We start from the raw sequence: 144179 nt of genomic DNA on the forward strand, positions 1-144179 counted from the left end.
CCCCACCCAATGTCTGCTCAGCTGGTATGCTCTTTGGGGCAGGGCTGTCTCTTAATGCAAGAGTACACAATGGGACCCAGATCTCTGGTGGGGTGTCTAGGTGTTTGTATAATACACACAAGTCACCAAAAGTTTTGACTGCAGTGGCAGAATCAATTGTACAACCATATGTACAATAGCAAAAGAAATGCCCAGCCATTTCAGGTTAGTTAAAACACCTACATGTGGTTGCATTTCCCTCCACCCCTCCCCATTTTTCAAGTGCAAGCATGTGTTTGCCTTCTTTGCACATGCCTCACGATTTATTGTCCGCAAAAGTACCTCATACCCATCGTCATACACCATCTAAAAGCTAAGGAGGAAACAGCCATCTCCATACTGCAAAGTCTGTGGAATTTGTGGGTGGATTTACTGCCAACTGTCGCTGAGTCTGCTTGATGTGGATACTGCTGTGGCGTGTTTGGGTTTACTTCATTTGTCTCCCATCACCGATGAAGCATTAATGTGAGGAATCATCTGAGTTCTAATTGCTCTGTATCCCAGGATTGATCAAAAGCTAAAGTATTTGTTCAGTCTGTATGAAGTTGGGAGAGATTAAAATGCTTTTCTATACATTATATGGAAGGTGAAAGTGTAGTGCTGGAGTATGACACTTATTTGAATATCACCGTAGTCAACAAGTTACATACCTATTCTTCTTCAGCATCTGCTTTCCCATTCAAAGGCAGCAGGGTCAGAGTGCAGATTTCGTCCCAATAATTCCAGGTTGATTCACATACTACATTAACAGAGATAACTCAAAGAATTCAAAGATTAAGGCCAGAAGAGACCATTGTGATCTTTCTGATCTGACCTTCTATATAACATAGCCCATAAGGCTTGTCTGAATTAATTCCTGTTTGAACTAGAATATAGCTTGGGGCAGGGGAGGGGAGAAGCAGAGTGCCAATCTTGACATAAAAATATCCAGTGATAAAGAATCTACCACAACCCTCAGTAAGTTGTTCCAGTGGTTAATTACCCTCACTACTGAACAGTGCGCACCTAGGTGTCTGAATTTGGCTAGCATCAGCTTTCAGCCATTGGGTCTTTTTGCCCCTTTGTCTGCTAGATTCAGTGCATTACCTCTTTCTATCTTGAATTAGTCTTAACTAAGGTAAGAAAAAATAATGTGGGGTTCTGGTTTTAGCTTCTCCATCAAGAACAAACACCACATGACAAGATGCGTAGTCACATTGGTTAATGCACTCCTGGAAGATACTTGGATATTATGGCAATGAGTGCTGGAGAGAATTTTTAAAAAATCTCCAAAAATGTATACATGTTGGAAAGTTATGGGATTTGGTGCAATAGATTTTTCAGGGAACCCTAATGATTGGCAAGGCAAGGATGCTGCAGGTGCATTGACAGAACTTGGTGGACTAACTTGCACACTGGCTGCCTGGACTCTGCTCTCCTTTAGGTATTGTCATTCAGCAGAAGACACATTTACTTTGAATTTTTAAGAAGTAATCAACAGTGAGTTGTTTGAAGTTTTGATACATGAAAAAGCAAATCTGATCTTGACATACTAGGAGTGAAATTCACTAACGTGCACAAGGATGCATTCGTCTTGTGTTGGCCTTAAGCTCCACTTAAGCCTCTGGAGCCAGATCAAAAGTCACTAGGACTAACTTCTGTTGACTCCAATGGGCTTTGCATCAGGCCCATGGTGCTTTGTTCCCTCTAGGTGAATGAAATACATAAACACAACATGTTCTGAATGCAATTTTAAGATACTTTTAATCACAAATGAACTCCTCTCTCTCTCTTCTCTCTGTGTAAACTTTTCAAGGATAAACCCAAAGGAAGCACGTTGAGTCATGATTTCTGATATTTGGATTGTGTGTGTGTGTTATCTATATTACCTTTAAAACAAGATTCCTGTTTAACATATCCATTCATGCATTTGGTAGGTCTACAAGTTATCCTGTTTTTGTTTACTACTGCACTACTTCTCTTATTATCACTGAACAGCAGATTGAGTATGGTGACTGACAGACTATGATGCCCCTGAGTAATATCCCAGAGCAGGAATCTTTCTTAACCTTGTTTTATGAACTCGAGATTGCATATGGTAATCTTGAGCTGCATCAGATAGGGACACCTTGCTTGTGATTATCTTGCAGTTCAGACGGATTTTAAAAATGACATGACACGAAAAATTCTATTGAAAGAGATTTGATCAATTCTGTTCACTTACACACCTATAGCCATATTTGAAGGAAGAAGCATTTGGCTTCTGTCAGTCATGAGCTCGAGGTTGCCTGCTGCATAGCAGTATTGAGAAGTTAACAAAATGTAACAGTGAAAGAAGCATTTTAATGGGACTCCAACTAATCTAGGATTAAGCTCTATCGCATCATTTTAAAAGATGCATTTTTTGAAAAAAAAAATGCATTGTCTCTTTTTTCTGATGGACTATTCATCTTACATCAAGTAAAACTTAAAATCAACCAAGACGCTTGTAGCTATGTATAATAGGAAGTGAGCATATTCAGAAGCATTTATTTGGATTTAAAATGGCATTAGCATATGACAGAGTTTATATTCTGCTTATGCATAGCATATAAAGTATTTCCTGTTCACTCACTATCTCTAAACTCTCATGGAGCTCTGTATCACACGTGAGAGTTTATAGCAAAATATCTCTAGGGTCAGATTCAAATATCCTGACTGATGCGGAGTAGCACTTTATACTGGTACTCATTGTGAATGTGGGTAGCTGAATCCTGACCACAGTGATTTTGATTTGCCCTCAAATAATCATCTTTTTCCTCTGAATATGTGGATTGTGGATGCCAGGCTGTCAGAGCTAAATATGAAGAATTAGTCTAAATAAACTATCAATCTTTACACCTTTATTTTTTTTAAATTATTTAACTTTTATTACTGTTGCACCATTTATACAATTACATATAATTTCAATGCATCCATTGTACATTTTGTTTTTCATTTGTTTTCCAATGAGTGGTGTGTGGTGTCTGTGACACAGAATGGAAGAGAAACTGGAACTGCAATGAACGCAGACTTTTTCATTTCCACTGACCAATAAACAGAACTACAGGTGCACCCAACCACAGACATGCATTAACTCGTCATGAGAAATCTAGGTAGGCTAAGTAGGATGAGAATGCTGTTTACTCCCAAAAATATTTGGAGAGGAAGAAGAATTGGAGGATTGGCATTGAGAAAAATGTGGACAGCTAAGTGGGTTTGTCTGAAAGTTGGCATTCATCCACTGCATAAAAAATATATCAAAATAAGAAAGGGTGTAAATAAAAAAAAAAAAAACACCCACAGAAAATGCTGCTTTCATAAAGATCTGATTGCCTTGGCACAAGCCCAGCGGGCAGAATCAAATGCACCACTCCCAAACCCCATTACAGAACGAAAAAAAGATTTTGATACATTGGTGGAGTGCATTTACAGCAGTTCAGATACAAAAGATGTGCTGTACTTTCAGACATCCATATTTTTAAATCCTGGCAGAAAGTATATTAGATATTTCCCCACAAAAATACTATTTGGATTCTTCCCCCCCCCTCCCTTGCTCCCTCCCAACTTGATGGGACATCCTTTTTTTTTTTTTTTTTTCCCCTGGGCAATACATATTATTTCAGATCTGAAACAAGTTAGTATAGCTGAAAAAATTAAAAAAAAAAAAAAGAAAAAGAAAAAAAAAGACACAGGTTGTTTTAAGTGGTTAATTTCAACAGGCTGTCCAATTTAATCTTGCACTGCTATGGTTTGATCCGAATTAGTCGCTGGAACTTCAGAAGATTTCGCTTCCTCTGGCGGGGCTGCAGGTGCTGAAGCCTTGGGAGTAGAACTAGGTGCTTCTGTTGCTGCCGGGGTCTCCTTGGAAGAAGGTGCAGCCTCGCTGCTGCTAGGTTTTGAGTCTGAAGCTGGGGCCACATCACTTTTAGTTTCTTGGGCTGCAGGTGCTGCGGGAGCCTCAGTCTTTTTGGCTTCCCCTTCCTCTTTGCTCTTGTCATCTGCTTTACTAGTAGCTGTGGCTTCTGAAGGCTGGGAAACTTTTGCATCATTGCTGGGCTCAGAAGTTTTAGATGCTTCACTACTGGCAGCAGGAGCAGAGGCTGAAGTCTGTTCCTCTTGCTTAGGTGCCAGTTGTTCATTGTTCTTCTGTGGCTCCACTTTTGCGTCGACAACAGCCTCTGGCTTCTCTGGTTCAGATTTCTGGACTTCTTCCTGGCTCACGGCTTTTTCTTTTTCCCCTTCTTTGTCTTCTGTCTTATTGGCAGCAACCTGGGACTCTTTATCACCCTTCTCCTCCTTGTTGTTCTCCTTCACTTCTCCAGTCTCTGTGGTTTGCTGGGCATCCTCATTCTGTTTTGGAGTCTCCTCTTCCTCGGTAGCTGCTCCCTCAGCCTTCTTGTCCTTGTCTTTAGCTTTTTCATCATTTACATTGTACCCCTTCTTCTTCTTGCTAAGTTTGCCTCCCATGTTTGGAGTTCTGCAAAAAGGAAAAAAAAGATGGTTACCAAAAACCTCTACCTCGCCTCCCCAAAGCTAAATTACTTACTACTTCTCACACCAGCAGCTGGAAAGTTTGGGTGCTGCCTATTCCAGCAGAGAATGCAGTAACTTGATCAGTGATTAGCTACTGAACACAATGATCTACTAGAGTGCCAAACACCTATCAGGTCACTACCTGCCCTGCCCAAGAGGCCCTGCAATACTTGGGCCACCAGATCCTTAAATCATCACCCCATGAATTCAAGAAGAATCAGCTGCTAGTGCTAGTTACCCCTCCACCTTCCAATTTCTGTCAAGAGGAATTGAAAAGGGAGGAAGAGGAAGCATGCAACTCTATCTTTTATGTCTCGGAAAGGTATTCAAAGGGAATAAAAGAAGAAGAGCTCAGGAGTACCATTCAAGTTAGACAAATACTAAATTTGAATCCTTACAAAGCCTAGCTGCTGTATCCATCTCTGGCTATCACAAAAATCGACTATAACTCATTCCCTAAGAAAACTTGTTAAGGATTTACTTTTCCCCAGAAATGCTTTTAGAGGCCTTGAGAATAAAAGTGGTCACTGCTTCTCAGTGATTGAAGTGAATCTATCACATACAAAGCAACTTAACAGCACTGATCCATACTAGGGGTGCTTGGTGTAACAAAAAACACCAACAAGTAGTGCATGTTCAGTAGCCAGATTTCACATGTTAATAACTCAGCTATTTATATTTTGATGCAGAGCTAAGACCGCAGGCCAAGTTTTAGCCTAAAATTTATTTTATTTTTTACAGCCAAGCTATAAACTGATTCAAACTGTTTTAGAATGAAAGTGCTGACCCAACTAACAGTGACACTGAATGGATTTATGTTTTCCCTAACATAAAAGGCTGCATATACTTCACAACAATGTCCAGTGCCTTACATAGCTCATTCCCACTAAGAAGGCAGATTGCCCACTGGGTGTGTATGCACAGAGGACAAAAATGTGCACCCAAATTCAAGTTCGATTAAGTGGACATGTCCATTAGGTTCAAAATTAAAATGGAATCAAGAATCAGGAAGGACTTTGGAATAAGGACTTACCTGGCTTATTGTGCAACTTATCCTGTCGTTCCTTCATATTGCAGCACATATGGTATGTAAGAATCTCCCACTGTTTTAATTCAGTCACATAAGGAACCTTATGAGCTGCAATACTTGGGCACAGCAGGTTGAGTTAAGAAACAGCAATACTGACAACCTGAAATACAGCAAGGCTATTACAGCTCTTCTAATAGAGAGAAATAAACCCAGTGTGGGGACTTTTTACATGCAGGTTTATATATACTACACAATGTAATATAATCTATTTAATATGTTTAAAATGTTATACCTCTTTCTTCTAGCTTCTTGCCAAGATTTTTAGATGTACTAGGAATTGGATCCCTAACCTGAGTCACCTTAAAGAGACTCAACTTTCAGAATCCCCAAGTCCCCACCCTTAGTCAGGCCCCTTTAAAATACGCCTCAAGCTGGACATGCAAAAGCGAAGACACTCAACATCACTCATCATTTCTGAAAATCTTGGCTTCTGTCAATAGGTGTGTATATCTGTATTTGATGTGAGGATTTGTATCTCCTTGGTAAGGAGTAAAGACTCAAGTCTTAGCTAACAAGATCTTTAATCCTGAACTGTACATTGAAACACAAATTTGGTCTGGTTAAAACAAAGGAGAGTGAAAGGTGATGTCATTACTAATAGGCCCCCGACTTGAAAATCCACACTTCTGTCTGAAAAATATTTACCCACTATTGTTACCAGTAGTACTACTATTGCAACCAGGAGATTATCATAAATGAAAGGTTAGAGGCGGGAAATTCTCACTTTCAGTTTTATATTTAGAAGACAGTGAACAATCAACTGTACTGTCAAATATATGTTCCCTTTCAGAGTTTCCTCTGTAGAGTCAAATTACTAAGTTTCCCTTGTTTGGGTGGTTCTTTCACACAGCTATAGGGAGAAAAAAAATATGAATTTTTTTGTATCTTTACATTCACAGTTATTAGAGAAAGTCAGGGGCAGATATAATATCAGGAATTACTCTTAAGCCATTTTTAAAAAGTGACTAGCTTTCAAGTTGACTATGTCCCTTTAACGTCTTAGTCTTCCTGAAATTCCTTTTACAAAAATCTAATTTAATTTGCACCACCTACACTCTGTTTGTATTTCTCCTAGCTTGGGAAATGAAGACAACCTAGAAAAAAATGAAAGTGAAACTGACTAGTCAAATTCTACTATAGCGCAATCCTGCAATGTTTATATTGTAAAGACTGCAAAATGTTGTTTCCTTGACATCTTTCTATTAGCATTTTACGGCAAACACAAATCTAATTTTAGGGCAGAAGTTGAACTGTGAGTGTCCCTTTAAGATACAACAGCACTCTATATCAAATTTTACTAAAATAGTGATATCAACTGGGGCAGGAGGGGAGGGGGGAGAGAAATAATCCATTCCATCCTTCTGCATGGTGGCCAAGATACCCATCATACACTCAAGTTACACACCATCTGGTGATGTTCTACCTATTTCCTATCAGATTTTGAAATGCAACCCCCATTAATGAGTACATTACTTGACAAGTAGCACTGATGTGCCATTTCAGTCCTCATTTCTTTGGATTAGCATATTACCACTGATCGTGATGGAGACCATTTGTTTTCAGCAGCCTGGACAAGGGACCTTTCTGCAGAGGTAGATTTCCTGCTGCTGTATCAACAAGGCATATGCATAGTCTAACAGTGGCTCCCCTGCATATGTTCAATTGAAATTGGAAATTATGATCGACAGTGACCTTCCAGGTCTCAAGCCTCAAACAGGAGAGTAATCACAAGGAAACTATTTATGTGGTAATGGGGAAATGTGGAGTCCTGCAATGGTAATGGATCTTAAAAGCCTTATACTCAGAAATAATATGCTATTCTCAAAATGATTGAAAGGTGAACCACTGTAAAAGGGATTCTAACCCTAGGTGAACGATACTGGAGGATTCCGAGGACTACTTTTGTTGAAGGAAGTTCAACCTCTTAGTTATTTAAAGAAAGGCCGAGGACTTTGTTTGCTGTCTAATATCATGGCCTCCCCAATTCTCACTACTTATTAGTCTAGTCCATTGATTTCAACTCCAGCACTTCTTATAGGAACAAAAGGCGGTTTACACACTCGTACAACTGGTGAGCTTCAGAGGGTTTTTGCAATTCAGCAGGAACAGAGATTTATACCAGAGCTGTGTGCACTTTCGGATTTCCAATCCCTAACTAAGCCTCTATTTGTTTTCCAATACTAGTGCCCAAATATCATGAGCCTAATTTTATTTGCTGCGCCTTCTGTATTTTTCCAGATTTTACTATAACATGTATGGCAATTCACCAACCTTGCTTTTTTAATATAAATTATTTTGCTCTGAAAACTACTAGTCACAAATGCTCTAGGGTAGAGGTCCTTCAAGAAGTAGAAATACAACTTAAAAGAGAAATGCATGCTCAAGAACCTATGAAATAGATTTTATTTGTTCTGATGCATTTTCTGTATGACTCCTGTGCCCCAGATTTACCTGAAGTCATTTGGTATTATGTATTAGTACTGAAAGGTGGGGGAAAGATGTACAAACTATTTTCAGCTCTATTTATAGATGCTTAAGAGTTAAAAATGGACTGCTACTTTCTAGCCTTGAGAATAAGGTAACCAAGGCAGACAAGGGTTTTTTAAAAAAAAGACAGACCACTCTGGAACTTGTAGGCCAGCTTATCTGACAACTGTTTCCTAAGCTAGTAGGTGTTGCTACCAGTCATGCAATAACTATCATTTACTTAACTGAAAGTGCTGCATGAAGAAGATCACTCATCCTCTCAGTAAGTTTTCCAGTTGCCTGGTTTCTATTCACGTTATAACCAAATGGACTCTTGCTTTTCCTCTCCTGGCTTATCAGGCTATAACGCAAAATGAGGACATAGGACCCATCAGTGCTACCAAGGACGTGTATTTGTGCTGTAGGTAAAGATGGGATTTGATGTTCTTCTCCCCAACCCATCCTACCTTCCAGTCAATCTCTCTTTCTCTCTCTGATTTCCTCCTCCAGAAGCGGGTCCTTATTTCTGTTACCATTGTCTGAAGTGGGTGCTATCATCCTCAGAACCCTTACCACCAGTTCTAGTCATGCTTCAGAGAAGGCTCTCAGTATCTAGTGTAAAGAATCCTGGGGTCCACCAGACACAAAGGACTCCTACTGCACATAACAGAATATTAAAAGTTTGGAGCAGGAACCAGATGGGAAGAAACTTAGGAAGCAGAATTCAAGACTGGTCTGTTCGTAAGAGACTACAGCAGTCACAAGCACTAGTACAGAGCCCATGATGTCTGGTGCCATGTAACCATGTGTCTAATGTATATAAAAGGTTTCCTCTTGAGACCATTCCCATAGAGTATTGTACTATTGAAGGGTCAAATACCAGCTTTAATATCCACATTTGGGTCAATTCAAACCAAAGGCAAAAAAGATTCCTTAAATATACCCAAAATATTTATAATATTTATTCCAAATTTTACCTCAGATCTTAAATTTAATAACATAACAAGGTTTGCTTTATTTTTGGCCTCCACACAGAGTTCCTTCTGCTATGAGAGAGAAAAGGAGGAGAAAAGACTCATTTATGGAAATAATGCTGGTTTTAGTGATGTAGTCTCATTACGAGAACCAGGAGCAAGAGATAGCCCTTTGTACTGGTATTGTTTTCATGATTAGGTAAAGAAAATGGTGAATGTTCAGAGTCACATTCATAGCATCCATTGACCTAAGTGGGGGCTATGGGTGCTCAGCGCTGCTGAAAGTCTGGCCACTTACGCAATTCCTAAATGTGGGTTTGAGTGCCTAAATTTAGGCAACCAGGTTCAAAAATCTAGGCCCAACTGACTACGCTGAAAAATGTGCCACATGACATTATAGAAAGAAAACACGTAATCTATTTTAAAGAATAATCTATTAAATCATGTTGACTCAAAGATCAAAGCCATCCCAAATGAAAGGTGAGAGAAAGCTGATGCACATGTACATGTAGAGGCCTTTGCCCTGCACTTTCCAGTGTGCCAACTGTGTAGCCCATTTGGTTTTGTTTAATTTTCCAATTTCAGAAGAATGAGAAAAATATGGAGAGCTACATTCAATGCAAGTAAGTTTATTATGGTGTACTTCTATTGTGGTGGCATCCACAATAAGCTAAACACGGTCTATGTATCGGGGAAGATAGTCCTTGAAGAGTTTACAAATCTACAGTGGTTAATATCATAACTGCTTGAGCTACAGTTGATAGATATGGGCCTCAAAATCCATATTTGGATCAAAACACTCCCAAAACTTTGAGGGGAACACAAAATCCAAAGTTTAGTTTTGGAACTGTCTCTAGCTGTTGCCAATTGACTGTGGTGAAATTTTAATTTGTGTAATCAAACACTCTCAAAGAGAAGGCCAGTTTGTATTGTTGTGAAGAGGTCCCCTGAATTTCGAGGCTGTGCTCTTCCATTGCTGGAGAGAAACAGGAAAAGCAAAGTGGTATATTGGTTGTTTCTGTATGTGTAGCTAACAGCAATGATTTTCTGAGGTTCCAAAGCAGTAGTTCAGCCAAGTAGAGTGAACTAAAAGACTTACAAGCTGCAATGGAGATAAAAAGCATTTCAATCCATTCAGAATTATTTCACTGGAGTGTTCATCCAAAGGTAGAGGAAATATTAAGAAAGAAAAAACAGCCCGTACGCAGATATTATAATGAAGATGTTCTAAAAGAAGATCAGTATATATGTATAGGCTTTATTCAACTCCTTCTAAAAGCTTCTTGGGCCAGACTTTTAAAAATCTGGGACCTTGTCCTCTGCATTAAAAGTATTCACCCTGAAGTTTTCTATCACTCCCAGAAAGTAGCACCAGAATTAAGTATCCTTCACAGTTTATTTTTTTTAAAAATCACACACACACACACACACAAACTCTACATCAGTGGTTCCCAAACTAGGGGTGCCACCTGTTCATGGAAAGCCCCTGGTGGGCCGAGCCAGGCCAGTTTGTTTACCTGCTGCATCCGCAGGTTGGGCCGATCGCAGCTCCCACTGGTCACGGTTTGCCGTCCCAGGCCAATAGGGTCTGCGGGAAGCTGTGGCCAGCACGTCCCTCGGCCTGCACTGCTTCTCGCAGCCCCCATTGGCTGAGAATGGCGAACCGCCGCCACTGGGAGCTGCGATCAGCTGAACCTGCAGATGCGGCAGGTAAATAAAGCGGCCTGGCCTACCAGGGGCTTTCCCTGAACAACCAGTGCCCCTAGTTTGGGAACCACTGCACTACCACTGTCAAACACTCCCCCATGATGGAATATACATGATTAGCTGGATGCCTAGGATGACAGCATCACAAAATGTTAAATCTAAGATCATGGATTACAGTAATGTATTCACAGAATAGAATTAAAAAATTCAACTGGTCTTTAAATAGGCCAATATAACAGACGCTGGCAAAAAGTACAGTATAAAAATCTGACTGCAGTTTTAAAGAGTCATAATTAAATTGTGCCTCTATAATGAAATTGCATCCTTCTGAAAAAAGTCAATAGAACTAGCTCTTTATATAACTAGCTGTCTAAGGGTTTCATCTATAAAAGTTATTACTTCCTGTATACACATACATATTTTATATAAAGCATCATTTAGTAAAAGCCTTCACATTGCAGCAAAGGGTCAGATCATTTAATAAGGGATCAAACTAGGACTGACCATTAGCAACATCCTTAACAGAAAGAACTGTACATTTCCAGGATGGATGGAAGGCTAGAAAGACTACAGGCTGGAAAGGTTATGACCCCATAAACTAAGAGTCTGCTTCTGAGAAGAAACTACGCACCCAGAGTTCCCACTCAACTTCAGTGGGAGTGTGTGGTGCTCAGCATTGCCAAAAATTAAGCCCCAAACCCCACTTCAGGAAAGCACTTAAGAATATACTTAAATCCCATTGAAGTCCATGGGACTTAAGCATGTGCTTAAGTAACTGAGGCCTAAACTAGCACATTTGGCATACCATAAAAGAATGGAAGTAAGCTTCAAGAGATTTGGAGGAAGTAACAGGTCAGTCTCAGTCATACCAACTACAAAAATCAGCTGCCAAGCTACCTCAGCATCAGCTACTTCCCATCTCATTCCCAGCTTTAAGTACTGTACAACAAAAGTCTATAATTCAAAGCAGAGTTTCAACATTGCAAAATAAATAGATAGGTACCCTTCCCGCAGGTTACCCAGCTGACTGCCATTTAATAAAGGCATTGCAACAAACTGTAAGTAATCAAACATTGATGGAGCAAGTAATTCAATGACTTGCTGTACTCATGTTTTTAGAAAAAGCCACAGATGTTTAACATAGAAAAGTGTGCGTATTAAGAACTTAGTTCTAGTGTTTCAAGCATTTAGTCAAGTAGAGTTACATATACATTTAGGGCCAGATTTTCACGAGTACCTCAGCACCCAACAGCTCCCACTAAACAATGGATGCTGCACACTTTTGGAAATTGGGATTCTGATGGTCTACTTCCATTGCAATAGAAAAAAAATTTTTACTAACTTGTGGTTTCACCAGGTATACAACAAAACCTAGGTAAAAGTACCAATGAGTCTTTTTGAAATTCCCACCACCACCACTAGTACAGGGAGGTGAAGTGGCTAGTCCAAAGTCAACAGAAGTCGGTCAGACTCCCAGTTCTGATCCTTAGCCAAAAGCCAGTGGTTCCCCACCCAATCACCCTTATGCTAACCCTGACCTAACGGCTTAACGTGATGGACATGGAAAAGGGGGCCCTAGCTCAAATTCAGGCTTCTTAAGACAAAGAAATTAAGCGGCTTTGGGAAATTTTAGTTGTCAAAGTCTGGAGGTATATGACCAAATTATGCTCGGATTTATTTCATATGTACATCAATATAATAAATCATCCGTGGAGTTAATTACATGGATGTAACAGAACAGAAGGTGGCCAGCAGTCTCCAGATGCCTCAAATTGTTCAATTTAAGTCCTTAAAATCTAGCAATTGCATTTGTTTATTGCAGTAGGAAATAGGATAATAAAATGAGAGATTCTTGACTCTGGCCATCATTGAGTAAAGGGTCAGCCTGTTTCTTATACTGACCACAAAGATCTTTTTTGCACTTCCTCAGGCTGCATACACTCCTGCCACTGGTACTCTCTCCCCTCTTCCTCATGGGCACTGTTTCAAAAAAGTCATGAATTTCCATGTCTGGAAAGGAACTGTATAGTAAAGAGGAGATATCCCTTAAAATACAAAAGCAGTGGTCACCTAATTTCCCACATGCCATACTAAGCAGATATAGGCCATCTTTTGTTCCTTATTGAAGCTGACATTGTTTGTTTGTTTTTTCCCATGTGCAAGCCAAGTGGCACTACCAGCAGGTAGTATCTCAAGACTAGGTGTTTAGCTCTCAGATGGATACATTTCACTCTTACTTCTCTCCTTGTTGTCTTCCCCCATAATTTTTAAAAATACAGCTCCCATTAATTCTTGAAGGTAATTTAGTATTCCACTAGCCCCCAGACTGACACACTGCAATACATCTAATTTCTTCTGAAAAATACCAACAGAATAGCCAGTGCAGGGTCATGTTATCCCTTGCAGATTATGGAAAAGGCTGTGTGAGGATTTATTTGGATATGGCCAAAAAGATTCTGTTAAGAGCTATTCTAAATTCATGGAGATGTTATTACTACCAGACAAAAGCAGGGTGACAATGACCCATATAAAAAAATTACAATATGTAAGAAATGTAATATCAGAAGTTCTGATTCTTGAAACTCTGCATTTGACAGTTGGGGGCTATTGTCAATAATTTGCCAAGTTCTATTAGTCCAAACACATCATCTCTTCATATAACAATATCCACAAGGTATTGAATAACCAGTCCAACTCGGAATGGACAATTATAGCTAGAACCAAAATAAAAAACCCACACACGTGGCAAAACTATCAGTATTGTGAGAACAAGTCAAAAAGGAAAAAAAATGCATGAGATATTGCCTAGATTTACTTGAAATACTTGATCTCAGATAGTTGTTGATACAGTAATGAAAAATAGGTGAGGAATCTATTATTCAAAGAACAGAGATGAAACTCTGTCTCAGGGCCAGCAGATTCATTAAAAACACTAGACTTGCCAAAATGACCAAATCTAATTAGCACCAAACTGAAATCACATGTAATCTGCTTGAATGAGTCATGTTCATTGCCATGTCTGGAGGAAGCCAGCCAGCTAGAGAGTATTCAGATAAAATATAATTGATCAACTAAATGACTGAAATACTTCAAGATATACTGATCATGTGTGTTACTTCTATATGAAGTGTTGGAGTGGAATTAAATTGGTTAAATATACATATGTATTTCAGATTACAGTAGCCTTGGCTCAAATAGCAATATTCTTCAAGCCTTGCTAATAGGTTGTTCTGCTCCATGTAACATGGCTTGTTGGCCTAATGCTGCAAGGTCGTTTAGTTTTCCCCAACATCGTTCACATTTCAGGAGGCGTTTTAATGCAACAGCTGAATATTGTAGCCCGTATGTTCACTGAAGACATAATATCCTTGACATCTGACACTCAAACTATTTTGGTCTTAGGAGAAGCCATAGAAACAAGCATGTTTGATTCTATCAGAGGAAACCAAAAGCTCAAGGTGTTTGATTTTGTGGTTTCATATTATTTGTCACCTTGTATGCAAGTCATATTAGCGTGGTACTGTACAGCCTGGGCCCTGTTTACTCTGATCACATCATTTTTTGCAGAATCCACAACTTCTTGTAGAACCCATCATTTTTTACTATAGCTTATTTTTTGGACCAGGACCAAATTGTGATAGATGTTACAAAAATAATAAAAAACAATCCCTGCCTCAAAGAGCTTAAAATCCAAGTATAAAACAAAAACAGAAGGATTACAGAGGGGTAAAATGAAGCAATGAGACTATATTGGTCAGCATGATACACAGTGGTCTTGAGAAAAAGGTTATGTTTCTACCTTATGGTCGCAAAGAAAACCTTGAATACATGAACACAGTGTAAACCAATGTGCCTTCCTGAGCTCACAGGCACCCTGAAACAGCTCTGCTAGGTGTGAACTGCTGCATTAACCTCCCTGCATTTTCTACAACAGAGAAATCCTCTTTAAATGTCACCATTGTTAACTATTGCACTACTGTGGATTTTAAACAAAATTAACTAATGTGTTTGCCATGCAATCCCAGACTGCCTCCAGTGACTCTCCATGTGCCAAAAATGCACCAACTGTCCCCTGCGTAACTGCCAAAGACTCCAGTTTCCTCCCCCATAATTTCCACAAGGCAGTTCTGAATTGTCCACACAAGATTTGGCACATGGAAAACTGTAAAGTGAAGGAACAGCACAAGACAATGCTGTTCATGGGCTGAACTATGCATCTTCATGTTTAGTTCATTCAAAACTTCCCTTTTTAATTTAAAACAAGCATCCACAGAATTTTCAGTTTGCTACATCAGGGTGCTGCAGAATTTAGGAAACTTGCTACACAATGGAGGTCCAGCTTGCCATCAGCTATGCCAGACCTTGGCTACAGTACTGGATGTTTCAGGTTATGGGATCATTTTCTTTTGTCAGCTTCCAATAAAAGGGCCTTTTGCACCAAATTAAACATTGCAAAAATGTATTGCAAAACGTCAGTCTGTCCCAGACCAGAGATCTTAATCACACCATTGTTCACAACTAGAAGCAAGGGTTCTGACAAAATCCTTCTTTTCAGAGGATTTTAATAGAAATGGATTTTACAAGAAAACCTTTCTGAAAAAAAAAATTATCAGGTCTTTAACTAAAACAACAGCCAGAAATTGGCACATTCCTTTTGCATACTAATTACAAGCTGCCATATTGGTTTGTTTAGGGTGCATTTCTCCCCAAGAAATATTTTTCATAATTTCACAACATTGGCCAAAATTTTCAAACATTGATGCCCAATATTAGGCACCTAAATCTGTATTTGGACTCCTAAATAGAAATGGCCTGGTTTTCAGAGGTGCTGAACACCCACAGCTCCCAATATGGGTCAATCCAAAGAATTTTCAAAATTAGTTGTGAAAAATAGAGCTCGTCAGAAAAATTCCAATGAAACAGTTTTTTTCTATTTGCTGATTTGTCAAAATCAAAACATTCCACGGAGACAGATTTCAACAAAGTTCCTTTGGAAACCAGACAGGGTTCCAGGCTAGCTTCCATTTATGGCCAAACCGTCTCTCTAATACTTCATATGCAATCCAAATTACTAGCTAAAGAAATATTTAAGATAACAAGAGCCTCAGTCCTTTGGGACAATTCCATCTTCACAAGTATTCTATTCATATTGTGTGCCTCCAATATATCCTGAGCCCATATTTATTGACGCATCTATAATATGTGCTTGCCAATCTTATCTTCTGGATGTCTGAAATTTGGCACCCAAAATCACTAGTCACTTTTGAAAATATAAGGCTCGGGTCCAGGCGGCAGCCAGAGCAGAACAGGAAGATACGGGATGCGGCACTGGGAAAGAACAGAGATGTGGCGGAGACCTCAGTTCTTGAGGGTCTCCTCAGAGCACTCTGGTGCCTCTGTGGGCTGGAAAATGAGGGCAGCACTTTCAGCACACACTGCCCACATTTCCCTACCCTCATCCTGAGCAACCGACGTGCAGTCTTAACTCAGCCCACAAATACAAAACATGAGCTTTTTAAAAAGGTTGTGTTAACAACCCTTCCCTCAAAAGAATGTATGTTTTGGGATCTAGGTAATTTATTGTTATATCCCTTTAATGTTTCTCACTTACAACTATATGTAACTTTATGTATTTTCTAGCTAGGCCATTCTACTTTCTGGATCAGTTTAAGGAGAGTCCTTGGAATATAAACTTTGGCACATTACTGTAAAGTAATCATTTCATTTTTTCCCCCTCAGATTTCAAGGGGGAAAATTAGTTGTGGAATATAATTTTAGATTTTCAAAGTAATTATTAAGTTCTTACAGAGACTTTTCCTTTCCGACTACAGTCTGCTCTCGTACAATGCTGGTTACCTGAAAATGTCATGTGAGCACACGATAGGGAGATGGAGACAGTAACTGGGAATAGGATTACAAAGAGGTAGTGAATACTTGCAATAGCTCCCAAACTCTCCAGACTATATTTTTTCTTCTCGCTTGTGCATGGTTTTAGAGGGTTTTCCCTCAACTCTCCCATTTCCCTGGTTCTTGTCACGCAGACAGCAAGCAGCAAAAGACCAGAAGTTTGAAGAACAGACAATGCGATGTTTATTGGGGTTAGTTTCCAAGCAAGCATATTTTGAAGCCCTTCTCACCAGTCGGGCTTTTCTCTATATGCTGACAGAGTCTATTCCCCAGTGTCCCCCTCCCAGCTCTGACACCGCAGAGCATTTACCCTGTGTCCCCCCTCCCAGCTCTGACACCGCAGAGCATTTACCCCGTGTCCCCCTTCCCAGCTCTGACGCCGCAGAACCTTGCCTGTGTTCCTGTTCCCCATTTCTGACCTTAGCAAACATGATTCCACTTTCCCTTCTTCCCACTTCCTGTTTGACCCCAGTTTATATAGTAATATTCTCAGCTATTCCTTAACCAATCCTTTTACTGAAATTTAACTAACCAATCCTAACATATTGTAACTTAATTCTCTAACCAATTATATCCCACTACACTAATTAACTTACACCTAGCAAATGTATTATACAGCAGACAGAAACTATTAGACAGCAGACAGATTAACAATAGAAAAGTAGGGACCATAAAGATAAAACATACAGAAATGAGGGTTTCACGACCACAACCACTGATAAGTGATTTCTCGCCAGACAGGATGCTTCCCAGATTAAGAACAAGGCCAGACTATCCTAGTGAGAGAAGGCCCATATACAGTTGGACTGTGATTTTGATTCTTTGTTTTTATACCCCTGTAACCAGCTAAGTGATAAAAATGCATCTGAGTTCTTAAAGTATAGGCCTTTACAGGCAGGCCTGAATATCTATATTCTAAGACATGGCACTCCCATTGCAGCCAGTGGGAGCCACATGTGTATCCACAGGCAGAATCTGACTCAGGTTCTATTACAAATCAGCACTCCCGACTCCAGCATATGGACATCATAGCTGTACCACAGAGAAGGAGGGGAAAAGATGTGGGAAAAGGACGGTTCTTAGGCACCTACCTTCATGTGAATGCTCTCCACCCATGAACACAAAATGGAGGAGTTTTAAATAATTAAAACAGATGCAATGTCACAGAATTAAGCCATGTCCCTCTTCCAGTTAATATGGGATTATTAATAATTATCCCAAATAATTGATTTAATTATTGGAATATGCTCTGCCTTAGTCCTCAGAGACCATTAAGCTAATCAATAGCTCACACAAGCTAACCTTTGTCCTTAAATAATAGTTTCTTAGGAAGGCAGGATATATTTAAGTCTTCAGAATGAGGCTATATATCATGCTATTTACACATACACGCACAATACTGTTTTGTGCTTCATGTGCATCCGTGTTCAAATTTACACCTCTGCAGAGGGCTAGCACAAAGCCGATGCACCATTAAGTGGTACTTTAACCATACAGTGGGACTTTTATGCTATACAGACTCTGAAGAGGCTTACATTTCATTTTTGGAATAAAATCCTTAGCCTTTTAGGCCTGTCTTCAGTACAAAATTTTATGCCAGAATGCAGTGATGAATTACGTGTACACAAGGCATGTTCTGCATTACATAAAACTACTTGCAGTTAAGCCCTACTGTGATCTGGATCGAATCATAAGTAGTATACATGATGCTGAACACTACTCAGCTTTGTGACAACATCATCAAGGATCAGCATCATATTAGTTCCTCAACTCTACACAGTTGCATTCTAATAAAGTTTTGAAAGACAAGGCCAAAGGTACTGAGAAAGATGCAAGTCAGAACATTTTAAGTTATTAAGATTTTTGAAAAAAAGTTTTACATTTATGTTTCCCAGCAATTATTTGAGCTGTTTCCAGTCTGCACTTCAGTTTGGCAGGGTCAGTTATATTAAGCTAGTCTATTTGGTGCATTTCATATCTGGTTCTCATACATGTTTGTGTATTTCCAGCACCGCAGAAAAAACAATCCTGTTTCCATTTTTTAGATTTTGATTCACATTGAGTTTTGAAAAATTTTACAAAACCTAAATTTTGCCTCTCAAACTACCATACTTACCAGTGTCACTTTAGAACACTGGAGGAGATTTTCAAAGGAACAAAAGGAAGGAAGGTACCTAAATACCACCAAATTTCAATGGGAGTTAAACACCTAACTGCAAATTCTCCCCATTATCTGTTTTAGATAGTCATTTTAGAGAAGATTCCGTATGCATTTCCCTAAGCTTGTTTAGAATGGACTCTGAATGGCAAAGCAGAAATTGTTGTACTGAGCAGTGTACTGCTTCACGTTTCTCATGCCTTCCACTCAAGGCAGCAAGAGATCCAGCATCATGGATCCACCAAAATATCCCTCCTGATCAATTGTATTTGTGGGCATTGACACAATTGTGGGCCTGCTCTGTTATAGGCAGAATGGGGATCAGGAAAGTGATAGTAAATGGTGACTCCTGTTCCTCCATCCTTCTGTTTCATTTAGCAGTAGAGAGATGAAAGGAGAGAAAATTAGTTCTGGGTGAGCTGTTTTGGGGCAAAAAAGTATGCTTCCTGTGATGGAAAAACAGCCTGCCACCAGCAAAAAGAGTACACAGCACTACAGAAATAATACCCACAAACAACTAGCCTATTCACTGCAATTATCTAGGGGGACCGGACGACCTGTTTTTAAGAGACAGTCCTGTATTTAAGCCCTCTTCCAGGTATCCCAACCAGTGGTGAGTCAGGGGTGGGGGGTGTCAACGATGGGGGTGGGTGTGCAAGGCTGGTGGCAGGAAGCTGCGGCATGTGGGGCCAGGGGGCTCCCCGAGCTTGTCCGTCAGCACAGCCCCCCGCCCCCCATCCTGTTTCCCGCCAATGCTGGCTGCGTGCTGCAAACTGCAGCAGCTGGTCAGTGGGAGCAGGTGGCAGACTCTGGCTGGGAAGACAACACCAGGTACTGGGGAAGGTGGGCCTGTTCTGGGGACCCAGCGGAGCTAGGAGGGAGGAGAGCGCCAGGCAGGGAGGGTTTGATCGGTCGGTCACCCCTTGGCCCCCATGTGTGAGAGAGGGGTATAGATGTGTGTAGGGTTGTCTGGTGTCCTTTTCGACTGAAAAGTCCAGTCAAAAAGGGCACCTGACAGCGTCCGGTCAGAAACAGTGACTGGACACCCAAAATCCGGTTGTCGCTTGCATGGGCACCGGAACAGTTGGGGCCAGGCTGACTGGCAGGGAGATACTGTGTAGGGATCATGGCACCAAGCCAGCAGCGGGAGGCAGCAAGCAGCCCTGCCCACCCTCTTTGCTTCCCCCAGTGCGCACCCACACTGGAGTCTTCCTTGCCACCTCCTCCATCGGCAGCAGCAGCAGAAGGTATGGGCAGTGAGAGCGCTGTCCCCCCCTCCCCCCGACTCCCACTGCTGCTCCTGTCCCGCCGCCCCCCACTCTCCCAGGCAGCACCCCCACCACATCCCCACCAGCTCCCACCTTGCACAGGTGAGTAGATGGGGCACAGCTCGCTCCTCCCCCCACTCCACGCACTTGATGTGCCCCCTGCACAGTGCCTGGGGCAGCCCACAGGGAAGGGGGTCCCTGCTCAGACCTGGCAGGAGGATCCCTGCTCCCCTAGGCAGAAGGGCTAGGCTGGCACCCTGGCAGGGGAAGTGGGCTGCAAGCAGCATTTTCACTGCACGTGGGCAGGCAGTGGGGGTGGGGAAGGGGCTTGGAGGACGAGCCCCATACGCAGGCAGGCAGCTGGGAGAGTTTGGACCAGGACTGTGAGGGGGAAGCGGGGTACAGGTGGGTGGGCGGGCGGGCAAGTTCAGGCTGGCTCCGGGCGCCAGTGGGAAGGGGGATCTCAGGCTGGTCCCACGTGGGCAGGAGGCAGGAAAGGCTTAGGCCAGCCCCATATGCAGGGTGGGAGGGCAAGGATGGCCTCAGGCAGCCCCATATGTGGGAGGGGCTGGGGGGTACTGTGGAGAGGCTGAGGGACCTCAGCCCAGGCCTGTGGGTGGGTGGCAGGAAGGGCTGGGCGTGTCCCGTTTTCCCTTTGGGAAAATATGGTCACCCTATTTACATCCAGTTTAAGCACTGAGATCAACACTTCCCACACTGGGAGCCTAAAGTTAGATATGATTCATGTGCATAAAGCTGAGCCAATATTTCCAAATGTGGATGCCTAATAGCCACAAACTGCTTCTGTGTAAATTAAAGAAGTGAGCCAATTTATAGGAATGAAAAATAGGACCATTTTAGAAGCCCCCTAACCCAAACACATAATTTGCATTTGTCCCAAGTACTACTTGGAGATTCTAAGAAGGGTGTTTCTAATCTTGGAGGCACTGGCAGTAACTCCATAGTGTTGTGCAATTTGCATTTAAAGCAGAACAAAAATCCCTTGTATTTAAGTGATTGCATTACTCTCCAAATTTGGCCCACTAACTCTTCATAGGGCAATTTTAATCCTGCTAGGATAACAGCTTCTAACTTTTTCAGCTGAAACATTTTAAAATGTTTCTTTCTGGAAAATTTGCCTTATTTCCTCAGATTGCTTTAGGGGGGTTACTAACTAAACCATCACAATCCTCTGAAACTCCAAAAATCTCTCTCTCTGCCCTCCCTTGCCTTTCCACCCCCAACCCTGAATAACTATTGGGCATAAGCTACTTTTGAAGTGCTAAAATTAGATGCATTGGGAGTTATTCCCCTTATTCAGGATAACCCAACTGCATTAAGTCGAGACTACCAAAGTCACCATCAAGTTCCTCCATCTACTCCCATTCTCACCTGCCACTTCTCAGAGGGACAATGAGCAGGTGAGGGGAAGAAATGGTTTGGAATAGGCGAGGCCTATGGTTTGCCTGTGGATGCCTGCTGTGACCTCTGCTTCATTAGATCAGAGTTCCTGTTCACTTCCCATCTTTGCAATTTAAGCCGCAATTCTTCCCCATGCACCACCTCACAACCCTGCTCCCCACTCTGCTCCATGTCACATCCCTACTTATCCTTCTCAAATCATCACCAAGCAGCCCTGGGGTGCACAGCCATGTAAAGGGGGAGCCAAAGGGACTGGGTGGGCACATGGAGTTGTACTTTGATGATCCTCAGGGGGATTGTCAGAATGCAATTACTCTCCCCTTGACTTCTTCACAGCCCAAAACTATCTCAGTTCAAATCTCCCCCCTACACACACACACACACCCGAGTCCAAAGTTCAATACTGCCTCACAACCCTGCTGTCTAGAGTACCCCACACATATCCGCACTCCTCAATCTGCTCTTCCACCCACATTTGGGGCAGGAACCATCTTTCCATTGTGTGCATATATACACACAGTACCAACATAATAGGGCTCTATTCCCTTACTGTCACTTCCAGGGGCTACCACAATTCAAATTAGTAAATAGGGTTTCCTAGTCCTCATCACAGCTCCCCTATTACTTTCTGCTTTCAAGCACTGATCCAGATAGAGCACTGAAGGGGGAGTCAAGAGCCTGGGTTCTATTCCCAACTCTATCACTGACCTGCATCAACCTGTGGCAGGTCACCTCGCCTCTCTGTGCCTATGTGACTTGCTTTCAAAGTACTTTACAAAGGTAGGTAACACATGAGAACTGTTATATAAGACCTACTGACTTTAAAAAAAAAGACTTATTTCTATCTGAAAGACCCACCTAATTCTATTCATTAAAAAGTCCCTTGTTTTCTAACCACACCACGTGGTCAGAGTCAAAGGTTGTACATTTTGACCCCACTTCTGATAACACCTCTCTATGGAGTATGCATAGCTATCAATGCAAGCACCGTGTTCTGTGAAAAAGGGCCTAGGAACAATGTAATGTGCTACTTACAATCCAAACATTATAGTTGCATTGATTTATTATTACTGTGTATATTTAGCAATCAAATTTACTCTAGTCATGATAAAATCTAATTAAGCACTTTCCATGCTAGTAATATTGCATTAATGATGCTAGTCACAATATGGAGACTCATAGCAGCTCAAGGTTTTCAGATGCTTCTGTAAAGTTGCCTTTGGAGTTGAGCTTTTTCCTACTTGTTCTTGGCCCACAGGCAAATCTGTGCATGCAAATTTCAATTTAAAACTGCAAATATACACATTTCTGTCAGCTTTTAGTTCTACACTAGAAAAGGGGATGTTTTCACAAGTTAAAGATCAGGTGGATAAGTCAAACTGTTACATTCCACTAGCACTTACTGAGGACGTGGGCATAAGGGGGTTGAAGTGATTTTGTTCAGATATGAAGTTCTGAATGTTTGAAAATAAACTATGACACATCCACAGTAAGCTGCTTTCCTTATGTTTCCAGCAATCAAGTTGAGAGGTTGTGAACAGTGCTATGCTGTATGGATGTTTATACATGTAGAAGTTCACAACATTATTAAAAGGCATTTGTTTCAGAATGATCATTTGAATACAGGCAGAGTTATATGAGGAAGTTCAGAACTGCTTCAAGATTCCTTCTTTTTTAAATTCCATATCAACACAAATATTAAAAGTCACACAAGTTAGGAAATTCAAAGTTATGCATATAGCAGCTTTTCTCCTGCACAAGGTGTTGAGTTGTAGCTACTCCATACTTGCAAGAAGGCAGAATCATTTTGAAAACTAGATGCTTTAAACTTTCCTCCATTTATGTAATTAAAATCTCAACAGTACAGATGCAGCAATGCAACACTAGTCACCCAAATTTCAAGGACATCATCAACAACAGTCGCAGTTTGTATTAATCGGTCTTTGCACGGCTCCATAGACCAATTTGGAAAGAACTACAACAGTTACTGCACTGACCACAGAGTCATTTGCCTGGTTGTGTTGCTTAAGCTGCATGTTATTTCCTTACCTGGCGCTGCACTTCCAACTGAGAAGAACAGCCTTGTGCAAAGTCATAGACACCCACCCTTATAGCGTGGCGTCATGCAATAGGATCAATCATCGGTTGCTCAAAGATCTAATCAGAAATATTTGTCTTGTGCAACTTTTGTCTCAGGATATCTTTGAAGCATTTCATCTGCCTTCCGTGCTTACAGTTGCCAGAGTTTAATTCAGAATATAGAATTTGTTGGACAGACAGGTCTTAGGCATATAAATATGTCTGGGCAAAATCAAGTGAATCTCAATACTGACTGAACCAGCTTTGGCCAAGACTTCTACTTTGGACACCCAGTCCCGCCATTTGATGCTTAGCAGTTGTAGGTGTCACAAATGGAAACTGTCAAACATTTTAATGTGTTGTTGATAGCAGGTCCATGTTCCACAACCACAGAGCAATGCTGTGACAACAGCAGCATTATATGCTTTGATTTTTGTTTATAGGCAGATATGATATTGCTTCCAGATTTGGTGATAAAGGCGACCATATGCAGTGCTGGCTTTCTTAATTCACATATCTACTTCATAAGTGATTATCATTTCATTGTTTTACATGCTGCCAAGGTAAGGAAAGAGTTTGACTGCTTGGAATGTGGTAACTTCCAAACTTATTGATAGATGTTGCTAAGGTTGTTAAAGAGCTAGCTGGTACAAAGCCTCCGTTTTTGTTCAACTGATGGTAAGGAAAAGTTACAAGCCGCCACAGCTAAGCAGTTTGTAATATCTTTGGTGCTGCTTCAGAGTGCGCCACCAACAGGAAACCATCAGTGTAGAGCAGTTCCTGGATCAACACTTCGATCACCTTGGCATTCACATGTAGACGAGAGAGATTAAAAAGCTTGACAGTGCAAATGCATATAAAGATGTCATTTGAAGAGCCATGGAGGGGCTTCCTCTAGCATTACAGTGAAGAATAGACCAAAAAGGCTAGGAACGAGGACACATCCCTACTTCACCCCATTCGTGACTGGAAATGGATCTGCTAGATCACCATCAACACTAACATGTCCAACTATGCCTTTGTGCAATTGCTGAGTGATGTCGATAAATTTGTATCGACACCCAAATTTAGCAAGCAATTTCCAGAATGCAGTGCAGTTGACCATGTTCAAAGCTTGGTTAGATCAAGAAACACGATGTACAACGTTTGATGCTATTTGTGACATTTTTCCTGTAATTGTCCAGTGATGAAAATTATGTCAACAATGCTCCACTAAACACAAAAGCTGCCCTGTAACTCTGATTTGGGCCAGGAGCTGGTTCAAGAGGATCTGTGCAAGAATCCTGCTGGCCACAGAGAGCAAGGACATGCTGCGGTAATTGCCACAATAACTTTTTGAGCCTCTGTGCTTATAGATAGTGACAATGTTGGCATCTATCAGTTGTTACGGTATGATTTCTTGAAGCCAGACATGTGAGAAGAATTCAAAAGCTTGTCAATGAGAAAATTTCCTCTGTGTTTGAAAACTTCAGCTGGAATGGCATCAGGACCAGGAGGCTGGTTAGTTTTCGTTGCTTGGACAGCCTTCAACACCTTAGCTCATGTGGAGGGATCAGCAAGTGCATTATATATCCACAGCAATCAATGTAGTATTGCTGCAGATATGCCACACGGCTGCTCGAAGAGTTGCTTTACCATGGAGCTACAGAAAAAGGAACTGAAATTTCTGTTGCAATGCATTGGCTCAACCCTGGGAACCTGGATAAATTGCTTTAAGGAGCAGCAGGAACGTTACTGTATGTTGTCACATACCCTCCCCACTCCCAATTTGAATATCCGTTTTAAAAGCTTTGACCTATATGTAAGTGAACAGTCTATATATATTGAATTAAAGAATAGCATTGGTAGAGCTGGGAAGCAGCAAACCTTGCTTAGAAACCCCAACTCCCAAGCAGTTAAATATGAACAGCCACAGGTTATAAAGGTCTGTGCTTTTAAAACGTGCAGCTATGAAGTTTCAAATGAACTTTCTAAGAATATCTATTCAACTCTAAGCCAAGGGTTAACTTATGGAACCTCTAAGTCTCTTCTTCCCCTTTGACTTTATATAAAAGTAGAAGTGTTGTAAGCATGACACAAGAAGTAATTCTTCTGCTCTTCTCCGCGCTGATTGGGCCTCATCTGGAGTACTGTGTACAGTTCTGGGCACCACATTTTAAGAAAGATATGGACAAATTGGAGAAAGTCCAGAGGAGAGCAACAAAAATGATTTAAAGGTCTAGAAAACATGACCTATGAGGAAAGATTGAAGAAATTGGGTTTGTTTAGTCTGGAAAAAAGAAAGTTGAGGGGAGACATGATAACAGTTTTCACGTACATAAAAGGTTGTTACAAGGAGGAGGAGAAAAATTGTTCTCCTTAACCTCTGAGAATAGGACAAGAAGCAATGGGCTTAAATTGCAGCAAGGAAGGTTTCGGCTGGACATTAGGAAAAACTTCCTAACTGTCAGGGTGGTTAAGTACTGAAACAAATTGCCTAGGGGCACTGTTGAATCTCCGTCACTGGAGGTTTTAAGAACAGGTTAGACTAATACCTACCAGGAATGGTCTTGGCATTACATAGTCCTTGCATGAGAGCAGGGGACTGCACTAAATGACCTCTCAAGGTTCCTTCCAGTCCTACAGTTCCATGATTCTATGAAAATTGGGCCTGAAGTTTTGGCATAAAATATATTTCTTTTTACATACAAGTAGAGGATATTTTTGTATGACTACAAAGATAGTTCATAGAATCATAAAATATCAGGGTTGGAAGGGACCTCAGAAGATCATCTAGTCCAACCCCCTGCTCAAAGCAGGATCAATCCCCAACTAAATCATCTCAGCCAGGGCTTTGTCAAGCCTGACTTTAAAAACCCCTAAGGAAGGAGATTCCACCACCGCTCTAGGTAACCCATTCCAGTGCTTCACCACCCTCCTAATGAAAAAGTTTTTCCTAATATCCAACCTAAACCTCCCACACTGCAACTTGAGACCATTACTCCTTGTTCTATCATCTGCTACTACTGAACAGTCTAGACCCATCCTCTTTGGAACCCCCTTTCAGGTAGTTGAAAGCAACTATCAAATCCCCCCTCATTCTTCTCTTCTGCAGACTAAATAATCCTAGTTCCCTCAGCCTCTCCTCATAAATCATGTGCTACAGCCCCCTAATCATTTTTATTGCCCTCCGCTGGACTCTTTCCAATTTTTCCACACCCTTCTTGTAGTGTGGGGCCCAAAACTGGACACAGTACTCCAGATGAGACCTCACCAATGCTGAATAGAGGGGAATGATCACATCCCTCAATCTGCTGGCAATGCTCCTAATTATACAGCCCAAAATGCCATTAGCCTTCTTGGCAACAAGGGCACATTGTTGACTCATATCCAGCTTCTCTTCCACTGTAACCCCTAGGTCCTTTTCTGTAGAACTGCTGCCTAGCCACGCGGTCCCTAGTCTGTAGCAGTGCATGGGATTCTTCCATCCTAAGTGCAGGACTCTGCACTTGTCCTTGTTGAACCTCATCAGATTTCTTTTGGCCCAATCCTCTAATTTGTCTAGGTCCCTCTGTATCCTATCCCTGCCCTCCAGCGTATCTACTCCTCCTCCCAGTTTAGTGTCATCTGCAAACTTGCTGAGGGTGCACTGCACACAATCCTCCAGATCATTAATGAAGATATTGAACAAAACCAGCCCCAAGTCTGACTCTTGGAGCACTCCGCTTGATGCCAGCTGCCAACTAGACATGGACCCATCGATCACTACCCATTGAGCCCGATGTTACTGCAAACTTAAATCTGCACAGTTTAAAAAAAAATTTAAAAATGCATTTCTTGGTTGGACTCTATTAAAAAAAAACAAAAAACCTTGGGAATAAGATTTTTCAGTATCACGCAACTTTGGCCTAACTCTGCTCCCTTTGACTTTAATATGAGCAGAGTTAGGCCAACACAGTGCTTTTGATAATCCCATCCTAAGCATTTACTGAGCATATTAAGAACTTACCTTCCAGTTGCCAGCTAGATAGTCAAACTCTTTTTTAAAATTTGAATAGGCTTTAAAAATAAGCACTATTTGCAGGTCAAATTTCCAGGTTCAGCCATCTGTGTTGTGTAGTGTAAAATATTAAAAAGGGTAGACTGTTTTTTTTTAAACTGAGGGAAAGTTACAAACATATGGATGAAAAAGTCAGAGAGAAGCATGGAGAATGTTGTGCATATCAAAAAGAATTTGTAGAGGTTCTTGAGTAAGTGAGAACATGGAGTTAGGCCTGCAAATCACCTTGTATCATAACTGTGGTGTTCAGTTCCATGTGAACTCTATGCAGTTATATTAAAAACACTCGCACAATGTCACCACAGGATTTTATCACAAGTTTCATGATATCTGGAGTTTTTCTTAAAGACCAGCTCCAGGAGTCATTACAAAATTATCTCAGGTTTTATTTCTAGACCTTATAGTTGCAGAGAAAACTTTGAAATCAGGAACCTTAAAAGGTTAAAAAAAAAACAGATAAATATATAGATTTTTTTTTCCAATTGATGTTTCATGATTTTTAAGCTACTCATGATTCTTGGAGTTGTGACTCATTTTTGAATGCTTAGGGTTGGCAATGCTGTATGCATATGGGGGAGAGGAGGAAAACACGTGGAACCTTCATAAAAAGTTAATTGGATATATTAATGTTTTTACACAGAGACACTATCACTAACCTGTCATTCAGTAGAATATTGCAAAGTACAAATAATGCACTGAGTAACTAGTCAACTATTTAGAATCCATATGTATAGACTACATATGCCTCTGTTTCTCTTGAGATGAGCACCAAGTAAAATGAAGCAAGCTAAAGAATTAATTAACCTCTGCATTCAAGAGTCAGACACAGCTGGTATCATTCCTAGTCAGTAGAAACAAGCCTGAAAAAGAACCTCTGAATAAGGCCACAAAGAAGGGGTGGGAATGGAGAAAAGGAAGCTGAAGTGCCCTGTACTTGATATATTCAAAAGTGTGAAAGGAGAGAGAGAGTCTGCCAGTGTCGCTGATGCTAGCCTAAAGAAAGGACAAGCTTACCAATTTTTCATCCTCAAATTAACATGAGCAGATCTTAAAAGGACGTCACTCTCAAGTGACTAATTTCTAGAAAGATTATGAATTTTTTAGTCTTGAATCAGAGATCCTTAAGAAGTCTCTGTGGGGAGCAGAGAACACCAATTGAGTCTCACCATCCTTCATTGTGACATTGATAAGCTAATCTGCTAACTAGTTATTGTAAATCACTGCAAGATTGCATACATAATTCATTTTCATCCATCAGTCTTCTGAGTTTTTAAGAGTCTGTTACTGTTTGCCTTTCATTATTCACTTGCACTTTCTGTTGCTCTCTTAGTTTTCTTAGAGCATTCTAATACATTAGTCATTTGAAATTTACTGCCATGTTAATAAGTTATGGAGCATAAAGAAACCACAATTGAATCTATGGGAACTTGAAATTAGCGGCTTGGTTGGCCATTTTGACAGTTTGTTCCAGACATTCTTCTCCACTCCTCCCCCCCAACCTGATTACACCACAATTATTAGTTAATCAGCAAATCTGTTTTGCTATAAGTAGCTGCTTTCTATTGTCTAGATTAGAAAAAAAAAAGTTCTGAAATCTGTTCAGAGTACTGTTGCCACTTCTAAATGGCATGTTTGTATTATGTATTATCCTCTTCACTAGGTAACTAATGTATAAATCAATGTGTTATTACAATGCTGCAACAGAGAGCAGGGTTTTTCCACATAAGAAACAGAGGAAAGATTAATTTGTTTTCTGAAGTACTCATTTTTATTTATATAGGGGGGAAATTTCAGAAGCACTTCAGTCACTATTTAGCTTACATCCCAAAGACTTGTGTGCCAAAATCTTTCGGACTTAAGTGCTTTTGAACATTTTAGCCATGATCAGTTCAGCTCTTCGCACCTGCCTTATTGGTTACACAGTTAATATTGCAAAGCTGAAATACAGCCTTTACAAAAGGACCCCGTTAAGAATAATTGTGTCGCTTAACTCAAATAGTAAAAGCTGTTAGCAATGCTAAATACACATTTCAGTAATCTGTGACAAAAGGATGCAATTCTGTCATTTTAAGGGAACTGTTTCAAAGAGTGATGATTCAAAATTTAGAAGACTGAATTTTAACTAGAACCTTAGAATAAGCCCCCAGTATTTTGGTCAAGGTTGGATGCTTTGGAATTGATGGTGCCAACTACTGTAAGCAGCATGTAGGGGTGGGACCTCTGCACAGGCAGAGCCCCATTGACTTCCCTGAGGTCTGCCCACACAGAGTAGCTTTACAGGACTGGGGGGCCAGTGTCCCTAGTTCAGAAAATAGTAGGATATTAGACTCTGCTCTCAGGAAAGGATAAGTCAGAAGTAGATTACTGGCTTGGGCTCTGTCAATGACATCCCCTTCTAATCAGCGTAATAAGGAAGCTGGCTGAGGCCAATAGGGGCACAAGGAGACCCAGAAGCCTTGAACTGAATTGTGGGTTGTGAATTAGGAATACTAGTTCAAAGACACTATAGTTGGTTTTGCTTTACTAAACTCTAGATTTAACAAATTTTACCAAAAGGTCACCAGGGTATTGCATACCAACATATCATGTCCACAGTTACTGTTCAGGATCCTCAGTTGTTGGAGATATGCTCTGATGAGAGGACACAAATACCAAAATGCTGTAACTAGATGAAGACCAAGATCTGCTCCCTGCAAGCTAGTAGCCAAAGAAAACAAGGTTTACGATTCTAGAGGGTTACTTTCTCATTGTAGAACCAGGGCACATATTTCAGAGAGTTACATTGACAAACATTGTGAATTACAACTCTGCCTCAGCAAACATCTCAGCAATATGCTGCAAAGCATTATCAGACATACAAATTCAGAGTAATTGTTTAAAAAGTATGTGTAACTAAAGTCTTTACTATGAGGGCACATCTCATGTGACCTTCCAGAGATATAAGTCACAGTTTGTGGAATACTACAGTCCCATCGGATGGTAAAATTAAAAATCTGACTTCATTTACAGTCTGAACTTTCTCATGGAAAATAAATACTGGGCTGAACTAGAGAAACAAAGCCCAATCCTCCTTCATATAACATGATTGAGCTATTGGTAGATCTGCTAATAAAAAGGATTAGGGGCTTAATTGAGAGTAGTTTTTGTCAGAGACGTATTTAGTATTTTAATCAATGGAAATACAAGACCACAGCTGAGATTAGATTTACCAGGAAAGAAAGTTTTCCACTATCTAAAGGGCATTTAAATTTTGTAAGAAGGAAACAAAGCTACTGGACTGGAAAACTTTGTTCCCTCTCTACAGAGCAAGTTCAGTATGGGAGTGGCACAGCAAGCTTCCTCATGCTATCCTGCCATTTTGTCTCAAATCTGACCTGAAGCTGCTCACCTTAGGAGTAGAGCAAAAAGTTAATTCTGCATTCCCATGCAGAGTCCTGGGCCTCTCTGTTTAGAAGTTGAAACATGCCAGTTGTTATGTACACACCTGCTGATCAGGAATGGGCTGAGAGCAACAGGGTGTATCACAAATATCCAAAGAACTATTGGCGGTTACTTTCCAGCTACACCCTAACCAGCCAGGATTACCAATTACTGACACCTCTAGGCTTACCACGTCAGTTCGAAAGTAAAAAAAATTACTTGAGCCCCAGCACCAAATTGTTTGAGCCCCGGCACCTCTTTCATTACAAATTAAGCACTGTTTGAAAGGTTCCATATCTCATTGCCCATCCCTTCACAAAGGCGAGGTATTATCCCTCCTAAAGACCATTTATTCAGCTTTACAGGCAGAACTTCCAGTCACAGACTAAAACATTTATTCCATACTGAAACAATGGTCACAAAGCCATTTCCTCAAACTCAGTGCATGGACATATTCAAGCTTTACTTATGTATCATGCTCCATGAATTACTAGCAGGTCTCCATAAAGCTAAGCAAGACTAATCCTTATCAGATACTTAAGCCCTAACATGAGTATAATAGGTCTACGTGGGTTTCTGTCTTCTCAAGCAACCCCCACTCCCACTCAGATTTAAAGTTTCAACTATACTCTGAAATCAAAATACAACCAAAACCACTTTTGCCTGAGTTTATTTCCCCACCCCTCATAAGAAAAATAGCCCATCCCACAGGCTTAGAAACCTAGCTGGAATTTCATGTTTGTAATGAAACCAGTAGATTTTTTGCATAGTTTGGTTAGATGATTGAACTCATTTTGTCTACTTTCTACTTTTCCCACAGTTTTCTGTTTTACACTCGTCTATTGAAGCATTCTGGCTCTGTTACCTACAGCATTGTGTTTCGGATGTCAAGCATATTAAGTCATTTGGGGTCACAGCTGGACACTAGAAGAGGATTGTTTGCCAAGAAAATCATGTGTGTTGAACTTGAAGGCAAAAGATTTGATGGTGCTGGGTTACAAAACTAAAAAGAAGTTCTGAACAGAGACTAAACTAAGACTGTATATTGGTGTTGTGGCTATTCTATTGTGAAGGATGAATGTGCATTGATCAGTATGCTTCCAGAAACTGAAGTTCTCTACAGAATGGATACTCTACAGAAAGTGAACTGAATGTGTAATTAGTTAAGGTCAGATAAGTTATATCAGACTAGCACTGATATTTCGGGGGGGGGGGGGCAAAAGCACTGTCATTTTCATTGTTCAGTGGGTTTCTAAGCATTAAGTCAAAGGTACATCTTTGCAGCCCACCACAGCTTTCAGACACCATTGATTTTTGTAGAAGCCAATTGGTTGCTAAACAACAGAGGGTAACTTAAAAACTGAGAGTAGTGCGCAGTACAGTTTTGTATGGTTTGGGTCCCATTTGGGGGGGTTGCGTTTGTTTGTTGGTTGTTTTGCCGCCACCCTGTGAGTGTGGGGTCAGGCCCGCCCTGCAATCACCAGGTGGCAGGAAGTGCAGCAACCCAGCCCCAACCTGCTCCGCTCTGCCAGCTCGTGCTGGGGGGGCGGTTTCCCCCTTCCCCCCAAGCCTGGGGAGGAGATGGAGCTGTGGGGAAGGGGCATGGGATGGGGTGGTGGCACGCTGCAGGGCAATCTCCCACCTCCATGCAATCAGTGGCCTGTGCTCCCCACTGCCATTCTGGAGCCTCCACAATTATTTATTGACAAATAAAATTTGCAGAATTTTAAAATATTGCACAGAATTTTTAATTTTTTGGTTCAGAATCCCCTCAGGAATATGGGATGCTGTGCAGCTGTGATGGTGGAACTGTGAGGAAGGTGATGAGCAGTGGGGAGGTCTATGGGCAGGGGATGCTGGGCGAGTGGTGTGGTGTACAGGGTGCTGTGCAGTTGTGGTGGGAGGCCAGTGGGGGAGGTCTCTGGGAGGGATGGGGGTTGGGCATAGAGATCTGTGGTGGAGGTCTCTGGGCGAGGGGGTGCTGGGCATAAGGGTAGGGCACTGGTCAGGGGGGCGGTGTGTTGCGGCCCTGCCCTCAAGGAGAAGAGGCATGCTGGCCTCACAGGGCTAGGCAGGCCAGTGTGCATCTGGTAGCTGCAGGTTTGTAAACAGTGCCCTCCTGCTGGCCTTTACAGAATGGAGCTGCTCCTGCCATGCTGTGCCTCATTGCCCCCAGCCCACCCTTCACTCTGGAGACTGACCATCCCATCCCCCTGCACCTTGCCCCAACGGGGTCTACAAAAAGTTAATCCGGCCCTGGATACATGCACCCTATATGCCACCAAAAGTGGTGTGTAGCACAGACACAGCCTAAGTGGGTTCTCCACTGGTTGCTGGAGGTAGGAGTGAAGTGCAGCTAGTCGGCCTGCCCATCTCCCTCCTCACACACAGATAAGTTATATGCAGCCCAGAAAGGCAGCACACACCTCCCTATTGTGTGGGAGTTCAGTACATGAAGAGTCCCCACCATCCACGAAGCCAAGTGGGATAATGGCTTCATTGTGCTAGGCACTGTACAAACACACAGGGAAGCAGTTCCCTAACCTGGACAGCTTACAATCCAAATAGTTGGATGAGAAACATACCAGTTTAAACATGAAGGCATTATTAATCTTGTAGACCAGTGGTTCTCAAAGCCGGTTCTCAAAGTGGTTCTCAAAACTTCATGGAAAGCCCCTGGTGGGCCGGGCCGGTTTGTTTACCAGCCGCGTCCTCAGGTTTGGCCTATCGCAGCTCCCACTGGCCGTGGTTCGCTGCTCCGGGCCAATGGGGGCTGTGGGAAGGGCAGCCAGCATGTGCCGGCCAAACTTGCGGACACAGCAGGTAAACAAACCGGCGCAGCCCGCCAGGGGCTTTTCCTGAACAAACAGCGGACCGGCTTTGAGAACCACTGTTGTCGACTAGTCAGTAGCACTTCCGGCATTGGTGGAAAGCACTTAGCATATTCGTTTCAGCACTGGCAACATTAAATACATTAATCTGCCTCTTTAAGAAGGTTGGCTGTTGAATTACATTTATTGGCCACGGGATGGCATCAATTACAGTAGAACAAGTACCTGCAAAAAAGACATGTAGGTGCACATGTGCAGCAGAGTTCATGGGAAGCTAGAGTATGCATGTTCGCTCCTCCTGTTAATGGCAATGGTACAACTAACAATATTATGCCATCAGGTTTCGATTTTCAAAGCTACCTAAGGGATTAGGGTGCCCCATTCCCATCAGAGTTAATGGAAAATGGGTATAAAAATCCTTTACATCATTTTAAAAATTCTCAGCCTTAATTTCATCCATAGCATTTAAATTAAATAACCTTAGGCATAAATTCAATTACTTTAGTCTAATAATTTGGCAACACAGACATTGTTCAAGAACTTTTTTTTGTTTGTTTTTTAAAGAGCATCTGAGATTAAGTTTACTGAAATACTATACTGTACTACACCTTTCTACTGGCATAACTGTATTTACACTAGATGGTTACATTAGTTTAGTTTTATATAGGTTTCTACACTTAAATGAGTACAAGAACTATGTGTAGACCAGCAACCCTTATGCAATATGAATTCTTGATAAAAGACACAGCTTTCCCATATTCACTACACTTGCCATAATCACATTTTGGCTCAAAATATCCTTCCATTTCATGCACAGCTCACATTTATTGACAAATTTACAAAACCAGAAGTGCGTGGGATTTTAGAATCAGCCAGAGAACTTCTCTGATACTTTCCCATCTATTAGCATTTCCTGCTTCACTGCTTTGTTATATTCTCACACTTGCATCTATAACATTCCATATGTTGGAAACACTAATCCCACCATTTAAACATAGCTGGTTTAGAGTATAGCTGGTGCTATGCATTGCCAAGGACAGATTTAGAAAAACTTGTTCTTAAGCGTTAAAGTTGAAGAATCTTGCTAACAGCTCATCAATGCAAGCCTTTTGTACTATCTTTGGAGGTATATAGATGTAAAAGAATTCTGCTCCAAGTACTTAACCAAGATAATCTCATTTATGTCTCCCTCATTACTGTGTGGTCCAGTACCCAATGTGAACTAGAACCCAGAAGGTGCTCTCTGATTTTTCACTACAGGAACATAATAGGCCAGATTTCCAGCTGGTGTGTATCATAATGTTGATTACAGATTTACTCCACCTGAGATCTGGCCTAATATTTCTAGTTTGTTCATTAAGGGCAGCCTAAGAGGAGCACGAGTGTACATGAAAACTCACAACCATCTATTTGCGAGGCAGTAACAGGACAAGTAATGACAGCCCCTTGCTCCTATGGTGGCATTTCGATTCCTAAGAGATAACATATGCAATACTTGGCTAATGTGTTGAGCCATTAACTACCTTTTCTGACTGATGGGGAGTACTGAGTGGGCCTTGAAGAGTCCGATACTAAAACATGAGCTTTTCAATTTGGGAAACTGGGAGGGGTTCCAGACAGTCACTTCTGAGAAGACGTGCTTCTTTCCATATGCTGATAGCCTGATGGTTAGGGAACTAGTTTGGGATGAGGCTAATCCAGGTTCAAGACCCTGCTCTGATGAATTCAGTATGATCTGGGATAAAAAACTTTGCTGCAAATCAGACAGAGAAAGGACTTGGTTTTCCCATACCCACCATAGTGCTCTAACCATCAGAGTGTGTTTGAGAAAGTCTCTTTCTTTCCCATCAGAAATGACCAAACAACCCTGGATCCAAAATCTTCTTCCCAATGAAGACTGTCAAGACAGATAAATGTTTTGGGGGGATGTAAATTTAGATGAAATTTTACTGAAAATGTTCCAACCAGCTCTGTTCAACACACTAGTCTTTTGGGCATCCCACAATAACCCAGCAGTTTATGGGCAAACTGCGCTTCCCCATCCCCAATGGTATGATTGTATGATTGGAAGAAAAAGAAAAGAAATGTATCATTGCAAACATCTTCCTCTCCCTGCCAATCCACATTGCTTGAGAGACTGCGCCACAATCTGGTCTTACTGTCATACGTTGAGGCCCCACAAACACCCTAGCATCTGAGTGCTCCCTTCTCTCCTTCCTCAGCTGAAAATCAGCTCATCTTATTAAGGCCTTCACTGTAATTTTGGAGGAAAATATCCATGTCAACATCATTGCAGTTCTGGGCACAGTGTTTAACTTTTGCAGCTGTAGACAATCAGTAGAGGTCTTGCAAGATTATAGGGATCCTGTATCCATGGTGATTTTTAATAAGAAATCCTTTTGCTGTAGACTATATTCAGAAACAAGGAACAGTATATCAGACTTTATGGATGATCGCTGCAAACATTTTTCTCTGAGGAAAGAGGATATTTCTGCTTATGGATCTGACCCACACCCAAATATCACACAGCTGGATTTGGTTCTGGCAATTCAAACCCAACCCTTCTCCCCACCAAAACAGGAAAAGTAGTTGTGAATATATGTGTGGTCCTGCTTTGGGCTGATCTCTACTCAAATTCCTACCCTAATTGAAGATTATGAGTTAGGTCTTCTTTTCACAGGAGGCAAGTGTATAATCCCATTCCACAGCTCTTTTCTAATGCAGTGTTTTGTCCATAATTCATGAGCATGCTAAGAATGGACTCTGGTGATCCTGTGTCCTCCTGTTCTCTTCAGTGAATTGTTTATAGTTTGCTATGCCAAGGTCTGAGAGGCTCATTTTGTAAAGAGTAATATCATAAACATCAGCCTCATACTTCACCCGTCTCATGGTTCTTGATATGTTACACTTTGATAGAGTAAAATTTGTTACTTCTTCCCCCCGTATTTATTTAAGATTGTTCTGACAAGGATAGTCTCATAAGACATACATATTGTTTTGCCACAGTTCTTGAGGGAGGAAGGGACAGCAATACACAGTATAGTGTATTTGAGACACCAATAGTATAATGCAGGACACCATCTAAACATCAAATTATATTTAGCAGTCAAATTTAAAATTTTATGCTGACAAGACTTCTTATAGTAAACTGGGCATTTCTCTGTATATTTAGATAAAAATTTAACTTTCAAGCACTTGTATATATATTTACCATTGAGTTTGAACATTACATATTTAGGAAGAATTTTCTTTTTCCAGCTCCATCATTTCCAAAAAGCTAACTGGCAACTGCAAGAAATAAAGGAACACAAGCATTTGTTCTTAGGATTTATTTTGTTAAGCCACTCTGTCCAGGGAGCTACATGGTCTTTGCCACTATAGTATGTGAGTGCCTATTTCACTCTGTGACAAAATTTTCTGATGGCATGAAGATCATATTAAGCTGTAATAGTAAAGCTATTTCTGATCATTCCATTTTTATTTTGTTTCCCAAGTTCTATACCTGCATCTTATTTAGCCAAGCCAAGATATGGTAACCAAGAAAGCCATTATGGACAGAGCTCTGCTGGCATTTGGATGAAAGGCCAAGCATACAGGGGAAAGGAACTGACTTGTTTTGGGAAGGAGTCAGTGCCAGTGAGACAATCTTAAGAGTCTTAGAGCTTCAGGCTCCAGAGAGGCAAGTCCTCAGTGGACATGGTGTCAGGTTTCTAGAAAAGGACTCAAATCAAATACTGTTTCGGATCTTTTTGCAGCATCCGTTAGCACTGTTCCCATAGCAACAAGGAAAATCAACATCTATGTCAATTTAAAGATTCACAGTATAGTAACCTGTATTTTCCCACAATTTACAGAGAAAGATAAATTTAGGTATCAGCCTTTTTTCTTTGGTTAAATGGAATTATTCTGAAGGATTAATAATCCCACTGTTTCTAACTACAGTACTATAATAGAAAACCAGCCCCTCCTCTTACATACCCACCCATTCCCTTATGGAGTATACAAGTTGCCTGATCCTATGATTTCTCTTTCCACACTAACTGGAGACGGACTATGCTTTGTTTACAAGGGAGGGCTGTTTCATGCGTGGAGAGGTGATTATCAAGAGGCGATAGGCCTGTGGCTTCTGGTAGTCCAGGTTCTTTTTCAGGCCCCATCATTCCAATTCCAATCCAAATGAGCAGTAGTGCTTCTCACTAAAGGTTCTTCCTGACAGATTCATTGTTGTTTTTATTTTTCTCACTGGGCTGGGTAACAAAGTCATTTCTGCTGCAACAGAAATAACTACCACACAGTATACCCCCCCTTTTTGGGGGAGGCAGGGGGTCAATCAACCCTCCTTATATCCATGTATGTTTCCCCCTTTTTCCCATGCTCTCTCCCCAAAATCATTCCCAGACAATGCTTCTCGGAATATTTACAATTTTTAGTAGCAATTTTTTGTTCCATGCTTCAAATATGCTTATTTCCAACAGTGACTAAGAGAGCAAGATAAGCCTCATCAAATATTTCACCAAACATAGAATACATTGTCTCAAGTATAGAGCCTTTTGATCTTCAATATGTTGTGAGTCAGCTAATTGGATAACGTTTGGCAAGCCAAGAGTACAGTTTCTATATAATCTTACTGCTGTTGAACAGTTGTAAAGTTCAACCTACTGTAATGGATTCTGATTTAGGGCCCCAATCCCGTTTCTACTGTAGTCAATAGGAGTCTATCAGTTTCAATAAAATTTAGCCTGATTCTCAAGGCCTTTAAGTCCTGCAACATAAATACCATACCATAATGCTATTGACTTCAAAGGGAGTCTGCCCTGCCCAAGATGTTGCAGGATCAGGGCCCAAAAATCAGCTGTTGAGGATATTGACAAGTAACCTACTTTTCATGAACAATCTAATTACACCCTCACATCATACTCTCACATCAAATATTACTGTTTAAAGATCACTTGAGTGTTCGGTTCCTGCCTTAACAATAAATAGATTAATCCACACTTTAACCTCTACATATTATAGAGCAGAGGTAGGATTTCAAATTATTCTGTAAACACAAATTAGCAGTAATCTGAAGAAAAGTTTAATGTGTTTAAAAACAACTCCTCAGTAAAAAAAAAAAAAAACCTCTCAGAAGTATCCTTATGACATTCCAGGAAGATAGCAGAATCTAACTGTATATAGTGAAGTATTACCAACACAACAGTTTATGCATGCTCATAAACCCATGTGTGGCACAAATGTTTAACAATTGCATTGTCATTGCTAAGTTTGGGTTGTGTGGATACATAAAAGGTTCATACATGAATTTTTAATACCTGCAAAAGGTGTTCAATTGACATCACCAAAGAATGAAGTCTTTTGTTCCTACACAGAACAGGTACAGCATAGGTAGTGGCTGTGCAAGCTTCCCTCTCGCCAAGGAGACATTAAAGTCAACAGGAGTTTTCCTATCAACTTCAATGGACTTTGTATCAGGCCCCAGCTATGTGTCACATTGCTGTTCTGGATGCACCAGCTCTAGGTGAGAAGATAGCCTAGGCTCAGTCTACATGAAGTTTTTTGTCCTGCAAAGAGGAGGACGACAAGATTGCAAATTGGTTGTGATTCAGATAAGTTATAATCTGAAATTTAATAATTCCTAAGAACCCAGTATTGCCCTACAATCAGAACATGTACGTTAACATGACCTTGTTTTAATTCAAACACACAAGTGTTTTCAGTAAAAGACACAGTATCTGCCTTGGCTATGCCAGTTATTCATCCCCTCCTATTTTGCCACAAATAGACAACTTCCAGTTGTCTTCCATTCCAAGTCTGCCTAACCTTACAATTTACACAAGGATCCTGTTATGCAGGAAGGTAGGAATGTTATCTTTCAAGTTTGCACATAAGTGAAATTCTGAAGGGCTTTTAAAGGTGGCCATGTGATTTCAAGCACCGAGAAGTTAAGGGATAGTCAAAGTTAAAGTAAATGAACAAACAATAGCACCTTAGTCCAACCTTCAACCCATTTTCAAGAAGATAATCAGAATAATCCAAATGAGAGCTAAGAATGTTTTCGAGACAAAGACATTTTAATTGCTGTTTTTCTTAGCATTACAACATGGCTACCTCTTGTTCATTCCCCAGAGCATAGTTCATAAAGGAGGAGAAATTCACAGCCAAATGCCTGTGCAGAAAGAAAATGTAGCATAGGGTCAGTGCAAGCAATTGGATGCCAATGAAGTAATCTTGATGTACATTTGTGGTTTCTGCTATGTAGCTCTGTACAAGCTAATTGAAAAGTGGTAAAGGAAGTTCAAGCTGATAGTATTCACTACATAGCAAGAAGAAAAAAATATAAATACAAGTATTGAAATTTTTTTCTTTAACCTGGGGACACCACTGGATTTTAGATTTAAATAATTTCATAGATGGCCCAAATAGGTTGATATTCTGGACATTTCATTTAACTCAACCAATTTTATTTTCATAAACAGCCTTAATACACAAGCCCTAACACTTTGCAAAAACCTGTTTTAGCCCAGCGCACTTTTTAAGAGAGGTCTAACAGAATAAGACTCATGTAGGTCATTCGGTAATCATTAATCCTAATGTTGAACTACCATTCAAGTAATAAAGTACATACATATCTTTTAAGGAACAGACCTGTAAAGGCAAATATCTACAGCTCCCACACATCTTCAAACACACAATCACCATGGACTCTTGACACATTAAAGTGGCATGTCACTCTTGAACTATACTAGATGGGATGCTTTTATATCAACTAGATTTGGTGCACATTACAACTTTCCACACATATAGATGAGACTTCCTAAGTTCCTAACCTTTCTAAGTGGACTCGCAAAGCAAAGTGGAAATATTTGTCAAAGCCCAAGCAGTGAGAATTCTAGTGCCAGTAGCAAAACAAGCACAAGTGACGTTTCATGCGTCACTGCATTGTGAAAGCATGAGGAAGTAGAAGGGGAGGATACAGAGGCTAGTGAGCTGTGTTTAGTGGGTCCTGGGAGAAAGTAAGCTGCAGTACTGGTAGCATATTTGCAACTTTTCCCATCAGGATCTCCAAGGAGAGAGAACGAGCTAAGGTTTTTTCCAAATAGTTCCACAACATTTACAGTCTTCCATAATCAAAAATCAGTCATGTAAACAATTAACTTAAATTCTCAATATCTCACCTGGCTCCGCTTTGATTGGCTCTGGCATTGGCAAAGACAGACCTTCTGGCTAGGAATCTCATGAAACAAACAAACCAACCCCAAATTGCAGAAGAACACAGGCTTCCTTCCCACACACTTGTCCTACCAAAGAGAGAAAAATAGGGGCAGCAGCAGCAGAAGACTATTTCCACCTGATTGGTGAGCCACATTGTCAGCACCTGCCAATAGAAGTGTGAAAGCAAAAAATACTTCAGCCTTGGACTTTGTTAGGGCTGCTAGGAGAAGGTAATGATAATGTTATTTCTTCTTACTATGAAGACCACCTATGTAAATTGGTTTCCAAAGCAAAGAACAGTGGTAAGATGACCAAAAGATAAGTGAATAAATCATCAGTTCTGAGCAGCCCAGAAACAAGAGCTTGTCAAAAAATCCGTTGTTACACTCAGATACAAATAGAACTAAAAGAAACTCCAGAGATATTAACTACAAGTTGCCACACTCTCTTGCGAAGGCACCAATCTTATTTAAGCCAACTGCTACTTTTGTTCCACTGCAGTTAGTAGGTGGCCAGATCTAGGAGCATGTTTCTTCCATTCTGCAGCAAGTCTACTCCTTAAATTGTATCCTCTAGTCTTTGAAATAAATTAATGAAGGCTCCCTCTCCATATGAGTTGTGCATTCCCAGCAGAATTAATGGTTTGAGAAAAGGTTTAGGCTTTCTCTCAGTCACGTGCTAGATGGTCTTGCTTCCAGCAGTGCAAAGTCAATGCAAGCCGCCTGAAAGCCAGAGAAAGAATTTATAACTGCTTGGCAATCCAGTCCAGACTGAAGTACTTAGTAGCTGGAGCCAGGCTTGTGTTTGGCATTCCTGATCTACTCTAATAAATACAACTATTAGTGCTTAAACTGACTTAGCATGAGCTAGTAGGAGAGTCTTGTTTTGCATGCCAGGACATCAAATCCACTACAGCCCTAGTCATTACATATTTTCAAAGCTTCTCCAAAACTAAGGCTCCATTCCCCTACTATTCTCACAATCTGGCTCCAACTTCCAAATGGAAACTTATACATTTGAAAGAAGTGGGTCAAAGTAATCAAGTAGCAGATAAGGCAGTTTATAACTTTGGTACAGCTGCCACTCAATAGGAGAATAAATCTCAACTGAAAGTTTTTGTAAGAAATGTCTGCAGATCAAAGATTCAGCCTGGGAGGTTAGGTCACTAATCCATATCCTAACAGAAGGGACAAATGGTTTATAATAGGTTACAGCTTCTAAGTGCAATCAGCAAACACCTTAGGTCTCACAACTGAGTTGTGAGATTCATGCATTTGAACCCTATCTCACATACTCATGCTTATCTCCTGAAAACTCATGGAGTGCAACCCAGGACTGGGAGCAGGAGTCCATGTGCTGGGTCATAACGCCACTCAAATCTAGCCTGGCTGCCCATCGTACCAGTACCCAGGTCTTCTAACTTCATCTGCTTTGGTTGAGGTGTACCCTACCCTTGCCCACTGCTGGAGGGGACCTGACCAGAACCTAACCAACTCTCAGCTCCCAATCAGCCAATGGGTAGACAATAGCTGGAGGTGAGTGGCGTTGGCAGATTCTTATATAGGCTTATTTAAGAATAAACATTTAAAATTAAATTTGAAATTGACAACATATGTTAAAGCCTAAATTTACTATAATCTATTACATCCTAAAATACTATTAAGCAATGTGTTTGCTGCCAAGTTTTAAAGGAAGTCAAATCACTGAACTGGTGGCAGTCGCTGGCCAAGCACCTGAAACTACAGAGTTTGTTGAAATGCGAAATCAGCTTTTGACATCAACCTGTTCTGCAGGTGCAGAGAGACTATTTTTCATTTCAGATTATTCAACTAATTCAGTTTAGTGACTAGTTCACTGAAAGTTGAAAAACCAATTGGGAGTTGAAAAAGCAGGAAACATTCTTTCCCTTTTCCAATCGGTGAATAAAACCTAGGTGTGAAAGGATGAGATCTACTAGTTTGAAAATTTTGAAGGACAGGGTGATCAGAAACAATCAGTTCTATTCAGTAACTACAGATAACATGCAAAACATGTTTAGATAACCTTTTTCCCCCTCATGTATCCAGCTCATTTAAGGTACTTTTATTTAATTTTAAAAAATTAAAATCCTGATTTTGTGCAATTGAATTTTAATTTCCATTCAAATAGAACTTGACACAAATCACACAAAAAACAAGTTCATTGTCTAGTAAATAAAAAATGCATCTTTCACCATGTAAAAATTGAGAATCTGAATAAATATAAGTTAAACTATATAACTGCTTATATAAAATGTGTACACATTTAATGACTCTTCCTGATTTTTAGTAAAAAGAAGCACCAAATTTAGTGTAAAGGCTATGTTTTAGTGGCAAATCAACATATTGTAATGGTTATCAATGAATAAGAATCAAACTTTCTTTAGAAAAATCGCTAAAAAGTACAAATAAAAATCACAATTAAAAAGTGAATATTTAAATCAGGGTTTCTGGCTTGCTGATTTAAATCATGATTAAAATTGATTATTTAAATCATTTTGATATATATCTATCCACCCTGCTTGACAATGACAACTGCAGCAATGGGTTTGGTTTTTAAAAAAAAAAGGAAAAAATGACAAGAGTTTGCATGCTTGATGGTGTCGGTCATTCCTGACCAAAGGCTGCCTAGGCAAAACTGTAGTGTGCCACCTTTCTATTTATCCCCAGAAGAGAAGTTCCTCTAACATGGGGGCATGTCAGACTTTAAGAACATAAGAACTATACTGGGTCAGACCAAAGGTCCATCCAGCCCAGTATCCTGTCTACCGACAGTGGCCAATGCCAGGTGCCCCAGAGGGAGTGAATTTAACAGGTAATAATCTACTGATCTCTCTCCTGCCATCCATCTCCACCCTCTGACAAACAGAGCCCATTAATGGACTTAACCTCCATGAATTTATCTAGTTCTCTTTTAAACCCTGTTATAGTCCTAGCCTTCACAACCTCATCAGGCAAGGAGTTCCACAGGTTGACTGTGTGCTGAGTGAAGAAGAACTTTCTTTTATTTGTTTTAAACCTGCTCTCATTAATTTCATTTGGTGGCCCCTAGTTCTTATATTATGGGAATAAGTAAATAACTTTTCCTTATTCACTTTCTCCACACCACTCATGATTTTATATACCTCTATCATATCCCCCCTTAGTCTCCTCTTTTCCAAGCTGAAAAGTCCTAGCCTCTTTAATCTCTCCTCATATGGGACCCGTTCCAAACCCCTAATAATTTTAGTTGCCCTTTTCTAATGCCAATATATCTTTTCTGAGTTGAGGGGACCATATCTGTACGCAGTATTCAAGATGTGGACGTACCATGGATTTATATAAGAGCAATACGTTATTTTCCGTCTTATTCTCTATTCCTTGTTTTAATGATTCCTAACATCCCATTGGCTTTTTTGACTGCCGCTGCACACTGCATGGATGTCTTCAGAGGACTATCCATGATGACCCCCAAGATCTTTCTCCTGATTAGTTGTAGGTAAATTAACCCCCCATCATATTGTATGTACAGTTGGGGTTAATTTTTCCAATGTGCGTTACTTTACATTTATCCACATTAAATTTCATTTGCCATTTTGTTGCCCATTCACATAGTTTTGTGAGATCTTTTTGAAGTTCTTTACAGTCTGCTTTGGTCTTCACTATCTCCCTTTACAGAAACCATGTTGACTTTTGCGCAACAATTTATGCTCTTCTATGTGTCTGACAATTTTATTCTTTACTCTTGATTCAACTAATTTGCCCAGTACTGACGGTCTGTAATTGCCAGGATAAACCTCTAGAGCCCTTCTTAAATATTGGCGTTACGTTAGCTATCTTCCAGTCATTGGGTACAGTAGCTGATTTAAAGGACAGGTTACAAACCATAGTTAATAGTTCCACAATTTCACTTTTGAGTTCTTTCAGAACTCTTGGGTGAATGCCATCTGGTCCCAGTGACTTGCTATTGTTAAGTTTCTCAATTAATTCCAAAACCTCCTCAAGCGATACTTCAATCTGTGACAATTCCTCAGATTTGTCACCTGCAAAAGACGGCTCAGGTTTGGGAATCTCCCTAACTTCCTCAGCCGTGAAGACTGAAGCAAAAAATTAATTTAGTTTCTCGGTGATGACTTTATCGTCTTTAAGTGCTCCTTTTGTGTCTTGATCGTCCGGGGCCCCACTGATTGTTTAGCAGGCTTCCTACTTCTGATTACTTAAAAAACATTTTGTTATTACCTTTTGAGTTTTTGGCTAGCTGTTCTTCAAACTCCTTTTTTGCTTTTCTTATTACGTTTTTACATTTAATTTGGCAGTGTTTATGCTCTTTTCTATTTACCTCACTAGGATTTGACTTCCACTTTTTAAAAGATGCCTTTTTATCTCTCACTGCTTCTTTTACATGGTTGTTAAGCCACGGTGGCTCTTCTTTAGTTCTTTTACTGTGTTTTTTAATTTGGGGGATACGTTTAAGTTGAGCCTCTATTATGGTGTCTTTGAAAAAAGTGTCCATGCAGCTTGCAGAGATTTCACTCTAGTCACTGTACCTTTTAATTTCTGCTTAACTAACCTCCTCATTTTTGCGTAGTTCCCCTTTCTGAAATTAAATGCCACAGTGTTGGGCTGTTGAGGAGTCCTTCCCACCACAGGAATGTGAAAGGTCATTATATTACGGTCACTATTTAACTTGCAGGGGTGGGGAGGCACAGCAAGCCTTCTGATGGTTCCGTGGTTATGGTAGAAGTGGGAGCACCAAGTCACATCACCACTCACTCAGGTTTGACCCGGCCAACCCTCTGCCATGAGTGAGAGTGGCACTGCACCCTGGTGCATGGGGATCACAGCACCATTCAGGTTTGGCCCAACTTCCTCAAGCAGAATGTGCTAGCCCAGGCAGCTACCTAGTTTTCCTCTAGGTAGAGTGGCCCCTGCTCCTGCCAATAGAAAATGAAAGCCAAGGTGCAAAAAGAAAGATCTGCTGCAGCAACTGTCCTCTTGAAGGAACAAAAGCTGCCCTGGGGAAAGAGATTGTAATTGACAAAGTGGAGTTAAATGATGCCTGGAGCCTAGTTACCGGTTAGAATTTTATATTAGAAATATAAACTGAAATACAAAAATTATAAACTTTTGCATGCAGCAGAGTAGGACTGAGAGAATTAAGGTCTGAATTCTCTCACTGAAACTAAATTGGTTAAGTTCTATTTCGTACATTCAAGCTTACACGTTGTGTCTGGCCCAGGATTTGGGGCACAAAGTGAAATGTATATGAAAGAATTTTCCTCCAAATATTTAAAAACAAGGCATTTACAAATTAAAACTCCAATAATAGGGCTAATCCAAATCCTATGGAGGATTTGAAACTCCTGCTCTGAGTAGTCATTTAGAAAATAATTAACCATAAGTAGAAAAAAAAATCAAACCCAGGGAGTTAACTGACCCACAGGACAATTTCAACAAGATCCAGTTGACAAAGTGGCCACTGGCCAACTCAAAAGAGCAGCTGCTTGTTCTAGGATACTCTGCAATTGTTAAGGCATTTAATTGTATGCCTACCAGGTAACAGTGCACTCATTACTACATCTTCAGGGACAGGAAGGTATGATGCCATAGGAATTAACACATGTAAGCAAGTAATATATAGCGACAAAAGAGACCAGACCTCTAACTGTAAGTATTTTTTAAATGAATGTGAAGTGCAATGAAGTAGCCTCAGATGCATGAATTCCAACCTACAGGATGTTTAATCTGATTCCATTAGAATTATTCATCCTTAAAGATGGTATTTCAGTCACCACTGCAATATGGTGTTTCTGAAATTAATTCAGAATTTTAGTTTCAGCAGTTTCCTGTGCCAGAGCCTTAAACAAAAAAAACCTCAATATTAAACACATATTGGTTCATTTATATACTCAAGACTTTGGCATGCAGGCATACTTGGCAACCATGACTGTGACTAGACAACAGCAAATAAGCTTATGGACACAAAGGCCAATGACTCAAGACCAATATCTACACTTTGGACCTCTGAGTTGTATATTACTGAATTGCTAGTGGGTCAGTGACCCACAACTCCATAAACAATGGAAACAAAAAAAGTTAAAAAAATAATCTCTGTTGAACCTAAAAGTCCTCTGTTGAACCTAAAAGTCAAGAATAGGCCAATCCAAGCAAAGTAGGCTAAGCTTGTTCAGGAGAAAGCCTACATCAGGCTTTACAATTGCTGGCTTCAGTTTACTTAAAAAGCAGAGGGGAGGATCTGACATGTTTAAAGTAAGTTAAGTGAGTTGTTTTTATATTGTATAATTGCAATAGGGTCCTTGGGAGGGCTGGGTAGTCTAGTGACTGGCGCCTACACAGTAGTTGGGGCAGTGGGAGGGGAGCCAAGGCCTGCCTGCTCCACCAGGATCTGACCCAAGGCCCTAGATGTTTAGCCTCTGAAGGGGCCTCTAAGTTACCCTCCCTGGGTCACCTCCTCCTGCTGCTTTCCTCCCTCAGCTTCTGGTCCCAGGTAAAAGAAAAAGAAACCAAACGATCAACCCCAGCTGTGCTCAGCATATAGTACTGTTCCCTCAGGAAGGCTTCTCCGGCCCCTTTCTCAGGAACCCTCAGCTTCAGCCTCCCCATTCTGAGCTGGGTTGCTCCCTTTTTCAACCCAGTTAATAATGTGCAGGGCCAGAAGTGGGGGGCTACTTGGGCCCAGTACTGTCCTTTAACCCTTTCCAGCCCAGTGTGGGGTTGTACACCCCATCACAATGAACTTTTATTGTATGAAAAAGGTAAGGACTATACATTACAGTATATCTTTCTTTCTGTTTATCTCACGCTTAGTTTTCATGTTGTTTCATAAAGGATCCTCCAGTAATGGTCTATTTAAACCTCAGGAGTTTATCATTTAAGTGTTCAACTTCTCTATAATCTGTAAGTAACAGAATGAGATATTAGGGCCTTTGATTAAATGCTGATGATGTGTTTTGGAGTATTAATTTCCTCTTCCATTGTAAAGACAAATACACATTATGACAAAAGGGTTCAGAAGAGACTTGGTAGATTTTCTTTTAGGGAAAATGTGTGTGTTTGTTTTTTAATAGTCAAAGACTTATGTTAGCTGGTCCTGCAAAATGCTGTGCATATGAAGGATTTATAATTGTATCTGAATTAAATCACTGATGATCATAATTAAGGTAAGAACTGCACATAAACCACCACCCCACCCCCCAGAAATAGTTAACTCATTCTCTACAGAGAGGAGGTCCACACATCTATTTGTCACAACCTAATAGGTCCATCATCCTACATGTATGCAGGCTCCTCACTGGTTTACAAGTAAAAAGCAGATCAGCTGCTCTTCTTTTGAGGTGCTATATTGTAATGGTTTGCTGATAGATTTAGATTATTTGCTTCACAAGTTAGTGTTTCATTTGTAGTCTGGGAAACAGAATTACACACATACCAATGTCATGTATTTCTGAACTTTCAGTGCACCCTGTACAGCACATGATGTACTTTCTTTTGCTGGAACCATAGTTAAGGTAGTACATCTTTAATTGCAACATTTTGTCACACTGAAGGCTTAAAGAGTGTCTACAAGACTTAAGAGCATATCCTGAAGTGCTTCAGGCGCTAATGTAGGACTCACACAACTGAGTACCTGGCTGAAACAACACAACGTAACCTGACTTCTGTGTGGCTTGTTGTATTTTGGTAATATCCTGCCTAATGTCCCTCATATGACTGCTTTAAATATTGTTCTATAAAAGACACGTAGTGTGCTTGTTCAGGAATGGAAATATTCTCTATCGTTAGAGAAAATGGCCTTTATTTCTCGTTTTCTATTAAGATGCCATGAGGAAACTCATTCTGAAGCAATACAAGTCAACACTTTGGGCTAAAATGGAAAATGGAAGAAATGTTCCAAAAGAAAAAGGAAACAGTCTGAAAGTTCTGATTTTCAGAACTCCAACTGACCACTTGAGTTAACCTCATTGTGCCAAGAGCATTCCACGCACAGAAACCAAACCCACATATTTTTGGCATGAGAAACTTGGGCTCCAAAAAGTAAATTTTGGAAGTTATAAGCACCTGAAAATAGGTGTTTATAGTTTAAAAGCCTTCTCAGCTGTTTTTATAGCAATGCTATAGGGAAGCTCTTGTACTTAGTCCTTGAGTTGAGAGAAATGGCTGGCTTCATTCCAATATTCAGATTTATTTTTTTTTAAAGTAGCTGTTTCAGCATGGATAGAATAACACTTGTTATATAGAAGAATTAACGCACAAGTCAGTTGTTGATGCCAACAATATCCTTCAAGCAGCGCTTCAGCATTAGTTTGTGGAAACAACAGAGCAACCTAAATGAACTCAGAATTTCAACGGAGAACTCTTTATATCCCTCTAATTGGGTGGACACATCAATCTTTGTTAGAGCACCTCACTGGATCATTTGTTGTTTACTGAGGCATATGCTGGAAGATTCCATTGGCGTGCCTTCAGGGGTCACTGAGGAGCCTCTTTCATTGAGATTAAAAATGAAGTTGTCTTTAGCGGCTTTTTCATAAACAAGATTTGCAAGATTTGACCCACACCAGACTCACTTTGTTGTGATTTAGAAAGAAATGTTTGTTCTTCCAAAAGAGTGCAGGGGACTGTTCACATCCACGCTAGATTTTTGTAGTGACCAGACACTATTAAAGTGGAGTTCTAATAAAAAATTTATATAGAATCTGTTTCTTCCGGTTCTCACAAAAGGCTCCTTTCACCCACCCAACCTTCTTACTATGAAAAGCCATAACAGCCATTTGGGCCTGATCAAAAACCCACTGAAGTCAATAAAAGTCTTTCAATTGATTTCAAGTTTTGAATCAGGCCCTTAAGCATATGTCTACACTGCAGCTGAGAGGTGTCCCAGCCTGGGTAGACAGACTCACACGATCTTAGCTCAAGATAGCACACTAAAAATAGCAGCGTGGACATTGTGGCACAGGCAGCAGCTCAGACTAACCATCTGAGCTCACACCTAAAGAGCATTCACATTGCCTTAATCAAGCAGAATACTGGATTACTCCATCTGATCACAATCTCCCGAAACATTAGTCGCAAAACTTCAATTTCATCTTAGACCATTATTATTAATAGATTAATATCCGTGACATACAAAATGGAAACAAATATGCTCACCTATACAGTACTTGTCATCTAAATATAAAATTACACTGTACCATTAACATGATTAAGTTCCCTTATTCTTTGGGAGCCAAGCAAAGTGTGTTTTATGGATAGGCAGTACTATCAATTAGTGACTAGCGCCTCAAATGATTTGGAGCCAGAGTCCTAAAACACCAATATATGATATGATAGGATATATGATGATATAACAGTATTGCACATGTGTGAGCCATATTAGAGAACTGGCTCCTGCGAAGTCAGTATTTATATTAGAGATTGAAAATCACTCATGTCATTCATTTATACAAGACCTGTGCACCTGTCCAAGTCTAATATAATGAATGAGCTGGATAGAACGAGACCCCTCCCCTGCAATTTCTCAAGTCAACATATGGATAAAAATTTTAAGTATTCAGTAATTTAAAAGTTCGGACTCATTTTAAAAACTTAGAATGTATAGCCATTTATAGAGAGCTAAGCTCACCAAATCAAAGTATTTAAATAAAATTAGAGAAGACTCATTCAACGTATTTTGCATTACATGTCTATGGACAGTGGAAGCATGTGACTAAGAGAACCAGGCAGAGGAAAAGACAGGCAAGTGAAGGAGAAATAGAGCTCAAGAACAGGTTTACAGAGTTGGAAAATGAAGAAGGGGCTCAGCAGGTGGTCACTGAAAGTGGAAGGGCAAGGAAGAAGAGAAGAGCGGGTAGTCCTATAGGAAAAGGGGAAGAGTCAATGAAGACTACACCAAATATGAGCCCCAGGAGGATACAGCATGGGTTGAAGAGGATTACAAGGGAGAATAGGAATGGAAAGAACTTGCAGCCAGAAGGAACATGGGATAGACCGGAGAATCACACCATCACCAGGAAAAGGCAGGTCTACGTGATCGGGGACTCCTCACTGAGAAGAATGGACAGGCCTGTAACCAAAGCTGATCCAGAGACTAGAAAGGCTGTGCTGTCTTCCAGGTGCTAAGACACAGGATGTGGACCTGAGGTTGAAGAGGATTCTAAAGGGAGAGGGAAAGAATCCACTGATCGTCCTTCATGTGGGAACAAATGATACGGCTAGATTCTCGCTGGAACGTATCAAGGGAGACTATGCCAGGCTGGGGAAGACGCTTAAGGAAATCGAGGCTCAGGTGATCTTCAGTGGGATTCTGCCTGTTCCTAGAGAAGGGGAACAAAGGTGTGACAAGATTATGACTTATCAACAGATGACTCAGCTAGTGGTGCTATAAGGAGGGCTTTGGGATATATGGCCACTGGGAGGCATTCATGGACAGAAGACAGTTCTCTCGGGATGGACTTCATCTGAGTAGGGAAGGAAATAGACTTCTAGGATGGAGGCTGGTAGAACTGATTAAGAGAGCTTTAAACTAGGAATTTGGGGGAGAGGGTTGGCAGATGTCCAGGTAATCTCCACGCCGGATTTTAACATTGTTTTCTTCCCTCTCAAAGTAAGAAAGGATACAGCCGTGGGTAAGAGAATGGACATAAGGAGGAAGGGCAGTGTGGATACCAGTCTAGTAGGTCATAATGGCTGTAAAATGACCGGGCCTAATCAGGTAAAGAATGTGAGCGAGGCCAAACAGCAAAAATTAAGATATTTGTACACCAATGCGAGGAGCCTAGGTAACAAAATGGAGGAACTAGAGCAGGGGTCAACAACCTTTCAGAAGTGGTGTACCGAGTCTTCATTTATTCACTCTAATTTAAGGTTTTGCGTGTCAGTAATACATCTTAACATTTTTTAGAAGGTCTCTCTTTAGAAGTCTATATATTATATAACTAAACTATTGTCATATGTAAAGTAAACAAGGTTTTCAAAATGTTCAAGAAGCTTCATTTAAAATTAAATTAAAATGCTGATCTTATGCTGCCTGCCCACTCAGCCCGCTGCCAGCTTGGGGTTCCATTCACCTAGGCCGGCAGCAGGCTGAGCGGGGCCTGCGGCCAGGAACCCGGCTAGCAAGGGGCCGGCAGCCAGAACCCCAGATCGGCAGTGGGCTGAGCGGCTCAGTCTGCTGACACTCAGCCCGCTGCCGATCTGGGGTTCTGTCCGCCGGCTCCTGCCAGCCAGGATCCCAGCTGCCGGCCCCACTCAGCCCGCTGCTGGTCTGGGATCCTGGCCCTGCCCATATACAGTGGGTACCTACCTTCTCCCTGGTTCTAGCCCATTCTCTTCCTCTCTCTCTGCACTGAGCTAAGGGTGGGAGTGCACTGAGCACAGAGCTGGGGGTGAAGGAGCAGGCTGGGGGTTGGGGTGTAGGGTATGGCCAGGAGCTATAATGAGGGAGGGGGCTCAGGGTTGGGGCAGGAGGTTTGAGGGTGGAGCGCTTACCTGGGCAGCTCCCATTTGGTGTAAGGGGTGCAGGTAGGAATGTGAGTGGGGGTGTTCAGGAGCTCCCATTTCGTGCTCAGGGTGGGGGTGGGAATGTGGGGGGTGCAACAGTCAGGACATGGGGTGTGGGGGGGGGCTGGAGTCAGGGCTGGGGGTGTGGGCTGGGGTCGTGGTGGTGTTCCCAGCCCCTTGCCCTGAGAGGCTCATGGCAGGAGGCTGGAGGGGATACACCCTGATTCCACCCGCCGTCCCCATGGCCCCGTCCCCACTTCTTCTCCACCTTCTCCCCAAGGCAGGGAGCGCACTGCGGCTCCACTTCTCCCCATCCCCTGCAAGGGCCATCAGCTGATCGGCAGCAGGGAGAGAGAGGAGGAGGGGCAGGAACCCAGCACGCTGGGGTAAGAGGCAGGGGAGCAGGGAGCTTGCCTGCTCTGCAGCAGCAACCGGCAGGACCAAGTTTCTTCACCCTGCCCCGGCGGGGGGGGGGGGGTGGGGAGGCATGTTTTTTAATGGCACGCTGCTGCCTGCCGGGATCCCAGCCTGGGTTCGGCAGCGGGCTGAGCGGGGCCGGTGGCTGGGACCGTCTGGCAGCAGCGTGCCATTAAAAATCGGCTTGCGTGCCATCTTTGGCACGTGTGCCACAGGTTGCCAACCCCTGAACTAGGGCTACTGGTGCATGAAGTGAAACCAGATATTATAGGGATAACAGAAACATGGTGGAATAGTAGTCATGAGTGGACTACAGGTATTGAAGGGTATGTGTTGTTTAGGAAAGACAGAAGGTAAAGGTGATCGAGTAGCACTGTATATCAGTGATGAGGCAGAGTGTAAAGAAATAAGAAGCGATGGAAGGGATAAGACAGAGTCCGTCTGGGCAAAAATCACATTGGGGAAGAAAACTACTAGAGCCCCCCCTGTGATAGTGGTTGGGGTGTGCTACAGACTGCCAGGATCTAATTTGGATACAGATAGAGCCCTCTTTAATGTGTTTAATGAAGTAAATACTAATGGAAACTGCGTGATCATGGGAGACTAACTTCCCAGATATAGACTGGAGGACAAATGCTAGTAATAATAATAGGGCTCAGATTTTCCTGGAAGTGATAGCTGATGGATTCCTTCGTCAAGTAGTTGCTGAACCGACTAGAGGGGATGCCATTTTAGATTTGGTTTTGGTGAGTAGTGAGGACCTCATAGAAGAAATGGTTGTAGGGGACAACCTTGGCTCAAGTGATCATGAGCTAATTCAGTTCAAACTGAATGGAAGGATAAACAAAAATAAATCTGCGTCTAGGGTTTGATTTCAAAAGGGCTGACTTTCAAAAATTAAGGAAATTAGTTAGGGAAGTGGATTGAACTGAAGGATTTATGGATCTAAAGGCAGAGGAAGCCTGGGATTACTTCAAGTCAAAGCTGCAGAAGCTATCGGAAGCCTGCATCCCAAGAAAGGGGAAAAAATTCATAGGCAGGAGTTGGAGACCAAGCTGGATGAGCAAGCATCTCGGAGAGGTGATTAAGAAAAAGCAGAAAGCATACAGGGATCGGAAGATGGGAGGGATCAGCAAGGAAAGCTACCTTATTGAGGTCAGAACATGTAGGGTTAAAGTGAGACGGCTAAAAGTCAAGTAGAATTGGACCTTGAAAAGGGAATTAAAACCAATAGTAAAAGGTTCTATAGTCATATAAATAAGAAGAAGACAAAAAAAGAAGTGGGACCGCTAAACACTGAGGATGGAGTGCAGGTTAAGGATAATCTAGGCATGGCCCAACAGCTAAACAAATACTTTGCCTCAGTCTTTAATGAGGCTAATGAGGATCTTAGGGATAATGGTAGCATGACAAATGGCAATGATTATATGCAGGTAGATATTACCATATCTGAGGAAGAAGCAAAACTCTAACAGTTTAATGGGATTAAATCTGGGGGCCCAGATAATCTTCATCCAAGAATATTAAAGGAATCGGCACATGAAATTGCAAGCCCATTAGCAAGAATTTTTAATGAATCTGTAAACTCAGGGGTTGTACCATATGATTGGAGAATTGCTAACATAGTTCCTGTTTTTAAGAAAGGAAAAAACGTGATCAGGGTAACTACAGGCCTGTTAGTTTAACATATGTAGTATGCAAGGTCTTGGAAAAAATTTTGAAGGAGAAAGTAGTTAAGGACATTGAGGTCAATGGTAAATGGGACAAAATACAACATGGTTTTACAAAAGGTAGATCATGCCAAACCAACCTGATCTCCTTCTTTGAGAAAGTAACAGATTTTTTAGACAAAGGAAACGCAGTGGATCTAATTTACCTAGATTTCAGTAAGGCTTTTGATACAGTGCTACAAGGAGAATTATTAGTTAAATTGGAAAAGATGGAGATCAATATGAAAATTGAAAGGTGGATAAGGAATTGATTAGAGGGGAGACTACAACGGGTACTACTGAAAGGTGAACTGTCAGGCTGGAGGGAGGTTACCAGTGGAGTTCCTCAGGGATCGGTTTGGGGACCAATCTTTTTATTACTGAGCTCCGCACAAAAAGTAGGAGTGTGCTAATCAAGTTTTTGGATAACACAAAGCTGGGAGGCATTGCCAATTTAGAGAAGGACCAGGATATCATACAGGAGGATCTGGATAACCTTGTAAACTAGAGTAATAGTAATAGGATGAAATTTAATAGTGAGAAGTGTAAGATTATGCATTTAGGGATTAATAAGAAGAATTTTAGTTAAAAGCTGGGGACGCATCAATTAGAAGTAACGGAGGAGGAGAAGGACCTCGGAGTATTGGTTGACTACAGGATGACTATGAGCAACCCATGTGATATGGCAGTAAAAAAAGCTAATGCGGTCTTGGGATGCGTCAGGCGAGGTATTTTCAGTAGAGATAAGGAGGTGTTAGTACCATTATACAAGGCACTGGTGAGACCTCACTGGAATTGTGTGCAGTTCTGGTCTCCCATGTTTAAGAAGGATGAATTCAAACTGGAACAGGTACAGAGAAGGGCTACTAGGATGAGCCGAGAAATGGAAAACCTGTCTTATGAAAGGAGACTCAAGGAGCTTGGCTTGTTTAGCCTAACCAAAAGAAGGCTGAGGGGAGATATGATTGCTCTCTATAAATATATCAGAGGGATAAATACCAGAGAGGGAGAGGAATTATTTAAGCTCAGTACCAATGTGGACACAAGAACAAATGGATATAAACTGGCCATCAGGAAGTTTAGACTTGAAATTAGGTGAAGGTTTCTAACCATCAGAGGAGTGAAGTTCTGGAACAGCCTTCCAAGGGAAACAGTGGGGGCAAGACCTATCTGGCTTCAAGATTAAACTCGATAAGTTTATGGAGGAGAAGGTATGATGGGATAACATGATTCTGGCAATTAATTGACCTTTAAGTATTGTGACAGGGACAGACCAGATGGCTACAAGAGAGTGCTTGAAGGCAGATATATTAGCCCCAGGTTATGTAGGTCCCTTTTTCCAGGGTAAGGTAACAGGGAAGCTTCCAGAACAATCAGGAACTTTCTGGAAACAATTCAGGCAGACAGGCTGATTAGAACACCTGCAGCCAATCAAGAAGCTGCCAGAATCAATTAAGACAGGCAGGCTAATCAGGGCACCTGGATTTTTAAAAAAAGGAGCTCACTTCAGTTTGTGGTGCGCATAAGGAGCTGGGAGTGAGAGGATGTGCTGCTGGAGGACTGAGGAGTACAAGCATTAACAGACCTCAGGAGGAAGGTCTTGTGGTGAGGATAAAGAAGGTGTTGGGTGGAGGGCAAAGGGAAGTAGCCCAGGGAATTGTAGCTGTTGTGCAGCTGTTCCAGAAGGCACTCGAGACAGCTGCAGTCCACAAGGCCTTGGGCTGGAACCCGAGATAGAGGGCAGGCCCAGGTTCCCCCCAAACCTCCCAACTCCTGACCCAACACAGGAGCTTCCACCAGAGGTGAAGGTCTCTGAGCTGGTCCCTGACCCACTTGGTGGATCAGCAGAAACTGCGGGGATTGTTCTTACTCTTTTTTTCCCCATGCTGGCCAGTGATGAGGTTATCTGAGTGAATGGCAGATTTAAGCCATGAAAATGGCCAAACTGAGGGCTGCCATAAATCTCTGAGTAAAGCAAAATCCACCAATAAGCGCAGGACCCACCAAGGTAGAGGAGGAACTTTTTCACACTATTGATGGTAAATACGCCCATGGCCTGTGATGGTATGTTAAATGGGGTGGGATCTGAGTTACTACAGAGAAATCTTTTCTGGGTATCTGGCTGGTGAATCTTGCCCACGTGCTCAGGGTTCAGGTGATTGCCATATTTGGGGTTGGGAAGGAATTATCCTCCAGGGCAGAATGGAAGAGACCCTGGGGTTTTTTGCCTTCCTCTGCAGCATAGGGCACCGGTCACTTGCTGGAGGATTCTCTGCACCTTGAAGTCTTTAAACCATGATTTGAGGACTTCAATAGCTCAGACATAGGTGAGAGGTTTATTGCAGGAGTGGCTGGGTGAGATTCTGTGGCCTGCATTGTGCAGGAGGTCAGACTAGATGATCATAATGGTCCCTTCTGACCTTAATATCTATGAAAAACACTCTCAGCTGGATTCTGTACAGTACTTTTTTATTCAATTTAAACAACTGAATAAAGACATTCAATAGTCTGTATTATGCAGCCGTTTTTAGTATTGAAACATTGATACTCATTTTAATGACTAAAGAAAATGAATGGACAATGGCCTAAATTTACTAGGCTAGGATATTTCCAACTGTTGTCCAGCTTTCACTCATTGTTTGGAACAGGAAGGCTTTCTCCTAATTGGTTTCTCAAAAATTACAGCTGTAGTAATATTTTTTTAAAATCTAGTCTCTGTACATATGTAGAAGATATCTAGCACTGGGCGTCATTGTAGGGTAGATATGACTGATGAGTTAGTACAAGAGATGGCCATGTAATTGCTTGATTAGCCTCATAACAGAGTAGAACGTTTCACAAGGGTAGGAGTATTGCCTCAGTGCCATGGCCAGACTTCAGTTTAGGTAACTACATCCTGCCTAGCTAATGTTCTTCACTTCTCTTCTTGAGAGAGATTTGCATGATGTTGCTGGACCAAAATGGCTATTTTAGGGGTGGCTGTGGGATACCTGAATTTATCTAGGACCGATTCTAGAAATGCTTCTAAGCAGGGTGAATCAAAACTACTCAGGTTGCTAAGACCTATGCTTAACGATATTTGCAAGATCAGACATATCTTTATTAAAAGTTTTGGAATCTTTCATAACGAATAAGATTTATGTAGACTAAGGAGTATGTTACATTATTTGGTTCATCTATGTTGTGTTTGTTATGTAACAACACACAAAGATAGTGATTTTTTTAATTCAAATATTTTAATATGTTAATTTATTGATCACTGATATTGTTTAGTTTTATCAAGCAGTATATTTTATACTTTGAATAAGCTAGTATCTATTGGAAACCCAGAGTTACGGCAGATAAGCAAGTTCTATACCTCACCTTCTAAAACAAGTTATCAATTGACTCTTACAAATTTGGTCTTTGAAACCTCAGTGCACTCTTGATAAGTCAATGGCAGAGCTGATCAAAACAGCTTTCTAAAAAAAATGCAAATATTTTGAAATCATTTTCATTGTGTTAGTCTTTGTAACAGAACTTTTTTTACTGAAAGTTTTCATTTATTGGTTTTAATTTGCAAAATAAGTTTTGGGTTTGTGTCTTTTTTTTTTTAAAGTGAAATGTTTTTCAGAAATTCCACAATGTAATGAAGATGCACTAAACATCACAAAGTCTTTTCAAAATTAATTTTTTAAACACCAATTTGGAAAAAAAGAAATGAAAGTTTTTGATAAAAAGCTTTATAATTTTTTTAAGGTCACATTTTTCAAAAAATACTGAGTCCAAAAAAGAATTAAACGACAGACCCCCCCCCCCAAAAAAAAAGTCCTATAAGCTCTAGAAACAGAGTGAAATTCTGGCCACAGATCTTTTTTTTTTTCGGGGGTGGGGGAGAAGAGGAGCAGGACTTCACCCCATGTTTTGTCATTTACTTAAACTGAACAAGTATCAAATCCTTAGCTAAACATACACAGTATAGTTAAGGATACACCTACAGATTTTATTGGAAAAACATCTTCTGAGTGTGTTCAGCTTGCTCTTTTCAAACATTCATAGTATTTTTGAAGAGGGAGTGGGGGAAAATATATGCTTGGATATGAATTTGATTTACAAATCCAAGCAAAGCCATTAGCCTTTAAAACTGTCATTGCCAAGTTTCAAATCTCAAGCTTTTTTGGCTATAGTCCTGTTAATAAAATAAATAAATAAAATTAAATAAATAGTTAAATTTAAAATAAGTATTTTTATATCACTACTGCACTCAAAACAGTTAATGGGATTTTACACAAATTTGCCTCCCTCAAAAATCCCCCATTTAATTAGGGAACAAGTATGGAAGACTTGGGGCTATCAGGGAAGTCACCAAATACCCACTAGAATTATTCAATTTTAAAATAATTCACAGTATAGTCATTGTGGCAATTTCTCTTATTCCATAAGCTTTCGTACTGCTGGGCTCTTTTGGTTTTCCACAAATCCTCAAACAGCACTCATTAGCCCTTAAGGATTGTGCAGTATTGCAAGTTTCAAGGCCTTGCATCCCAAAGCCCCCACGAAGATGGAACTCTGGAAAGTGGCTAGTCACATCATGCTGGAAAGTGGAGACAATTTTTCCCTCTCGACTGCTGCAGATGAAAGTACATTTTAATCCTTCAGTACAAACTTCAGGGTTGATTCTAAAGTTCATGTTTATTTTTATTGGCCTGTCTCTTGGCAGAAAAGGCTTTGGTAGGGGCACACCAATTATGTCAAATATATTTGGGTTATACAGGTCAGATGTTTCCTATGACAAACCAGTGCTGCTTAGCTCTGGAGTTTAATCTTCAGCATTCACATAATACTTTGGGAGGAAATGCAGATATTTTCTAGGGCATGTTAAGTCTGAATTAAATTCTGACAAGCATTTTTAGCACTTCATCCTACACTCCTGTTGCTTGTGCCACAGCTCTCCAGTAGCACTTACTAAAACCTGATTGGACTTCTTATGACAGTTCATCCCAGGCCACACCATTTGCTGCACCACTGCTCAGGCCAGCACATGGACAGATGGGTGGCTGCTGTTAGAACTGTGCTACTAACACATTTTTCAGTTTACTGGCAGTTCTGGAAGTTGGGCGGAAGGTGGGGAGTTGGGCGGAATGGCAGGAGAACCTGCAATCAAATATTTTCAGAATTTAAGCAAATCAAAGCGTTTGGGGGAAATTTTTCTGTTTGGCATTTTTCCCCCTTTTAAATAAAAAGGTGCCGGACTGACAAGGAGATTTAGGAACCCCTGGCATTCACAAAATGGTGCCCCCATTGTACCCTATCATCCCTATGTGGAAAACCCAGGTTTGAATCTCCACTCTGGAGGAAGGACTTGAACTCGGGTGCAAGCTAGGGCAGCCCTGAGGCTAATCTAACTCATATCCCTGCTCCAATGGCCCCTGTGCAGAAGTCTATTGCAGGGATGCAGGATTACCCTGCCCATACCCGCTCCTCCCCTGCTATACACTCCTCTTCCTTCAATACACACCACCATCACCTCTGTTCCTAGTATAGAGGCCCCCTGCACTGGGGTATTTGAGGAGAAGAGGTTTATGTGTGCCATACAGCCCCTTTATACCCGTTATATCGGCCTTCAACTCTAATACTAGGAAGTGACTGTGTGGTCATGGTGCAGGAAACCCTTGACGTAATTGCATTGCTACAGATGGGTGTCCTCTAGAGATAAAAGGAGCCAACCTTCTGCTGTCATCAATGAGACTTTTGACCCTAACTTCAATGGAATCGGTATTGGACTACTCTATTAGTTTTTCTTTGACTTTGCATTTAGTGTACTGGAATAAATGAAGGCCCATGAACAGAGCTAGTATATTTGAACCTACTAGAGACTGTCCTGCTACAAGTTATTGTAGGAACCTTTTGTGCATAGAATCAATACATTAGAATAAATATTGTGGGGGAGGAAGAAGAGAAAGATGAACAGGAGTCAGTGTGTTGGATGAAGATAAGCAAGTTTCTTTTTCTTTAGCTTTATTGCAAGTGTCTGTATATTGTGGTTACAAACAAACAAACAAATATATTTTGTACTCATCAGATCAGTACTGAGCATGCCCAGTGACTATTTCAGACAGTTTCTTTCCATTCATGCGAAATTCAACTGTAGCTGCGAGACCTTATTTTGATTTTATTTGCACTTGTTTATACTGGTGTAACTCAACTGGCTTCAATGGAAATAGTTCTGATTTACAATGGCATAAATAAGATCGGGTCAAGCCCAAAGCGTCTTCGATTTCTCTCCCCTGGCCCCAGACACACATACATATGGATCTAAATGCAATCTTTACAGTCAAATTAGTAGCCCTAATATAATGGAAGTAATTCTATCACAGCTCTTTTGTGCATGGGTCAGAGACTAGACACAGCTTAATATTTTCGTTGTTAGAAACTGGCATATAGGTGAACACTTCCCACCTCCAGTGAAACTAAGACATTGGCATATACACAAGAATCTTTGCTTTCTTACACCATGTGAATCCTGTAAATATTTAAGAGCATGCTGCAAATTTCCAGTAAGTACACAAAGGCAGGCATGGAAGTTAAATAAATATCAGGTCTACTTCAGGGACAAAAAATTTTGAATTTGTGTCAATTGTGTAGTGCTGTGCAGCTGCAGCCTGGTTAGCCTGTGGTATGCAACTGGGAATATCACTTAGATACATAGATATTAAGGTCAGAAGGGACCATTATGATCATCTAGTCTGACCTCCTGCACAATGCAGGCCACAGAATCTCACCCACCCACTTCAGCCATTTACCTGCACAGAAAACAAGACTGTGCGATGGGGTTTGTTTTGCCCAGCATTGAGCCTATTCAAACAATTTAAAAACACAAACGGGGGATTTCTTTAGTCTTGGCCAAAACCTGTACAAGGCTCAAATCTTCAAAGCTATTCTTAGGACACTATTAATTTTGACCAACCATGTGTTCCAAATCTTTGTGTATCATTTAATTCTCTTGTTGCTCTATGACCATCCCAAGAATACATTTCCGCAGCCTATAGATTAGGCTACAGTGTATGCTACTGTTGCCCTTTCAAGTCAACACTGCACATGTGTACAATACTAGACTTCATTTTGGGGTCCAATGTATGATGGTGTAAAAATTTTCAACGGTACTTAAGTGACTTCAGACACTAAGTTCCATTGACTTGAAATGAGACTTAGGGGCCTAAGTGCCTCAGGAACTTTTGAAAATTTTACCGATGGTCATTCCATTTGTAAAGTTAATTTGCTTCCCCCACGCTTTCTTCAGTTATGCCTGAAGTTCTGTGAACATTAAAGCAAGATGATAACTCCAAAGTTCTCAAACAACAAAGTCACTCGTGTGTTTGCATCAGACACATCTGCATGCTCATGCATTAGGGCAACACTTCTATTTCATGTGGCTTGTGACCCATCACAAGTAAGTAACACATTTGGAATATTAAATAGCAAAAACAAGCCAGAGGAATCCTCCACTGCTCATTTTGGACAGGTTTAAGATCCCTTTGCACTTTCCTGGTGGTGCAAACAGCATCAGCAAAGCAGAGTTTCTGGGCCATCACAAGGGAATGTCTATATCCCACCAAGAGAGTTTATAAATCAAATTTAAAGATAATTTTGAATTACTTGAACTCTCTCACAAATTACTCTCTACCTTTCGCACTGCCTTACACCCCGTATTAATCGGTTACATTTGATTAGATTAATGTGGGAGGGGAACAGAATGTACCTCAGATTTGGAGCTTAACCTGTTCTGCGCAGAGCCCACACTAGGAAGTCTTAAGGCTGCATGCATACTCTCAAATGATGGAAGCCATAATATCAGTCAGTAATTGGCAATACAATTATTTGCCAGTTTCTCCACCCAGAGAACAGGGAAAAATACCTACCAGCTTTTGTAAAGCACTTTTACAAGAAGTGCTAGATGCAAATTGTTCTTTTTATTATTAAAAACAGAACAATATTTAAGATAAAAGTGACACACTTGTATTTCTGGCAAACGTGCAGAAAAATTAGCTAGGAAGTGTTCTAAACCTTGATATTTAATGTTGACAACTTAGTCTCTTAGGAACTGCAGATGGATTTAACTAGCTGGGGAGCGAGTTAAAGTAGTCCAGAATCACACGATTATATTTAACTGCCTCCCCAGCTAATTAAATCAGGAACCAGAATCACAAAGCTGGTTTAATTAAAGTTTGCCAGAGCATTTACAGTATTTCTTTTTTAATTGTTAACCATCAGGTTTACTATATGATGCAAGTATTCAAATCAACATTGCTACTGACCCTCTTATTTACCACAGCAGACAATGCCAAGCATGCTGGACCAAGTGCTATGCTTGGGAACAATCGCATTGAAGCCAACATGGCTGCAAGATTGTAACTGAAATCAAAATTTCACCTTCTATCTTCAGTTTATTTATCTCAATGAGAAGTAGCTGGGAAATGTTTACTGTAGAAGTTTGACATCATGAATTAATTTGGCCCAAGCAGGGCATTTGTCTAGACAGCATTCATAATGAATTCTCACAGCAGTCATGCGAATGTCACCCATCATCTATAGATGCTGTACTCTAATCAGGCATGATGGCAGTTTCAAGCAGTTAAAACAAATCCAAAGAAAGTGTGCTACCTGCTTTAGTGCAAGCAATATGAGGCAAACAGGATGGAGCCCCTTACCTAATAGCCACCCTGAACAAGCTTGCCAAACAACCCACACCCATTGTAATATGATGTCGGTTCCCACAGGCACTTTGGAAGGCAATTGCCATTCATCGTGATATAGTTTAATTGCACTAATTCAGAGATTTGTTTAATACACCACAAGAATCACAGAGGTCTGATTGTTCTGGAAATTAGAAAGTGTCGGTATAGGCAAGCCTCCACACACAGCTTTTCACTGAGGCATGAGCCAGTTACCCTTAAAAACCAAAATTAGTTTTAGTAAGGGAAGGGAAAAAAATCAAAATGCTGCTCCCTGAACATCTTCAACCCGTAAGGATTACCAGCAATTAACATGTACTCAAATTCTAAAAGTTAGAGATACAGAAACTTTTATGCTGATTGAAGGGGTGAGAGATTTCTACATTTTGTTAGGAAGTGTTAGCTTGCTCTTAAATGGAATTTAAAGCATTTAAGTTGACAATATCGTAACCTAGAGAATTTTGAGTTAGAAGTTACGCGCACACGCTTTCATACGATGATCTAACAACTCTTGCTTAGAGAGTTTAGAATGGAAATGAAATTAAAGTTAAGAATTAAGGTTCCATAAATTAACAGCTCTCATCCCATATCCCTGCCTGTCACATGGAGATACAAGTATATTAATGTTAGACAAGAAAAGCTATCCATTTTGTTTACTATAAACAACATCTTAATACATTCTACACAACGCTGGCTGCCGTCTCCTCCTTCCAACCCTTGTGGGGAGACAGTAAAACTTGAGCCTATTTTGGCACAATGTTGTTCTTTCATTTGTAGCAAGTGCGTCAAATGAACAGGAAAAGCTCCACAAGCCCAGCTCTGCAAGTGTTGAAAGAACTCTGAAGTGGTCAACGGAGCCAGACAAACTTTTATTTAGCAAAATTTTTTTTTAAAGCAGATTTGGTGACATTAAATATTTCATGAATTCATTTAAGTTTCACAGAATTGTTCATTTAAAAAAAATCCAATTATTTTTCACTTTGACATTTTCAAAACTAAACACATTTTGATTTTTGGTATGAAACAACTTTTCATTCTGAATTTTGGTTTAATTTTTTTTTAAAGTTTTTTTAAAAAAAAGCTTGAAAAAGTTTTCATTTTGAGCTGAACAAAATGTTTTTTTCAAACACAAAATGAATTTCTCAACTTTTCAATTTGCCAAAAATTTTCAAAATGTTTGTGTTCAGTCTGTCCCAGAACAAATTGTTTTGGATTTTTTGAAATTGCCAACAAACTTGAAAAAAATCAGTTATTCGCTCTACTCTCGTGATCACTATGGTGTGTGTAGACTTTGGGAAGGAACGCTGTCGATGAAATCAGAGTATCTTGTAACATCTGTGGCGATCAGCACCTTGCACAGGGAGCCACAGGATGGGCTGCACCAGCAGGCATTGTAAGCTCAGCCAGCAAAGCCTGCAAACTTACAACCTTACCACTCAGAGGCGATCAGTTTCTTTCACAGCTGCTGTTGGGAATGTTGATAAAATGACTGCTGTAAGCTCCTTAAACAAGAGCTACTTAGTTTTATGAAGTTTAGAGAGCAGGGTACACATTCCTGAAGAATGTATAGTTGCTAGAGACTTCATGAAGCTCTTTATTAGTAGTAGTAACTCCAAGATTAACCACCCAGCCTTTTCAAATGTTTTAAAAAGTCATGGCCACCTAGGTTTTATTGAAGACCAATGAATATTTTATATAAAAATTCATTGGTCTTCATATGTACAAAAACATCACCATTCTGCCACAAAGTCTGTGGTAGTTGGGTGGGTGGGAAGACCAAGGCATATCACCACAGAACAATTTTTTTTGAAGCATGAAAAATGTCTTTACACTGGCACACACTTTGCCTAAGATGTTATCCTTTAACTAGGAGGAAGCCTGAGCTTTCATGCCAAAGAGAGCTTTTTACAGAAAGTTCGGGGAAGCTGCTGAAGGAAACAATTCTATTATCAGCCTATGGAGACGCTGCCATGGTTCCCCAGTGTATTTCTTTCCTGGAGTTCCTCTAAATTGCAATCCTCTAAAAGGACAGGAACTCAGCGTTCTTTGGGGAAATTTTTTTCTTCCTTTGGGGGGCATGACTAGAGGGCTATTCAGTTTGTTAGCCCACATAACCAACTTTATTCCCAAATAGCCGTGGAGGAACATGTAATATAAACTCCACTCCACTCCCTTCCCCCTAACTTTTGAGCTGCTTCCACATATTGGCTCCAAACAGAGGGGAACATTTGCGCCCAAGTCTAACTCCATAATGCTCTTATAGCAGCTATACAAGAGAGACCTTACAAAAATACCTGGAGATTTTTGTGCTTGGCTATATTGCTTGGTTATAGTACTATTACAAGAGAAGTTCACACAAAGAAATACCTTTAAATGTTATGCAGCAATGTTTGAGCACTTGGAAACAAGCTACCAACTGCGGGAAGTGACCTTCACCACAAGAGCTTTAGATGTTATGCCTTAAAGGACTCTGTCAATACTGTACACTGTTCAACAAAGTTTGAGTTGCTATGAGGAACTCTGCACTTCTCTTTCCATAACTATCAATAGTTTGTTTATATATGCGTTTGTCAGGGACTGACTCATTTAGAGAAGAGCATTGACAGCTGAACTTTCAATCACTTCATAATTACTCAAAGGCCTATGAAAAAAGCTACTGTGCTGTTCATTTTCTGGAGCTATTCTAGTGACTTTGTTCAATGTTCTATGAATTCTATGGGGGAACAGGATAGCTCAGTGGTTTGAGCATTGGCCTGCTAAACCCAGGGTTGTGAGTTCAATCCTTGAGGGGGCTATTTAGAGAATCTGGGGGAAAAACTGGCAATTGGTCCTGCTTTGAGCAGGAGGTTAGACTAAATGACCTCGGTCCCTTCCAACCCTGATATTCTATGACTACATTTTTATTCTATGAATAGAATCTCTTGAGCACCTTCTAGTGAACTACAATACTGTCTGGGCCTGCCAGCAATTACTGACATCAGTTCTGGAAAATATATTGTTCATTGGGACCCCGCAATTAAGGTGGGGCAGCTGGGCTTAAAATTGGATCTTCCAGTTTTCTATACTGAGATGATAGGATGTTCCTCAACTCCAGCATCCTAAGAAGCAAGAGATAGCATTTACAGGAAGGCCCTCTACATAAGAATTAATTAAACCGGTAAAGTAATGTATTCACACAAGCTACATTCCAGGTTGTTTGTGGGTGAGCCTACTGAGATCTCTATACTGTAAATTGCTCCTTTAATATGGAAGAAATCTTTCTGGAGGTAGGAATGTGGAGTGAGAAGGGGACCAGGCCCCCCAGACTCTCATATCCACAGGAAGGACTATACCAGATCCATAGAGATAAGTCATCTACATGGATAACTTGTATCTCCAAGCTGCTCAGCTGCACGCTCTTCATTCCGGCAACATGGCTTTGGCAGTGCCATGCTGCCATTGGCTGGGCCCCCGAAGGTGCTCAGTAGAACCCATGGACTGGATGCAGAGTGTGTTAATGCTATTAACAGCTGCATTAAATCTGACCCCAAAATCTAGCCAGTCCAAAGAGAACATGGAATGTGACCAGTGGCCTGCTCTTTACTGCCCCAAGACCTCTCTCCACAAACCTAGTCAAGCAGCTTCTGCGCAGAATCATAGAAGGGCTTCTGCAATGTGCCAGGGAAAAAGAGAATGCCACAAGGCAGCACTACACCACATCACCACCCTTTCAGCATTGGTAGTGAAGAAACCCATAAAAGGACAGTCCCGGCCAAAGTTACTGCATGCACACTGCAAATGATTGGTCAGCAGCATGCTCCCATCTCCATTCTCCCTCTTAGGTTATGGTAGAGACGAAGTAGCTGTATAAAGATACAGGATCTTTATTTCCAGTCTTTGAAGCAAAACAGAAAATGCGTCCCAGTAAGCTGGCAGACATGAAGAAAAAGAGAAAAAGCAGAGATCCACAGGAAACTGTAGCCCATGCCCCAGCCAGGCACATATTCCCAGCCGTGGCAGCATGGGCCATGCCTACTCTGAGTGCGTGCACAGAACTGATGCTGCTCTAAGTAGGACGCCCTTACCCTGCCAGCTTCAGTCTGCACAAGAGCCATACTGTTAGAGCATCTATTAACTAGGTCGTCCCCATTTACCTCAGTCACATTAGGAAAAGGCAAGAATACCAGAGGGACTGCTTTCCCCTCTGCACATTCTCTCCTTCCTCCCTATCCAGTGTAATTTTGCTCCCCTCAGAACAAGCATGAAGCAAATAAGTCACTCACAGCAGTAATCAACTAACACACACATTTGGCAATAGTTGCATACATTTTCCTGTCAACAAAATAAAAACAAAAAAAATTGCTTTGAGGTATTTGTGGGCAATTCCTCAGTACATCAAGCATTTGCCCAGTAAACCCCTTAATAACAATAGTGAATGGGGCTTTGTCCTCTCTCCATTGGTGAATGTCCATTGCCAGTTCAGTAGCAATTTATACTATCGTGCTTTCTCTCACAATTATACACTTCTCTGCTTTGAGGAAGTGTTAATATATCTCAGAGTTTGAAAAAGTATGCCTCTTGCACTCCTGGGTATCTGGGACAGACGAGGTGGATCTGGGTGCTGCAATTTGGTTTCAGTCTCTGACATGCTGGCTACCCATTCGTAATGCTCTGCACTTCTACCTCCCAGTTGATGATCACATTCTGCATATTTACTAAGTAGTGCGATACTAAGGAAAGATCTGTAGCAGCCCTGTTATCGTTAGTCTGTTGTGTCTGTAGATTTGTTTTGTTTCCCCTCTGTGCCCCATAGCCATTTTAGCTTTGTCTAGAAGGCGATCACATATTGCACCTTGCTATTTGAACACTAATTTGATTCTCAACTGGTCAGTAATTCCAACATATAATGTTGAACACAGGCCCCTATTTCTACATTTTCATCAAGGCACCAATTAAATAAAACGAAGAGTTACAACTGTCAATTTAGAATTTTTTGTGAAAGTATAAGGCCTTACGCAACCAGGAGAGTCCTCCCTTTGAGTATTTTACGGTTTACTTAAATGTAACTTGGATATTAGTCACTGAATTTACTACTTTCACATAAGGCAACTTCTATTTTTCACTTAGTGCTGATTGCACATGTTTTTGCCATTAAAATGAATCCTTGTTAAGGAAGCTTTACAGGATTTATATTGTAGCCACTTGACTTTTGCCAGTAGTTGAGAGTCATGCTTCAATGGAGCATTATAGTACCTTCTATTCAGAGCAACTAAAGTCACTATAGTTGTTATTCTAACACATTATCAGTAATTATTCTGTAATGAAATACCTGTAGAATGAGGGAAGAGGGGAGGTGAAAATCTGATTATCCTATACATTTAAAAGTTTCAGTGTTAGTGCTGAGTCCCTTGAGACTATGCCTATAATTAATTAATATTGAAACTCCCTTGGCCAGAGCCCATGGTATGCAGCACCAAATGAGTGCTGTTCTCTGAATAGCTAGAGGAGAAATTCACATACAGTTAGTTACAATTACATAGAGTTAGTTACAAAAGGATATCCAACTTCCTATGTGGTGGACACAACTAAGATGAAAAATCCCAGGATCAGCAGAATAGCCTCACATAAACCATGTGACACTTATGTTTCCATCCTAAAGTTCAAACTATGTAGCATATAAGTGATAGTGCCATATGGCTTTCAGTTATAGTGAGGGTACACAGCAGTCTGCAGCCTAGAAGAAAGTTGGATAATATATGTATGCAAGCTAGCTAGATCCATTTTACAGAGCAGCGTATCAAACAGATCAAAAGACAGTACTTAGACAAGAAGGCCAATCTAAGTCAGAAGGATTTTGTTATTAAAACTGTTTCCCAAGAATTAAAGTCCATTAAATCATATTTGAGGTAGGAATTACTACACATCTTGCTCTCAGGCAAATTCTGACTATGTCAGATATTGAAAATTATATCTACTGATGTGCTGAACCTGGGGGAAGGGGGCAATTCTCAAAATCTACCAAATCACACTACTAGACAAATATATGAATAGAGACACATTTTCCAAATATAATCAGTTTCCATTTTAAAAATTGTTATGAGTTTTACATCAGAAAACCAACATCTACATGTTTGTACTAACCAAATTTCTCCATTTTGAAATAAGATGCTTAGTTGGCATCACTATTTTGAACCAGAAAGTTATGATTAGCAAGATGCTAAAATGCTGTAGGGTAGAGATGAATCTTAAGTTCTTTTCATTCTCCATAAGAAACATTTTAAATATTTTGTCTTGAAAGTATTTCCTAATTCATTAAGCTTCCATTATGTTGCATATGGTTTCTATTTTCAGGGCTTTAATGCTTTCAGGAATTACTTCTTTGACTTCTCTGGTTGTTGCCTCACTCGTATTCACACTGATTTGTTGGCTTATTCCTGGTCAGAGTCTCCCCCTTATTCTGTTTCTTAAACTCTGGTCAAGGAAGAAACTATTTCAACACATCTAGACTTTGGAACTGTCTTGGTCCTTTATGGTCCTCCTCTCTCTCTTCTTTGTGCAGGGAAGGGAAGACAGAACGACCTTGAAAAAACTAGGTAGTCATCACTTCTTTGTATTTGAACAATTAGTACGGCCATTTTCTTGCTTGGAAAACTAAGATCTAGCCTTTAGATTTAGAATGTATAGAAGAAATTACAGTAGTAACTAGAGACCTAAACCAAGATCCAGCTTCCCAAGGCCAAATGGATGCCCAAGAACGAATATGGATTTAGGAGCCTATCTTAACTCTTCTTCAAAATATAGCTTTCCTGATTAATTATGTAATATGAACACTGATGTTTCTAATAAACCTGAGCAACTAGCATTCTGTACATCTCAAGGAATCTTGTCTGATAAGACCAGTAAAGCCAAGATCATTGCATCAGTTACCAGAGTAGTCTCCAGTACATTACAGAATCTAAGCCATTTGGTGCTGCAGTTCATTTTTAGATGTTACTTCTCACATATTATTTAATTTACTAATGCATATTTTTATTAATGCCTATAAATATATACAGACATACATACATCTGCAATAAGACTGGATACAAGAACAAATATTCTAAGTAAGTCAAAAGATTCAGCATCCAAAGAGCAATGAAACTACACTGATCAAAAGATATCCTACACATCTACATTGCACCTATGAAATGCAAATTTGATTAGTGTATGTTAGTCTTAACCGTATAAATAGTTGATAACTGTTTCATCAGCTGATTTAGCCACTAAGCCGGAAGTAATCTTGCTAAAGACAAAGATAAATTGAGATGGGGAAGTTCTGCGGAAAGGTTTTTGTAATACTGGTGTTTTCAGTAAAGAATTGGCCAGTAAAAATGGTTGTTTTACAGTCACAGAACAGTACTTTTTAGACTAAATGTTGTCCAGCATGCAGAACTGTTGCAAGATTTCAGGGCTAGTTGTATTTGGGGAAAATCCACAAATGGAAGACAGGACAAATACATGAAGCATTAGTTGGATACTACAATTTATTCCAGTAGCTTCATGTTTAAAGGTGATATACACAAATATTTTCATAGAGATTTAGGAAGGTTCAAAATTCATAAGGCATGCATGCTCCTTATGTAATTTCAGAGTTACATTTTCAAGGTGTGGGGGAGGATAAAAACTGAAAGCTTCATTTCAGAAATAGTTAACAGGGATAACATATCACTTAACTTATTTGTTGGCACATTTGTTTAAACAAAACACTTTTAAACCCCCGGGGAAAACAAGCAAAAGCAAAAAAAAATACTGCACACAAAATACAGAACTGAATAGTCTCATGTTTTAGCCTAGATTTTATTTTAATGGGATTAAATTATGATATTCTCAGGGGTTCAGCTAGATACAAAAATGCTGTGTGGTGTGCAGTTCCAGCAGCAATGTACTAACAAATTCTCTGAATTACACAATCAGCTGTTTTATACATTAACGCACACCAAGAGAAGGAACCACCATGATTTTCCCCTCTCTGCATGGTGGGGTGTGTGTTTGTTTTTTTCCCCCAGACCATGGAATGTAGCTAACATTCTCCCTCTGAAACCGACACCCCTACATACACACACTGCTCATTCCCTAATCCAGCAGGGAGGAAGATCATAACGTCAAGCATCTCCTTGATAGGAAGTTCCAGTTCTGTACGAAACCATGGAGCGACAGGAAATGCAAGAACCTTTGTTCCTTTTCTCCCTCCCTATTCCCAGCTCCTTTGAAAGCCAGTTGTATTAATTCGTTATTACTATTGTATTTTCCTCCCTCCTCCTCCCACTCTATATTAAGCACCAGAACCAATTGACAGAGGCTGCTGATAGAGGTACTTCTGGAAACTCCATCTCTGCAGCTGACGCGGCAGCCTCGCTCACACAGCTCCCCGCACCCAGCCTCCCGCTGCTTCTCCTGCGAGACTTTTGTTGGAGGAGGTGCGGGGGGGGGGGGGGGAGAGCAGTTGTGCTTAAAAATCGTCTGCGTGTCTGAAGTCTGTTCAGCCCTGTAGGTAGTGTGTCCGGCATGCGTCCCTCCGCCAAGGCGTACACAGGCTCCCCTCAAATTCAAAGGCTCTGATAATGGCCAGTGCCTCTGCCCCCGCGCCCCACACACCAGGGCCCTTCATGACAGTATTAAAAGAGTACGAAGTAATCATCCACTGGGGACAAGAGGGCTGGGAATGTGAGATTTCCATTCCAGCCAATGCTCATAAGCGAGGTTGGAGGAGAGGTAACAAAAGCCACAGCCAAGATCGGGTTTGGTGAATGACCGCGGCTTGGGGACGGGGGTCGCCTACAACGAACTGGTTTTGGCAGAAGCTGATCATACAGATCCTCTCGCTCTGTGGCTGGAGAGACACGTCGCCTAAAAGAGTCTAATTTGCAAAGCCTATAAGATCTGCACCACCTCCAAGAGTTTTCCACCAGGAAACAATCATAGCCTACATCGTCATCCTTGACCAGAGCGTGTTCTGAGGAGACGGGAAAGAGAAATACCAGATCAGATGTCAAGACGCGACAATCTGAATGAGAGAAAAATGTCTCATAAAAATCTCAGTAAAACAGAGGGAGGTGCTTGAGGAGACGGCCTTAAAAACCATGAGAGTCTCGCTCTTGATGGAGTCTTGGTAGGATCTGTCACAGCAAGGGTCCCCCGCCCCCGCAGCATGGCTGCTGCTGCTTCTTCTTCTTTTTTTTTTTTTTTTTTATAAACAAGATGGTTAACGTGGAATTTAACTGCAGTAGATAAATTAAACCCACTTAATCGTCTTCAGCCACGAGGACTCACAAATGGATCTGCCTCATTAGAGTTGCTATATAATACCCCTTTGTCTACGAGCTGGCCAGACAGCAGTTCCCACAAGAACCTGAATAATGGGAGAGACAGGCCAGCCGAATAGGGTTACCCCATTTGCAGCACAGACCTCGAAAGGCCATTTTGCTAGAAGGTTTACAATGCAAGGATAGCTAATTCTGCAAAACCCGCAACCTCATTTTTCATGGTCACTTTTTCTCGATCAAAATTTGGGAGGCGAGAAGGTTGCCCCCACCGAAAACATAGGTTTAGTACCATTAAAAAAATAAACCAGTAAAATTCTCTTTAGTATAACAATGGCGTAGTTACCAGGATAAAAAAAAGTACATGGAATTGGAGGGGTGTGTGATTTATTCCCTCTTTAAATTCTCCAATAAGAAAAAATTAAGATCCTAGCAAAATATTATGTTATTTAAAACATTATTTGAGCTCGTGGGAGAGGAATGTCCTGGGGATTAAATCTACAAACATCCTGGCTTCCTTGTGTATATTGCAACATCTCTGAATGCCTTTGTTCCATTGATTCTGATATGAGCTTGATTAATGATGGAGAGATCTTTCTGACTTGTCCCTCTCTCCACACCCTGCTCTCTGGCGCATGCGTGAGGCAAAGACAAAGGAATAGGTAATTACAGTACAATTTCATTCATTTTGACTGCAGTATTGCTCTGTTAGCAAAGACAACCAATACCATGGGGTTTATTCACACCCACCTGATGTGGTAGACTGGTTGTGTGTGTGTGTGTTGGTATTAGTCCCTAAAAACACAATAAAGACATCTGTAACTTAGTTGCGAGAGAGTCCCTCATTGTAAATACATATTGTAGGTGAGGTGATCCTTCCCTGCATCATAAGGGGTTGATGGAGAGAGAGAGAGAGAGAGAGAGAATAAGGCAAAAAAAAAATTACATGGACATGTAGCCTTGACTGGGGGGAATAAAAGATCTGTTGGAGTACAGAGAAAGCATTCGATGCATATTCATGCACATTTATTGAAATACAGGCTGCATTAGGAGAGGAGGGTTGGGCGCGGGGGACACGTCTGGTTTGTTAGCTGCAGCCCAGACAGAACTAACGCTGCTAAACCTCCAAAAATTTGCATAAAGCATTGACAAGTCTGGGGATTAAAATTGTTGCCGCGTATGCTGTCATTTTCAAGCACACCCGTGATTGTTAAAGCAATAAGCAAGCTCTTTTAGTGCCTAATCAAGAACAATCACATTGTTAAAAGCTACAATAGGCTAACTGGCTGAGCTTCCATTTAAAAGGATTTAGTTCCCAGTTAGTGAGGGTTTGCATCAAGATTTATATTTTAATCAAACACATTCCCTATCTCGTCCTATTCCAAAAGCCAAAATGCCCCACAGGTAAAACAGAAAACCATCTTTCCAAATCTAGGACATTGCCCTATTATCAGCTATATGTTATCTCGCTATGGTGTCTCTTCGCCTCCTCCCCTCCATGTTCTTAACATGGATTCATTTTCTTCTCTATGTGCTTCATTTCATGAGTAGGTTTGGAGGGGTGTTGTTTAAAGCAACCTTCCTGAGAAAATTCAAGCCACTAAAAATTACGCAGTATTACAAACACCCTGTTCCCCCACCCTCTCTCTCTCTCACACACACACACACACACCACAAAGCGTGGTAACAGGCATTTCAAAGTAAGGACTGGATTTTAATCCATTTTTGAGCCTCACATGAATTCATACGTTCTCTCCTTTTCGAGGAATAGAACCCTTCACGGCGTGCCTGATAAGAGATGGGTGTTAAAGCACCTCCCAATCTGCTATTCTTTCTCCACTGGAGCGGTTTAAAAAAATAACTCCTTTCCCCACATTTGAGACAGATCTAGACAGAAAAGAATCAAATGCAAAGCTCGTGGTGTCGTCCACGGAAATGGCATAAGTGAGACGCTGCTTCTTACCTTTTTTATATTTTCCTCTCTCCCCTTGTGTGTGTTTGTGTGCTCTGGTGTCACAGGGAGAGTCCTAGGTAGCCTAGCGCCGCTTGGCTTGGGCTGAGTTGGTGTGTGGCTCTCCCCTGCTCGCTTGCTGGGACTGGAGTGACTAGTGCTTGTTGGAGCAATGCCGCCGCCGCTGCTACTGCTGCTGCCTCTGCATTTCTCTCTCTCTCTCCCCCACCCCACCCCACCCCCCTCTCTCTCTGTGACAGTCTGTGGGCAGTTCAAAAGCCACACGCACTCTCATTTATTTATTTATTTAAGAAGCTCGTAGGCAGGCGAGGTGCTTGCCCACGCTCACGCGTAGGGGGCGCACTGACCCAAGGTTTTAAATATAGGCTTGCACGCTAGAGGAGGATTTGTTGGGAAGGTGCATAACCCTCTTTTTCGTGTAAAATTATAGGATCCCAGAAAGGATCCCGGCGGTGGGTTGTTCGGATCCGAGGAACCATTCCTCCTGCCCAAAGACATCTCTAACAGCCCGTCTCCCGAGAGAGAGAGAGAGAGAGAGAAAAGGTGGGAGGCAGGTGCCCTTTGCGAGGAAGCGAAGCTGTTCCTTTCCAGCAGCAGCAGCTCCCACGCCACTTCCAACACAGGATTTACATCTTGGAGACATCAACAAAAGAGCCTTCCACCCTGCGCTTGTGCGGCAGACCGGCCAGCAGCTCGCAGGGGCACACGCCGATCAGCGGACTCCTAAAGTTAGGCGCAGCTCGGCAAACCTTCGCGGGAGGTTGCATGGTGATGTTGGGAGCCGCGATGGGTCCGTTCAGTTGCAAGCTGGGCTGCCTGCCTCGAGTGTCACCTTTTCTGGAGGAGAGTAAAGAAGCCCGGTGTGAGGGGGCATCCCGGGGAAATGGGGAGAGCTCTAACCAGTCGTGTATTCCATTAACAAGCTAAGGACCAGGTCTGGCCTTTAAAGCCCACTCGTTTCTCAAGAGAACGGAGAGGATTTTACTCCATCGCTCCCGCAGTTGACGAGCTAGCCCGGAGACCGCAAGTTTCTGTAAGGTCTGACCCCTCGCCACAGTTCCGGTCATGTTCAGAGCTTGCAGCGACCGTAGGGCGATCCTGCCCTCGGATCATACCCCCTAGCCCCCCACGAAAACGAAGGCCACACGCCTTCTGGGAACTTCGGGTTTCCCCAGGACCCGAGTTGGGGAGGGGGGAACAACTTTATTTACAGTTTACGCAGCTGTTTATTTGATTAAGGGTCTACATATCAGTGAAATTGCTACCGAAAAAAAAAACCAACCCTATTTACCCGATATTTTTATTTGCAGCACTTTGACGCCCTCTGCGCCTTAAAAGAGGTCAGGACAGTTTGTAAATACAAGTAACGGGATAGGATTAGCTACAGCGTTGATGAGTAGATCTTGCGATCTAGTGAAAGGGAAGAAGAGTCTTGACACCGTAAATCTGGATCCGTTTCACTGAACAAAATTTAAAAGTCGTGGCTGGGGCATCTCCTCTGGGGGACTGACTGCTTCATAGTCACGCAGTGGAGTTGACAGGTATGCCAAAACTTTGAAAGGGAGCAAACCAAAATATTTTCTTCCACTGACTTGAAGGCAAAAAGAATAAATATCTGAGTACACCAGACTAAACTAGCGGGTTTGCTGCAGGGATAGGATTTTATATGCAAGGAGACCTACTTCTAGTGAACTCTAATACAGCGGGACTTGTTTTATAACGTAGTAAAATGAATTGTTTCTGGGAACCACGAGGTACACGTTGTGGCTATTAGGAACGTCTGATAAGTTTACTGTCAAGTTGAATGGAAGATGTCTGGAAGAGGATTCTACTTATATGTATATACAGCCCCCCGCCAAACACCTCGTACACAAATCAATAGACCACGCTGTTTATAGAGGAGCGCCTAGCTAGCAAACTAATGCAGTTCCCATTTTCCTGATATGAATACTTTGTAATACAAAAAGAAAAGGAGTACTGGTGACTAACCAATTTATTTGAGCGTAAGCTTTCGTGAGCTATAGCTCACTTCATCGGATGCATCGAATTTGTAATACAAAGAATTACATAAATACACTAGACTGGGAGAATTAGTGAGCACAAGCCAAAGCTAACGTGATAGCTAGCACTTGAGTATTATGCATAACATATTGTCTATATTTCAGGAGTAACGACGAGCCAGGGTTTTTGTAGAAATTCAAATACAACGATCTGTGTGCGACATGCAAATTTCCGCTTTCAAATTTGTCCTTTCAGGCTAGCTAATCTGCCTCTTTCAGTATGCAATAGTTGATGCCATTCCCGAACATTTCCAAAAATGGAAAGCGTCAAGAAATCCACACGTACTGTGTTGCTGGCTCGCTTTCATGTCGGGGACAGCAAGCCCCAGAGAAGGCGTGATTGGAATATAGATCCACAAGTTACCATAGAAACTAGAGAGAGAGCCTGCATCGGGATTAAGAGCTGCAAATTCACAAGAATAGGGCTTGTGGTTTCCTAGTAGCTGTTCTTATCAAGATAAAAAATGCTGCCTTCTTCCTATACAGTGATTAAATGGTTTTATTAGCTTAACAAACCTCTATATTCAAAGTCTTACCATAAATCAGTGTTTAACTAATGCCACCCTTAATATCTTTAAGCCTGTAAACCAAGAACAATTTAGTACTTGTAAAAATGTCTTCTGACAGCTTCCAATGTGTACAGTTAAGGAGATTTCTTACTAACCTTTAAACCTTTTTCAGACAGTATGAAGGCATTGCAGTATACTCTCTCTCTCACACACACACACACACACACACACACACACACACACACACACACACACAGTCTTCCACCAAGCAATCATTTGCAATTTAGGTAGGGTGAAATGGCAAAATACTGTAATGTAAAATGGCTTTTTGACACCTTTCTGCATTCATTTCCATTCACTGCAGAGCCTTGAAACCAGTCTGTTTGGTTAAGGGAGGCTGGTTAATTGGTAACAAGAGCTGAAATTTAGGATCATGTTTCAAAATGAGAAGGGATTTTCCACCAAGTTAAAGCAGCAGTTCCAATATAAGTTAGGTTGGAGTTAGGTACAATGACACTGCAGGAACGGTTATGTTGACAAAGCAGACTAATATTCTCCTAATGCCCAGCAGAATTTGTCAAGAAAGAGAGTGAGACAGCATGGTTGAATTTGGTGCCCAATTGCAAGGGCCCAATGTTGCTTTTCTCCACTCTCAAACATTTTGAGGTGTCCACTTTCGGGTGTATAGGGCCACTGTTGCTAGTGCTCACACACCTGTGTGTTCACCTGTGGCACCTGAACCAGAGTGCGACTGACTTAAGCCTGATCAGTTTCACCATTATTGCCCTGCTGAGATTCTGGAAGCACACCAGGCAAGAGTGACATTAAACAAGCTTGCATCAGTTACCCTGCTGCTGCACCTGTTTTGGACATGCCGTGTGCAGAAATCTGATGTTGAAGTAGTGTGGGGAGGGAGTGTGTATTAGATGGACAGGGAAACAAAAGTGAACTCCTTAGTTTTAGTGAGAAAATTACAGAACGAAAAATACTCAAACAGCCTCTTCTGAAAGAGATTTGGCCGTCAGGGTTTCATAAGAGATGTTTGATCAGATATGCTTATTCACATGGAGATCAGAAAAAGTAAAGTGGGGAAACTGAGGAAGAATTGCAGTGCCTTGCTACAATCCTTGCACATCATTTACACTCATCTATATATATGGGCAAAAACATAGGGTTCAATTCCCCTTTGCCCTCCATTTTGTCTCATCAGTTATACTTGTGCAGAGTGCCAAATCAGAGTAGTCCACTCAGAATGGTGGTAGCAATTTACATTGGCTTTGCACAGGCATAAATGATTATGCAAGAAGCAAGGCAGAGGAGAATCAGGCTCACAGACATTACACGTGTGTGTGTGTGTGTGTGTGTGTGTGTGTGTTTCTCCAAGTTATTTTTCAGTAGGATAAATACCATGTCCACAGGAGTACATAACTTCTGAACAGACTGATTTGAAGGTTGGTAGGTGGGACTCCTGCCTTCACCAAATCAGAGCACCACTAGTTCTTACATGCCTGCACATTCACGTATATGACCCTGAATCTACTCATGATTTTTAGGGTTAACAGGATTTGACCATGTATACACCAAAGGAAAATGGAGTTATGAGGTAAATATGCATAGTACTTCAAACTATTCCTCCTAAAGGCATACTGAACAGAGGAGAAAATGGAAGTCTGAAATGAAGTAACTTATTATAGGGGTTCTAGTGCAGATATGTATGTAACTGATATTTACATTGTAAGTACTGTATCTCTCTCACACACTCACACAATGGCCCTACACACCGAAATCTCTTTCGTGTATCATAGGCAAATGCATTAACAAACCTGTGCAGTCTGTTTAGCCAAAGAGGAGTGATTTTACTCTAAAATAGGGTGAGCAGATGTCCTGATTTTATAGGGACAGTCCCAATATTCGGGGCTTCGTCTTATATAAGCGCTTATTACCCTCCACCACCATCCTGATTTTTCACACTTGCTATCTGGTCACCCTACCCTAAAATGTGTTAAACTGGCCAGAGTCATGTCAAATTCATGGACCTCTCAACATCAGCAGGGTGATGACCTTACAGTTATTAATAAATAGCCTGAGATACTATAAATATGGAGAAAAAGCAAAATACTGAATTTTGAACTAGAACTCCAGATTCTTACGTTACAATTTGTGTAATTTCCTCTGCAAGCCCTGGGTCTTTAGAGAGGGATTTAAGGAAAAAGTTCTTTAAGAAAATTTCTCATCAGTCATAAAAGGTATCAAATTTAAACTCTCTTACTTGATATGGTGTCAAACTTGTGTTGTGAGTTATTGGCAAGGGGATCCATTTTCCAAGTCAGATGGATGCCATTTGGGGGGTAATATGCTTTAACTGGTATATTACATAGAAGCAATTTCTCCAGAGTTGTTAGTATTCAAATCTTTATTTCTCTCTCTCCTTCTCCCCAGTGTATTTTACTGAGCAAGCTGGTTAAAAGAGCACATAAAGAGGAAATGACTAATGGCAGTGACAACAGAGAAGTTACCTTTTTTAAAAAAAGGACGGGAGAAACATGGTTTTGTTGTGATCCAACCTCCCCTGAGAAGAGTCATCATGCCGTCCCTTTCACCTCTGCACCATGTGAAACCTACATCCATCGCTAGATTCATAAATTGTATGCTTAAGGCAGGCATTGTTCAATTAAAACAAACAAGTTACCTAACTCAGAAGAGAATCTAGGTTATTCAAGGAGTTACAAAACATGCATTTGGCCTATGTTTCACAAAGTGATGTTCTTTACTTTTCACCTGGGATAATTAAATCCAGTGAGCAGCCAGTCCTTAATCAATTTTGGTTTCAGGTTCTCATATGCTTGCAAAAAATTCTCATGAATAAACAACAGGTGCATTGTGAAACATGATATGCTGGCCAACAAGTATAATTCAATAGCATTCATTATTTACAAAATCATACCATTTAAAGAGAAGACAGATGCCTTACATAGCAGTAGTGACTGTTACAGTCTTAGAGCACACTGACAAAGTAAGCGCGATATTTTTTCCAGGCTTGAAGAGATACTACAGTTCATAAGAATACACTCTTTATGAACTTCAGAATTTTAACAAATGGTTGTGTTTCCTGAGGACTTCATAAATGTCAATGTGCACTATTATCTACACATGCCATTTTCTTTTAAAAGAAAAAGGCAGTATGTATCATAGGAACTAGGAACACATAGGAGGGAGTGTTCAATATCAGAGTGCTCCAGAAGAGAGCAGAAACCATGAATACTCCAAATAAGAATGAGGTAATATCTTTTATTGAACCAACTTCTGTCGGTGAGAGAGACAAGCTTTCAAGCCACATGGAGTTCAACAGAAGTTGGTCCAATAAAAATATATTACCTCCCCAACCTTGTCTCTAATATCCTGGGACTGACAGGGCTACAACTACAGTGCATACCCCAAATAAGAATGACATTCTCAGAGGAGCTTAAACTGAAAATGGATGTCAATTTCTCTTAAATCCCTTGCTTCTTACTGCAAGGTTGCTCTATTCACAGAACATGTTTAAGTGTTCACTTCAGGATATCACTATAGTTGCAAGGCATATGATTTAATACAGTAAAATTGTGATTGTCCAAACCTCCCTTTTCAAAGGAACTGCCTGTTATATGGCTCCCTATTCATAGAATATCAGAGTTGGAAGGGACCTCAGGAGGTCATCTAGTCCACCCCCCTGCTCAAAGCAGGACCAGTCCCCAATGTTTGCCCCAGATCCCTAAATGGCCTCCTCAAGGATTGAGCTCACAACTCTGGGTTTAGCAGGCCAATGCTCAAGCCACTGAGCTATCCCTCCCCCCTATTGTGCTACTGGTTCTCCCAGTACAACTCATGTAATCAAGTTTTATTGGGTTTATTATGTAAATCATCCAACACTGGCTTTTAATTTTTAATCAACCCACTATCGTTAAACATTTGTAAGTTTATCAGCTGCGACCTCTAGAGGGTGCCCTGAGCTTCGAGTTTGGAAGCTCTATTTAGGCTCACAGAAGGTCAGTGATGTTCTTTTCTTCAATCTGAATTCAGAATCCCACAAGGAGTGGGAGAGATGCTATCTTGGAGTTCCCCAAATTGTGAGACACCTTGTTACCCCTGTCTCAGCAAAAGGGGGACTTGCTTGCACTTAGCTCCCTGATACTAGCAGTCTGTCAGCCATCCAAACAATCTCCACAGAACTCCGCCAGCCCTTACTTTGCCTTGCAGGTTAACAATAAGTGCACCCCATTCCTTGAACCCCTCTGAAAGTGTCCCGCTATAGTATCCAGCCCATCACACACACACACACGGAAATTACCAGGTAAACTGTCCCCAGAGAGACTGTGTACAGTACATGTCTGGCACAACTCAGTGTCAGGTCTTTTATAACATTACAGCACTGAAATATATTTATAGTGGAATACTCATAAGTTTATTATCAAAGGTTTAAGTTTTAAGAGACAGCGAGTAAAGATAATAAGTGGAAACAGAAATGGTTACAAATATAAAACAAAACTTATAATGCAATCCTAGCCCTACACTTAACAAGGATTATGTTTCCTAATTAATAAAGGAGATTTTCTGCCAAGGATTCAGTCCTTGACAAAGCTGTTGATTTCCAGTCAAAGTTAGGATCCAAACTTCCATGAACGGAACACCCCACACCCTTCAAAGGGTTTCCCCTTTGTCTTACTTGTCTCCCAATTATAGTTCAGTAAACCTTTGAAATGCTTTCCTGTTGTTTGTTCTTTGGTGAACTCTTCCCTGTTGGAGGGAAGCTTCCATTGTATTGACTTACAACCAGACAGAGATATACATCTTATCTCCTGCCTGAAAGAAACCTGTTTGTCAGCTCTGCTTGGGGGACAGTTTCTAAACCTATCATCAGTACCTACATATTACTCCTTATGTATCATCTGTGCATACATCTCACAATAATTATGAGGATCAGTCTGACATAAGCTTTTATTAGATACCTCACTTGACCCTCTTTGGATAAATACTATGAAAGCAATGTGTTGAGTGTAGTGAGTTTATCAGGTCTCTCAAGAGTTGCTGACAAAGAACAGTGCTCATTTTGTGTGATGCACTCAGACAATCAGATAATGCAGAGAGTGACATAATGTAACACGGTCGTAGGGAATCTAGTATAGTCTTACAGCAGTACACCCACCGCACAAAGGGAGTGGGGGGGACAAAGACTAAAGAACTTTAGGGATTTGTTCCTCCCTCCTGTACTTCAAAATTAGAGCCCTACCAAATTCACGGATGGCTGTGAAAAACATGTCACAGACCATGAAATCAGACCTCTCCCATGAAATCTACCTATTGGTGGGGCAGAGCTGGAGGCACTCCAGCTGGGGGTTCCTACCGTTCACCAGGTTCCAGCCGCTCGTCTTCCTGGCTGGGGAGGGATGGGACTTCCACTTCCCCTGCATGGCTGCTCTTCATGCAGGGAGATCATACCCACCTCTGGGTACCTCCCCCAGCTACAGGAAGCTCTGTGGCTGTGCTGCCTTCAGAGTCCAGCTCTGAATAGGGCCCTATTCATAATAGAAGCAGACACAATGACGGGTTGGAGGGCAAGATGGTATCTCATAGGTTGAATAATCACAATTGAATAACCTTGGGGGAAATGGGCAGGGAGAGCGAGGGAAATGGAAGCTAACACACCTGGAAAATTAAAGACTAACGTGTGCTGAGTATACTGCGGGGGGGGGGGGGGGCGGGGGGAGCATGACAAACCAAGGAGAGGCCTGGCAGAGCCAATAATTGCCTCTTTACTGGTTTTGCAGGATAGTTTTTTACTTGTTTTCCTTTATTACACCTGGGAAAGCTACTTTTCTCAGCTAATTAGCTAGAGGGCATAACTGAGAGCATGCCAGGCACTTGCTTTGTCAATTAGCACTCCATCTTCTTTAAAGAACGATATGCAAATTGAGGACACCTGGCCAAACCAAACACAAACCCACGCTTGCAGGCCACTCTCCCTTCCGTAACCCTGCTACAGTCTAACTTCTGACAGTCAGCACAGCTGGGACAGCATGGATTGCTTTGCTCATAGCCCCCACTCGCTTTCTTTGCTACAGCCTAATCTGCAAAGGTGCTGTAGTTTACACACACATACACTCAACTTGCAAGTAATGGAAGTGTGGAGGGACAGGCAGGGGTCAGCAGGAGAAGTGCTAGGGAAGCCTTAGGCTACATGGTTTGTTTTCAGTTACATTGAAAAGCCACTGGTGGCAGCTTAATGCCCCCTGGGAGCTTTAAGAAGATGCCAAGAAAATACAGCTGTTGCCTAACCATAATTGGGAGAGAGTGCAGCCTTAGTCTGCAGCACACGCCTCCTGGAGCTTGCATGCTGAGGAACCACTGATGAGCAAGCTTACCTGAAACAGACGAACAGCAGTGCTAGGAGGTACAGATGTCCGGGTGAGGGTGGATAGCAGGCCCTGTAATAGGAAAGGGAGCTCTGACTCTGCTGCCCATCTCTCATACAGCAGCTCACTGGCCTTTCCTAAATCCTTTCCCATCAGTCCACTATTTGCCCCGCTGCCCAAGGCCCCTCCCTCTACAAAACACCCTACCCAATTTGCAGCTGTCCTCCCCAGCCAACCCCCACCAGCCCAGCCACAATGGAATCCCCCAATCCTCTTTGCCAGTCCTTTCCCACTCCCATTCCCCCAACCTATACGCCCTGGTCACTACCCCAGTCCAGCAGTCCCATACTTACTCCAAACCCCTCAACTCTTCCCTCCAGGATTCATCATCCCCTTTATATCTTCAGCTCCTCCTTTGGAGAACAAACCCAACTCCTTGTTACCTTGTGCTCCCCCTTCTCACCGTAGCCACTTTATGTTTCTGATTTTATACTTAGGCTGTAAACGCTTCCAGGCAGAGCCCTTCCTCTGCTCTCACCCCCCTTGAATTGCAGCACATGCCAGTTCCTCATGAGACCCCTTATCACCCATCTTCATCCACACTGAAGTCCCCTGAGGTCTCCTCCACACCCCCGTATGCCTATTTCCTGCCTCTCCAGTAATATTTTTCTTTCCTCTCCTCTTTAGTGAATGTCTCCTCATGTCTTTGATCAGTACTGGCAATCAGTGGCAGGGGCTTGCAAACGGTGAAGGTTTCTTCCCTTTTACTCCTCAGTTTCACTCTGTGGGGAAAGAGCAGAAATGCCTGGCAGAGGTCAGCAAAAACAAAGAGATGAACGAATGTCCAGTGGCCGTTCTTCCAGATGTTGGAAAGAGGGTAGCGTGGCAAGAGAAAAAAATCGTTCCCCTTCCGATTAGATTATGGGTGATCAGAAATAAAAACTAAAAAAGAAGCAGCCCATCACCGTTCCAAGCCAAAACTGTGCATCTGTCAATTCCGACGGCACCATCTGCCTCAGCGGCCTGGCATCTGGAAGATCCTTCATTCTGAGCAACTTGCAAAGGCATTTCCACGAATTGGCCACAAGGGGGTGCTTTCAGTTCATCATATGCTTCAGGCAGAAGCCTTTACTTCTTGCTTCACCGAAGGAAAGGTAGTCAATTCTCGTACCATTTTCACTCATGCTGAGATTTCCTTAAGTAATGATGACCATTTTTCCTTTTCCATATGATGATCAACACTGCACTGCTGTTGGGATTTCAAAGGTCAATGCACCACTGCTAGTAGTCTGCCACTCCATTTTATGAAGAGGATTTTAAAATGCATTAAAAGTCCAATTCACTGTTGACCTGCACTTCATGCAGTCATTTACACCAGTGCAAAATTGGACTGGGAGTAAAACCCTATTCTAATCTGATTCCATGTACACCTACTTTGCACAAGTATACCTAATTACCCCACATTCAGGACACTGATGAGTGGGGGCCCACAAAGCTTAAAGTATGGGGGAGGTATTTTTGAAAGCTTTGTATCTGACACATTTTGTATTTTTTAGTCATTACTGGGGCTTGTTCGTAAAGCAGTGGGGCTCAGCCTTAGCATAACAGCAACACAGCTCATAGCACAATGTGATTTTATAAGAGTGTTGCCTGCAAATTCCTGTGAAAAGTTCTTTGGCCCAGATCCTCAAGGATATTTAGGCTCCAAGCTTCAATGGAAGTTAAGAGCTTTAATACCTTTGAAGATATGGCCTTTGCCTTTCTATATGTTTGTAAGTGCTAAGCACATTTTGGGCACTATTCCAATATATATATATATACACAAAATTCCATTCTATTTAGGTTCTTATATCACACCCATGAGTGGTATCTGACATCTAAGTAATTCCATCATAAATCTCTCCACTTTATTACACAAACACTCGATGACTGATTGACAGGCCAGAGGAAGGAGTATGTGATTTTTATTAATATAACATCAGAAAAGTCTGCAGGGACTGGCCCTATTTGCCTGCTCCATTCCTGGAAGCAGAATGTTTACATATACAAGTATCCTTGTTCCAATACGGCTAAAGCCCAAATTCTGAAAAAGAGCACACAACCTGAATGTGTGAGCCACTTAGGTCATACATGTACTTGGGGCTGAAGAAGGCAACCCTCAGCCCCAGTCTGCTGTAGTGGACACCCTGTGGTTACTACTGCATAGTGTGGACAGGAAGAACACCCATAAGCTGCTGCTACTGCCCCTCTACATATCTTTGTAGGCCAATAGATCCACAGTTTGTGGAGCAAACGACCATGCCCCAGTGTGTACCCACAGTGCCTGGGCCTGGGCCCCATCCCCTTTCTTCCCCACCCCTCCTTCTGTGCTCCCGTGGACTGCTCTTCCAGAGTGATTGGCTTTGTGCCATTCAGGAGACTGCCATGTTCAGTGATGTGGCCTCTCTAGATTCAGGTCCATATCTAGGGTTGCCTACTTTCTACTTTCTGAAAACTGGACCTCCCCTGCTCCACCTCTTCCCCCAGGCCCCACCCTCTGCCCCACCTCTTCCCTTTAGGCCCCGCACCCACTCACTCCTCCCCCTTCCCCCGTCACTTGCTCCTCTCCCCGGCCTTCCTCCTCGCTGGATCCTTTCCACCTCCTTTTCCCCTCCCTCCAGCTGGGATCCCTCTGCTCCAGGGCTGGGATGGGAGATGCAGCCTGATGTGAAGCCTGCTGTCTGCCTGCCCATGAGATGCAGATAGGAGTTGGCCCCAGCTGAGCAGGGGCTGGCATGGTTTGATGACCCAGTGCCTCTCTCCACCCTCGGTAACCAGACTTCTGGTGTCAGGTCAGTATGTTTGACTGGACACTGACAGGTTCCCTTTTCAACTGACTTTCCGGTCAAAAATTGGACACCTGGTAACCCTATCCATAGCCCAGTGGAACCACATTTGTTCCACTGTACTATGGGCCTTTCATAGTCCCTATATAGCATCAAGGCCCTGAATTTGCAAACACTGATGCTCATGCTTTACTTCATGCACATTAGCAGTCCTGCTGAAATCAACGTACCTGTTCACACGCATAGAGTTAAGCAAGGGCAGTGTTTGTAGGCCTAAGTGATTCAAAAGATCTGATTTTTGTAGAATTCAGTACCCAAGGGGGAAAACAAGGATATACCATACATCCACCTAGGGAGGAAACCAGCACAATGATTCATACTCTGGAATTCTGATTTTTGGTTTTAACCAATAAAAACCAATAAAACACCCCAAAACAAAAAAAAAAGTAATTAAATCAGTGTTTATCCAATAAATAGGAGCCTACCAAATGCACTGTCCATTTTGGTCAATTTCACAGTCATAGGATTTTTAAAATCATAAATTTCATGATTTCAGCTATTTAAATCTTAAAATTCACAGTTTTGTAATTTTAGGGGTCCTGACCCAAAAAGGAATGGGGGGGGTAACAATGTTATTGTAGGGGGGGTTGCGATACCACGACCCTTACTTGTGCACTGCTGCTGGCAGACGTGCTGCCTTCAGAACTGGGCAGCTGGGGAGAGGCGGCTGCTGGCCAGGATCCAAGCTCTGAAGGCAGAGCTGCCATGATATTGCCATCCTTCTTTCTGGACTGCTGCTGGCGGGGCACTGCCTTCAGAGCTGGCCAACAGCCGCCACTCTCTGGCCGCCCAGCTCTGAAAGCGGCGCAGAAGTAAGGGTGGCAAAACCATGATCCCGTCCTCTGCAACTCCCTTTTCGGTCAGGGCCCCCAATTTGAGAAATGCTGGTCTCCCCCATGAAATCTGGTCTTTTCTGTGCTTTTATCTGATACTATACAGATTTCATGGGGGAGACCAGATTTCATGGTCCGTGTTACGTTTTTCATGGTTGTGAATTTGGTAGGGCCCTACCAATAAACACAAGAAATAGTTAGTTGTATCTAAGGGATAGTCTACACACTGCAGAAATGCTGGGGGTGTGATTTCTAAAGGGCATTAATGTGTTGTGCATTAATTGATCTATGTAGACCCTGTTGGTGTACACTAAAGGTTCCCTAGTGTCTTTTAACGTAGTGTGGTTTGAAACAGTACTACGTTAGAGCACACTGGGAAATATTACCAAGAGATTACTCATTATAGTATATACAAAGATAAAGCCCTGAAAAACTCTGATTTTTGGACCTCTACATAAAACTCAAAAATTGCTAAAAAATAAGCTCCCCTGAAATGAAATGAATAAACCCTGGAAAACAGAGCCCCTATTCATAATGGTAGGGTAATTATTACAATTTACTAGCAATGTTGTTATATTTGAAAGTGCAATCTGTATTCAGGGGACTAGATTTTTTATGCCCCAGGTGTGTACGCATGCTTACACATTTTTTAAGGATCAATATATTTTGGGTCTGGTTTTCTTTTTATTTTCAAAAGCTTATTGTGGAGTAGTGTGGAGGATAAATACAAATCCTAAAACTGCATAGGTTGGGTTATGTTCAGGTATACAAAAATGACTGCAATTCATCACATGCAGAAACAATCCAGAACACCTAATTGGATGATGGGCCCGAACCAAACTTCCATATCGGAACACTTCTGAATACAAAGCCAAATTCTGATCCAAATAATGGAGTGAGTGGTATGAACAAAAAATGTGGATCCAAAACACCCTTGAACATTGTGGTGGCTGACATCTAGATCCCAAGATGCTGTGGTATTTCTGAATATATTATGCTTCTATGTAGTTATTTAGTCCATAGTACATGGTAAAACAAACAGCAACAGGAAAAAAATGACTAACCAAATCCTTTTGGACTTGCAAAATTCATAAAAGTTGCAGTATATTTATTTAGCATATTTAGAGAAGATCACATTATTCTTCATTTCTGAACAGCAAGAGAACTTCCTTCTGCATATTTGGAAAAAAGACAACGATATGTCCACGCATTTTGAACACCTGTCAGTTAATTGGCTCTTATGGTGGGCAGCTTCTCCACTGCCAATATTTAGGCTAGTTCCTGAAGTCCTGGTTCCATTTTCACTTAGTTTTGTCTTTATTGGACCCTTTGCCTGAGGAAGAACTGAATAAGGGCTTCAGCCTTTGGCATTTTGTCAACAAAGTTCCTTCCAGCCAAGAGTTAAAGAATGATCATGTCCTGATGTTGATCATAATCCTAACCCCACATTATACATGACCTGATCCTGCATCCACTAAAGTCAGTGGCAACAGTCCCAAGAATTTCCGTGGCACAGCTCCATATTGATTTATTGGATGAAATCTACTATCTACTTTAAGTATTTATATGGCCCCTATGATCTGAACACCTCACAATCTCTAATGTATTTATCCTTATACCACCTCTGTAAACTAGGGAAGTTCTATTATCCCCTTTTTACACATGGAGAACTGAGGCAGGCAGACTCAGGCCTAGAGGCTCAAAGATATTTAGGATCCTAGATTCAATTTATTTCAATCAAAGATAGGAGAGTAAATACCTTTGAAGATGTAAGCCTAAATGACTTGTCCAAAGTCACATAGGAAACCTGTGGTAGAGAAGGGACTTAAATCCTTGTTCTTTAAGTCCTAGGTTAGGGCCTGAACCACTGGACCATCCTGCCTATCTAGAAAGTAAAGTCCCCAACTGGAACACCTGTACTCTCAATGTAATATCAATGAGATTTGAACCATAATCCAAAATCCTGTTAAAACTGATGTTGTTTTCTTTATGTAGATTTTGCACATGTAGACTTCAAAGAGAGTTGGATCAAGACCTTCCTGTATAGCTACCTTGTGGACAGCATGACCTGTTCTGTATTAATAATAAAAGCTACCAAGTATAATTTACATGCTACTGAGATCAGTTTTTGAAAAAGTGACCTCTAATTTGTGTGCCTCCATTTTGCAGTGTCTGCCTTTAGATATCTAGGGTGAAATCCTGGCTCCATTGACACCACAAGCAAAACTCCCATTGACCTCAATAGGGCCATGATTTCACCCCAGAGGTACTATGCAGAAAGGATTTGGGAATAAGATCCCCAGGAACGTGATTCTCTCCATTTGCATCTCGGATGGTCATTTCCACTTGTGTAGACTGAGTGTAAAACTAATGTAAAATACTACCACTGAAGGGAGTAGAAAATTCTGATTTGACTGCATTTTGAACAGATGTGAGTGACTAAATAAGGTACAAGGCACTGAAGAACCAAGCCCTAGAGCCCTGAACCTCAGTTCTCTGAATGGTCATTTTGCACTATTAAAACTGCCCTAAAGGGTCAGCTAACTGTTCCCCTAATATGGCCACTTTACATCACCCTCTCCCTACACCACCCCTTGACTCAGGGTGCTTTGGAGGTGGCTTGAGGACAGGGAAGATGGGATGAAAAAGGCCAGTAGGGCTGCAACTGGAGTATGATGTGTTTTGCTGATCTCTGGCCAGTGGAATGGTCCCTAAAGAAAAGGTCTAACCAGCATAAATTAGAACAGCTCTGTGGCTCGTCTATCTTGCATCAGGGTCTTGTTCAAACCCCAGGTGGCCATGGATTAAAGCATGAGCATGGCACAGCTGGGAATTGAACCCTAGGAATCAAATTAAGCTAGCCACCCAAAAAGGAAGGCATATAAAACTGAAGGAGAGATTTTAAAATTTGGGCATACGTGACTCACCCAAAGTCACATAGAAGCTGGCAAAGCAGACAATGCTGACTGTCAGTCCTCAGCTATAACCATTAAACCGTGTCAAGAAAATACATTATTCTGTAATATAGATTGCTCCCATGTGGTAATGGAATTCTCATTTGGCAAATTAACAGTCAACAGTTATGAGACACTTCTGTTAAATGAAAATGTTGGCAGAAGATTCTGAAGAGTATATAGCACAATGGTCACGGAAGATAGCTGTCTTCTATTGACCTTCAAACTGGGAGACTTGAGTTTCAACAGGGACATTGGTCATTAAGGTGTGGTTGCATACAAGTTAATTTGCTATCTCCCATGAAGTAGGATACATTCCCACAGTGGTGCACCAAGGATTTAGCCACAGGACTCTCGTCTGTGTTATAGGGAGACATGCTGTCTGGCTCCTGAGCCCTGCTTTGAAATGTTACCCCATTTTGTTTGAGATGTTTATTTTCATCTCTGTTTATGTGCTAAGTTTAGTGACCATGGAGGGAGAAAGAACTTAAGCTTTAAAGAATCCTGAAGATGTGTATTACCAGCTGTCTATCTCTGACTGAGTGAGGATCTAATTGTTATACCTTTTGCCTATATTAGGTGACTTGTGTGGATGCCACAAATGAACGAACATATGGGAAATGCCTAAAATATATGGCAGGATCAAGGCTGTTTTCAGTATTAGATGTGTTTGTATTATATACACAATAGAAATGACTATCCTGTAGCTATACTGCAAAACTTCAGAAAGGAAATGAGATAGAGGCCAGTGGTGTCTGTGGAAATAGAGAAACAGATGATGCACTCAGCTACAGTGAAGAGACCACTAAGTATCTACTGCTTGAGCGATTAGAACTTGCTGACCTGCATGCCTGTGCATCGCAAAGGCAGATGCTTGCTTGCCCAGTGACACAGATGGATTTATAGGGAGAGACGGGTAACAGCCTTCATGGCAGGCACAAGCTGCCAGCACCACTAGGTCCCTCAGGCAAGGTCAATTGATTGCCAAGACCATCCAAGCTTGATTTTGAAAAATGGCAGCAAAGGTTTCCATTTAGTTGGTTTAAGAGAGAGATGCTGGCAATGAAACTATGGATACAGGACTAAGAAATTATGGCCTAATCCAAAATCCACTGAAGTCGCTGGAGGTTTCTCATTGTCTTTCAGGCCTGATGCAAAGCCCATTCAAGGAGCATTCTGTGTGAACAGAAAGCATGAATAACAACATTCTGTAGAGATCAAGTTTCAATGTCACTGGACTGTTCACCCAACGCCAGTAAAAAATTGCTAATTGTGAGCCCTTCTCTACTTCTTCAGAGAGCTACACACAGAGGAGCTGGCATCAGCTGGGGACAGCAAGAGCTTAGGCTCAGGAGTCTAGGGTTCTCCTGTCCTATATGCTGACTCACTGTTAGAGCAGGTCAACATTTTCCCAAGTTTCAGATTTGGACGACAAAGTGTCACCATCATGGCAGTTTGTGACAATACTATCCAAATTTTCAACCAGCCCTACTTGGTCTATAATCTCAATTAAGTCATTGCCTGTGCCTCACTTTACCAGCTTTAAAATGAGGTTAAAAGAGTTATAAATGGAAGGTGCTTTGTCTATATTAGATAATAATGGTATTCTGCACAAAATGAATTCCAAAGCCTAAAGCTGAGCTGTTTATATTAACAATTTGAAAGTTAAAAGCAAAGAAATTTGTTAGCCCAGTATACAGGTATTCCTGAGTTAACAAGAAGTACCCTCCAACAGCTATTACACAATAATTAATATTTTTAATTTAACTTTCTAAATTGAAATGAAAGAAGGGGGAAGAACTACATAACACAGAATGGCTCTACATCTGCAGAAAGGTAAAGTGTTTCATAAATAAAAGCTTAAGAGATTCCTTTGCCTTCGCCTTCACTCTTCCTTCCTATTGTCTACCCTTCCCTCCCTTATCATATTTCTCCTTCACTCTCTTTAGGTCAGTAAAGCTCTTGTCCCCAGAACTGGTAATACACATGTGTTTATACTGTGTTTCAGCATTATACCAGGAGAGTGTGACGCTCCCTAAGGGTACCCAGGGTTGTGAGGCACCTCACCACCACTTGCCCTTAGCTTGAAGCAGCCTTGTCTGTGTCTACTGTGGATCAGCTCCCTGAAACCACCAGCCTCTGGCAACACAAACACTACCTTCTAGGCCTCCGCAGGCCTCGCTTTCTCTGTACATGTAGTGATAGGCACACAGCAACCCCCAAGTGCTCTGAGCATTCCCTGTAGTGTCCAGCCCCTTATCTGCTGAACACTGACAGAACTACCAGGTCTGCTGCTCCTGAATGCAGCTTACTAGTTATACCTCACAACTCAGCCCCGCTGAACACACAGCATTTAGATATATTTATAGTGAAAAGAAGAATAAGTTTATCATCAAAGAACAGAGATTCAAGTCAAAGTGAGTGAGAATATTAGAAACAAATAGGTTTTATATAAAACAAAATCATAACATGCTTTCTAGAGACAAAACTTAACTAACGAGTTATCCTCCTGCTGAAGAAGCTTATCTCATACAAAGATCTCATCATTTTCAACCAAGCATGGCTGAGATTGCACTTTCATGAAGCAAATCTGCTATCCATTTACCTCCTAGGTGGGGAATGCCCATTGTCCTCTCTTCTCCCCCTCCCACCCAGATATAGTCAAGGAAACCTTTGGGGTACATCTCAAGATACGGCTCTCTCCATTTTCACCCCTGCTGTTTTTCTCTTCCTGTAAGTTTTTTCTGAAGTTCCCACAATCCTTCATTTGCATTCAATTCAGACTGGTGATAGGAGACCCACTGTGAATGAGACAATACTCAATTTATTCAAACAAACAGGTGGATAAACATCTCTTTGTCTGATAGGAAACGTGTTTTTCACCATTGCTGGTGACCAACCTTCCAGACACAGATTCTAAGAACATATTTTAGTATATATATATACACATAACTCTTTAAATAGTGGCCTTACATACATTTCACACTGCTATCAATGACCAGCATGACACAGACTTTTATTTAAGACCTAACATGACATTATTTGGTGAACTAGAATGAACACACCAGACTCAGGTGATTTCTTTAATCCCTCGATAATCCCTGGCCAGTTGGCATTAAGAGATTCTTGGGTTACAGATATCAGAGGAACAGCCGTGTTAGTCTGTATTCTCAAAAAGAAAAGGAGTACTTGTGGCACCTTAGAGACTAACCAATTTATTTGAGCATGAGCTTTCGTGAGCTACAGCTCACTTCATCAGATGTTTACCGTGGAAACTGTAAACATCTGATGAAGTGAGCTGTAGCTCACGAAAGCTCATGCTCAAATAAATTGGTTAGTCTCTAAGGTGCCACAAGTACTCCTTTTCTTTTTGGGTTACAGAGAGGCTGAGTCTGCAATTCTCCCATAATACAGATACAAATGTCTCCAGTCACCACCTGACCACTTTGTTGTTTTGGTCCCCTCTTCCCAACTTTCCTCCTTTGTCTCTGCTGTCTTCCTAGAGCTCTTTGTGGCGGGGGATTCATTTATGCATATACAGCACTTGGTTCATTGTGGGTGTGATGGGTTCGGTCCCAGGGATCCCCTTGGGACTGTCATCTGATGTGCTGAAATTACCTCTGAGCCTGTTTTCCCTGCCAGCTTGGGACTCCAGAACCTGTCTTGTTGAGCCAGACACTCTAGCCTGCTGCAACACAGACTCAGGGTCTGGGTCACGCCCCCAAAGCTGCAGACTTTAACCAAAAACAGCTCAGCAGGTTACCTCTCCAGCACCCAGACACCCAGTTCCCAGTGGGATGCAAACCCCAAATAAATCCAGTTTACTCTGTATAAAGTTTATACATTGTAAATTCATAAATTGTCCGCTCTCTGATAGAGAGATATGCACAGATGTTTGCTCCCCCAGGTATTAATCACTTACTCTGGGTTTATTAATAAACAAAAGTGATTTTATTAAGTATAAAAAGTAGGATTTAAGTGGTTTCAAGTAATAATAGACAGAACAAAGTCAGTCACCAAGCAAAATAAAGCAAAAACACACAAGTCTGAGTTAAGAAACAGATTACAGGTAATATCTCACCCTCAGAGATGTTCCAATAAGCTTCTTTCACAGACTAGACTCCTTCCTAGTCTGGGCCCAATCCTTTCCCCTGATACAGTCCTTGTTAGTTCCAGCAGATATCTTAGATGGTAAGCAGGGGTTCTCCCATGACAGGCAGCCTCTTTTTTCCTACTCCACCCCCTTTTACAGCTTTGGCACAAGGCGGGAATCTTTTGTCTCTCTGGGTTCCCACCCTTCCTTCTAAATGGAAAAGTACCAGATTTAAGAAGGATTTCATTATCAGGTAACATGGTCACATGTCACTGTAAGACCCCTCGTCTCCATTCCTCATGGGCTGGCCCACATGTACACGGGAAGGCTTTCGAGTAACTAAGGCCACTGACAACTAATTGTTTCTGGAGCACCTTTAATGTCCTCCACTTTAATATGTTTACATCAGTGATACAAGTTTATATCTTATTCTCTTAACTCCAGATAGAGAAATAATATATGCAAACAAACAGGATGAACACACTTAGTAGATTACAAGCTTTCTAATGACACCATACAAGGGGTATTTAGCATAAAGCATATTCCAGTTATGTCATATTCATAAGCATATTTCCATAAAGCATATGGAGTGCAACATCACAGTGGGCACTAGCAGAACTAAATAAATAATAGGCAAAAGCATGACCCTGACTACACAGCCACACAGAAGAGTAAGGGGTCATAAAGGCCCAGCTCCTCAAAGGTATTTTGAAATCAATGGAATTTAGCAACCTAAATATCTTTGGGGATCTGGGCATATGGGCTCCCTGTATCACCAGTAGACACACAGGGACATGAGTTTCCATGAGGCTGTTACTCCCCATCCTGTGTAATTGGCTTTGGAGCAGATGGCTATGGGTGAGTACTGAGAGGAGTCTTGGCTCTGCCTTCAACACAGCCAAATTAGCGTAGATGGGGAAAATAATCTGCCCTAGCTATAGGGCTAGCACAGATCACTTTGTCCTTGGAGTAAGGGAGAAACCAGGGATCAGAATGTGACTCCAAGTCTCAGTCTGGTCCCTGGTCTTCTCCTGGGGAAGCACAACTAGATCCTATCCCTTGCCTAGAGCCCTCCAGTAGTAAGGGGGCAAGGGGGATCTTTAATGCTCCAGCATGCTCTGTACAAGTTTCCAGTGTGTGAACACTATGCCCTGCCACTAGAGGTGATACATGGTTAATGCTGAGAAATGCCAAGTCATTCTGGATAGCTGCAGTGGATTCATCATCGAGCAATTCAGCCTTGGTGTTTGTGTAGTTTGATGGTCTAATCTGCCCTAAACTGTAATGCAAAACATGTAGGAATACTGGCTACCCCAATACAATCTACTGACACATGGATTTCATTTTCTTGCTCTGCCTGTGCTAGTTTGTGCAGCTTTGTGTGCTTTTTATTTGTACATGAGTAAAAAGCAGCATGTTTGTAAGGAGGAGGCAACATAGGATTTACAGGTCAGGGGGTGGGGGTGTTAACGTTTGTGACAGCAGTGGATTTTTCTGCCTTGGGAAATTAAATCCCCTATTTAAGCATAGAGCAAGTACAGCGGGGGTAGCAGTACACGCTTCCCCGAACTGCCTTGCCAAGTACCTTGACCTTAGGCCAAGTCTACACCACAGCTGTTACATACAGCTACAGTGCTGCACGTGTACCATGGTAAAAGGTAGGGTAGATGTTTCCTACACTGACGGGAAAGGCTTTTCAGTTGCTGTATTTAATCTACCTCTCCAAGACATGGCAGCTAGGTCGACAGATGAATTCTTCCATGACCTAGTTGTGTCTACACCAGGGTTTAGGTCGACCTAACTACAGCACTCAGGGCAAAAAATTGTTCAAACCCATGAGAAGCATAGTTAGGTCTATCTAATTCTTAAGGGTACACTAGGCCTTAATTTAAAGGAATTACCTCTAGGGGTGAGAGAATTTTAGTATCCACTGTCCATTTGATCTTTGGCCTTTCTGCTGAGACTATCAATGGTGATGTAGGCTACTGTCCACAAACTGGACTGAGACTGTCAATTCATTTCCCTCAGGCCACTACACAGCCAACTGATTGTAATTAACACTCAGTCACTGTATGCCTAAATCAAATTTTAAAAGAAGGCTAGAGGGCAAAGGTGCTGAAACTAGGGAGATTGGGGGTGCTACAGCACCTCCAGGCTTGAAGTGGTTTCTATCATATCCAGGATTTACAGTTTGGTTCAATGGCTCTCAGTGCCCCCACTATAAAAATTGCTCCAGCACCCCTGCTAGAGGGGAAAGGCTCCATAGTCCACTACCAATCCTTTCAACTCTCCAGACCCCACAAGTCTCTTTTAAAGACAACCTGCAAATGAGTTTAAAAAGTTGGGTCTGGATTTTTTTTTTTTGGATGGTTAAAAGCAGAGAAGTTTTTCAAAACAAATAGTTTTATCTTTGGGTCCCTAGGAGGTACAGTAATACAAATAAGTAACAATCATAATATTTTTATCGCCTTAGAAATATCAAGAATGCCAAGTACAGTCAGCCTTTGTTTTACCGGAGGTGTTCTTGAGAGCCTTAGGAGATGTGTATTGTGAGCGCCTACACCTTAACGGAAAAGGTGCTGAAACTTTAACAAAGCCCATTTTTCTTCCGCACTGTTAGTTGGACATTGGAGTTAAGTAGAAAAATAGTGACTAAAAGTCTTTTCCCTCTCAACTGCTCAACTCTCAGTCTCGAGGGATAAATAATTTATTAATTCTCTAGAGTTTTCAGGATAGGTAAGACCTCAAATTCTATCATTTCTGTCTCTTACATACACACACAGAGACAGACTCACACTCTCATACTTCCTTTCTAAGCCCCTCCCCACTTTTGCTCTCATCCCACCCCTTTTTTTCAAAACCAAATGAAGAAACCTTGCACACTTCTTTATCCATCATAAAGAAGCAAAGAGGGCACAAACTATTTTTCCTTTTCAGAACACAGCTAAAGTTTAGGAATCTTTCATATTCTAACCACAAGTATTATATCAGCCAGTTACAGGTGTACACTACACAGGCAAGAAAAAGTGCACCTGCCTGTCAATTTTTAGCTACAGCTTGGAGAGAGGCGCATACTGTACTAGAGGGGAATTTGGAATCTGCCTTCAGGACCCAAATTGGATTGAAACCTAGTTACTTGTTAGAATATAATTAGCTTTCAACCCACTCACACGGCCATATAACTCTGGCATTTTAAATGGCATTTCCCCTCCCTCTGGTCACATTAATAGAGAGAGAAAAAATCCAGGGCATTATTTTTTCAAAGTGGTGTATATCAGAATTACTGCAGCTGGGAAAAAAGGGAGGGCGCCAGTGGCACTTGCTAATCAAACCAACATCAATCAGCTCTTTTGAGGCTCCCTCCTATAATGCCACACACCTGCAGCAGCCTGGGTTTGTATAGATATATTTCCAACAGTTATTATGAAGCAAAATGAGTCTCTCTAAGGTGCTTGTGTGCTCCCCATTACTGTAGTATCTGGGTGCATCACAACATCCCCTTGAATAGGGAAGTACTATTATTCCATTGAACATATGGGGAACGGAGGCACAGAGAGAGAGAGAGACTAAAGCCTGGTCTACATTTAACGATTCCAGTAAAATGTAAGTCTATTTGGGGTGTGATTTTTTTTACCAGCATAGCTATACTGGCAAAACCCACTAAATTGACTGCATTTATATTGGTATAAAAGTAGTTCCCCAAGCCAGCATAAGCCAAATCAGTATAAACACTTTTATACCACTATAAAACCCTCCTAGTGCAGACAAGGCCTACATGTCTTAGGTTCCATTTCAGAAGTGACTTTGTCACTTAAGAGCTTACGTGTCTTGCTCAAGGTCACACAGGAAAGTGTAGCAGAGCAGTGACTCCAGATCTTTTGCTAATGCCCTAAGCATGGGACCATGCTTTTCCTGTAAGATTCAAATCTCCTTACCAATGATATTTTGGATTGCCCTTCCCCAGAATGTACCAACCCACCGGATGACTGCCAGAGAAAACAAATACAAATAAATGATGCTAACCTAAAAAGCTGCCAGTATCTTTCTTTGCTTTTTCATTTCATGTATATAGTTCTTTATTCCCTTCCGTCCACCTCTATCTTTAATTCCAATCCTCTAGATTTCTGGTTTTCCTCCTTTCTGTTTGGTTTGCATTCCTTACTTTGTCTCTCCCTCTCTTTTTTTTCTTCTTTTGAAAATAAAAATCTTCCCTTTGTTTCTGGGAGGAATAGCTACTCCTTTCCCTTTCATAAAATCATAGAATCATAGCAATGTAGGGCTGGAATGGACCTGGAGAAGTTATCAAGTCCAGCCCCTTGTTTTGAGGCAGGACCAAGTAAACCTAGACCATCCCTGACAGGTGTTTGTTCAACCTGTTCCAAAAACCTCCAATAATGGGGATTCCATAGTGTCCCTAAGCCAATTCCAGAGCTTAATTATTCTTATGTTAGAAAGTTTTTCCTGATATCTAACCTAAATCTCCCTTGCTACAAATTAAGGCCATTCTTTCTTGTCCTACCATCAGTGGACACGGAGACCAACTGATCACTGCCCTCTTTATAACAGCCCTTAACATATCTGAAATCTGTTATAAGGTCCCCACAGCAGTCGTCTTTTCTCAACACTAAACATACCCGTTTTTTTAAATTTTTCCTCATTGTTCAGGTTTTCTAAACCTTTTATCATTTCTGTTGCTCTCCTCTTTTCTTTCTTAAAGTGTGGTGCCAAGAATTGGACACAATACTCCATCTGAGGCCTCACTAGTGCAAAGTACACAGGAGGTAATTATCCTACCCTCTTACATATCACACTCCTGCTAATATGCCTGGGGAAGTTTGGTATCCAAGCCCAGCACTATTGCCCAGCAGCAAGTCTCTATGGCCAGCGGTAAGGAAACCTGCTCCCCCACCCCACCCCCATTCCACCGGGTTCCAATCATTTCCTGCTGTGTTTGCAGCACCCTCCAAAGTCACAACAAGGATCAGCTTATGGACTTACAGAGGGGGTCCTCACTGATCTGGAGACTTTTCTTCTTAACTTGTGGTCTCCACAGGACCTTCGGCAGTTCTGCACTGGGGATAGGTCCAGGCAGTGTGGAGCGCCGATGGCCTCTCTGAAGGAGCTACCAACATAAAACTGCTCCCTTGCTCTGCTTGCCCTGACTGAGCTGGGCTGCTCCCTTTTGAGCTCAGCCTCCATTGTGAGCATGCCCAGAAGGTGTAGCTGGGCTGGGCCTTCTGGGCGCAGAGATGCTCGCTAAACCTTGGTTTCCTGGTGTGGGACTTATACCCCCTCCCCCTCAAGCTAAGAGCCTGGGACGGGTCTTCCTCTTGCCACACAGACCCCTCCATCCTCAGGGTGAAAAATGCATTTTTGTGAACATCTCATGGGCGATAGAGTACCTGGAAGTCATAGGGTTCCAGGGAAAGGTACCACATCATGAACCAGGTGTTGGTGTCTTTCATGGAGTTTAGCCACCACAGGGGTGTGTGGTCTATGATGAGTAGAAAGGAGTTCCCTACAGAGATAATATCGAAGTGCTTCTATGGCCTACTTCACTGCTAGGGCTTCTTTCTTGATCATTGAGTAGTTCACTTCCCAAAGGAACAGCTATGTATAGGATCAGCTGTTCTTTTCCCCAGCACAGCCCCCAGGCCCACTTTTGATGCATCCATTTGCAGAATGAATTGCTTTGTAAAGCCGGGGTAGAGGAGAAATGGCCCCTGGACTAGCTGGTCTTACAAGGTCCTGAAGGCTCAGTTGCAGGCCTGCATCCACTGCACCTTATTGGGGCTGGTGCCTTTCAGCAGATCGGTAAAGGTGGCAGCTATTGTGGTGAGGTCAGGTACAAACCACCTGTAATAGCTGGTCAAGCCTAGGAAGCGTCACACCTGCTTTTTGATTGATGGTATCTGTCATCAGATGGGTAGGGATTTCGGCCACCATGACAACACAGGCTTTAGCATGCACTGTACAGACAGACCCTAAGTATGCACTCACATTGCAAGCCTGCACTGAAGTCCATATCACACATCTTCAATGCTAAATTTAGCAGCGCAAACTAGATTAATGCTAGCATGCGTATGCCAGCCTATGCTGCGATCACACACAACTTCAGTGAAGACATAGCCTTCGAGAGATGGATAGTGATAGTGGGGAATACATATTTTGCAGGGCTCTGAGATGACATGCTCATGCAATAATATTCGGGACAAGGAAAGACAACTGTCACTTGTCCTCCAGCATACAGGAAAGGGTAGTACCAACGCTCATGCTCTACCCGCTGAAAAGAGGTGGAAAAGAGAATACAAGGCTTCCACCTGGGAAATACTGACTGTTGGACTCTCTCAGCAGCATGGCCAGACAGAAGACTGGGTTTAAAGGAATCCACATACACCACTGTCTCTTCCGCCTGAGAAAGATTTTTTTCTTACACAAAACCCAGACAAAGTTTTAAATTATAAACATGTCAAAGCTAGTGCTGAGTGATCATTCCTAAATACCACTGCAAAGCTTATAATTAGTATTATATTTCTAAACAGTTTTCATTTTTTGCTACTGATATTTAATGTAGGAGACTTGAGGGACATATAACTGGGCCCTGAAAATATAACCAAGAATAGTCAAAGGTGTCCACAGCCTACAGCAGTGACTCTCCAACTTTTTTACTGGTGACCCCTTTCACATAGCAAGCTTCTGAGTATGACGCCCCTTATAAATTAAAAACACTTCTTATATATTTAAGACCATTACAAATACTGGAGACAGAGCAGGGTTTGGGGTGGAGGTTGAGAGCTCACGACCCCCCATGTAATAACCTCGCGACCCCCTGAGGGGTTCCAACCCCCAGTTTGAGAACCCCTGGCCTACACCCATATTACGATGGGCTGTGCATGGCCTTGACAATCTACTCCGCTCTATAAAGGGTCTTATATCACATTCATCTGAGTGTCTGAGCATCTTCCAGCAGTGCATTAAGCAATGTGACTAACAGTCATGTTTGTTCTCCCATCTAATAAGCTAAGCATTGTCAGGGGAGGAAAGTGCTTCCATGCAACACTACCAAGGAAAAGCCAGGTGCTGCTGAACGTAATGTTAGTGATTCAAAAAGCGGCACTCTTCACTCTGACGTAAGCCAGGTCCATACTTATGGCTAGATCAGCACTACTGTGATCAATACAACGGTGTCTATTTAGCGGGTCTGGTGAAGATAAGCTAAATCGATTGCAGAGCACTCTCCCGTTGACTTCTGTACTCCAACTCACCGAGACACGTAAGGGAAGTCGGCAGGACAGCGTCTCCTGTCGACACAGTGTGGTGTAGACACTGCTGTAAGTCGACCTAAGCTATGGCAACTTCCGTTACATAACTTATGTAACTTAAGTAGTGTAACTTAGGTCAACTTACAGCCTCTTTTTGAAGGGGACATAAAACTGAAAACCTAACAACTCCTGAGCATTAACGATCCAGCTGAACATTTGGATGTTTACCCTAGGGTCCCACACAAATTTGAATTTGAGTAATTGCATGTACCTAAACTCCCCTCTATATGGAGCTGATAGTCTCTATTTCCTGTCTTTAAACTGTTATGTAGTGATTCCATGTGCCATGAAAGAGTCACCACAGTCCACCCCAAGAGTTAGAAGCACTTCAGGGGCTTTTTCTCAACTGGTGTAATTAACTTCACCCCTTGACTCCACTGGTACCTTCATCAACTCCGTCAGCTGAGGGGCTGCGCCAAGCAGAGCCAAGTTTCCTGACTGAAAAGCTAATGGGCCAGTTACGCCAGTGCAAATTCAGACTAACCCAGCTGAAGCGAGCGGAGGTGTTATTGGGGGTTTACTCCAGCGTAACCGATGCAGAATTTGGCTCAGTCATTTAGCAAGAGCAGCACCATTTTTTGTAACAATAAACCCGGTTACTTCAGCTTTCATTCTTAAATGGTTCTGTATATTATCCGATATCGAGAAACAACATTGCAAAGGCACAAACGGTCTGATTTCATTTAAATGGATGGCATCGCCAAAGTAAATGAGATCAGAGACTGGCCATAAGAATGGGTTGTGACAACAAAAATGAGAGCATGTGCATTACTAGAACTGAGACCCCTTTAAATTGAAAAAAAGAGAGAAAGAGAGAAAGTGAAGCATATGTGACTTATCCACTGTCTTTAAGAAATTAGGGCCTAATACATTTATATTTGTTGACATTTGCTGTGCTTTTGGTGAACAGTTAGGCTGGAAGTATACTAACAGGAAATTCCATTCATGAGATAAGCAGCTGTTCATGCCAAAAGCTTCAGCAGATCAGGGGGGCAAGAAACTACTTTATACAACTACTGGTTTAATGAAGAGTCAGCATTCCATACTCACCCAAAGGAAATGCTTTGAGGGCAACTTTTATGGATATGTTTAAATCTCATGTGCTTCTGAAAAGGACAGAAGTCTGCCAGTTGTTTGTGAAACAGGAATGTATTTGAAAGGTTATGCTTTCACCACAAAAATCTCAAGCTGTAGGCACTCTGAAAGGCGTAAGAAACAGCCAGTTTTGCAATGTTGATTTTTTTGTAAGTGGAATATTACAAATGTGGGGCCAGATCTTGTCACCAATGTTAAAGTTGAAATCCCCAGGGATATTAACGGTGATTTCTGCTCAAACACTAGTGCTACAGTATGGCGCAGAACTTCTGTAACTCATTCCAGTAGACTACTGAAAAATTCTGATAGAACGATCCTTTAATGTTACCTTATGCAGTTCAGTAGAGTTCCTCAGCTTCAGGTCTGTTGGCTCAATACATTTTAATTGCATTTAAAGTAAGCTTACTAGTGAAGCAGGAAGAACAGAAATTTGTTGCCAGTTATGCACTGTAGTTATGATAAGTTAATAAGACGATATCACAGTGCTATGAAGAGATGGATATTATTCCCATTTTATAGATGGGGAAGTGAGGCACAGAAGGCCAGATTTTTAACTGTACTTAGGCACTTAAAGATGCAGATGGATTCCTAGTGGTATTTTCAAAGGTGCCTAGATACCTAAATACCTTTGAAAAACAGGCCCTACATTGCAGCTGGGAATGAGCTTGGCTGGCTCGTCTGTATCTCTACCAGTGCCCCAACATCCACACTGCTAAAAATAGCCTGCTACCTCAAGCCCTGCTAGCGCACATCTGTCTATCCAGGGTGGGAGGCTTGCTCCTGTATCCTTGAGAGGATAAGTGACTTTCCAGGAACACACAGTGGACCACATTCTCAATGGGGGCAGTTAGCAAAACTCCACTGAAGTCAAGAGCTATGACAACTTACATCCGTTGAGGATCTGACCTGGTGAGTCAGTGGCAATTTTGGAAATACCCCAGGCCATCTAACTCTTAGCCCCACACTGAATTCAGTATAAAAATTCTGTTCTTGTAATACACAGTGTGGATCTTCATTGCTTAATCTGCACACATTATCATCACGAAACTCATTCTTGGCAGTAAAAATTCTGGTGGGGATGTCCAAAATATGCAATAGAGCTCACTCTTCAGTCCAGATCCCAGACACCAGAGAACACAACGGGAGAGTCAGCTGTAGAGAGTGACAGATTCAACATGCAAAAATAGGATAAATTACTGTAGGATTTATATGTTCTATTTGTAGCTGAACAAAGAAACATGAGATCCCTGAATTCCTCCTGGTGGAAAAAAGCCCATAAGGAGCCTGGCATTCACAGAATCTTAATCCAACAACATATAGACTTAGTAAACCATGCTTTCCACAGGAAGTCAGGAGTGATTCTTTTAAAACCAAAAAATCTTTAAGATCCAAATGATAAAGAATGCAGCTGGACTTCAACCAATCTGGACTTAAACCATGTTTTTTATTAAACATGATGGCCCAAATTCCAATATTTACTCTGAAGGTTACATTTACTCTTGACTTCAATAGAGTTATTCTAGATTTACACTGGTCTAACAGTGGAGTCTGGCTTACTTTTGTATTTGTTCTCACACACACACAAATTAGAATAACCAAAGGAAGTTTGTACTTGGTAATGTACTAAGGAATGTTAACATACACAAAACAAATCTTTATATATCAAAAGAAAATAATTTCACAAATGGAATGCTAATCAGTTGTAAGTTGGGTGTATGTTCAATTTATTGTGACATTTCCCCTAGAAGAATGCCCAGTTTGCAATCACGTACAACAAGCATTTGGTTGTTCAATTTGAGAGACTGCGAGTAGAGAGGAAGATACAACAGAGTAAAACAAAAACATCAGATTTTGATCACTGTGAAACATATATTGATGTCAGTAGAAATACTGTATCAAATTTCCTGTTATTTTTGTCTTATGAACTTATGGCTAAATATTCACAGGGCCAGAATCTCCTGTTGATTCTGGCTCCTTTAATCTCTTCAGCAGGTGCGGAGCTGGACAAACCAGTTATGTTATTCCCATTTCACCCTCCCCCTGCCCCACCACGCCACACACACAGCCTGGCATAAGGGACAAGTTGGGTGCAGGAGAAGGAATGGCTAGAGGGCTACTGAGCTCCAGCAGTCCTCAACTAGATAGCCCATTGGGGCCATTGCCAGCTGCCTTTTGCGTCTACACTGTGTTTTAAACACGGGGCAGCAAGTCTCACAGCTCAGGTCTACAGACTCAGGCTCACACTACAGTGCTAAAACAGCAGTGTAAATGTTGTGGCTCAGGCTCCGAAACCCACCCCTCTCGCTGGCTTTCAGAGCCCAAGTTCAACCTCTGCACAGCTCGTTTTAGCACCGTAGTGCAAGCCCATGTCTGTACACCCAGACTCTGAGACTTGCTGCTGTGGATTTTAAAATGCAGTGTAGATAAATCATAGCTGCAGCAGATCCTGCAGCCACAATGGCCTCCTTTCCAGACCTGAATTGGCTAGTCTCAGGAGATACAGGGTACAGCTGAGATCCTAGACCACAGCGTGAAGAGGAGCAAGATTTTCTGAAGCTCTCTGGTCTCAGTGGTAAATACAATACTGCCCCCTTAGTCTCTGGGCCATTGTTTCCTCTAAGCTATGCGCATGTGCGTGCGCACACAGATCCTAAACCCCGCGCACACAGCGAAACACCAAGCGCACAAAAATTTGCACAGAAGCACAACAATTTGCACAGAAGAAATTTTTTGCGCACACGGCCTGTCAAAAATTAGAGGGAACATTGCTCTGGACTCTGGTAAGCTTTGCACTATATTTCCTAAGTCAGCAGTTCTCAAACTTGAGCAATCCGAGGACGCCCATTTTGATTTAAAAAATTTTTGCAGCCCCCCCTAAGCTCCCTGCTCAGCCCCAGGCCCTGCCTCCACTCCACCCCTTCATTTTACCACCATCTACAGTTGTTTACTTTTAGTCCCACACTTCCCATAGGTTCTCCATGTTCTGTGTGCCCAAAATGTATTCAAACTTTTCCCCCATGCTGGGAAGCCCAGAGTCTTCCAAATCTAGGAACTTCTTTTCTAAGTCCTTGCTTCTCCTCAGACACTAATGAAATACTATCTCTCCTCTTTAGAGCGGTTTCCTCCTAGCACTCGCTCAATAGCATATCGTTCTCGTGTACTGCCTGTCCTCCTGCCACCCTTGGACTGAGCTGGACCTGTATTATACAGGACCCCACGCCCCTCCCACTGCCAGCAGGCTTTGCTAAGGATTCATAGTTAATTGGGGCCAGCTGGACAACCCGACAGTTCCAATTCCTGGGATAGTCAAACTTTCTACAGATGCATATTGTAAAATCTAGCTTCTCAAAGGGCTTGTTTTTCCTTTCATTCCCCCCCCCCCCCCCCCGGTGACAGTTTGCTCTTTCATCACCAATTTAGTGCAGCATAATGTACTGCGATATTTGGAGGATACGCCCATTTGTGTCTTTGAAAATTTCAACCATTTACCCACATTTAGGAATAGTATGTCGCTTATTCACATTTGTTTTTATAGTCTGAATGGATATTATTTAGAAGTTCAAATATTATAATTAAGAACAATATCTTATGATAGTAAGTATGGGTAGTTAATGTTGAAATCCAGCTGCTATCCTACCCTTCTTTTTTGCATTGCTTATAACTCAAACTCCTTTTGGGCTTCAATTTTCCATGCTTGATCTCAGCCCAAAAGTGATTCTTTTTTAGAAATTTTGAGCAAAATCTGTTGAGCTATTTTTGAATTATTCAGGTGTGAAAAATATACACTTCCCATATGCTCTGATCAGAAATGTGCTGAAATAACACAAAAATAAAAAGAGAGAGACACATTTTAAACAGCAGGCTGTGGTTTGTTTAGGGGCAGGGGTCGGTTGTTTGTTTGTTTGGGGGGGGGGGGTGTTTGGATTTTTTTTGTAGAGCTCATTAAAGAAAACTGGTTGATGATTTTTAAAGTTTCCTTCATCTGAATTAGAATTTTTCAATATTTTATAAAAACACATTTTCAAGATTCATGACAGAAGGAAACTTAGTTACAGATTTCCTAATCCACTGACAAAACTTGCAAGTTCCACATACTTAGTAAGAGCCTCATTGTGCTGCTGTGCAGTTCAGTGAGAACACAATCAAATGCCTAAATACAATTAGATATAACAAGTCTATCTTATTCCAAGAAATTTACAAGCATCACTTACAAAGATGGCAAAAGTTTATATGTTTCCCAAACCAAACAGAGCAAGATTTTTCTTTAGGTGAGGTTGAGGATATGGATGCTGCTAAGCTTCAGAAACAGATTTCCCGTATACACTAGTGCAGCGGTTCTCAAACTGTGGGTCGGGACCCGAAAGTGGGTCGCGATCCCATATTAATGGGGTCACCAGGGCTGACTTTAACTTGCTGAGGCCTGGGGCCAAAGTTGAAGCTCGAATCCCACCATCCAGGGCAGCAGGGCTTGGGCTTTGGCCCCCACACCTGGGGCGGCAGGGCTCAGACTTTAGCTTCGCCCCACCCCCGGCTCAGGGTGGTGGGCCTCAGCTGGGCTCAGGCTTTGGTCCCCCTTTCTGGGGTCGTGTAGTAATTTTTGTTGTCAGAAGGGGTTGCAGTTCAATTAAGTTTGAGAACCCCCGCACTAGTGTCAGTCAACAGTAATTTCACCAATGTAAGAAGAGAAATTATTTCAAGAAAAGGCTCAACTCATACATTGAGCATGATGAGGTGATATGGACAAGGAGCAGAGTAAGGCCATGTCTACACTATCGGTTAAATTGGGACTGCTGCCATCGATGCAGTGGTGTCAATTTAGCGGGTCTGGTGAAGACACACTAAATCGATGGAAGAACATCCACCTCCCCGAGAAGTGTAAGGGAAGTCAGCAGGAGAGCATCTCCCGTTGATACAGCGTGGTGTAGACACCACTGTAAGTGTATCTAGCTGCGTTGACTTCAGCTATGTTATTCACGTAACTGAAGTAGCATAACTTAGATCAATTTACCATGGTAGTGTAGAACAGCTCTAAGAGAGAAGCTGTAATTGAAGTAATATTAATGTGAACAAACAAACAACTGCACACTGTAAAGCTGTTCTAAAATCCATAGAGCCCAATGGAAGTTTTTCTATTGACTTCAGTTGGCTTTGGATCAGACCCTATTACAATGAGTAAGGAAAGGAAGAATAAAAGAATGTGTGAGAGAGATTGTGGTGGGGTTGAGTCATACTACTGGTTAAAACAGAGGTAAATTTGCAGTTGAGATTAGAAGAGAAGTGACCATGGGAGTGAGGGAGTCAAGTAATTCCCAGACAGATGAAGTGGCATGGATGATGAAAGAACCTAAGGGTAGAAGTAAAGTCATAGGGGTGGGACCAAAAAAAACCTAAGACCAGGCCAAGAAGCGGCTTTCCAGACTTCAAATAATTCTTGTCTCTCTTTCCTGAACCCTTTCCAATTTATCCACATCCTTTTAAAGGTGTGGATGCAAGAACTGGACACAGTATCTCATGCATCTCATTATTCATGCATGCTGGGGTAATATCCCCTCCAAACTCGTACTTCTCATGACTCAAGCAGGGGGTTTTATGTATCCAGGGTCATGTCCTTTTTAGCTACAGCATGTTGTGGGGTGTTTATGTTCAATTGGCTATCTACCAAGGCCTCCAATCCTTAACAGTTATCAGAGGGATAGCCGTATTAGCCTGTATCCACAAAAACAATGAGGAGTCCGGTGGCACCTTAAAGACTAAGGGATTTATTTGCGCAAAAGCTTTTGTGAGTAACAAAACCTACTTCTTCAGATGCAACATCCTTATAAGATACAGTCCCCCATCTTCTAAATATGACCTACACTCTTTGTTCCTAGGTTTGACTTTGAAGTTGGTTGCATTAAAATGCATATTTCTATTTGCTTTCTGGTTTTGGAGCCATTAGGGTGCACTTGGGCCATGTTTTCCAACTTTTCTCCACAGTCCTGAGGACTAGAAACTTGCTTTCATTTTAAAATGAAATCGCAAATTCTCAAGTAATTGGATGATTCCAGGAGCTGGCATTGAAAGAAAAATGCCAAAAATTGTGAAATTCATGATAAAATTCTGATAGTTGGCAATGCTGCCTTCCTTTGTTTGGGTCATGCATGTCTTTCCAAGGCTGAACATATGACCACTGTGACAAAGACAGGCTGAACAGCTGTAAGAGAGTGATGGAAAACAGATATATTAGTCTCAGAATGATATGGGCCTTTTTCCCTATGAGCTGACAAGGGGTTACTGCAGATCATCTAGGGACACCTGAGTCCAAGTAAGAGCTGCCTGGGATCTTAAAAAAAAAACAACCCGCTCCTCCTCAGGCGAGAGAGGAGGAGGAGAGACAAGTTGCTGCAGGGATAGTGGCAGCAGGGTGAGAGGCTGTTCTCTTCCCTACAGTGGAAATAACCAAACTGAGTGCCTGTTTAGGGGAAACAACAAGGAGTCCGGTGGCACCTTAAAGACTAACAGATTTATTTGGGCATAAGCTTTTGTGGGTAAAAAACCCCACTTCTTCAGATGCATGGAGTGAAAATTACAGATACAGGCAAAAATATACTGGCAGATGAAGAGAAGGGAGTAACCATACCAGTGGAGAACCAGTGTTGACAAGGCCAATTCAGAGTGGATGTGGTCCACTCCCGATAATTGATGAGGAGGTGTCAATACCAAGAGAGGGGAAATTGCTTTTGTAGTGAGCCAGCCACTCCCAGTCCCTATTCAAGCCCAAATTAATGGTGTTAAATTTGCAAATGAATTGTAGCTCTGCAGTTTCTAGAGTAGATATGGGACAGAGTAGGCAACAGGGTTTGTTACAGGGTTAGTGTTTCAAAAAACTTCAAAAACAGACTTCAAAGAGAAACTGCAGAGCTACACCATCAGAGGACCCAATCACATCAGACACAGCATCAGGGGCTTATTCACCTGCACATCTACTAATGTGATATATGCCATCATGTGCCAGCAATGTCCCTCATGTGCATTGGCCAACCAGATAGTCGCTACATAAAAGAATAAATGGACACAAATCAGACATCAGGAACTCCTCCCTAGTTATCTGTCAAAGTTTCCACTTCTTGTAAGCTTCCTTTTTGTGTTTAAGCTTCCTTTGTGTTTAAGCTCACCGAAGATTTCTCTGTTCAGCAAATATGGCAGGCGAGCAGCTTGGCTGTTCTTTCTGCACATTCGGATGGTTTGTTCCTGCACCCTCAATAAGGCTTCTTTAAAATACAGCCAGCTCTCCTGGACTCCTTTCTCCCTCATATTAGCCTCCCAGGGGATCCTGCCCATCAGTTCCCTGAGGGAGTCAAAGTCTGCTTTTCTGAAGTCCAGGGTCCATATTCTGCTGCTCTCCTTTCTTCCTTTTGTCAGGATCCTGAACTCAACCATCTCATGGTCACTGCTGCCCAGGTTGCCACCCACGTCTACTTCCCCTACAAATTCTTCTCTGTTTATGAGCAGCAGGTCAAGAGAAGCACAGCCCCTAGTTGGTTCCTCCAGCACTTGCACCAGGAAGTTGTCCCCAACACTCTCCAAAAACTTCTTGGATTGTCTGTGCACTGCTCTCTCAGCAGATGTCAGGGTGATTGAAGTCCCCCATGAGAACCAGGGCCTGTGATCTGGAAACTTCTGTTAGTTGTCCAAAGAAAGCTTTGTCTACCTCATTCTCCTGGTCTGGTGGTCTTTAGCAGATGCCCACCACGACACTACCTTTGTTGCTCTCGCATCTAAATTTAACCCAAAGACTCTCAACAGGCTTTTCTCCAGTTTCACACTGGAGCTCTGAGCAATCATACTGCTCTCTTCCATACAGTGCAACTCCTCCACCTTTTCTCCCTTGCCTGTCCTTCTTGAACAATTTATACCCATCCATGACAGTGCTCCAGTCATGTGAGTTACCCCACCATGTCTCCGTTATTTCAGTCACATCACAGTTCCTTGACTGTGCCAGGACTTCCAATTCTTCCTGCTTGTTTCCCAAGCTTCTTGCATTTGTGTACAGGCATCTAAGATAACTAGCCGATTGCCCTGCTTTCTCAGTATGAATCAGGAGACCTCCCCTGTTGCACCCTCCTCCTTGTGTTTCCTCCTGGTATCCCACTTCCCCACTTACCTCAGGGCTTAGGTCTCCATCCCCTGGCGAACCTAGTTTAAAGCCCTCCTCACTAGGTTAGCAAGCCTGCCTGCGAAGATGCTCTTCCCTCTCTTCATTTGGTGGATTCCATCTCTTCCTAGCAATTCTTCTTGGAACAACATCCCATGGCTGAAGAATCCAAAGCCCTGTCTCTGACACCACCTGCACAACCACACATTTACCTCCACAATTCGATGGTCCCTACCTGGGCCTTTTCCTTCAACTGGGAGGATGGGTGAGAACACAACTTGCACCTCAAACTCCTTTATCTTTCTTCCCAGAGCCACGTAGTCTGCAGTGACCCGCTCAAGGTCATTCTTGGCAGTATCATTGGTGGAAGGGGTAGCGGTCTGAGGGCTTGATCAGTCTCAGCAAACACTCAGTAACATCCTGAATTCTATCTCCAGGCAAGCAGCACACTTCTTGAGTTTCCCAGTGTGGACAGCAGATGGAAGACTCCATCCCCCTTAGGGGGGAGTCCCCGACCACCACCACCTGTCTCCTTCTCTTGGGAATGGCGGTCGTGGACATCCCTAGGACAATGCATTCCATGCCTTCCAGTCGATGGGGTCTTCATCTGATCCCTTCCCTCAGGTGACTCTTCCAAGCCATTCTCTGCTGTAGTACCTGTGCAAAGACCCTGAAAACAGTTTCTTACCTCTATCTGCATTGGGGGTACATGGGTTCTCCTCTTTCTTCTTCTGGGGGTCACATGCTGCCAATTTTCTTTCCTGTTCTGCACTGCCCTCTCTGATTCTTCAGCATGCTGTACCTGCAATACCAAACGCTGACTTCTATCCAGAAAGTCTTCATTTTTTCTGATGCAACGCAGGGTTGATACTTAGGTCTCTAGTCCTTTAACCTTCTCTTCCAATATGGAGACCAGCTTGCACTTCATACAGATGAACTCACTTCTATCCTCTGGGATAGAGACAACATGGCACAGCCTGTGCAGGTCACAACAGCTGATCGCTCACTATCCATGTTGTCTTCCTTCTAAGAGCCTCTTCAGATGTTCTATTTACTGCTCACAGAAGCCTGAAAGGCAAAAAACTCTGTGGGAACTCTCCCCAGGAGAACTCCCAGGCAAATTCCCTCTGTTTGCTTCTCCTGTATTGCCCTGGCTCAAAGCCTTCCCTCCAATCAACCACTCAAGGCCCACCTGGAACAAAGCACTCCCAATTCACACTTTTCAAACAAACAAACACACAGCCAAACAGTCCCCGCAACTAGCTCCAGTCAAACAAATGGTCACAGCAGACAGACACTTGGATATTCACCCCACCAGCTCACAACACGGCCCCCCCTCAATGCAGCACTCACCTTAGCTCCTCTCAGATGGTCCACAGGCAAACTCCATCTGTTTGTTTCTCCTCTGTTTGCAGCTCACTCAGTTCGCAACTGGCTGCTTTTTTATAAGGCTGCTGATTCGAAGCAGTTGCCCTGGCTCAAAGCCTTCCCTCCAATCAATCACTCAAGGCCCACCTGGAACAAAGCACTCCCAATTCACACTTTTCAAACAAACAATCACATGGTCAAACAAGTCACACTTTTCAAACATATAAAGAACTGATACATTGCTCATAACTGGTCTGGGAAACATTCCCAAAAGTAGAAAAGCCACAGAGTGGAACTGTCATGTGAGTCAAAACCCTAACGTTTTGGGGTGTTCCCTACCCACCACTAAATTACAGAAGGGATTTCAATATTTCTCCATCAATCCCACTGAAGAATAGGACTCACATTTAACATCTGGGCCATTGGAGGAAGCACAGTCTATAAAAGAAGGCACTGGATTCGGAATCAGAAGCCGTTGGTTGTATTCCTGGCTCTGCCATAGACCGGCTATGTAACTTGGGCAAGCCACTTCAGGCAGATTTTTAAACGCAATGTTACTGTAGTCGTGTTGGTCCCAGGATATTAGAGAGACAAGGTGGGTGAGGTAACATCTTTTGTTGGACCAACTTCTGTTGGCGAGAGAGACAAGCTTTCAAGCTTATACCTAGCTCTTCTTCAGATCCTGAAGAACTCTGTGTAAGCTCGAAAGCTTGTCTCTCTCACCAACAGAAGCTGGTCCAATAAAAGAAATTACCTCATCCATCTTGTCTCAGATTTTTAAAAGTACCTAGGCATTGCAATGCCTAACTGGCTTAGAAGCCTGCGTCTCATTGTAAATCAATTGGATTTAGGCACCTAAGTCAATTAGGCTTTGTCTACGCTAGCACTTTTGTTGGCAAAACTTTTGTTGCTCAGGGGTGTGAAAAAAACCACCCCGACTGACACAAGTTTCACCGACAAAAGCGCCGGTGTGGACAGCGCTATGTCGATGGGGGACGCTCTCCCACTGGCACAGCTACCATTGCTCATTGGGGGTGGTTTAATACTGCCGGCAGGAGAGGTCTCTCTGGTCAGCATAGAGCGGCTACACGGGAGACCTTACAGTGGCACGGCTTCAGCGGTACAGTTGTGCTGCTGGAAGGTCTGTAGTGTAGACAGAGGTGTTGTACCTTCGGTGTTGCAGTGCTGAGTGGAACCACACCTAAATACCTTTAAAAATTTGGGCCTTTACCACTCTCTACCTCTATTTTCCCTCCCTTTGCTTTATCTATTTAGACTAGGCATCTGAGGGCTAGGACAGTCTTTTACGATCCCTAATCAGACCTCTAGGCACGACTGCAATACAAATAACCCTAGAGGAGTATATTATTTACTATTCAAGTAATGTCATAGCATCCACTACAAGTGCTATGAGCAATGTCACCTAGAAAACCACACCCTATTTTCAGATTTGCAGTATGAAAGAAATAATGAAAATACCAGCCAAAGCAGCATGGGAAGAAAGAGACTCCTGCTTCAGATGTGGTTTTGGAGCCAGGCTGCTACTGTGACCTTGAAATAATGAATTCTCTGTGTTACAGTGTGTTCAGAGTTCAACCAGAACCTCAGACAATCTCGCTCCACAGCCCAGCAGGGGCTGGAAGGTTGTGAAGATGATGTTTTCAGCTCTAGGGTTAGTAAAACTCACTGGCCTATTCAGTGGATAGCATAGAAAAGGTTATAAATGGCCTCCCTGATAACAGTGCAATGTAAAATTCCCCCTGGAATGGGAATGAATGGAGCATGTCAAGCAACAGCCATCCTTGATAAGCAAGAGAAAAGTCTGTGAAGAAAGAACAGCTCCTATATGAAGAAACTGGTTTAAAAAAAAACCTCCTTGAACCACAGGTTAGTATCTGGGAAGCAGACTACCCAGTGATAGAAGCAGCAAGAGGGGAGTAGGGGACAGGGCTCCTGGGTTTTATTCCTTGCTTTGCTACTGATGTGTTGTGGTCTTCAGCAAGTCATTTAGCCTCCCTTTGTCTCAGTGTATCTGTTTGTAAATGTCTACCTCACAGGCATGTTATGAGGCTTAATGCTTCTAAATCTTTTGGATAAGATGTTGTGTGTATCATCAATTCACCTATATCGACATGCCTAAAGTTTGAGGGTATGTAAGTCTAGTGATCAGCTCCTTGAATGGAAAAGAGGAATGGAATAATGGTTAACAGTCCTGGCAGTCAGGACATCCAACTTCTATGCCCAGTTACGCCGCCACACAGTTCTTATTTGGCGTTTGGAAATCAGTTATGTTTTCTGTACTTCCATTTGCCCATCTAAAAATAGATATAATTCTCACCTATCCCACAGGGGTGTTGTGACAGTCTGTATCCCTATGTCCATCTCTTTTTTCAAGACTATGATCAATTTTGTACAAACTATGCCTTGTAAGGATCATCTGAAAATCCATGATTTACTGATCTTTATTGTCCTCATAAAATGTGTGGCAACATTGTACGTAAAGTTATAAGATTCTACTCTGTGATGTTACTAAGACATATCTGGGGAAGCAGCCACAAATCTGGGGAAGCAGCCACAAACCAGTTCTTCAGAGACAAAAGGCAAACTTTTGCCTCAGCCAGATGTCAACAAAATCAAATGGATTATCACCTGTTTAAGCTGCCATTCTTTGGCAGGAAAAAGGATGTGAGCAAGAAATTGACATCCTGGCAAAGAAACAGCTGGCCGTTCCCATCCCCACTGACTTTCTGTCTCCTGAACCCCAGTTGGAGATGATTCTCAAAGAAGAGGAAAAGATATATGAATGGGCAATAGACGCCCCAAGATATCTCTCCCTTCATCTCTACTCATGGCATAGACAACACTTGAAGAACAAAGGAAGCATCACTGAAATGGGGAGGGATCCCAGCAGAAAAGAATTCAGTCAGTAAGACTGCTAGAACATGTGGTGAGAGAGACTTTTGCTTTGAATTTACTTAGCTTGTTAAGTTAGGTATTAGTTGTGTTTCACCTTGTCAAGGTTCCTTCCCCACTCTGAACTCTAGGGTACAGATGTGGGGACCTACATGAAAACCTCCTAAGCTTACTTTTACCAACTTAGGTTAAAACTTCCCCAAGGTACAAACTATTTTACCCTTTGCCTTTGGACTTCCATTGCCACCACCAAACATTTATCTGGGTTTATTGGGGAAATGTTGTTTGGAAACGTCTTTCCCCCCAAAATCCTCCCAACCCTTGCACCCCACTTCCTGGGAAAGGTTTGGTAAAAATCCTCACCAATTTGCATAGGTGAACACAGACCCAAACCCTTGGATCTTAGAACAATGAAAAAAGCATTCAGTTCTTGAAAAGAAACATTTTAATAGAAGAAACAGTAAAAAGAATCACCTCTGTAAAATCAGGATGGTAAATACCTTACAGGGTAATTAGATTCAAAACACAGAGAATCCCTCTAGGCAAAACCTTAAGTTACAAAAAGACACACAGACAGGAATATTCATTCTATTCAGCACAACTTAATTTCTCAGCCATTTAAAGAAATCATAATCTAATGCATATCTAGCTAGATTACTTACTAAGTTCTAAGACTCCATTCCTGTTCTGTCCCCGGCAAAAGCATCAGACAGACAGACACAGACCCTTTGTTTTTCTCCCTCCTCCCAGCTTTTGAAAGTATCTTGTCTCCTCATTGGTCATTTTGGTCAGGTGCCAGTGAGGTTATCCTAGCTTCTTCACCCTTTACAGGTGAAAGGGTTTTTCCTCTGGCCAGGAGGGATTTTAAAAGTGATTACCCTTCCCTTTATATTTATGACACACCTTTTATTTCTTTGTAACCAATTCTGACTTTTATGCGTCATTACTTGTAGTCACTTAAAATCTACCTTTCTGTAGTTAATAAGTTTGTTTTATTGTTTTAACTAAACCAGTGTGCTAGGATTGAAGTGTTTGGGAAACTATTTGAGATAATGGGATTTGTGCATATCATTTTCTATTAATAAAATGACAGACTTAGCATGAGCTTGGGTTTCCAGGAGAGGGCTGGGCAGTACAAGACACACATTTCTCGGAGAAAGTCTGGGACTGGGAATTTGCTGGTATTACTCTGTAGTGTAATTCAAGAGTGGCTGGTCATAGCACTCATACAGTGTAAGTGGGAATAATTTACATGCTGGAGACTGTGTGTGAGCAGACCAGGAGTGGTTGTTGTCACAGTGAAGCAGTGTAAAAGGCACCCAGGTTGGAGAATTGAGGGGACACAGTCCAGATTGTACCCTGGGTAATGTCACAGGTGCTGTAAGGCTTAATTCTTTACTGTGTGTTAGGTTGGAGGATAGAGTCTGCTACAGGAGAGCAGTATGAGAAAAGGGAAAGAATCACCCCTAGAACTGGGAGTAGAGGCTCCCTAAAGATTAAGGAGCATAATATTTTTAAATAGTTACTAAACTTTCCTTTCCCATCCTTCATTAGTTTTCTTGGCTAATGGAGGCATTTTAGGTTTGTTTCATCCTTCCACCCCAGCTAATGGTGTAGCCATGTCTTGATCATAAATAACCAACATCAGACTATGCACAAAGGAAAAAAACAGCATCCAGTTTTCTGTTTAAAATACAGAGTATTTCTATAGTGCAATTTCTTTCTTTCTTTCTTTTGCACAGCCTATGCCATAGCCAACTAATGATTTGACAGCCACAGAACTACAAGAGATCTAAGCTTTCAATGACATACTATTCTATATAGAGAGCCTGTAGGCTCTTCATGACCTCCTTTCTCAACCTCTAACACCCACAATGAATTGTTTGGGTTAATTAGATCATTAGCATTGATTTTATTTTTTTTCTTCCTGGGTTACTTGTGTCTCCTTATTCTCATGTCAATAGTAATGATCTCTTACTACACATAGATATAGTTAAATACACACTTACGAGAGAAACAAAGGCTGAAAAATTACATAATTCTAACGACCATCACCATCTGCTCAAAAGATCAATTAATATTGTGTGGCTAGATTCTCCTGGCTTCAGTTTCACCAGAAACAAGACCCTTAGCTACAGGGTCCCTGGTATCAAAAGCTGATCTGTTAAAAATGAATAATGATTCTACGAAAAACGCTGCAGAGACAAAGGGTTATGTAGGCCACACACTCCCCTTAACTATTCAAAGCATCCATTAAAATAGCTTTGTTTGTTGTTAAAAGATTTCCACCAGGAATTAAAACGCACTCTATATTTTTTGTTTATATTTCAAAAATGCCTGGGCTCTTTTGACTCAAAGCTCTCTAGGTTTTTCTCTTCTCCAAGGGGAAATAAGAGCTCTAGACTAATGCTGGGCAGAGGTGACCATTTCGGAAGAAAAGTTGACTGGGACCAGGAGTTAGATGTCAGATTCAGGTAAGCAGCAGCCATCAATTTCTCAGCTTCACCATCTGCTTTTTAAATTAATTCCCATTGTGGAAACTTAAAAGGGCACAAAGTCCCCATTATTTAAGATAAGTGGTATTTTAAATATGTTGGGCCTGTGCACTGACAGGGAGCCATTAGCCACGAGGACACAGAGAGAGAAAAAGAGAGAGAGACAAACAGACAAGCAGACAAAATTTGTCTTTTTCCCTCAGATACATAATGGAAAGTACATGCCTTACATTAAACAAAGTTGCTGTATTGTCCACCTTATGGAGAAAGAGTCTTTAAAATCTGATTAATTTCCCAAGTAGCATGTTTGCTTTATTTGGATTTAAGAGAGCAAAGGGTTCCTATTTTACAGCTTCGGCTCCCCTGAACAATTACAGACACAATAGAGTACAATCAATCTCAACTAAAGAAAAAACAGCAACAGCTCTACAGAGTATAATAACTAAATAAGCCACGCAGTAATATCAAGTAATATTTCCTGCCTTCTTTAATAACCACCACCAAGTGATATCCTCCCCACCCCCACCTTTGTGCACGCCCCATTCCAAGCAGCTTCAAAAAGATGATCCCTGTAGCATGCCCTGTCAGTCAACAAGCTCTCGTATTGTGGGCCAATGAGAGTGCAAGGAGTGCACTTCTGAAAAAAGGGATCCTTAAGGAGAGCTCTCCATCACAAGTTCCTTTATGTCAAGGGAGTTTCTCCAGTTTAGGCACCTCGATAGACCTCAGCTGTGGCAGTTTGCCATCAGGAAAAAGGCAGTCTCTCAAACTGGGCTTAGTGCTAAAAATCTTCAGTGAAATTATTGCCTACATAATAAGTGTGGGATTGGACACCACCACCACACACACACACACCCGTCATGGGTCAAAACCAGCTTGTTTTACTCACGGGAAGTCCCAATGATTTCTATAGGATTGCTCACATGAAAAGGAGGAGAATTTGGCCAGATTTTACCTTTTAAGGTACTACTCCACTATTAGGTTCCATACTTGCTTTCATGAGCATGATATACATTTAAGGGAATCTCATTTTAACTTTTGTAATTAGCCTGAACAAATGCTGTTTGGACAGGTCATAAAGTTCTACCACTTTTAGTATACATTTCCTATTTCTGCCTACCATTTAGACTAGAAATATTCCACATGACAAGTTCCAGTCCTTGCATCTTTATAGATTAAGTATTGTCAAGAAAAACCAGGGGGGGGAAGAGTCATTTTACAGAGTTGGGTTTTTTTAGAGCTCCTTTGCTTGGAGCCATTTAGTTTTATGACAGCCTTATCATCCATGCAGATGAATCCTGGCCTTTTTAGCATAACTTTCCACTCAAATTTATATCTTGGTTCTTCTAACAATTTAGACAAACCATGGGAATTAGACAATCATTCTAGACAAATATTTATACACATTTAATTTAAAAGGTCTTCCCCATTCATATCAGAAGCTTCATTTTAAAGTGAAATTATATTTAGGGTTTGAGTAGCTCAAGCTAGATGTCACAACAGCTTTCTCTACACAAGAGTCAGCCTTTAGTGGCCAGCATCCAGCAAAACTGTATCAATGCAGATCCCACGTGTTGTGAAGGAAAGCTACAATTTGCACCAGTTGATCTTCCCATGGCGTCAAGCAGGTGCAAATTCAACTGGTGCAAGTCTCAGTTCTTTATCAATGCTTGGGGTTCACTCCAGTGCAGTTATATTAGATTCTGGCCATCAGTAGAAGAATCAAGGCCAATCCCAAGCATATACAAGGTATTCATTGGATTGTATTCATCTTAGTTTAGCTATAGTTCTAGTCAAACATTATGGTATGAGGAGATGGTCATTGGCCATTTTCTGATTGAGACAGGACATGAGGCTCATCCTGTGACCCTTATTCATACAACTAGCCTTCCAGTTGAGCTACTCAGATGAACAAGGGCTGCAGAATCAGGCCCAGAGGGAAAGAGCCTGGGTAGAAGTAAAAGTTACATGCAAGAAGTATTTCATGAAATAATTGACGGAATATCAGTAAATATAGGTACTTTTTGAGTCCCTGTATATATTTCTCTTCTTATTATTTATATTTTTATTAATTTTTACAAAACCAGTAAATATACCAAAATACCAGATTCATCCAGAGGTGAAAGTACGGTGTACTATGGGCTCGTGCCTCCAGTAATATTGGGGGCCTGGCTCCACCAATGTTTGGGGCTGGGTCTCCCCCCTGGTCCCACCTGCTGCCCCCCCCCACACCTCCCCGAGTGTCCCCTCCCCCCCCCCGCTGCCCCCATGCACCTCCCTGGGTCCAGGAGCAGAGCGTCCCTGTCTCTCCCCTGCAGCTCCATGCTGCCTCCCTGCATCAACTGCTGCGGCAGGGTCCTAGTGCCCCCCATTCACCAGTGGCAGGGCAGGCTGCCCTTCCCCTGCCCTTCCCCCTCAGACCCTTTCATTTTCCGGCAGGACCCTCCACCAGTACAGCCACCCCCCCCCCCCACCCCCGCCCGCAGTCACCGCTCCTGCAAAATGCTCGGCAAGGGGCAGCCCCATCCCCCACCCCCAGTGAGGCTACAGTGAGGGGCAGCAGCAGGGGACAAGGTGCACATGTGATGGTAGACCTCCCTCCCTGGCACCCACCACAGGGGAGGCGAGGGAGATTCCTGGACCTGAGAGGGGCCCTAGGAGCACGTGCAGTGACAGTGGTGGGGGTGAGTGTGCTGCCGGGGGGGGGGGGAGAGCGGGCCCCCTCCTCCAGAGCTCACTGCTGCTGGCAGAGAAAGGGCTGGGGGGAGTCCTCCTCTCTGGCTCCAGTCCCGGGGCAGCCTGCCTGCACCCCAAACTCATCCCCAGCCCTGCCCCACCCCAGAACCCATAGCCCCAGCCAGAGCCCTCATCCCCCCACACCCCAACCCTCTGCCCTAGCCCTGAGCTTCTCCAACACCCCAAACCCCTCATCTCCAGCCCCAGCCAGAGCCCTCATCCCCCCTGCACCCTAACCCTCTGCCTCAGCCCTGAGCCTCCTCCCACACCACAAACCCCTCATCCCCAGCCAAACCCCAAACCCATCCCCAGCCTCACCCCACGGCTCTCACCACTGCACCCCCTCCCATCCCCAAACTCCCTCCCAAAGCCTGCACCCTGCACCCATCCTACACCCCAATCTCCTGCCCCAGCCCAGGGTCCGCACCCCAGACCTCCTCCCCCACCCAAACTTCCTCCCAGAGCCTTGGGCAGGTGGGGGGGTGGAGTTTGGGGGGGGGGCAGAGTTTGGGCACCACCAAAATTTCTACAAACCTGCCACCCCTGCTGACAAGAACCGGTGCGCCGTACCGGGGCGGACCGGCTTCCCCAGGCGGCAATTTAAAGGGCCTCTGCAGCTCCCAGCCCTTTAAATTGCCGCCAGAGCCCTGCTGCCGGAGCCCTGGGGTAGGGGCGGCGGGGCTCAGGTGGCTATTTAAAGGACCCAGGGCTCCTGCCGCCGCTACCGCCCTGGGCCCTTTAAATCACCACCGTATCCTCGCTGCCGCTACCCCAGGGCTCCGGGGACAATTTAAAGGGCCTGGGGCGGTAGAGGCAGTGGGAGCCCCGGGCCTTTAAATAGCCCCTGGAGCCTGTCAGAGACCTGGCAGGGCTCCGGTGGCTCTTTAAAGGGTCCGGGGCTCCCGCTGCCTCTACCACCCCGGCCCTTTAAATAGCCGACGGAGCTCTGCCACCGCTGCCCCAGGGCTCCGGGAGCAGGGCTCCGGGGATGATTTAAAGGGTCCTGCAGGGTAGAGGTCCTGCTGCTGGACCCCCAGGGCTCGGTCGGCAATTTAAAGGGCCTGGGACTCTGCTGCGGTAGCGGCAGCTAGAGCCCTGGGCCCTCTATATCGCCCTCTTTAAAACGCCCTCGAGCCCCAGGGCTCCCAGCCACCTCTGCAGCTGGGAGCTCAGGGGGTGATTTAAAGGGCTCAGGGCTCCCAGCTGCTGCTACCATAGCCCTAACCCCGGGCCTTTAAATCCTGATTTAAAGGGGGCCCGGAGATTTAAAGGCCCTGCCTTCCGGTAGAGGAAGCCCGGGAGCCCAAGGGCCAGACAGGACGGTCCCACGGGCTGGAAGTGGCCCGTGGGCCGTAGTTTGCCCACCTTTGCTCTAAGAAGCCTTTAAAACCTTCATCAGAGGCCTTGTCATCTTATGCCACCTTTAAAAAGAAGTGGAGAGACCACAGAATTTATACCCTTGCAAAGGAAATGAAGGCCTTGGATGCAGACTATGCTTCTGCCCCCTCCACAGAGAAACTCAGAACTCTCATCAATCCAAGACATGAAATCAAGAAACTTCTGTCCCAAAAGGCTGTCTGCTTTACTCTGTTTGAAGCAAAACTACTGCGAATCTAGAGAGAGAGCAGGCAAACTATTGGTTTACAGACTTAAGCACAAGGCTAACAGAAATAGGATTGCTGCTATTAATGATAGTCTCAATAAATTATACACAACACAGTCAGATATTAATAGAAAATTTCAAGAGTTTTCTTCAAAACTATATTTAGCTGAAGAGGGAATTAGTATAGATGCTCTAGGTAACTTTTTAGTGGATTGTCTCGACCACAGATCTCTGATTCTCAGAAGGAAGTTTTAGATGCTCCTTTAGAAATCATGAAACTGACTCGGGCTATAAAAGAAATGAAGGTCATAAAGACACCTGGTGCAGACAGGTTTCCAACTGAATATTACAAAAAAGTTCTCTGAAACTTTGACACCTAGATTATTGAATATGTTCAATGAGCAAACTCTCCCACCTACTCTGAGAGACTGTAATTTCAGTTATTCCTAGACCTGGAAATACCTTGGACTATGTAGGAATTACAGGTCAATTCCCTTGGTCAGTTGTGAAGCTAAGATTTTAGCTAAAGCTCTTGCTGTAGAATAGGATAAAGTTCTCTTACACACTATGCATATAAATCAGGCAGGCTTACTTTGAAACAGACATGGTTCAGATAATTTGCATTAACTGATTGATACTATTGCTACTTGAAGAGATTCTAAAGAACCCTTAGCTGCCATTTGTTCAGATATCAAAAAGGTTTTTGATTGTATAACCTGGGACTATTTTTTACATGCGTTAGCGAAATTTGGATTTGGTAACCAATTTATTGTCTGGATTAGCTTTTATACTCTAACCTGGCTTCCAGGGTAGTTACCAATCATATTAATTCTGCCCCATTTCCATTGCAGAGAGGTACGAGGCAGGGTTGTCCCCGTTCTCTTCTTCTGTTTGATTTAGCTCTAGAACCTTTAGCCATTGCCATTGGAGTAAATCAACATATTCCTGGCTAAGGGTGGGGGATAACAGAGGTCAGAATTATGCTCCATGCAGACAATGCTCTTGTAGTTATTTGTATCTAAGCCCAAGATTACCATTCATAACCTTCTAACCACTATTAATAAGTCTGGACTCTTCTCAGGATATAAAATTAACTGAGGTACCTCAGAAATCTTAGGCATTAACAAATATGCCTACAAAGGCCTTTTCTCAAATTGGGACTTTCAGTGGCAATTCTCTTATATGAAATATTTAGAAGTACTGATTCCCCAAAATTTTCAGGACATCCATAAGATAAATATAGAACTAATTATTGCCCAAGTGCTTAACATTTGGGGAGAGGAAGTTCGTTAATTCTCAGTTTGTGGGGTAAAATTAATATACTGAAAATGAATGTCCTTCCCAGAATTTTTTATGTCCTCAGGAGTCTCTCTATTTCTATATCCTCAAACTTATTTTACAAAATTCAGTAATATTTTCAGAAAGTTTCTTTGGAGCTCAGGTAAGGCTGACTCTGTAGAAATTACAGCTCTCTCTATCACTGGAAGGATTTTGTTTTCCCAACTTGGAAAATTATCATATCTCCTTTTTGTTATGACAGACGTCTTTGTGGCTATTAGATATGATCATATAGACTCAGACTGAATGAGAATTGGTATACCATCTCCCCTTTCAGACATTGTAGGATCAAATTTATTATAGATTTGATAGCTCTAGAGCTCCCACAATAATGGCTGTGAGGCAAGCTTCGTCAAAGTTATGTTTCCATCCATTCTTCCACGTAGAGGCAGTCCTATGGAGCAAGTCTATCCTTAAAATTGGTGGCAAATCCTTGATGTGGAGGGAGAGAATGATCAGAGAAATGATCACTGTGTCGCAGCTAATTGACAATGAGAAATTAAAACCATTTGTAGATCTCCAGCAACAATTTGGCTTACTCTGCTCTGGAGCATGGTAATAGCTCCAGTTAAAACATTACTTGCAGATCTGCTTGGACCGGATGCATTGGGCACTCCAGAACTTTTATTATTTTAGAGGCAACCTTCTGGATTTACTGGGCCAGCGGTATCCTTTTCTGATTTTCTGGATCAAAAATCTCTGCCAAAGATTGATAATTTGTGCGTTGCTTGGAATAGAAATTTGGATACACAACTATCTCTAACCCAATGGAATACAATTGTATCTAATGCTAAAAAAAGCAACTACAGATTTGAGACTACAGCTTATTCACCAGAAGACACTTTTTTGAATATACTGGTCTCCACATGGGCTAATGGTAATGGGCCTCTGTGATGGAGTATGCAAACCCCACACTGGGCAACAAAGGGTTAAGGAGCTGCTCTGAGCTCAGTGAGGCTCATCCTGCCACACCTGCAAAAGATGCACAGACTGGAGGAGGAGTTAAAAGGGAGAAGAACAGCTCATTTGTGGACAGACCAGGGAAAAGAAAGGACCTATGTCTTGCTACTCCTGAGAAAAGGGATGAGGGAAGGCAGGATCTCTCTCTTAACAACTGCCTGAAGGTCTCTCCCTGAGGGAAGGGAGGACCTACTTCTGTTATATCCAGAGAGGGATGCATTTCCCCCCTCTGACCTATGGACTCAGTTTACTTATGCTGATTTCTTGTGGGTTTTTTTATGGATTACCCCAGAAGGGGAGAGCCTGAGAAGTGACCTGGCCGGAGGGCCAAGACATGAGAGAAGGCATCCACTGCCCCAAGAGGGAGGGAGCTACCATACCATGCTCAGTCATGGAGAGACACCAAGGAGTGAGCTGACCCCCTTCACAGCCTCCTGTTACAGACTGCGAACTTTGGACAATAGCAGGTGGTAGGAAGTGGCCCAGGGTGGGCAGTGTTAAGGTGCTCCTGAGTGTCAGACCCTTGTGTAGACCTCACAGGGCCCTGCACTGGAGCCTGGTGGAGTGGGAGGGCCCCCCACTGCATATGAAAGGGCCTAAGCCCAGACCATGAGTGAAGACCATCACGGTCTCATAAATGCTGACTGCTGTTGGAAATTTGATACCTTTGGTGCTACATTAGCTCATACGTTTTGGGTATGCCCCTTTGTCCAGAATATCTGGTATGAAATGGGTCAAAAGACCAGTTTGATATTGGATGCTAATTTGGAGCCATCCCACTTCAATTTCATTCTTAGATATATTTCTGGTACCTGGAAATTACCTGGTAACAAGGACATGCGGTTCCAAAGTGCAGCTTTGGTTGCTAAAAAATTCATCTTGCAAAAATGGAAAGGTCGATCCCCACCAAACATTGATTAGGGGTTAGGGGTCCCAGGAGGGGGTAGTCAGGGGACAAGGAGCGGGGGGTTGGATGGGTCGGGGGTTCTGAGGGGGGCAGTCAGGTGGCGGGAAGTGGGAGGGGATGGATAGGGGGCGGGGGCCAGGCTGTTTAGGGAGGCACAGCCTTCTCTACCCGACCCTCCATACAATTTTGCAACCACAATGTGGCCCTTGGGCCAGAAAGTTTGCCCACCTTGTCCTATAGTATGGCAATTAATGAAGCACTGAGGGCATTTATTTTTTAAAAAGTTCTAACTCCTGCTGGATAGGGTTAACAAATGATGTATCAAACAGGAGAGGTGTTTATTCTCCACATTTTAGTTGGGAGTACATCCCCTGGGGGCCTAAAAGACATAGGTATAGGAGCATAGTCAGTGACAGAATTGATCAAGTCTTGTGACGCTAAGGGTATGTCTACACTATGAAATTAGGTTGATCTTATAGAAGTCGACTTTTTGAAATCAGTTTCGTACAGTTGATTGCGTGTGTCCACACTAAGCGCGTTAAGTCGGTGGAGTGCATCCTCACTACCGTGGCTAGCATTGACTTATGGAGCGGTGCACTGTGCTTAGCTATCCCACAGTTCCTGCAGTCTCCACCGCCCATTGGAATTCTGGGTTAAGCTCCCAATGCCTGATGGGGCAAAAACATGGTCGCGGGTGGTTTTGGATACATGATGTCAGTCGCCCCTCCCTCCGTGAAAGCAAAGGCAGACGATCGTTTCGCGCCTTTTTTCCGTGCAGATGCCATATCACGGCAAGCATGGAGCCCGCTCAGCTCAGCTCATCTCACCATCACCGCTGCTGTTGTGTCCTGGGTGCTGCTGTCAGCAGACGGTGCAGTAGGACTGCTAACCATTGTCATCCACTGCTTCTGCTGCAACTCTGCTCTCCTGCTCCCCAGTGATGAGCTCGGGGATCTGTTCTGGTCCTCCTGGGTGCTGTATGACTGCTAACTATCGTCATCCACCGTTTCTGCTGCAACTCTGCTCTCCTGCAGATGCCATACCACGGCAAGCATGGAGCCCGCTCAGCTCACCATCACCACTTTTTTGAGCATTGTAAACACCTCACGCATTATCCTGGAGTATATGCAGAACCGGGCTAAGAGACGCCAGCACGAGATGGATTTTGATGAGGACATGGACACAGACGTTTCTGAAAGCATAGGCTTTGGCAATTGGGACATCATGGAGGCAGTGGGGCTGGTTGATACAGTGGAACACTGATTCTGGGCCCAGCAAACAAGCACAGACTGGTGGGACCGCATAGTGTTGCGGGTATGGGATGATTCACAGTGGCTGCGAAACTTTTGCATGTGTAAGGCCACTTTCCTGGAACTCTGTGAGTTGCTTTCCCCCACCCTGAAGCACAGGAATACCAAGACAAGAGCTGCCCTGACAGTTGAGAAGCAAGTGGCGATAGCCCTGTGGAAGCTTACAATGCCTGACTGCTACCGGTCAGTCGGGAATCAGTCTGAAGTGAGCAAGTCTACTGTGGGGGCTGCTGCAATCCAAGTAGCCAATGCAATCATTGATGTTCTGTTATCAAGGGTAGTGACTCTGGGAAATGTGCAGGTCATACTGGATGGCTTTGCTACAGTGGGGTTCCCTAACTGTGGCGGGGCGATAGATGGAACGCATATCTCCATCTTGGCACTGGATCACCTTGCCAACCAGTACATAAACCGCAAAGGGTACTTCTCAATGGTGCTGCAAGCACTGGTGGATCACAAGGGACGTTTCACCGACATCAGCGTGGGATGGCCGGGAAAGGTGCATGATGCTCACATATTTAGGAACTCCAAACTGTTCGAGCAGCTGCAAGAAGGGACTTACTTCCCAGACTAGAAAATTACCATTGGGAATGTTGACATGCCAATAGTTATCCTTGGGGACCCAGCCTACCCCTTTGTCCCATGGCTCATGTACCCTGGACAGTAGTAAGGAGCAGTGCAACTATAGGCTGAGCAAGTGCAGAATGGTGGTAGACTGTTCCTTTGGATGTTTAAAAGCTCACTGGTGCTGTTTGCTGACTAGGTCAGACCTCAGTGCAACCAACATTATTATTGCTGCTTGCTGTGTGCTCCATAATACCTGTGAGAGTAAGGGGGAGACATTTATGGCAGGGTGGGAGGTTAAGACAAATCGCCTGGCATCTGATTTTGAGCAGCCAGCACTAGGGTGATTAGAAGAGCACAGCAAGGTGCGCTGTGCATCAGAGAGGCTTTGAAAACCAGTTTCATGACTGGCCAGGCTTCAGTGTGACAGTTGTGTGTGTTTCTCCTTGATGCAAACCCCCCTCCTTTGTTGATTTTAGTTCCCTGTAAGCCAACCACCCTCCTCTGATTTTACAGAGATGATTTTTACCTTTCTTTTTTTTTTTAATAAAATGAACTTGGGGAAGAAACCCTGACGGCCTCCATGCATTAAGCTGTACCCTATCAGTGCGGGAGGACTGCATGAGCTCGGAAAACATGTCATCGCGACTGCATTTTTTTCGCCTTCTAATCTGCAATAACCTCAGGGATGGAGATATTAGGGGGAGCGTAGAAACATTTGCACCTGGGGGTAGATAAAAAGGAAGAGTAAAATTGGGTTGGCTTCTTACGCCTTCATAACATGTGGGAATGTTTTCAAACTGCAGCACCCCCCTTTCCCAGCGCAAGCAATGGGTTGGGTTTCACATTTAAAGGGAGGGGCTGCAGTATTCGGGTAGATGTGCAGCACACACCTACCTCCAACCCACCACATGGCTATTCTCTGGGATGATCCCTTCACCCCTCCTCCCCACCGTGTGGCTATTCTCTGGGATGATCCCTTTTAGCCAAGTGCAAACAGCCCAGCATGAACGGGGTCCTTTTACTGTTCCCTTACAAAAATTCCCTTATTTCAACCAGGTGACCATGAACACTATTGCTTTTAAACCCTGTACTGTAGTTACAAATGTACACTCACTAGAGGTGCCTTCTCCGGCCTCAGGGCCGGGGATCCCACCTTGGGAGGGTATTGGCTCCAGGATGATGAAAAGGTCCTGGCTGCCGGGGAGAACAGATTCATTGCTTGCCTGCTGCGCATTCTCCTCCTCTTCATCCTCCTCCTCTTCCTCAACCACAAAATCCTCCTCTGTGTGGTGGGAGACTCCCCCCTTGCAGGTGTCCACGGACAGTGGTGAGGTAGTGGTAGGGTCCCCCCTAGAATGCCATGCAGCTGATCATGTATGGGGCTCTGACCCGGAGCGACCATTTGCCTCCTTTGTCTTTTGGTAGGCTTGCCTCAGCTCCTTAACTTTCATGCGGCACTGCTGTGTGTCCCTGGTGTAGCCTCTGTCCAACATGCCCTGTGAGATTTTGGCAAATATGTTTGCATTTCTTCTTTTGGATCGGAGTTCAGCCTGCACAGATTCTTCTCCCCATACAACAATCAGATCCAGTGTCTCCCTTTCAGTCCATGCTGGAGCTCGTTTGTGATTCTGGGACCGTATGGTCACCTGTGCTGCAGAGTGCTGCTGAGTTCGCCACACTGACCAAACAGGAAATGAAATTCAAAAGTTCCTGGGGCTTTTCCTGTGTACCTGGCTAGTGCATCGGAGTTGAAAGTGCTGTCCAGAGCGGTCATAATGGAGCACTCTGGAATAGCTCCCGGAGGCCAATACCGTCAATTTGCATCCCCACTACTCCAAATTCGACCCAGCAAGGTCGATTTTAGGGCTACTCCCCTCGTTGGGGAGGAGTACAGAAGTTGATTTTAAGAGCCCTTTAGGTTGATAGAACGGGGTTGGTTGTGTGGACGCAGTCATTTTTAAATCGACCTAAGGAGGCTAAATTCGACCTACCCCATAGTGCAGATCAGGCCTAAGAAATAGGCTAATCCTGAATATGATGCATGAGCTGAAAAAACTGGAAAAAAACCCTGGCTATAGCATTACCCAATCTCCATACATTGTCTAAGTCTAAATCAGTCATCTATGTATGAAGTACCTGACAAGTATTAATGTTTTTATATGGCGATGGAAAAGATTTATCAAGGACTGAGTTACAATCATTAAAATCTCCAGCTATTATAATAGAATGACAGCCCATATAATTTACACTCAAACAAATTATGAAAAAAATTGGGATGTTTCTGGTTTGGCCCAATGAGATTGAAAAAGATGATTATAGAATTGCCAGTTTCAGCCTTGAGGACAGTAAATTTGCCCTCTCTCTGACCATGGGCTCAGAATTTTAATATTCTACTTTTTACATGTTAACATAGCAACATCCCTCACTTTAGAGTTAAAGCAACTAGAAATTGAGAGGCATATCCAATCTGGATTCATTTTACAAGCTTCAAGTTCTGTCAGATGTATCACCTAGAGATGGCAATATCAGTATTCTCTTTTTTAAGCACTGAGTATATTTTTTCTTTTAATAGAGTTATTATAACACTTTCTATTCCAGGAGACATACTGAATTATTGAAGCCGTCATTGTTAAAATATACCAGATAAAATATAAAGTCATTTTGTGAATAAATGAGAAATTGCAGATATTCCTGAGCAGCATACAGTTCTTGCATATCTAAACAGAAAGAGTTATATAATCCAGAGGCAGAATGTCACTTCTCAGTACATATTCTACAGGAGTGGGAAGGAAATTCCCAGAATGGAAGGGTAATAGGACAGGGATGGGGGTGGGAGGCAGAAAGAGGAATTAAATAAGTGAAAAAATAAAATGGAAAAAATACTGGAGAGCGAAATACACATTAGTACCATACAATTAAAAGAAGTACCTGTTTAAACAGTACAAAAATACTCACTGACACCCAATGGGGGCAGCTGGATCAGGTGAAATCTGGAGATCCTCACAGCCTCTTGGATCCCAAATACTACAATTATAGTAATTATCTATTACCAATAGAGGATACATAAGGAAGCACCATCTAATAAAGCAATGATATATAGATATATCAGTCACATGATTAGTAATTGTGTGTATGTGTATGTATGTATATGTGTGTGTATATATACACACATATACATTACAAATTATATGTGTGATGCTGGCAAATCAGATGCCAGTTTTTGCCCAGACTGCAGGCATTAGTTAAGAACTTACAAATTCATAGCTGGAGACCAGATCAAATCACCTGTATGTTAGTTTTGCTCAAAATAGATATTAGTTTTGTAACCCTTCTGCCCGTCAGACTTGGCAGCAACAAGGGCCGGGTTCAATATCTAGGGGATCCATTCCAATAACACAATGCAAACTGGCTCGAGCCCCCACCCAGTGACCTGGGACAAATATATACCACCCCCGCTGGGCGCCTCCAAGAGGCAATACTTCCCCTCTCGCAAGCACATAGTCTGAATGTAGCAAAAAGCCTTTTAATAACAGAGAGAAACAATGTGGCATTATGTTGGGGAAACACCACCAACAGGATTCATAACACAACCCATGAGCAAAAAAAAACCCCACCCCAAGCAAATTGGGGCATGCCCTTTCCCTTTGGTTCTTGAGTCCAGCAACCCCAAATCACCCCAAAAAGTCTAATGACCCAAAAGTCTCTGTCCCTGGTCAGGGCAACCCCAGAGTTTGAAAGTTTATCTGCAGAGCTTTACCTCCCAACCTGGGTGGAGATGGGGGAGGGGGAGAGAGAGAGAGAGAGAGAGAGAGAGGTAAGGAGCACCTTACATGATCTGAAGCTGACCACCCCACAGCTCCACAGGCCTTCGCTCCGCTCCACCAGCCGCCCCACAAACTGCTTCACTCGGCTCTGCTCTGCAGCCCACAAACTGCTCCACCAGCCTGTCCACAAGGCACTCCAGCTATCCTACAAACTGCTCCACAATATATCTTCAGGCTCCCCCACTACTTAACACAACGCTCAGTGATTTCAGCTCTTAGGTGAATTCAGCTTGTAGTAGGGGAGCCTCAGTGCTGGTACACCATTAGCCTAAAGTGAACTTAGCAGCCTGTAACTCGACTCCTAATGGAATCAAAATTAGCTCTGATATTCCACAGTGGAGAGAGGAGGAAGTACAATTAGCATGTAAGGCCCTCACCAAGGGGCCCATACCACCAAGCATTAATACTTGTCCCCAGCCTCTCTCAAGTCACAGAGTTTTGGAACCCATGTCCCTTGCCTAGCGAGTGCTGCTTAGTTGATGGTGAGTCCCTCCATCATAACAAAAGGCCCAGTACAATTCCAAGCACAATTCCCATAAGCAGGGTAATAACAATTTATTCTTCCTGCCCCAATAACAGAGACACTGGGGATCCCACAGCAGCCAAAGTGACCATTTGGGCAGCTATGGGCTCATGCTAGGCGGGGTGGGTGTGCCTATGCAAATGAGATCAGCCCCTGAAGTTCTTTTCCACAACTTGCCACACCTCACCACCAGATGTCAGGGTGGAGCTCATCCTGATTCTGCTTACAGTTTTATAAGAATGTATTTAGTGTTTAAACTCTATGAAATGCTTGTAAGGTACTCCATGCATTAATCTCACTTGTAATGTTGGTATTCCATGCTATAAGAAAATACGTAAGTTTTGCTTTATAACTTTGAAAAAGTTTGCTCAGAACTTGTGAACCAAGGCACTGGAATCATGTCTCTTCCTCCCCTCCCCCCACCAGAAGGACTATCAAAATCAGATGGGCCATCAAGGAGCATTGGTTAATGTTCCTATTGCACCTTGGAAATGCTACATGCAAGAAAGCTCCTCCTATGGACTTGGAAGCTGAATTAAGGAAATGAAACAAAGTCACAGGAAAATTTTCCATCTCTTCACTGTTTGAACTCTGACAGGACTACTGACACCAAACTGAAGTCAGAGATCCCCTGGGTCCACCATGAACAAAACTTTGAATTGACAGAACTCTACAACACTACCACTCTTAGTATGTAGCTGATAATTCATTTGTGGGTACATGTTTGCTTGCTTTAACATGTAAATAACTCTCTTATTCCTTTTTCTTAGTTAATAAATCTTTAGATAGTTTATTACAGGATTGGCTACAGGTGTTGTCTTTGGTGTAAAATCTGGGGTACCAATTGATCTGGGGTAAGTGGTCTCTTGCAACCTGAATATTGTGTGATTTTTGGTGTAAGTGACCATTTATCACTAAGTCTGGTTTGTCTGGTTGTCAAGATAGACTGGAGAGCCTAAGGGAACTATCTGTGACTCATCGTGATAGTGATCCAGGAGTTCCCATTTTTTACGGGCTTTGTGAAATCTAATTATAGAACATACCACCAGCTTGGGGTATCTGCCCTGTTTTTGATAGTCTGCCCTGAGGTAGACACTCACAGTCATGAGCCACTCCAGACAGCATTATAATATGGCTGATTTTACCTTGATGCTCCTTTCCCACGTAGTTAAGGCAACAGGAAATAAATTAATAATAACCCTTTATTCTTTCAACCCCAGTGAGAGAGAGAGAAAAGAAAAAGAACTAACATATCAAAATCAGCTAGCACCCATTAACTTGAAGTTCATCTAAATAGTTGAATTTTTCATGTTAGGCTGGGGCGGGGGAGCAGGTTTGTAGCCCCCATGTTAAGAACAGCAAATTATGTTCAGAGAAGCACTAAGTTAAAAAGTAGATCAAGGAAAGTATGTAGTGTTATTTTTCCTTAGATCAAGATATTACTTGATAAGTAGATAAGTAAAAAGACAGGGTGAAGAATGCTAAGCCAAGGCACATAAAGACTCCTAAAGCCACTTAGAACTGGGTATCAGCCTCTGTGTTTATCACCTAGTGTAAGGAGTACAGCCCAATGAGACATGAAAAGTTTGTCCAGACTCAGTAGTTTCTGAACAGTTTCCTCCCTTCAGTTGTTAAAATACTTGAAGTCTTCGACACATGGACCTGTTCCTATATGATACTTAGCTCTTATCTAGCACTCTTCATCCATAGAGCTCAAAGTGCTTTACGAAGGAGGTCAATATCATCATCCCCATTTCACAGAAGGGAAAGTTGAGGCTTAGCGAGGAAAAATGACTTGTCCAAGGTCAGCCAGCAGCAGAGCTGGGAATAGTACCCAGGTCTCCTGACTTCCAGTTCAGTGCGCTGTTACCTAGGACACTCTGCCACCCAACAAGGATGCCTGCAACACTTACTCACAAGTGTAGTTCCATTGGGCCTGATTTTCCAGTGCCTTACACCTTGAATAGTCTCTTGCATTTGTGCTTAGGAGTGTGTGAAACTCTATCAAATCAGAATCTCATTGACACCCATATAAATTTGGAGTAACTCAGAAAGTAAATGGAATCACACCACTTACAAGAAAATAATTTGGTCCACTGCCTTCAGTGGGGCTGCTTTTATGAGGGTAGCAGGACTGGCCCATTAGCAGGAGTCACACCAGATGAGTATAGGCTGTTTAGCAGTTTAGGGTATTGTAGCAAGGAGGTGTGGCCTCTGTCAGAGGTTGCCAGGGAGGGACCACAACATGCCCCCTGGTATGCAGAACTAGGAAAACCATGCCAGCCTCACAGGAAGCGGTAGTACAAAAGAGATCCTGTAGCTCAGTTGGGCTGGAGCTGCCAAGAGAGACAGATGCATCCCACTGGCTGCTGGAACCTGCAGAGGAACCCTGCCATGCTGAGGACTGGCCAAAATTTCCCAGGCCGCCAGAGACTTCGAGGAGCTGGTGGGGCTGCCACCTGAGGACCGGCCAGAGCTCCTCGAGAAGACAGAGGACCCCCATGTTACAGAGGTACCAAACCCCAGAGATGTAGGAAGTAGCCATGGGGAACTAGACAACCACCTGGTTAAGTGCTGGCCTGATTCTAGGTCAGTGGGTTGCAGATGGATCCCTGCTGACCCAGTGGCAGAACTTTTCACCACTGTTAGGTCCCTGGGCTAGGATGTGGTGGAGTCGGGTGGGCCCACATCCCCCTTCCCCTGCCACCCCACCCCTGGGCTGGCAGCCTCCCCATATTAGGCCAGGAGGCCTGTGTTAGTCTACCTGAGCCCCTAGACTCTGCTGGTGCTCACCCTTACCTGAGCCCAGAGCCTGTGTTGGTGCTCACTCTTACCAGGGCTTATAGACTGCTTAACCACTCTTCCCTAATTGCAGTCCAGAGCCTACTGACTGTTTGCTGCATCGTCCTTACCAAGGGCCTGGGGCTCGTAGACTGCCTTACGGCTTTGCCTGGCCGGAGGGCCGGAGCCCTAAGTACAGCTAAAATTCCCTCCTTTTGAGCTCATCTTTACAGGTATGTGACAGCGAGGAGGTGTAGCCTCCCTCAGAGGTTGACAGGGAGGGGTGGCCACGCAGCCTACAAGTATAGAGATAGCTATGATGCTATAAAAGATTCATATTGTGATTTCCTATTAGTTCTTTTGGTAGGTGTTGCTCCCGCTCTTTAGGTCTGATCCCAAGAGATGACTGAAGTGTACCCAGGTACACTCTAGAAGATAATCTCAACATTTAACGAATCCTCTACAGGAAGACTTTCCACTTGATACATTGCCCCTGTAGAAATACATTTAGGAGATTTGTTACAAGATGAAGTATTGCAGTCATATACCATCAACACTTAGAGTGAGCTCCCTGAGTTGGCTAACAATCCATTTCTAGAGAAGAAAATTACCCACGTATGAACAGTGTACTCACGCCCCTCAAAGCTCCAGAGTGTGTTGTAGGGTAATATGAGGCCAGCATGACACACTGCTTTGAAAATTAAAGGGACGAGCAGGCAAGTTAAGGTTAAGCATTTGGGGCTGGCCATGTATACTATTAATATCTACTCCAACTCAGGAAGATAATGAATATGAGTCATTTATGACATGCTTTTAGTGTTTTGTTCTTTGTCTGTGTGGTTACATTTTATTTTCTTAGAAGCTCATTTCTAGTTCAGGCCCATCTTTTTAAAAAAGAACTTTAGGCAGGGTTAACATACATCTGTATTTTCCCAGACAGGTCAGGCTTTTTGGTTCTTAAATCGCCATCCGGGAGGAATTTTTAAATTTTAATTTTAAATTTTAAAAATTCCTCCCGGGAAAATACAGACGTATGGTAACCCTGTTGTTACAAAAAATACATACTGGGGCACATCCCTTAAATCAGAACTTTTTATAGGGAACCGGTTGTTAAGATTTTGGCAGCTCATCACTGCTGTGAAGCATATGTTCTTGACTATTGCTTGTAATTAAAGAGACTGTATAGCTCTCTGGAGGTATATAACAATAAAGTTAATTAATCAGAATGAAAATAATGAAAATGTCTTTCCCTATGTTGTCTCTTTTCCTTTTAGAGTGTAACCTTTTCAAAAGTATCATATAGTCCAAAAGGTCAAGAAAAGCCTATTGGTGATCGAGTGAAAGTATGTTGGCTGATCGCTGCCTTGGTGGGACTTTGGTGCTATGAACTGGGGATTAAATCTATTTCAGCTCTCTTCTCCCTTTGCACAGGTACATAGGAAAGGGCTATCAGAGAGACTACTTGTGCAATAGCATGGGAAGAATGCATAGGACTGGATAGGTTCCACACATGGGGTTGAGCTGAACCCCAAACTTGGGCACTTTATTGGCAATTTTCAGTAAAACTATTCATTTAAGTCTTTGCTTGTTGTTCCTTTAGTTTTTTTCTGCTGCGTCATTCCACTAGCTTATAGTATAATCCAGGGGTGGCCAACCTGAGCCTGAGAAGGAGCCAGAATTTACCAATGTTCATTGCCAAAGAGCCACAGTAATACATCAGTAGCCCCCCATCAGCTCCCCCAGCTCCCAGCGCCTCCTGCCCAGTGGTAGCCGATCAGTGCCTCCACTCCCTCCCTGCACCTCCCGATAAGCTGTTTTGTGGCATGCAGGAGGCTCTGGGGGAGAGGAGCAAGGGCATGGCAGGCTCAGGGGAGGGGGCGGGAAGGGGTGGAGTGGGGGCAGGGCCTGTGGCAGAGCCAGGGGTTGAGCAGTGAGCACCCCCCGGCACATTGGAAAGTTGGCACCTGTAGCTCCAGCCCCAGAGGTGGTGCCTATACAAGGAGCCGCATATTAACTTCTGAAGAGCCGCATGTGGGTCCGGAGCCACAGATTGGCCATCCCTGGTACAATCCATTTACAGTCATCGATTGTCCAGGCAAGGAGGTCCAGTTTTATGCCATGAGGCTGTGTCTATTCTAGAAGAGCCTCAACAACAAAACTGCCCACAATTATCCCATGAATTTGCCCATTGATGATCAGAGTTTTTACAGCAAGTAGATAGTAGGTAAATAGTTTTTCAACCAAAAATTAAGGAAAGGGAAACTCCCAAGATAAATACTAACCATCAGTAAACGTAGATGATAATCAGAAATGGTGCAAATTGCAAAGTTCAAAATGGAGTCTGAAATCCTTCGAAGCTAGGGGTTGTTCTGATTTCAGCTTTTGGTTTCAGCCCTGCTGTCATGAAAAAGCCATGTATTAAAACAATATGTGAAAATAGCACAGTAATAAACTTGGAAGGCTGTTCACTTTGATACCTGCAATGCAAAGCTTGTATGTTTTATTGCCCCCAGCATTCCTAGCTTCAGTTACATCACTGCACAAATAGTTCTGATGCACCTAATGTTTTAACAATGCAAATATATCATCCCAGCATATTGTAAAGAATTTATGTGTATCACATCTGGCTATAAAGCTCTCAATATCCTGTGTTATACAATGATAATACTCTTTATTATTTGCATATGTGACTTCTTATGTGAGCATTTAACACTGATGTTTGTGCTAAGCAACAAAAGGCTTGTAACTGTCATTTGCTTGTAAACCTATTCTGATCTTCCACATATTAGGAAGGTCTTGTGGTTAAGGCATGAGACTGAAAATAAGCAATCTGGGTTCTATCCTGTGTCTACAGGCTACTGGTATATCAGTGGGCAAGTCATTAGCGACACTGTCAACTTTAAAGGAGTCACAGTTCTTTGTAAAAATATTTTACATATCCCTGTCACATACATCACTTAAACTTACTGTAATGGAAATACTGGAGAATATATTTTTTTTAATTTTGCTTATATTCTACATTTGACAGCATGTGGTAATATGGACCATTTCTCTCTTTCACCTGTACAGCCAGGTGCCAATCCTGCAAAGTTTTATGCACTTGCTTAGCTTGGGTAGTCCCACTGAAACCAGTGGAGCTACTTACATGCAAATGTCTTTGTAGGATTAGGGCCTTCAGTTTGTGCAGGTCTTTGATCCAGTAAAACACCCACTTTTAAAATCAGAGACTGTGACTGTAAAACCACAAAAAGTTGGCAAGATTTAGGATTAGGTACAGAACTTGGAAGCACTTTTAATTTTTTTTTTTAAAGAAGTAGATTACAAGTTGACAATGTTCATTTAGTATCTCTGTGCTCTAGTTTCCATATACATAAAATGGGGATAATAATACTTCCCTTCCTCACAGGGGAGTGTGAGAATTAAATTCAGAGTATGTCAACACTACAAGAGCTACAGTGATAGTAAATCTACCCTCTTGAGAGTATCTGGGGCTTGATATTTTAGTATTAAGGACTTGTGGTTTTGTAGAAAAATATACTTTGAGGCAACATATCATAGATTAGTATTCAAATTTGTGACTCAGATAATGTAACTCTTTTAGTAAATGAATTTGAAATACTTGCCTTAGATAATACTCAAAGCTGCATGATTTGATTTATGGGGACAGAAATCACACTGCAGACCATGTTCTGAAAAGCACTTATATACCTGATTAAGGACTACTCAGAGTATCTTCATGTTGTACTAATTTTGACATAGAGTATATTTATGGCAGCTGTAAAACTATATGATCATTTCTGCTATGGTTGTGGCTGTATCATCAATAAATTAATGTCATTTGCATGAACAACCTTCCCATAACAAGAAAAGGAGTACTTGTGGCACCTTAGAGACTAACCAATTTATTTGAGCATACAGCTCACTTCATCGGATGCTCACGAAACCTTATGCTCAAATAAATTGGTTAGTCTCTAAGGTGCCACAAGTACTCCTTTTCTTTTTGCAAATACAGCCTAACACAGCTGCTACTCTGAAACTTCCCAAAACAATAATTCACTGCCTCTCAGGGGTGTAATGAGGCTCAATCCATTAACGTTTACAAAGCACATTGGGATCTGTGGATAGAAGAAGCTATAGAAATGCAAGTTGCTATTTTATTTATTATGATCCTTTGGAATTGAGTCCAACTACTTAATACTAAAATAGCCAATTCTTTGTAACAAAACTCCAGTACCTTCTTGAAAAGTAATGATATAATATAGACTTAACCATCCTCATCTTTGATTTCTATAATTAAATTTTATATATCCGTTTAGATAGATCTATCCTTAGTCCAGTAGACCAAACTGCCAAAAAGATTTGAGAGCCATGATCTCTGGAATTCATCCCCTTCCTGTTCAATGTGCATATGACACGAGCAGGTGTTGCAGAATGTGGCACCTTTTAGTATATGGACAATATTCAACTTTATATCTTTAGATGCAGATGATGCAATTAACCAGGTTTTTTAGCCTCTAGGTGAGAGAGAGAGAGACTTGGATGAGTTAGATGGCTGAGACTCAATCCTGATAAGATTGATGTTAATATATTTTTATTTAATTTAGTTGTGCTGATAGGTTCAGGGAAACAACTGGAAAGAATGGTGGAAACTACATTCACCCCTCAGTGAAGAGAGCTAGCCCAGCTTATGGTACTCAGGTTGGTAAACTGGGGGGGCCTGTTGAATCTTGACTTCTGCCATGCAATATGTACAGAAACATAGGGAAGGGCTGCAGAGGGGCTCTGCCCTCCCATATGTGTAGAAGTTTCCCTTTCAAGGGGCTGATTTAAAGCAGAATGGATCCAAATCAAAACCTCAGAGATGAATAGCCCTAAACTTTGAAAGTGCTAGGAATTCAAAATCCAAACTTAGTACCCTATATTACATCTGACCCTGTCTCTCTTATGGGTTGAGCTATTACCCTGGATCTGAACACCCTATAAACTTCAGGGATTCGATATCCAGATCTGAATGTATTGGCTCTGGCCCATTCAAAATGTTAGAGACTGGTTCTACTTTTTGTGAACAATGCTTGGCCCTTCCCAAGTGGCCACAGCTGCCTGCAATTAATTTCTTTATCTCTTAATAAATTACAGAACCCTGGAATAAACTGGATTTATTCTGCATCTTTGACATCTCCACATGTGTTCTCCCTACTAATCCATCTCCACCATACTTGTAATATTCCAAACCTCCGATCAGCTTTCAAACATTTCCTCCTTTCCCACCAAATATGCCTTAGGTAAAAGCAAGGATTTAAAATACTCTGGTATTCTGGTATGGGACTAGAATGAGACTGGGACTGTCTTTGTTCTCCACCTAGCACAAGGGGGTCCTGGTTTATGACTAGGGCTCCTAGGTGATACCACAATACAAATAATTAAGCATATATAGTTTTATACATTTGTACTTTCAAGACTTTGCCAAGGGCACTCCTAGTCTAGGATGGGCTCTCTTTTATGTAGTTAGTACAAATCTCAAGTGAATGTAATGAAATGATTACCATAGATCAGAATAGGGCCAAAGAGATTTATTACAAATAAGCTCTTTAATCTCTAGAACCAGTTACAATCTCAGTTACTCCTGTGTAACTACAGAGTAACTTCACTAAAGTCATTGGAATTACTCAAGAGTTACCCTGGTGTGACCAAGAGCAGAATCTCTACAAAAGACAAAACTCCAGATACCACACAACTTACAAAATGGATTGAAGAGCCTTTAGTCGGACATGATTCAAGATTTTATTTTCAGCTGGCACCACATAGCTACTTGAAAATCTTTGGAGCTATTGGAGACTTGTGCCCTTCTTTAATTTAGAAAGTGGCTGAGTTTAAGACTTAAAACATATCAAATAGTGATGTCTGTTCTCTGCAGGTAAGGAGTGTGTCTATGGCTTGTACCCTAAAGCATATGTGATTGTTTTTCTTTCACAGGAGTGTAGATTTTGGTTGGATCTGGCAATATTTAAGTGGAACAGAACATTAAAAATAGTCTTAATTCCCCCCGCACAGTCACACACCAGTTTGTGCAGAGAAAGCCATGACATGGCAAACAAGAATGTTTTCATGGCTGTAAAAATCCAACTTTAGAAACTGGTCCCAAGCTGGTGAAAAGGAGCACTTTGTTTGGAGATGAAGGGCACCATTTGTAGGGTAACCACATTAAAGTATCATGCAAACCTATGCCTAACCTCTGCTATAAATGTCCTTCAAGAGGTCACATGCTTTGTCGGTTTTCACTGGTCTTTTCTAGACTCTTTAGGTAAAAATATTATGGGCCTCTGTAGCGGAGTGGTTACCCGCTCTGGCCCTGACAGAGCTGAGGCCAGCCCAGGGAGAGGGCTGGGGCTGTGGGGAAAAGCCCAGCCGAATTAAGGGAGCAGCCGCAGCTGTGGCCAGCTCAATCAGGCCCATTTGGCCCCTATAACAGGCTGTGAGCCAGGAGCCCAGGCAGTCTCCTGCTGTTTGTAGAGGGAGAAGGGCCTGGCTGAGGTGCTGAGCAGGACACCCAGATTAGAGCAGGGCTGGGGAAGGGCCAGAGGAGCTGGGAGCTCCAGCCTAGAAAGCCTGCAGGCCGAATAGGTGCAGGGTTGCAGAGGGGTGGCCCATGGGTAAGTGGAGGCAGCAGGTCCAAAACCCCCTTCCCTGTGATGAGTGGCATATACACTGCAGTCTGCTGCTGATACAAGGGGCTAAGTGGGGACTGGCAGTAGCCCAGATTGAGGTGGGGTTAGCGGGTGGGGTCTCCCCTGGGTGGGGAGACCCAGAGCCCAAGAATGTGGGGGTACTGCCAGGGTGACAGCACCCCAGAGAAAGGGGTCCTGGGAGGGACACGGGGGGGCTGGTGGTAAGGTGGATCACCAGCCTGCAGAGGGTGCTCTGAGGCTGGATGAGCTAGTTCCCAATGACTACCAGCAGGAGGCTCTGTGGGGGTGAGTCTGAACCTTTACAGCCTCATTCTGGTCTCAAACTGATCGGTGGGTGCATTGGTTGATTTTAGTTGAGTTGCATCTGATTCTCATCCATATGACTAGAGAAATCAGCCCCTGTTTTACTATCATGTACAGGATTGTTTGCAAGCCAGAATTGCCCTTCCTACCATCCCTGGGGAAAAAAAGGAAATATTCTCTAGCCTGGGTAATACTGTACTTTAGTCTAAATTATAAATTAAAGTCTGCTGTCCTTCCAAGGTCTGCAAAAAAATATACAGGCAAGAGAGACTTTTCACTCAAAATTTCTCTCCAATACAAGTGCACTACTTATATGTCCCACCTCCCTACCCTCTCCCAACTTGATAGCAACAGCCGCATGTGCAGGCAGCAAAAGACCAAAATCAGGTTAGTGTCATGTGTGGCAAATATTACACACAGAAAAGCACCTAAGTCTGTGCTGCCCTCACAACACTCAAAACAGAATGGATAAGGATTGAAAGAAATGGTGGTAGTTGCCCCCGCCTTAACTTTTAGCCTAATGGCTGGAGCACTCACTGGGGATATGGGAGATTGGGGTTCAATTCTCCCCCCTCCCCAAGGGAAAGAGAGCCCCTTGTTCAAATCCTTCCTCTCAGGAGAGTGTGCTAACCACTGAGCTATGGGCTATTCTGACATGGGGCTCCCTCAGTCTCTCCTGTTGAAGCTGTTCTATTGTGGATGAATATTTAGAATAATTGGGCCAGAGAACAAGTGACTCTGTAGTCCAGTGCTTAGGGGTCTTTAATTATTTATCCCCAGTGGAACAGCTTCAACAGGAGAGATTGAGGGAGCCCCACTTTAGAATATTTCATAGCTCAATGGTTGGCGCACTCACCTGAGAGGAAGGAGACCCTTGTTCAAATCTTTTCTCTCCCTCTGCCTAAGGTTTTCCCACAGTCCAGCTGAGTGTCCTCACCCCTGGGCTAAAAGTTATAAGATGGGTGGCAGAACCATATCCTCCTCCTCCAGACAGATTTATAATGGGACCCAATCCGGAAGGCAACCTGTGAGCAAGTGACTTAGGTGTTTGTTCCCAGTTTGTGGATCACTCAAGGGCTTAAGCAGAAGATAGGCATCCAGACACCTAGTAAGAGAGGCAGCTGTGCGTGTGCTCAGAGGAAGGAACTTAGGGGAACTTCTACCTTGAAAATTTAGGTGCTAGGTGAGTTTAAGTTTTGTGAGTCCCAGTGGAGCGAAAACTGGGACTTAGGTATCTAAACCTCAGATGTAGGTATATAAGTACCTTTGGATTTGGGCCTAAGTGACTTGGGAGCACACATCCTATTAATTCCCAGTTGGGCTTGTGCTCTTAAGTCACTTGTATGCTTTAGAAAATCCACCAGAATTCTTATCCTAATTTTTTTTCCCACTATTTCTGCCACTGTCACAAGGCAAAAGCTGAGATTTTTATTAACTGGAATCTAGCAGTGTTTTTCAGATGTCTTGAGGACTAACTTGAGGTCTGGACTTGCTCCCACTGAAGTTAATGCCAAAACTCTCGTGGGCTTCAGTGGGCACAAATCAGGACCTTTGTGTTAGTTATGTTTCTACTATCTACATAAAGGACAACAGTCAAAATCCTGCTTTCAGTTTACTTCACTACAGCTGCGTGTGCAAATCTGTTTAAGATATGGAATTCTGCATTGTTCACTTGGAACCTGTACACTGAGTGACTATAGCATTTGGTCCTCAGAATAAAAGTCTGCAATAGCAGCCTACCAATGTGAAGATTTGGGTGGCCAAGTGATAAAAATTTAAACCACAAGCAAGTAATAAACAGGATCCCACATTTGAATGCCTCCCTGGTTTGCACCTCTTCACTCCCAAAAAAGGAAATGAAAGAATTCAGTTAGTAGTCATGTAAATCTCTAATCTTTGAAAAGTTACAACACACTTTGGGTGCTAGAGAATTAGTTCCATACATTAAAAGAACATGAAGGTTGCAATGAGAAGGTCTCAGAAGTCAGGAAACAACCAAGTTAAGGTTATGTGTGCATACTCATATGATAGAGGCTTTACTTACATGAGCTCATGATGATTTTTCCCCTGGACCTCTGCCTAATTCAGCTAATCTGGAAATTGGTTGGGTGATAATGAGTGATCAAATATCACAAGCAAGTGGAGAAATGGTTCCATAATTGTTTCTAGACTTCCTAACATGTAGGGGTTTTTTTTAAGAGGTGTGAAGGGAGGTTTAAAAATATTTGCTTGGGTTTTGCTGTTAAGTGCTTTCAAACCTAACTGTCTTGCAAAGTTTGAGTGGGAATATTAACCAATAATTCGTGAAAGTACTAACAACATCACAGCATGCACGTAGCGGCCCTATTCTCGCCTCCCAGAACATGTAATAAGCTTATTCTTTATTCTCTCCTGGTATATTAAAATGAACTGTTGACATGGTTTAAAAAAAAAATACAGACCCCTCTGTCCAGCTCTGAGAACTGTCCAGGAGAGACAGACTCAGTGCCAGCTTCTCCATCCTTTCACGATCTTTGATTTGAATCTCCCTTTGTGTCCAGTATGGAATCAACAGGATGCTGCATCATTACTCTTCCTGATGGTGGCTTCCTTTGTTTTTGTTTTTTTTCAAAGGTTTACTATTGCCGTAAGTACAGATTCTGATCACCTAATTACTGGAATCCTTCCCCTAACAGTTATCTTGCACTAACAGTAACTATGCTTAGGCACTTATACTGGCAACATTTTAATTTGTACAGACAATTAATTTCTCTTCACAACATCCATGTGAGATAATAGTAAATAATACCTAGCACAAGTGTAGTACAGTGTATCTGTAGATCTCAAGCATTTTGCAAAGGTAG

At 42.3% G+C, this 144179-nt stretch overlaps 1 protein-coding gene and 2 long non-coding RNA genes across 5 annotated transcripts; 2 read left to right on the top strand and 1 right to left on the bottom strand.

Moving 5' to 3' along the window:
• Window positions 1-2885: 2885 nt before the first annotated feature.
• BASP1 (brain abundant membrane attached signal protein 1) lies at window positions 2886-74935 on the bottom strand. 2 transcript variants are annotated; one of them, XM_075125431.1, is made up of 3 exons: window positions 74740-74935; window positions 41109-41308; window positions 2886-4516 (listed from the first exon to the last, which is right to left on the bottom strand). In XM_075125431.1, exons 2-3 carry the CDS (start codon window positions 41297-41299, stop codon window positions 3769-3771), a joined length of 939 nt encoding a protein of 312 aa, XP_074981532.1. In that variant the 5' UTR covers window positions 41300-41308; window positions 74740-74935; the 3' UTR covers window positions 2886-3768. The 2 variants fall into 2 exon arrangements, with proteins under 2 accessions (XP_074981532.1, XP_074981533.1); XM_075125432.1 differs by lacking the exon at window positions 41109-41308 and having other exon boundaries at window positions 74740-74930.
• Window positions 74936-75002: 67 nt separating this feature from the next.
• LOC142071101 (uncharacterized) lies at window positions 75003-82059 on the top strand. 2 transcript variants are annotated; one of them, XR_012667076.1, is made up of 3 exons: window positions 75003-75786; window positions 76059-76289; window positions 79757-82059. It is a non-coding gene; the product is annotated as an uncharacterized LOC142071101 (long non-coding RNA). The 2 variants fall into 2 exon arrangements; XR_012667077.1 differs by having other exon boundaries at window positions 75003-75781.
• A 1026-nt stretch (window positions 82060-83085) lies between these two features.
• LOC142071102 (uncharacterized) lies at window positions 83086-89532 on the top strand. The gene is made up of 2 exons (XR_012667078.1): window positions 83086-84860; window positions 89420-89532. It is a non-coding gene; the product is annotated as an uncharacterized LOC142071102 (long non-coding RNA).
• The last annotated feature ends 54647 nt before the right edge of the window (window positions 89533-144179 follow it).

This window comes from Caretta caretta, chromosome 2 (assembly GCF_965140235.1).
Source record: "Caretta caretta isolate rCarCar2 chromosome 2, rCarCar1.hap1, whole genome shotgun sequence".
Taxonomy (NCBI): Eukaryota; Metazoa; Chordata; order Testudines; family Cheloniidae; genus Caretta; species Caretta caretta.

Excerpts from the sequence above, each read along its gene's own strand:
- BASP1 (XM_075125431.1), bottom strand. The coding sequence starts at position 41,299 with ATGTGGCTCACCAATCAGGTGGAAATAGTCTTCTGCTGCTGCTGCCCC. Across the intron at positions 4,517-41,108 it reads GCCAATCAAAGCGGAGCCAG|AACTCCAAACATGGGAGGCA; the intron begins GTGAGATATTGA and ends TCCTTTTTGCAG.